Consider the following 114,229-nt stretch of genomic DNA (forward strand, 5'->3'; position numbering starts at 1 on the left):
TCATACACTGTACATTCCTGTCTTGAAAAATCTATTCTGGCATTGAGACAGATGTAGAGGAAAATGTGGGGAGACAGCAGGGACAGTCTGGTTAGTCGGTTTTGAAGATACTGTCAGAATGCCAGATACCAGGAATCAACCATATAACAGACAGCTGGGCCAAGACTCAGACTGTGGAAAATATGATCTTTGTTGACTTTTAAAAGATGTCTCAATAACACAACGCATACAAAATAGTTGTCGATGATGAGTTGCGTTGAGTAACAGGAGGCAGCGTTAAATAACTCTCTGTGGGTGTGAGTCAGAACTGGAGATTTGTGTTTAATCTGGATTAATGATGACGAAGAGCCCCCATTGGCCCGCAGTTTATGATTTAATGAAAGCGGGGAAGAGGCAGACCCCCTGGGGCGATGTGTGTGCGCAGGAAAAAGAATAGAGGGAGAAATTAATAGAGCAAAGAGTGGAGGAGGGAGGAAGTGGGTACATACATGTAGATTTGTATGTGTGTGTGTGTGTCCAGTGGTGAAAGAGTGTGAGTGCAAACAGCCACTTCAACTCCCTGCAGAGATAAGACCGACTAAGTACAAGGCTCAATTATTCACTATTTGAAGGGTTTAAGAGAATTGGAGGAGATTGGAGGGGCTTCATGAAAATTGATGCTTTTGTTGGCGAGGGGGAGGTGCAGTTTAAACGATGGCTACTGAGCCAGTAGCGGGGGTCACCTCTGATCTGAGTGTATGTTGGCCATGTTGGCGGTTGAAGACTCTTTGCCTCTGACTGGGGCTGCTGCCATGATTGGCAGGAGGAAACAAGCTCCTGTTTAATGATGACGAACGATCTGACGCTCTTGAAGGAAAAAAGCTCCATGCTGTGGCTCTGCTGGTACTCAGATCTGAATCTGCTGTGACGAGATGATCTCTTAAATTATTGCTGAGAAGCAGTAAATGGAAACAGCACTTAATGATATGTTGTGATGTTGTAGGAGGCTTCATGCTGCTCGTGTTGACAGAAATGAAATAAACAGAAGCAAATTAGTTGCCCTTTTTTTTCTAGATTTTTTCTCTGGCCAGTCTGAAGTTATATGTAAGGTGGTTTGCAACTAAAGGTTATTTTATTATATTATTGATTCATGTAATGATTGTAACAATTGTTTGGCCTACAAAATATCAGATCATAGTGGACAATTTCTAAGACCCAAGTTGATTCAAACAGTCCAAAACCCCAAAATTATTCAGTTCACTATTACAGAAGAAAATGAAAAACAAATCCTCACATCTGAAACAGTGAGAATGTAAACAATTCATTTTTTTCTAAGGAGTTTTCTGCTGATTGACAAAAAAAACCAACTAATTGTCACAACTCTAATATTTCATTTCTTGGTTGGAAGCAGTGAGTTTTGTTGTCTTCATGAGGATGCCACAAACCAGTTGAGACAGCTGGAAGTCACTGCTCCAGGCCAAGAAATGGTGTTCAACAATTTGTCGTTTTTTGTCGAATTTGAACCGATTACACAAACAAGATGTAACATGTCAATTAGTGTGCTCTAGAGGTGCCGGTAGGTTTTACTGCCTTTGGAAGAAGCCAGGATAACTCTTTCTCCCTATTTCCAGTCTTTGTGCTAAGCTAAGCTAAAAATCTCCTGGGTCCAGCTTGAGATGAATCATATGAGGGATTCATCTTTTTGTATTTATACTGTATATAGTGAATAGTAAAGAAATGTCCTTATATTTATGTTTTTATGGGAACTACATAACACCATGCACATTTCCTGTATCTGTAAGTATCTGTTGAGCCGGAGTGATACGCCTCCAGACACTGAAGTGATGTATTACAGCTGCTGTAAAGCTGTCAGGTTTGTGTTGTAGTTTTGTGGTGAGTCATTAAAGTAGAAAAAGTTGGACTGAGAAAACTTTCCATGAGCTTTTAGATTTACTCACAACTTAAAAGTAGTTATAATATCCAAATACTCTTAAGTACTACATACAAATAGTACCCAGCTTTGCATTAGAGTTGCACCATTATTTTAGGTTATTCTTCTTGTGCTTTTATTGACAACCATTAAGCTTAAAACGTCAGAAGAAAGTGAAACACACATTCATGTTGATGCCTTCAGATTACTTGTTTTGTCTGACACACACAGCAAAGTGCAAAGATATATTTGATGCAATTACATCAAACAGAAGTGTGGCAAATCCTCACATTTGAGAGGCTGAAACCAGTGATTGTTAGTATTTTTTAATAAATGACTGTAAAGATTATTAGGTTCTAAAAAAGTTGTCAATTCATTTACGTTGATCAACAATTAAGTTTGTGCTCTAGAATAAAACCCAACAGCAAACGAGATCAAACCATCACTGTTTCAGATTTTACCCCCCAAGAAGTTAACATGAGACGGGCACAGCAGGAGTCAGCCAGCCAACCACCCTGAAACAACAGCACCGACAGCATTTCTGCCAGTCTGTGGTAGAGTTAGAGCAACATCTAGACTACATTTGTACAAATATACGTTGAATTCTTGAGATTTACAAAAGAGGGGCAGGCGGGAAGGAGATCAAAGCCTGGAAACATTCCTGTGTATTAGGTTCACCTGTCAGAGCATCTAAAGGCATCAATCATAGCTTCAGAGGAGGGTGGTCTGCAGGGAGCTTCATGTTGCAGTCTGGCCGACGTCTTCACTTCAGTGGAGAATAATTGGTACTGCTTTGTGTCAGTTAGAAACATTCAGCACCATTGGGATCAATCTTTTAACACACGTTCTATGTTCAGAAACATTTCCCAGTCATGCATTTTATCATAAATGTAAGGATTAACATTTGGCTCTCAACTGGCAGCATGATATAGATCTACTGCACTACAACTCAGATTACTGTCTATGTACAGTGAACAGCTTCTATGCACAATCAAGGCTGGGCAATAATTCAGTGTTATTGTATATCATCTTTTAGTGGAATCTTAAAATAATAATTTAACTTTATTAATCCCTTAATCCCCATTATTAATAGTCTTTGATCATATAGTTTTACCAAATTATGACACTGACATGAATGATTTAGAGCAAATTGTAATAAAAAAATCAATCAAAAGTAGTTAGTATATAGTAGTTTTATTTTAAATCTGTGAAATGTTTTGTAGGATGCAATATGTAACAGTGGAGAAAAGTTAACTGCATGGAAGATCAATTCATTATTTAATTGGTAATTTTGCATCCATATGGAATGATTTCTATGGATATCAGAAAAAATAGTTATCAGAATTTACTGCCTCAACAATTTTATATAACCTACTGTATGGGGCAAGAGTACATTCATAAACATTTGCACAATATAAATAGCTGTTTAGTGTTTTCTCTGATGTTCTGTGTAATTTTTAAATTATTTTTTCCCCTACAAATTCAATCCTACTCATTGTACATTTGTTTATCTCACACCCCTGTATATAACTATTCTCATTTTTTTACTTTCTTACACTAGAATTTTAGAAGAATTTGAGCATGTGGTCATAAGCATAATGGGACATGAGCACTGTAGCTTTTTAAGCATTAATGATGCATTTTTTGTGTAATACTGTGCCCCTTTCACCTCAATACAAGCCAGGTTAATAATGTTTAATGCAACATCGTCTATGAAGTTCCACTTTGCATGCATTAGTAGAACAAGAGAGTGTGAGACTTATCTTGTATGATAAGCATTGCACTGCAAAGCGGCCAGATGTTAAATCCCAAATAATTCGCCCTAGATTTAACTCTTGCATTTATCTCTTTGCCAAATCTGGCTCTGCTTTGTGGTTTTAAGATGTAGTCTTTCATTTCCAAAAAGTGGGGGTGTTTATGTGCTACTACAAATGACCTATGGTTCTGCTTGCTTTAGCAAATGTAAGTGTGTGTATGTGAAGAGGTCTCATGTTTCTTGTGGGAACTTCTTGCAGGAAGCCGCACTGAGTGGCGATTCTGGATTTTTAGTTGCTGATAGTTATAAAAAGTGAAACGTGAGCGCATTCTTGAGGGTCAAGGTAGAGCTGTGTAGCTGCACAGCTGAGGGCTCATTGAAAGATGAGTGCTTAGCAGGAAATTAGCCTTAGTAGCATCCCGAGGGGTCACAGAAACATGCATGTGCACACATGAATGCATGTGTCCTTTTTTCAGACTCATGAAATGATCCCCTTTTTATTCCCATCATTATGTTCAGGCAGTAGACTAACTGCTGAATCTTAACATAACCCAGTGTCGTGGTGGTATGACTCTAAGCTCTGGTAATGACTGGTAAAGTTGTACAACTGTTCTGCTCTCAAGCATTGTGTGCCCTAGATTTGGGGTGGGAGTAGTGTTGTGAGGCTGTGAGAGAGCGACAGCTGACTAGAGAAAAGGAGGGGGAGGTGGTGGTCAGACAAGTCAGCGTCCACTGCTGGGATCCCAGGGGAAATTGAGCCAGAAGAGAAGGCAGTACAGTTGCAGCTGTTGTTGCTCTCTCACTTAGTTTTTACCCTATGTTGTGTGTTGGTGGACACTGTGTGTGATCTGCATTTGTGCACCATTTAAACCCCTCTACCTACCTACCTTAATCTGCATAATCTGCATTTTACTGTGGGGGAAAAAGTTCTTCACTCTCACAGGTTTCTGTACATGAGACACTGACATCAGTGACAAGTTGTGGTTTTTCCTTTCTGAACAAAAGGACTATGTTTGATTATTTTCCAGTCTCGTTTAATGTGTTGATTGTTTTTTTAATTACCTAATGAATCATTCAAGATATTTACAATGAAATGAAAACAGCAAATCAACGCATTTGTGACCTTGTAAAAGTTTATTTTTTTAACATATAAATGACTTAAATGATTAATTGAGTCTCAGAATAGTTTTTCTGTTGATTAGTCAACTAAAGATGAATGTCAGTCTTACTTAAAAAGATCATCATTATAGTGATACCACAGTTACATCGTCTTCTGCTTCATCTTAAAAGCATCTTTGATTCGAACCACCTAGTTTCAAGTTCAAGTTCATTTCATAGCTGTTTATAACAAGTATGTCTTTACACAGAAAGAAAAGCCTGTCAGTCACACATGAAAAACAATGCAATGCAGCAACATGAAAACCAAAAATATATTAAACATCACAGAATATGTTAATATGTGAATCATGTTTGCCAGTCATTTTTACACTGTAAACCAGAGATATTTGACAAAACCACTGTATTGCTGCAGTATTACTTGGCTTCCTTGGGGGACGAAAAGATGAAGTGATTGATGTAGTCTGATGTGTATCTCACAAAAAGCATCTCAGGGATTGAGTGTCATGAAGTGCCTGTGATGAACCGCAGGGCTGTACAGCTTGTGTTCTTGTTGTTTATTTATTGAAGACATTGATGGAGTTGTGCTACAGATTTAGAATCAATTTAGTGCACAGTTGATGCACAGGCAGTGAGTGACTTGCTGGCTTTACCCTCAATGAACCTGCTAGTCATGCAGCAGCACTTTGCTGTTGCAGAGCAGAAACAAATCACACTAAGAGCTGCAGCTGAAAGCAAAAGCTTTACGCTATGGTCTGATGTTTTCCTCCTGTACCTCATTAATTCTTACCTTGTATTTGTTCAGAACAGATCTCCAAAGTCAAAATATATTTCTCTATTCGTACATTTTTGTTTTAAGGTGGTGCATGACAAAAGCCCCAGCACAGCTACTTGGTGAGATTGAGAGAGATGTAGAAGAAATGAATACATGCCTCCATTTTTATATTGTATATCATATCATAATGTTATGTGCCAAATGCAGTCTTCCCTGGTACTGTTTTGTGAAACTGGGACATAAATATCTTTATGGCATCAGTAGCAGTTTTTAAATGATTGATTTTTGGCGTTTTGGCCTTTATTTGATTGTTGACAGTGCACAGACTGTAGGCACAGGTAGAGAGAACAATGTGACATGCAACAAAGGTCTGTGTTAGTAATTGCACTGAATATGTTGTAGTTATGTGGTGTGCATCTTAACCAGGACATCTCCTCCATAGCAGTTATAACTACTTTAAAAAGATTAACTCATAGCATACTGCAGCACTGAAAATGTGTGCTTATTTGAGCTTATTGATAGGGTTTGGTTTTATTAAATTAAATTGTGCAGCCCGAATTAGATATGCCAGTTGAATAGTAATTAAAAATTAACATCAGTTGTTGGAAGTTTTCCACGACGCAAAGGCCATTAAAACACAGTTACAGTAATTATGTTGAAAATCAATGTTATGTTATGTTACTCTTATATGTGTAGTTTGGAGTAATTTGCCATATTGGAAAAATATATAATAGAAATAAATATTGTAATATTGATTACAACTTGCTGTAATGTTTCAGCTCCACACAAGAACAATTTTGAAGGTTTTCCACAAATCAAGAAATCAATAGATGTTTATAAACTGATGCACAAAACTAAAGTCAAGACACAGAGTGACATTTCTTTCTGAAAACAGATTTAATTTACAAAGAGTCCTTGACAGTTTTACAGTGCAAATGACACAGAATCACTACTGAGGGTTCGCAGAACCCTGATGAAAAATATCAACAACAGTGCTGAAAATTACACTTAAGAGAACTGTAAAGAGGAAGAAATGAACATTACATTTACATACACAGACTGTGTGATATGACATCTCAGATTTGTGCCTTATGGCACAACTGTCGGCAGAAACTGTCTCTGTGTGTATACCGGAGCCTCTGAACGTGCAGTATATATTGACCTGAATACTGAGACAACACCATATGGATAGACTGGCCAAGACACTCAAAAGACTGAAGGCCTAATCCCTGCTGGCTAAGTTGATTGGTCTGGTATCATGTTTAAAACTGAGTGATACTAACTGTTTTTTTTTTCATAGTAATAAGTTAAGAGCATCAGATTGTCCTTGCATAACAGTGGTCCTCTATAAAAAGTGTTTTGTGTCAGAGTGGGCAGTGTCATCTGAAATCCTGAGGGAATTTGTGAGGGAAACTGTAGTTTTTTAAAAAACTGTCATAATACATCTTGAAATGGCAAAACTCTGAAACCATTTATATGATACAGATATTGAGATAAGAGAACATATATTGTAGATTAACTCATCAGTTTGTGGTTTCAGCACATGTAGTGGCATTATTGACATGTTCTGATGAGAACTGTAGATTAACTGTGAAGTATTTATGTGCAGATTAATGAAAATCATGCAATGGCATATTACAGTAAATACTTGTTATTGCTGCTGCTTGGTTGATGACAAATATGTACAATGTTCTGTACATTTAGTTTGCAACTTGAATCCTGTCTGATAAAGCTAACTTTACTCTCAACTGTCTCATTACTGTTACAGCCCCTTAATGTATCCACCTGTTTATATACAGTATCTGACAATGTCATCATAATTCAGTTCATCTACAAAGCTTTGGGATTAAATATGTCCATTTTGCATCTTTGCTGAGCCTGTAGTGAACAAGCTTTACATAACGTTCGGGTACCAGATGGCAGTCAGTCAGTCAGTACTCTTGGTTGGCTGTGCCATCTTTTCCCCCTCCTCTCTTGGCGTAACAACCCAAGAGGAATGATAGTTGACTCAACATGTGTTGTGTCTACACAGCAGAGAATAAAAATGAGAATTTCTAACATGACAGTAAGCACAACATCACAGATTACGAGGGACAGATCTCAAAGTTTAATGTGCAATCCTTGATGGTGTGATCTAGTCATGCACTGTATTGCTGTTATGTCCTAGTAGACGCGATGACATGAGACTAGACTTCTCTAAACTCTCAATTAAACCCTTTTAAATGTGGCAGTGTCTCATAGTTTCCTCCTGTGTAACATCCAGTCCCTGAGCAAGGTGAATGAGACTGATGGGTTCAGTTAAACCTGAGTTTCCAAGGCTTCATAGCCTGTTGGAAACAAAAGGGAGCATATGACTGTGTTTTCAGTGTCAGTGCGTTCAGTAACAGCTGTTTGTTAGCATCATTTATAAAATGGTAACCATGCAATCCAACAGATGGCGTTCTATTAATAGATGCAAAGAAACAAGATATATGAGTGTGTCCTGTAGCACAGAAGTGAACAAGTTTGTGGGTGTTTTTATAATGAATTATAATTATAGAAGCAAATTAATAGAGACATTCTGAGACAAATGTCCATTTCAAAGTACCGTCTTTTAAGACATCCAGAGAACACAGTCATACATACGCACACATGAGAAATGTGAATAATACAAAACTTGCAGCATAAATCCTCAAAAATGTCTCTCTTTAACTCTGTCTCAGACACTCTCCTACACACACACACACACACACACGCACGCACGCACGCACGCACACACGCACGCACGCACGCACGCACGCACACACACACACACACACACACACACACACACACACACACACACACACAGCAAACAAGGTTTAAGTTGTAGGATTGTCAGACAAAATGATGCCCTGATAATCTCTCAGTCACAGGAGAACATGTTGTGGGTGTACAGTTCATTTTTGGAAGATAACTGTATCCAAGCCTCTCATGCATTCATTCATTCATTCATTCCCTTCCAGCAAGGCTAAATCCCCCAGCACCTGTCACTCACTCAGTCTGGCATCACTGGCAGTCTGTTGGCCTGAAACTGACTGTCAGACCCACACAGCTGTGTTGTAGTCAAACAAGGGCTGCATTTTCTCCAGACCAGTCTCTGTCTGTCTCCTGTCTAAATAAATCCCTGCAAATGGCTGCTGGTGAAGCTGGTGGAACTGGTTGAAGTGGTGTTGGTTCCTCTCTGCTTCAGTTAGATGCGGACATGGCCTGCCTTTGCCCTGCTGTCCGTTTGCCCAGAACGGCAGATAAAAGCTGCCTTTTGAACTTTTTGGGACCATTTTCTTTGGCCTTTTGAAGAGATCGCCCTCCGGCAGCTCAGGTGCCATCCAGCCAGGCCTCTCTTTGAGCAACTTGTCCCTGTCAGGCCGAACGCTACGCAGAAACTTCTTGAAGATATTTGTGGTGAGTGAGAACTTCCTGCAGATCTCCTGTGAACGGGTGAGGCGGAGAGGGTGAGCTGGGGTGTCCGGTCTGTCTGCCCCACTTTCTGCTGTCCTCTCCTCTCTCCTCTTTCTCTTCTCCTCTTCTTCCAGTTCCTCCCTCTCTACCTCGGGCAGGTCCAGCCAGTTGCCCACGAGGTCGGCGAAGACATTGTCACCCAGCACCAAGGGCTGACGGTTGCGGCTTCGGCTCATGAGTGAAGAAGTCCAGTCACTAGCATCGTCAGTGCTGTCCTGGGAGTAGTCGCTGTCCAATGAAGGACCCTCTCGAGAGAGGCTGTACAGGATCCCAGGGAGGTCCACCGCCTGAGCACGGCGGGGAGGCTGTGGCTGAAGGTAGGGCTCTGGTGGAGGATTTCCCACCATTGGTCCATAGAAGTCCACTTGTGGGGCCATGTATCCTGACCACCTCCTGGGAATAGACTCAAGGTCGTTCTCGCTTCTTGCGCTTCTTTCACTTCTCTCACTTGACTCACTCTCGCTCTCTAGGCTAGATGCCAAGGAAGATGAGGTTCCCAGGCTGTTTCTGTTTTGGGACGGGCTGTGGTCATCTCGGCTGAAGGTGTCTCTGCTCTCCAAAGATGGCCTTGGACTTGGCATTGGACTTGGGCTGGCCTCCTCAGGCATGGTGTTGCTTGAGCACAACATGTGATTTATGCTTGATGCTGAAGCTGCTGCAGCTGATTCGTCAGAACACGCAGGTGGAGCAAGATGGGGGAGTCCCCGGTTAATGGACCGACCCGAAATATCAAGGTTTTCTAGCGCGGTCTGAACCTGGAGGAGCTTGAGTTCCTGAAGGGCTCCCATCATTGAATTCATCTGAGCGTGGAGGCCATCTCCGGCTTCTTTCATCGACAGCTGCAGGGAGAGAGAGAGCAGTAAAGAGACAAAGATGAGACCAAACAAATCAGCAAATGTCCTAACAGCGAAAGCAGAACTCATCAATTCAAGCATTTGATTTCCAGCCTCCTGCATGACCCATCTCATCCATCAAAGACTTATTTCCTCACTGCCCCCCTTCATGTTCATCATTTATCACAGCACCAGCACAAATCTAATTACACACCATTAACCAACAGTGTCAAAGGCATTAAATACACATAATAATGAATAAAAACAGACAATAGTAACAGGCAAGCTTTTTTTATTCTTTGTCAGTTAGACTATGCTCCTCTCTTGTGTTTTCCAGGCTGTGCACCTTGTTTAATTATTGGTCATGTGACCTAGTTTTAGATGCCGGGCCAGGATCCCATATGGCCTGCGTACAAGAGAGGATCCAACCCATGACAGCTGTAAAACAGACTAGCTTGCCATTTTGTTCCTTCACTCTAATCCACTCTTCATATCTGTATTTTCCTTTTTGCATTTATCCATATTTGCTTTCTCCTACGAGCCCTTTTTGTCTTCATTCTTACTTTCCTCTGCGCTGCAGTAATCATACACTCTGCTTTCATCGTCCTCCACCACCTCCTCCTCACTTTCTGCTCTCATCTGTTCAAGAGCCTGTGTCATGTGACCTGGGCTAACCGTCTTCCCCTAAAGGCAGACAGAAAGCCCAGAGGCAACAACCTGACCTATGTTTTAACTTGCAACCCTGAATCATTGCACACTTTGACCCAGACTTTGAATTGTTCTCTTCGATAAAACAACAGGTTTAACTTCTAAGCACATGCACACGTTGGCAAAAGTAGAAACTGATGGAAACCTGCCAGGAGCCCTCCCTTTTTTTACAAAAATGTCTGTGGGAAGAGGAGAAAGAAAGCATGCAAGGAATTTTGAAAAATGTGCCAGAGGTCTGTGGGAAAATGTGTTTGAGAAACTTATAAAGGCATACCTACAGCAGCAGACTACACTGATCAATAACTAGTTTTTACTGTAAGCCAAATGTCAATCAGTTAAATTATAGTATAATTTGTCAGATAATCATAAATGTAATTTACTGAACATAAATCAGGCCTCTATTTTAACACAGCGGCTACTTTATTTCAGTACTTTGAAGTTAAATATCCTCTAAAAATTCAAAACAAAAACTCGCAGGACTCACATCTCGTTGTAAGAGACAAATATTATGCATCTTAAGAAATAAAAACCCACAGCTCACCTTCTGTAACAAAGTAGGAGGTATAGATATCCCTGAGTGTCTCTCTGGTCTTGTTTGTCTGCACGTTTGCCAGCCTGTCACTGTCTCTCACCTTTCAAACGGATCAGTCCGACTGCCCCTATATGTATCTCTCCCCAATGGGGGGACACCACCGGGTATGAGAGCCAATCAGCGCTACCCGTCTAGACTATAATCCTCAAACGGCGGGGAGTTGAGTTCATTCAGGCGGAAACAGACTGACAATGAGATGGGCGAAAGGGGGGAAACAGTGAGTGACAGGGAGTTAAGGGGCGGTGAGAGTCAGCCGGATGAGTAGGGATGGAGGGGGAGAAGGTGGGGAAGAGGGTTGTGTGTGTTATGTCGGGGGGGATCCCTCGCCATATGTTGAGATGTCGATGAGAGATCTGTTGATGGTTTCAATTATGGATGACACCATAAGAACATAGGAAGGGGATTTGTAGATGCGTATAGATGAGAAAATGGAGAGGTGGGAGGGGGGTCGGGGTAGGTATAACAACACCAGGCTGTGATACGTAATCTGGGGGGAGCAGTGATAGCGTAGACCCCCAGGGTGGGAAAAGTAGCTGCATGAAACAACTGACATTACAGCATCATAAACAAACCAATCTTTAAGCACCGTGAGAGAAGGAAATGTTGCAGACTCTGGGTTTTGTGGGAATATGGACAAATGTAACCCGTAACAAACATTCTCCAATGAAACATTACATTAAAAATAAAGTTCTGTCTAAAGATGAGAAAATGAAGAAATATCCAAAAATGCCTAAAAACCAACAATACTTATCTTATGATCATTATTTTGATCAACTCAACTCTTCCACTCAACTCAGTCCACATTAAAAGATAAGGCTGGTGATATATATATATATTTTTTAAATTTTTTAATTTTTAATTTTTAGTGTCAATAAATGCAATGAAAAGTCTAAAACCAACAATGTGTTAATACTTATATATAGCTCTGCATTGCCTCGCCTGTTTGTGTCTCCCAAGCACATTTGTTCATACTGATGACATAAATCTTTAATAACAAGTTATTAATATGTATTTTCAATTTTGAAAAATAGGCCAAATAACTCCCTAAAAAGGCTGGGCACTGTAGTTTTTAGTGTATATTAATCAAACAGGAGCAAACAGTGCATTTCTTGCGAACTATTTTCAGCTGTGGATTTGGTGAGCCATTAAATAATTATGGCAGCAAAGCAAGATGGTGTATGTGGTATTGACTTAGAATAAACTACAGTGTTTCTTATAATGACAGACAGACCCAATTCAACTCACTGACGTGTTTTTAGTAGTTTTTTGACAACATGGGTTTTTTATATCATTGAGGAATAATCAGGCTTTGTTGTTATTAGGATCAATATGTTGTGGGTGTTGGTCTTTGCAGGGGTTTTGTTTACGATTAGAAAAATATAGAAAATCACAAGACTTTTTCCTTAAAGCACCTAAACTTAAATGTATAGAACAGTGCCACCTATTCTCATACTTTTACATATTACAGCTGCAGCTAACAATTATTTTCATTACATATTAATCTTCCTATTACATACAAATACCTTTTTTTGACCAAACCACTGACTAATCGTTTTAGCAATATCATATACACTCAAAGACACTTATCCAGTATCCTGCACCATTAACATTTAAGCTCTGGGTTAAAACACTTTCCTCATCAGTAACATATGGCTGAGTAGGTGCATAGGGGCGTGAATAGCCTCTAAGATCAGATAATAAGCCTATCAATGCACATGCTGGGGAACAAAAGCCTCAGAGCTTCTCGTTGGTTCGCTAAATTAGGCAGCGAAGGTACGTGTAATTAGCACAATCAGGTTGTCTCTTTTCTTCATGCCTTACACATATGGCTGACTTCATTAGCTGTAATTGCCTGTGTCCTAGGAGAGGCGGTGAAAGAGCTCGTAATTATGGTTTACTTTCCTCCACATCAAAGGTCAACAAGTCTTATGACAGGATAACGTGCAGAGTTATGTTATTGTAGTAACATCTTCAGACTCAGACATTTGGCTTCAGTGAAGTTTATGCAGGGATCAGTGGAGGGATCACTGCACTCTAGGCTACTGGTGATACCCGTACTACTTAAATGTATTATATTTGTTTTTGAAATATTATCTCCTAAGCAAACCATTCTCATGCAGTCTGAAAGGGCCACACCTGTTTGCACATGCTAACCAAAAGCACCCTAATTTTACACTCACATGCAACTTTCCCATTATCCCCCAAATCGCAGACGTGGCCCTGGTTATTTAAAACGCAGTTGTTTACTGGCATTTCTATTCTGAGGCAACATTAATAATTCATATTGTGCCCCCGGGAACAAACAGAGGAACAGTAGTAAACTAAACCCCATTATTCCACCTTTACTATGCCAAGTAACTCGAGGCACTCCACCACTGCCATTTCGAGGCAGAACTTTGTGGCCCAAATATGTCAGCCTTTTCAACCTTCATCCTGACGTCTGCTTGGGAACCTAACAACAACTTTAAATAATAACCCCTGGCAGTTTCTCGTTAAGGCACAGATGTTGAAAATCCTGAGATGTCTCACTTTAGAAATGTGTGAATCAGCTGAGGGCCTCATTAAGACAAAGACGCAGAGGACGCAGACCTGACATGACCTACACAAGCACCTTGAGGTCTGTACCAGAAAAAATGGAGATGAGGGGAAAAATGTCTAGTCTAATTTAATAAAAACTAAAGAGAGCCGGGATGAAACTGGAGCTGTAGGGAATAATTGTACTGCCCAGAAACATTGGCATCATTAACCCAATCCTGTGAAGTTTAGTTAAATCTTCTTTTTGAGCCAAAGCCGCCTACTATTTCCAGCCGGTTAATCCATCAAGCGTGTATTCCTATAAAAAGATCATTTAAAAAAGGTAAGCCAAGTGCAAATCTGCTGAATGAATGAAAGAAAGACAAACAGGGACTGTCCAGATTCGCCCCCCCCCCCCCCCCCCCCCCCCCCCCCCCCCCTCCTTCTTCTTCTGGCTGCAGTGATGCCAGCCCAACAGACATAATTGCTAATTAAGGGTTGAATGCTTCAAAGTTTATGAACAATGGCTGGCAGTCTTGAATTAATGTTGAATGGACGCTTAATAAAAAAGTTCTGGCCATTTTAATTAAAAAAAAAGATTGGTGATTTTATATCCTTGTGTCAAGATCCACCTACTGTGAAGATGCATCCAGATACCATTCAATATGCACGCAAGTGAATTAAATACCACAAAGCGCAGTATAAATAAATCAGTGCTGTCTGTAGAGATTTAGCTCTCTGCTTTCATTGTGGCCCTGATATTGCCTCCGTCAGTTATGGAGGGAAACCTAAATTCACTGTGCAAACACACATCCACACATGTCCAGACACGCCTCGTTTGAATGAGGTCATTGTCTATTTCTTAAGGCATGTACGTGTGTGCTTGCATTTTGTGTTAAAAAAAAATCTGGGTTATTAGGTGAGAAATAAATACACCTATGAGAAATTAAAACACAAACTGCTGCTCTCTTCTGGCTATAAAAAAACAGGCCATTCACTGTTGTTGTTTATTTGTTATTGGCTGGAAGGGAGGAAATGGTGAGGCCAAGGTTATCAGACCCTAAAGGTCTTCCTGTTTAGAAGGAGCTGGCCAGCAGCAACAGCTAGTGTACTCCACCCTCCCCCCACCCCTAATTAAAAATGAATGGTGGGCTGTGTAGGTCAAGGACAGGAATGGGGTTTCTGTCCGGGGGATACAGAGGGGGCCTCTGTGACTTAACTGGTGGACATGCCACAGACCGCCGTGGACAGACCTGAGGTCATGATCAAGAGGGCAATAAAGCTGTACAGCCTTCAGCAAAAAGATATAAATCACTGTGCGCACAGCAATGAATGCCTCTTTGATAAGGTTATATGGTGACTCTGTTTGGTCCAAATGTCCTCAGGGTCATGATCAGGAGGGGAAAAGTGTGAATAATGTTCAACAAAATGATGTGGGACAGTGGACAAGTGCCTTCTGTATAATGTCTTGACTAATTGTTTTTTAGATTTGACATTCAAATGTTATACTTATAATATTCAATGTGTTGATATGCTTCTCTTACATGTCTATATAATGAGTCCTCACAGAAAATATATAAGGGTTGCTTCATCCAAATTACAAAAAAAAAGAAAGAAAAAAAATCCCCATACTTTCTCTCTTTCCTCTAGTGGCATGCAGATAATTTTGTTTTTATTTTCCCAGATGTTGGGACATCTGTCTCTGAGGTTTTTACTGCTGCCTCAGTACAGTCAAGGTAAAGAGAAGTTTGTGGTGCTCACAGCTTTGGAAAATTGAGCCCAGTATCCCTTCATCCATATTGGATGATTCTTTAACCCACAACTTTTGTCCAATAGCAACATTTGGGGTGGAGGATGTTATGTTGATTTGAGTTTCATGAAGGAGACCAGAGTTTGTGTCCCATTACAGACCAACATTTAACATTGACCTTATTATCAACTGTAACCACGTTTTTCCGTAACCTTAATATTTCCAAGGTTTAGCAGAATCACCCAATATCAACATTCTTGTCCGGCGAATGGATTGGAAAGCCTATATGTAAAAAAAAGTTTCAACGCTACATCTGTTCAGAGACAATGTACTGATTACTCTGGATAATCCACAGACCTCACTGTGAAGTTTTTATTGGAACGTCTTTCTACTAGAAAATGTTCTTGTGAAAGCTCCTGACAGCAATTTTTGTGGACTATAGAGAATAATGGCAACATTTCTGGAAAGCCATCTTGTTGTTGCATTTTAAAAATACAACTCTTCAATGCTGTGAGCACAATCAAGGCTATTCTATATACCTCCATCGTATTGCGGTGGCAGCAGAAACTTTAGAGACTGTCTTGCTGTTGGGTTGAGGTCATGAGGTCAAGAGGCTTTTTTGCATATGTGGGTATAATACATATGTGTACCGAATTTTGTGAGCATAGGACAAAGTTAGCAAAATTCCCTATGGGCATTTTTGGACTTTGTAGGGGGCGCTATTCCGCCATTCTGCGTCGACCATGTGCGACCACCCAAAAATATCGAATTTCGGATGAGGCCGGACGTCCGTGCAAAAGTATACTGTCTTAAAGCCTGGACAAACTGGACAACAAACTATCTGGAGAGAGTGATTATGTTCAGTATAAACTAGCTGAAACAACTCTTTAAAATAATATCTATTAAACACAAATCTATCACTGTTTCTGTGTCCTGCTGCTCAGCAAAGAATCCCTGACGGCCTTTCAGGGATGGGATGTGGTTTAATAGCTTGTTTCCTCCTAGATCTCATTTACGCCGTTACAAAAATGACGTTGCTGTGGGAGACACAGGATGATTAGGGTCCGTATCACCATCTTCTGGCAGATGAAATTTGGAGACGGTCTGGGACCCAATCTGTTGTCTTCCTTGCTGTAAATTGTCACTGGAAGCAGTAGTCGTTAGATAGATGTTTGATAGCTCAGCAGTTGACGTCAGCAGCTTGCGTGTGGGCAGTGAAAGTGCACAGGCAAATCCCCAGCCCACAGTGGTAAGATCAAGAGTGACGTTAATTTTGCAGAGACTCTTGCCCCCTCTTAGTCTAACATCATAAAAAAGACTAAAAAACTACAGCTGTCATGATGCCGGCCTTGAATTTTGTGCAGCATTATGAGGATTCAACCTACATTTTTATGCATTACATTATCAAACTTGCAACTCATTTACAGTTCTGCGGAGAATTTTGGAATTTGTAGTCTGTACTGTATGCATATGCCGATTTATAAACAGTTAGTAAGGAGTAAATGGGTCCATAGACTTTAAAGTTGCATTCATCAGTACTTTTGTATTAACAGTGGATCAAATGACTATGTGTGTGTTGCTCATCATGATGAACACCCAAATTTGTAGATTCTCGCATCTCTGCAGGACATTTTTACCATCTTAATGCTTGTTGTGTTGGTTTTACGACGCATAACTTTATTCACCCTCAAGTCATCGATTGTTCCCAGCTTCAGTAGGCAGCTGTTTTCAGCGCCGATGCATCCTCTATATTCTACCTGTCCAACACCAGATGGCAGACAGACAAAATTAGCCACTAGCCGGTGAAAGAAGTAGGGCTGCAATAAATGATTATTTTCATCATTGATTAATGTGTCAATAGTCTATGAAATACGGATAAGAAAAAAAGAAAAGAAAAAGAAATTTATGAAAACTGTTGATCGCTATATCCCAATGGCCAACAGTCCACAACCAAAAGATATTCAGTTTACTACCATGGAACCAGAGAATTCACACTTTTTTTCTTGAATAATGACTAAAATGATTAATCAATAGAAAAATGATCAATACAATAAACCAGTGTGGTCACATTACTGGTTATAGCAGCAGACTTAACTACCCAATTGTCTCCAGAAACAATAAATCCTCAAAAAATCTGTACTTTGACATCTTGGGTAATGATTGAATTTGTCATGCTGTGAACCATGGTAAAGCAGGTTATGTGTGTGGTGCATAATGATAAACAGGCTTTGTGAAAGGTCCATCTAAAACACAATAATCACCCACGCAAACCCCACAGCTGCTACCAAGAGTTGGGACAATTTTAGCCGAGGGGAAGGAAGGGCAGGTTGGAGAACGGGAGCCATGAGGGAGGCACAAAACAAATGAGCTCAAAGTTAAACCGCTACACTGCTTTGTGTTGTGTACAGTTTTCTGATCCCACACCCTAAAGGTAACAAAGAATTTGGGAAAGCACACAAGCTTTCCATAAGACGTTACACTGCAGGTTTCAAACTTGTGTGTGTTTTTCTCAGATTTCATGACCTCATGAGCGTTGGCTTTGGTGTTAAATTCCTAGGTGATCTTGTTTGAAATTTGCCTCAGGTATGACAGGGATGAGGGAGCATGATGCACGTAAAATCAGCTTATCCGGTGACGATATCAAAAGCTTTGATTCATGCTAAAGTGTCTGAAGTGGTGTTGCTAAGCAGGTGTGAACCCAACATTTAGACAAGATGACTCAAAGGCATATCAGCGTTTGTATCTTCGACTCTTAAGTAGGCAGGAAAGGCTTACGTCTCTTTTCTGAGGAATGAGTCATGCACGAGCTTAAAAATATTCCATTGTTACCATGATGTGTACAGGATTTCTGTGAAGCCTTGTTGTGCTCTTTTAAGGAACAAAAATAGAGGCTGGCAGCGTGTTGACAAACTCTGTTTTCAGTCAGAGTAACACAAGTACAACGACAAAAAATGATGATTCGTTGCTGACGTGAAAACGTATGTGTCAGGTCTGAGTTTTTGTGTTAATGTTGTACTGGATGTGGTCTGTAGTCAAAAGACATAGCCCTAGAGCTTGTTAGGTCAAGGTTCAAATGTTCAAGTGTGACTTGACACTACCCCACACAGACTGACCTTCCTGACCCCTGACACAGTGTTCACACTTTCGCATGACACTCTTCTTCTTTTAGAGCTGATGGAACACCAGATCTTGGGTTTCAGACTGTCTACTGTGGAGCACTGGGTTCAAAGTTGTGATTTACGTGACTTTTACACAGGCTTTGAATACCAAACTCACATTTCCATAATGCTACAGGCACTGCAAACTAAACTAGATACATTCTTCAGTTGGTACCTTCAGTTGGTACTTGGGTGAAGTTTCAACGTTCCATAATAGTATTTTTGAAAGTTTTAGCTTATTAGCTAAACATCATGTATACTTAAAATGTTGAAAACTACTTTCAAATTCATGTTGTCTTACACCTACACTTACGATACATTTGTGTTCACCTGTTTGTGGCAACATTAGTTTCCATTTCCACAATTTATTTCCATACAGTACAATAGTCAATTAGTCAACTGCTAAAACATTTTCTGGTTCTAAACGTCTGAATCACTGCCCACATGTCACACTTCCGTCAGCATTTCAAATTGGACAGGTGTTGTGTTCATTTTCAGCTGTTTGCACACTTTGCAGACAGGTTCAAGAATGGGAACTTTGCTTAGCATGTCAACTGAAAATGTCGTGGGATGGATACGTCTCTCACTACTCATTGGTAAAATAAAAACCCACAACCCAGACAGAAAAAAGCTAGCATGGACACAAAGTTGGACTGAATGATGAAGTAAAATATGTCACAATTCAGTCTAATTATCAGGCTACTTGAAATTTGCTGGAGTTGCATTATATGCCCCTCGAGCATCAAGTCTACATTTTTCTCAGAGTTACATGCCTTAGTAATGAAGTGCAGTAAATCAATCTGCTATTAAACTGCATTGTGTGTGATGAATTTTCAAGAATACAGTAAAGAATGAATGAAAACCAATGGCTGCCTGACAAAAATACACCCACATTCCTACAACACAGTTTGGAAAATGGAAAGCTGTGATGTTACTTGTGACGTGATTTGTAGTAAATGGACTAAAACATGAAAAACAAGTGGCAGGGTCCCTTTAAACTCAGTCAGTTAAAATCAGTCTTTGAACCACGAGTGATTCTGAAGAGCTACTTGACTCGACATCGCAGCTGTAAGTCGGTTGTTGGATGTTTGTGATCTCTGTGTTGCAGATGGAGCCGGTTTACCACTCTCCACTAAGCACTGGATGAAAATCAGTCACAGTGGAAAGAAAAGTGACAACCTTGGCAGAGATGGCCTTCGTCTTCTGAACAACAGATTGCAACCCACATGGTCCTGTGCAGGGGAGGCTGCCTCAGCTTTTTAACCGGCATCTGCTCCCTGTTCTCTGTTCTTTACTTGATCCCCAGCATGGCACAACACTTTTTCTATTATGTTACCAAACTGCGCTATGGCAGCTTTAACACAACATGTCCTCCTGGCATCAGGTCTACACCCCTAAAATCCCAAGTGCCACTTCACAGACGTGTGGCTAATTTGGAGCAGCGAATCAAGAAGTCACAGAGCAGATCGTGTTGCGAAACACGCAGCCATGCAAGCTTTTTCTGTGGGCCAGTGGCTAGGTAGAAAGAAAAAAAAAACTGCTTTGAAGATAATTCCAAACGAAATCTGTGCCAGTTAAGGCTCCTTTGAAAATGGGTCCATACAGTGTGTCCTTGCCAAATGATTTGGGTGTGAAGGTGAGCTTACAGATTTTGTTTTTACATTTCAAAGACGGGGGTAAGAAATGGCACTCTAAATTTGATACCATCAAACAAATGTGTTTATTAGAGGAGAGGTGATGTGAACATGTTAAATGAGGGAGACTGACACATTCATTTAGAGCATAATAATGTGATGAAACTCACAGTGACTGCTGATTGGTCTTGTCTAGTGAGTGAAACTGGCAGTCTGTTGTAGGGCTGCAACTAATAATTACCGATATTATCAATTATTTTCCTGATTATTTTATAATTTGAGCAGTAAAAACTAAAAAAAACTGTGAAAAATGCTCATCACAGTATCATCAAACATCTTCTTTTGTCTGACCGACCCCAAAATATTCACTTTACCATAAACTAACTACGAACATAACTACGAAAATCAGCAAATTCTCATCAAATATTTGGCATTTTGCTTGGAAAATAACTTAAATGACGAATCAATCATCAAATTAGTTGCCAGTTAATTCTGTTTTGATCAGCTAATTGATTAATTTACGAATCACTGCAGATCTAATCTATAACAACACACGGACACATTTAAATTTACCACAGCAGCTCAACATACACATTGAATCTTGTATCTTTTCTTTTCTGAACTTGCCTCCCACCACAGACCAACGACAGTCCTGCCAGGAGAGAGAGCTGTCTTGAGCTCATTAAGCTTAAAACATCTGTCCCAGCTGCGACAGAGAGGGGAGGGATATGTACACATGCCTCTGGTGTGCCCAAAGCTTTAAGCCTACACAGATTAATACGAATACAAATGCATTTAAAGGAATACAAATGCATCCCCAATTTAAACTATAAACCAGATAAAAGTCAGGAATATAGAAATCAGGCAGGACGCATGCAAAGGAAGCGCCACATTGTTGTTATTTTGAATTTTTTTTATGACGAAATGTGTTATATTTTTAGTTTGCGCGTCCTTTCGTGTGCCAAACGACCGCAATGCAAATGCTAAATGTTCAAAATGCACACTATTAAAGAATAACAACATCCTACAGTGATGATAGCTGATAGAAGTAGATAGAACAGTACATACCAGTTCTTGCTTCAGCCGTCTCAGACACGCATCCATGTTTTTGCTTTCTGGTTTGCAGAGCTGTTGTTCCATTTTTATTTTTTTATTTTTTATTTTTTGGAGATAGGTTACACGAATTTCAGATGAAACGCTCCGTCAGTCGCCGCTCGAGCATGACTGTGAAAGCTTTCTCCTGAGCAGTGGAATGAAAACAGCGCTCTCGTGGAGAGCACAAGACAATTTGCAATTTGGAGATGCGCAAATCCTGCTGAGGAATGCGCGCGATTCGTAATGACGCGAATCCTCTAATTAAAAAAACCCAAAACAACTACTCCCGATGACGAAAACGTGTTTACTCCAAAAAATGATAATGAGGTCCTTCTCGTTTCTACAGCAAGAGACTCAGTCCGTGTGTGTGTCTCAGTGGCCTCTGCTCGTCTACTGTCAGCCTGCTGTGTGTGGTGTGGCGCGCGCGTGTGTGTATGTGTGTTGCTCAGCCCTCTCTGCTATTTTCCCATTCAAGAGGAGCGCTTACGTTGCCCATCCAATTTCCTCCAATGACTGAGCCTCCCAGGACAGACTTACTCTCATTCCGGCTACGAGATGTATTATGGAGTAGATGATGTATTATGAAGGACTTTATTTGTCCATCGCAGCAGATTTCATAAATATGAAGAGAAAGCGATAACATCTGGAAATATTTGAATCAAGGAAGAAAGATGAGATAATTGATAGAGCTTAAAAATTAAAGCAACGTCTCTTTTCGACAGCATTTACATACTAACAGAATAAGTTATGCAGCCACTTTTGCAGTGCGTTGGAGTGTAAGAGGAAGTTTAAGGAGGATGTTTGTAAAAGAAACCATATGTGTCATGAAATGGGCCATAGGGACAGTTTCCTGGCCACCTTCACTGCGGTCAGAGAGGAAGCACCTGAGCCACAGGCTTTTGTTGTGTGACCCGGATACAATGCTTTATTAGCAAGGGGAAGGAAGAGTTGCATATACAAGACAGCCAATCTGGAAGTTGTTTATCACTCCCTCAATTACCATATATATATATATAATTGAAAGATGGCAGAGCATATTGCATGTTGTGCTCCAATCTGGAGAAGTCAAAGTAACTACATGAGGTCTGTTTACATAGAACATATTGTGTCTGCTGAAAAGAAAAGGAAAGGCAATGATAGTATTGGAAACATATACAGAAGGCTCCATCAAAAAATTTGTATTTTGTATTGGCACAGACATACATATCCCACACACCCATATCTCTACTTTTGAACAATTTCAAAAGATACCAACCCTTAGTGCAAAAAATAGATGAGGGGGACTTAAATGATATAATCCAAATCCGATAAATAGTACCAGTCAAAAGTTTGGCCACACTTTCTTATTTAAGTGAATGGGAAGGCATGTCCAAACTTTTGACTGGTACTGTACTTTTTCTGTCAGGTCATCCGGTTCCCTACAGGGAAGACCTTTAGTTGTCAGTCCACAAACTTGGTCCCCTGCTGCTTTCGACCCTATGACCTGCCTCCTCATGCTGAGAGCTATCATCTGGAAGTTTTAATATCAGGGCTGATGTCAGTGATTCATCCCAGATGGATGGACGGATGCTGAGAGAAAAAAAGAAGGAAGTAGATTCAACTCAGATTTCAAAAGCAATGGAATGGGGCAAATGAATAAATCATCTTAGCATAACTTAACTTCCAAGAGAGAGCAAGAGCTTTAACTGACTCGTGTGTCTAATTCTGTTACACTTTATACAGTAAATATTAAGGGAGCAAATATTGTATGATGGAAGGGCACCTCTCCTCATGCAGTGGATCTTAGTGAAACTTAACTCACTTCATAATCTTAACATTTTTGCTCAGTTTTTAGTGAGTACTCTTTGTTTATCCATGTGCAAAAGCACCAAAGTAGGCCTGCAACTAACAGATGTTTGCATTATTTTTTATCTGTTGAATTTTTGCTCTATAAGTTGTTTAGTCAATAAAATGTCACAGTTAAATAAAATGCTTGTCACAGTTACTCACAGCCCAGGGTTACATCTGCAAATTTCCTTCCTTGTAAGACTAGCCGACCAAAACCCAAAGACATTCAATTTGCTATCATATGAGAAGCAGTAAATCATTTTTGGTTGAAACCAACAAATGTTGATATTCTTGCTAATTAAACTATTTAATCAGCTTTTACAACTAGTGCAAAAGTGGGCAGAATCACATTCAGAAATTAAATGCACAATAGATGCTGGCAGACACAAATGGATTTCAAATAAGTCTATGTTTGAACTTGCCCATCTGAGCGTGAATGTGTTGTACATCTCTATCAGACGACGCAGCGATGATGAAATTTGGAACTATTAAACATTTAGCTAGGCTGAACAGGGAGGCCCCTTCACGATTCCAAATGTGACCCTGACCTGCAGCTGCTTTCTTGTGCATTCGTCCGCTTCCTCTTAGCTGACAGCATGAACACACTGGTTAAGGAAACGTCTCCTCAGATCACTCAGCACTGAAACACAGGCATCACATACAGCAGCAGCAGTAACTGTCTCACTGTACATCACTGCAGACGGAAAGTATTATCATCTTTTATGTGGCTCAGTGTTACGACTTCTTTGGTAACGCTGACTTCTGGGTGTTCAGAACAAAAAATGAATTAAACCACCAAGCAAAGACAAAACAGAGTTTTCACTCTGATCACAGTGTTATGACTTAAAAAAAAAGATTCATAGATGTCTCCCACATACACACTGATAGAAGAGATTAAAAACTGAACTATGAAGCTAAAAGACAATCAGGTGCATCACTTCTTTAATTAGTCTTTTATTATGTGTAGGGATCAATCAAATAACTCATTCAGAATCATCTCAAATAATCAATTGAATAGCAAAGAAAAGCTGTGCTAAGTAGAAACTCAGAGCTTTCACAGAGCAATATATGAGTAGTGAACCAAGAGGTAATCGTGACTGCAGGACTAGTCAACCCCCAAAGTTAATATAAATTATGCATCTGGTCTATTAATGGTCTTTCTGTACAAGTGAAAGTATTTAACTCATTATGTTATGTCACTTCTCTGCACTGTAGTAGTGACAGTAATTGAATGAGATGACACACTTTCATATTTTAGATTTAGAGGAAACAAGATAAGGCACTGTAATTATGCAACGTCTGACAGTTAATGTAATCATTTGTAGAAATGTAATAACTCTCATTCCTAATCTATTAAATGTGTAATGGCAACCAATCAATATACTACAGCTGCCAGGTAATATCATAAACAATCATTATTTTTTATTGAAATTATGGCAATTGCTATTATGGCCATGGATAAAGTAGTTTTTTGTTTTTAAACCATTCTTTATATTGTATTCATTACCTTTCATTACATTTTTAGAAGGTATTATATTAACTAGCAATTATTACATTATAGAGAATGACAGAATATAGGCAAACAGTGATTAATAGTGCTCAAACAAGGGTAATTTGCATTGAGATACATAAAAAACATCTTCATCTTCATAGCTTTGAAGACACTGATGAAATATATTATATACTATACTGTATATATATATATATATATATATATATATATATATATATATATATATATATATATATATATATATCTTTCTGCATCATCAAAGTGTTGGAGCATAATTTTCCTCTCTGTTCCTTTCCTTCTTTTAGATATTTTCTGTTTATACTGTTATACCTATTAAAATATGATAAATTAGGAGTTATAATCCCAGTAAGAGCACATAAGTAATATTGTAAATCAAGTATAGAAATGATTACATCTCCAGTTGCTACAAGATAAACACAGTGATTTCATTTTCTGGACTATAATTACTATAAAGGAATAAAGTAGGACTTATGTGTACCTGTATGTTGCTATTAGAATTTAATTATTGGCCTTTGGTACAAACATGTCTTTTTAAAGTGTGTCCCATAGAAGCAGATTCATAGTCTTTATCACCAAATTTGTTAGTACACTGCCATCTAAAGTTCAGGATGTGTCACTACAGGACTTGTAGAACTGACTATCTCGCCCTCTGTCAACACATCAATAGCCCAGATCCTTATGAGTGACAGGAGCTATCACAATTATGATCACAATTAACCCCTACTTGTAAGTAGTTATGGCAAACCAATTGTCATGTGCCCCACAAAGTCTGGTTGTTTCCCATTCTTCTGAATGGGGAAATGGGCTGTAAGTAGTTCACTGAATGGTTGCTTGTGTTATTTATTGGTGATGATACTTAATTTAACCATTTACATTATGATTGTTCCAAGTGCAAAGTTAAAAAGGTTAGTGGCATGGTGTGAAATGGTCTGAAATTTGCTTTGAGTTTGTTTTTTAATTAATTGATTAATGCTGTTGAGAGCCCATTCTTGTCAGTTTCACCACACAACTTCAAATACTTCACTAATCAGTTGGGTTTCTGTTGTAAAATGAGCTGTCATTGTTGACACCTTCAGAGTTATAATAAAAAGCATTTTGTAATGCATTTTCTGTAGGTGATCCTAATTAACATAATTCAAGTCAATAATAAGTATAAGTAAGTTTAAGTAATGGAAATGTTCATATCAAATATTTCCGGTTATTCTCAAAAAGAAAATGTGCAACACACATATATATAGGCACATATACAGGTATATACAAAGTATTGGGACAATAGATTAAGGCAAAAACTTTTTCAATGCATTGGGAAAGTGAAGTACCAGATTAGTGAAGAAGAGAAACAGATAGTTGAAAGATGCCTTTATTTGTAATACATTTTCATATGTAATGGGAAAACAGACATCGGGTTTTGTGTCAAACTCAGTGCCTGATCAACCACTTCGAAAAAGCAGGTCTAACTTTTGCTTTACTGCAAATAATGAAGGTTAAACATATACATTTGATCTGATATTTAAGTTTCATGGAGAACTGCAAAAAACTGCCTCGGAGAAAAAAAGTTGGAAAATCTAATCTTGATTTTAATGTTCTGCTTGTATAATTTCTCTAATAAGCTGATTTGTGACGTCAGTGGATTTGAGCATGTTTATCTCCAAAGTTTGTTATATAACCAACCCCCTGTCACTGAGTCATCTCACTCGTCTGTGTGATGTCATCAGTCGGACGACCACTAATGACGGGTTACAAGCTGTGAAAGATCGTCAGAATCACTCATGTGGCCGAGCATGGGCTGACGGGGAAACAGCTGGTTTAATACATGAAAGAGGTGTTAAAGAAATGTGTCAGAAACAAGCCTGTCATCAACATTGCGCTTCATATTATGTTACAGTATTTAGGTAAGCGTTGGTTTAGCTCTTCATCCCTGCCTCTACAAAGCTTAAGATTTACATATCAGAACCAGTTCAGTCATATAATATTGCCTCATTTTGTGGCTACGTTTAGGATTTTGTTTCATATTGAAGATAATTATCAAAAGTTAGGATTGTGCTTTGAGACACAAGAGGTCATTTCAGGATAAAGTGGTCTTTTTAATCTGTGTGTATGTCAAAGAAACTATTTGTTTGTCATTAATGATTAAATTGTGATAAACTGTATTATTTGCTGTGGGAAACATAACTTGTACATACATAAAAACAACAAAATCAAGATAATTTTTTTCCCGTAGCAGAATTCATACACTTTTGTCTATGATTACTACGGGTTTTTCTATGCTGTATTTCTTTAATATTGCTATCTTTGTTCTGTACAAACATCTATTGCATGTCATGAGGGATCCCTCCTCCTTTACGCTTTCAGAGGTTTTATTTCTTCACTTTTGTCCCTGTTCGATGATTTTTATAGAAAGTATTTCAAATATTTGTATTTAGGGTCTAACGATATGGATGTTGTATTGTTGTACAGATTGTAAAGCCAACTGAGGCAAATTTGTGATATTGGGCTATAGAATTTAAAATCGTCTTGACTTAATTAAATTCACTTAATAAAGACAACATTAGAGGGCAGCAGAGAATAATACAGTTCAAAAACTGCTCTTAAAGGCACTCAGAGTTGGAGCACAATGTAGATCCTCTGGTAATTTGTTCACATGTAACACATGAGTCAGCAAAAATGTGCCATTAATCCTGATTTGTTCTCTAGGAAAGAAGAGGGGAAGTGGAAAGTAAAACGCAGTGCTGTAAAGTGATGAGCAAACACAAGTAGGTCTACTTCTTGAACCAATGTGATGCTGTTACTGAGACACATCCTGTTGGATCACTGAATAAGTCTTCCACTTAAGTCAGTATTGGATTTGTTGGATGTTTAAAAATCGGCAGTGATGATAAAGTCATTGAGAGTGCATAGTGTAGGGTGTGCGTTTAGTTAGTAGATGTGTCTCAAAAGATGAATAATACTGCCCTCTAGTGAAGCATAAACATATGTGCAAATACGGCACAAAAAAACCTGCAGTCCTAAACTGGCCAGCTTTCAGATAGTGAAGATAAAAAAATAATTTTGATTGTAGATGTTTTTTCCTTAATTCAAAAAATATTTATTTAGCTCTGTTTTTGTCCCCTCTGAATGTGAAAGACAGCAACTGACATTGTTTCTCTGTATACGTTTTCAAAGCAGCTTTCCATTAAGGTCAGTGTTTCAAAGTCAGATGCGAACTGTTCAGCTTCAAAAACCATCTAAATAAATATACATAGATATATTCCACACTGGTGACAGACGGGAGAAGAAAGACGACGTGTGGTTGTTGTGGCAGATTTTAATTTTCATCTGACACTTCATTGTTGTTATAACAAACAAACTGACAGAATACTGCGTACAAAGCAAACAGACAGAAAAGCTCAATTCAAAAGGATAAAAATATAAGAAACAACACAAACAGCAATGCCAAGACTTTTAAAAAAGTGACCCCCACAATGCCTGTAAAGTCAAGTCCATCATATAATGACAAATAGTAATCATTGTACGTTAGTCACACTTGTGTGAACTTGAGAGAAGTGCTTTCTCTAAAAACAGTTGAAGCATGATGGTGTTCTATGATACTGCAAATAGCCCTAATATGTAGATACTGCATTAGTGGTAACCAATATCCATGTTATGAACACCACGACTGAGTGGACGCTCGTTATTTTCAGCAATAACAGTGAGAATAAAAATTATCTAAAGGGTTTTAGTTTTTTTAATAGCAGCATAAAAAGTACCACTACTCTGTTGTTCTTACAGAAAATGGAAAAAAGTGACAATTTTGGCACAATACTTTCACCTCGGTTTAAAACATGACAAAATACAGAAATGCAACACAGAGTATACGGATACAGCCAAAACAACTTCACTTTGTACTTCATGATTGAAAAACACATGAAGTTAAATCATAGTCTCCACTTTAGTAAAACCAAATAAACCATAAGACAAATAAACACATTGCTTATTTGATACAGATAACCATTGAACACTTGGCAAGTAGTCACAAACTATTCCAAAACACCAGGCGTCTATCAACTTCAAATGAGTGAAGATGTGCTGCAGGTTTTTATATAAATAATATATTCACAGAGGAGTACGGCCATAAACTACACCAGGGTTTAATTAATTTTCATTTGTTTTGAACATTCAGGTGTTTTGCTGCCATCTTGTGGCCATTTTCACTAGCTGTTAAAATAATTCAGCTTCTTTATTGTGAGCCTATCATCAAAGCACTGATAATAGTTTGATAAAACAATATGCACTCAAGATCCACTCCACTCTATTTACAGAGCTTTCAACTATATCACACCATCTGCATTTTGCTCAGTTGTCATGGGGACGGATCTGTTAACATGCGAACGCAGGAGCTGTTGTGATTACATCTGAAGCACTTTTAGGACTTCTTATCTGTTTAGGCTGACATTTTAATCAAATTTGTTGCAGGTCAACAAAGTCATCTCTATGACAAGTGAGCTAACTCCATCTGTTGATGAAGACCATTTGATATGTGTAAAAGCTCCAGCAAAAATCTTGAGTTGGGATTATTCTCTCAAGCTTACCTAGGCCTATATTTATTTATTGTTCTTTACTTGCTTGCATTCACTTGAATCATTCTTTAAATATGTAAATTTAAAGTTTTAAAATACAATTAAAACTCATTTTTAGCTCCTAGGGTAGGATCTATCGCCTTTGTATGAAAAGCTCTAATTATTTCAAAGGGAAAAGCACATTTTCCATTGTTCATGCCACCTCAAGAACACACTGCAGTCTGCAATAAAATAATACACTTTCAAGTGAAATTAAGTTTAACTGGAGACACAAAATGGTACAACCCAATACAGCCAAACTGGGCACAACAGCAATACCAGTAGATGTGTATGACAATGCAGAAAATTCAGTGACACACAGGGTTACAGATGTCTTACATGTTTCTCTGCTCCATCAGAAAATGATCCAAAGAAAAACAGGACAGAGAGACGATGATACAAGAGAGTGACTTGATACCACAGACACAAAACCATTTTTATATTTTACCATTCTTTTATCCATTTTGAAAAATAATAATGCAGCATTTTAACTACAGTCCAAAAAGCTGAATTAAACATTAATCGGCCCCTTTCTTACAATGTTCAAGGCCTTCGTTTGATATCACAGTGGTGCTCAACCTTTTGGGCAATCAATAGCTAAAGTGCCCTCTCGTGTTTATGATGAATACACAAAAGATTGTGCAGATATTATTATTATTATTCTCTATTTTATTTCCCTTCTCAGCCTACAACACTTGGCTAGTGGAGGCAGCGTAACAGCTGCAGCTTATCAATATTTTTATTCGTTTTTCTTTCATATTTAAAAACACCAAATACAAATAGATGTAAACTAGCCAAATAAATATTTCCTGTACACCAAAACATGATAAACATAGACTTCCATTATGCTCCAAAAACACATTAGTGAGACACACTGTAAAGGATGAACATGGGCACTGTATATACCTCACGGTGCTGTGCTCTGAATATATATTCATCCACTTGTGAGAATAGTCCTAAATCAATGTGCTAATTATTCCTGTCTGTGTTATGTTTGCTAAAAACTACAGTGCCCAGATCTTTTAGGAAACTTGATAGCTTTTTTTGTTTTTTGGAAAAGGACACGTTTTTGCAAGGCTTTTTAAAAATGTGTGTCTTCAGTAAGAACAGATGAGGGGGTGAGAAAGCATTATTGGTTTTGGTCTTTTCATTTGATTCTCTGACTCATTTTTTAATGAAGGTAAAAGTATCAACCCTTCACTGGAAAGTAATTTTGTAATCAATTTGAGTGTTTTAACCATCAGGTTGAGAACCACAGCCTTTTCTCATCTCAGTATGAAAGTCATGTTGTCGGTGTTGGGTCAGCCTCTCTCCCTGCAGTTAAAATCACTCAGGAGTTCAACCACGAAGCAGATAATGGGAAAAAGTAACTAAAAGCACAATTTGGCTTCAGTCTTTGACATAATGAACAAGTATAATTTTCCAAACAGAAAAAAACACTCTTTCAAAATTCAGTCTCAAATACATCAAACTCACATTTCAATGTTATGATATTAGCAGCATCAGGTACAGTGACTTTTCATAATGATGCTGTAAGGATAAGAAAATGGTTTTAATTTTTTTCTCAAAAATACTTGAGACAAACAACATTTAACACAAACAAGACCAATCAAATTCAAGTAACCACAGTCAACACTTCATCTTTCTTCAAATACATTTAAAGTCAAGAAACCTTTTCACTGTTCATTTTAAAATTTACTGTGAATTTGTGGTATGTCAGCAGCATCCTCTGATAGAATTGCTAATTGCACAATGTCTTTCAATCTTTTCCAGGGTAAAACATCTGTACTGCTGTTTGAAACTATTAGAAATGCAGCAATTTTGTCCATATCTACAGTACATACACAGCATGGTGAGTGCATGATTCTCCACTCACCATCATCTACAATCTTCTACCTCAGTAATGTCTCCAGATCGTCTGTCCCCACTAAAACCTCAACTGGTGACTCCTCTGGAGAACAGTGCTCCTCCTGTTGTTCCTGTGAGATGTGACTCGGTGCATCCATCAAGGTAACATAACTTCCTTTCTTCCTCCTCTTCCTCTTTTCTTTTTTTCCTGCTGAGCTGAGTTACTTCCGTCAGCCAGAGAGTCACAGAGCTGAGACTTTGATGATATTGGTGCCAGCTGAGCTTGTTGTGGTCTGGATGCTCGGGGTTGCAGGGGGAGCTGGCGGTGGGGGCGGCCTCCGCTGCGGTGGCCCATGGAGGCCATCCCCATCAGGAGTCAAAGCAGGTGGTGTCGGAAGGCTGATGATCGCTGTGGTGATCCGGCCGCCTTTGCAGTTGATCCTGCTGCTGTCATCAGTTTTCAGGTTGAGGTTTGAACGACTAGAAAAGGAAACAGAACAAGAGGGGGAAAAAATCTATGATTATGTACAATGAAATCTAAACAGACTGATTCTCGACCGTACCAACAGTTTCCAACCACAAAAAAAATCTTACATGCATCATGTATAAAAAATGACAAACTTGTCTTCCCTTTAACCACTCAGACCTTAAAGGACAGGTCTTAAAAAGTCAAAGTCTGAAAACAACAGTTAGTTATGAACACTGAGAGTGTAAGGTGGATTTTTGGACATTAGGAAGGACTCTTTTAGTGGTCAGTATGAACAGGAAGAATGATTACATTAAGTTATTACCAATTTCAGTAGACATAGGGGTACCATACTGTTGTTTTGAGACAAACTTGAAAAACTGTGAACCTATCCTTTAACAGTAGAGCCATTACACACATTGCACTCATAATAGCAAAATGAAAAAGATGACCCTCTATCTTGTTGCAAGTACAGAGCTTTGAAATAGAGGGCAGCCTGCTTTGTTGGGAGTTTTAATAGTTTTTTGCATGAATAAAGAAGGGCCATGGATGTATAAGTGACCATGTGTATATTTTAGGCTGTGAAAAGAAACTTCCCCTTGGATAAATAAAGACCATGTATCAATGTATAGATTCAGTGAACATAATTTCTTTCAAAAAAGGCCATGAAAATCCATTAGAGTTAATCTTGTCTTCAACTGTGGTTGTGATCATTCTGTCCACAAGATGAAGTCCAGACATATTGAACATATTTCTCCACAGACTAGTCCACAAACACAATAACAAATAATGAAACCTGCGTTGTCTAATTTTCATTTATACAAGTCCAGACAACGTGTAACTGCGTCAATAAATCTGGCTGAATGTGAAAGGAGAAGATCAGAGAAACAGACAGAGACTCTCATCAAAAAGATAACACATTTTGTTTTGCAATGTTTCGGCTGACTCCTGACTTTGTTGGATATCATACGATTTGTCATTTGTCCACTCTGCGCAAACAAAGTGGATGAACAATACATTGTATGATATCCAAAAGGGTCAGCTTGCCCTAATTTACAAAAGATATATTCTTCCATTTCCTTTACATCCAGTTGTATCTATTCATACAATTTTCTTTTTTATCTGCAGAGATCTAGTCATATCCATCTGAGACACTTCTGCTTGCAACCCAATACAATGACTGTGAATGGAATATTGTTTGTGTTGCTGAATGCACTGTAATATGACATTTGAAAACTCCACACCAAGTCATCTTTCAATAATCAATGTCCTGGTGACTTGGAATAATCCACAGACCTTACTGTTATTTGTGGGAGAAAATCTATTTTTTCGTCTGAATGTTGCAGCCAATCTGGAGCCACAAAAATGTTTTTGTGTACTGTGATCTACACATTTTGTTCTGTTGGATTAAATGTACCTTACATCATGATGCATCCTAAGCCATCTGTGACATAGTCTGTTGAGATAATATGACTATTCATCTTTTCTCCAACCACCATCTTCTAACACACATTATATAAATTCATTATAACACAGTTGTTGCCTCAGAGAATTTGTTATTTTGTTTAATTCTTCAACACAACTTTCTATTGAAGAATTAGTTCTTATGAATGTAGCTTCTAATGAGAGAGAAGATTTTAAAATCTTGGCTCTGAAACATTCAGCATAGCCTTTCAACACTAGAACATGTATTATTATATTTGTAATTTTGAAACCAACTTTAACAGCAAAGTGGGAATATTGTAAGCAGTTGTAAATATTTCCCCTTCACAAAGTCGCCACAGCTCAGGTAACATCATGGATACTGAGCGTCCATCTCTTCTCTGATGCTGCTGGCGTGTCTGTATCTTTCACCTGGCGGTCTGTGATGGTGCGTCACCACACTGTATGTGGATGGCACTGAGCTCCTGCAGGGGACCTTGGTGTGCGGGTGTCAGGCTGGCATTAGGCAGAGGACTGTTTCTCTTTACCCTGCGGCCACAGCAGGTACTCATGGAGCTGTCGTGGCTTGATATAGAGGGGCTGCGGGAGGGGAAGCTCTGCAGTGCAGTTTCTAAACAGTTCTGCTCATACATCTGCTCGTCCACAAACTCGTGAGCCTGGAGAGCAGAGACAGGATAATACGTAAAAACAAACTGCGAGGAAGCAGGAAAGAAGAGGGGAAACAGAAAAGATGTAAGTAAACAAAAGACAAACTCAGGAGACACGAAGCCTGAAGTGATATATCATCTCTAATTTTAGAAATAAATACACTACCGCAATTAAATAATTAATAGTGATTATAATCAACTAATAGTTGAACAAACTGTCACTGTTTCATACTAATGTGTTGTTGTTTTTTTGACATCAAAAACAGAAATGCCCAAAACACACCTCTACAGACTGATGAGCACAACAAAAAAAAAATCCAAAATACTGATTGCAGACCTCTATTACCTCTTCTTACTGTACACACATTAGGCCTCGTGCAAGAACATTTATATTCTTATACTAAAACTTTTTTACCTGTGATTTTTGATCGTACAAGTGTTCCAAGTCAGATTCAACAAACAAATCAATGCCCCTAAAATTGACAGATAAGAGTTAATGTACTGCTCCAGAAATCAGTTTCAAAATTCATTCAGATTAAAACATTACAATTCTAAACCAAACAGGTGTTTCTCCTCTTTAGAAGAAAGACTGAGATTGTCTCTTCATGACTTGTACGACAGATCTGGACCACTTGTACATTTCTAATCTTCAATTCTAATTATGAGAATATTGATGATTTCCATATATTTACATAAAACACTTGAATGAATCCATTCATATGAGGGATTCTTGCATGAGGTCACTGTCTAGTCAGTGAAGTACCAAAATAGAATATGAACACCATGAAACTTTTTTGTCGAGAATTGTTTCTTGCTTCTAAGTGGTTTTGAACACAGATTTGACATTAGGGCAGACATCACTGTCACTGTGATAGACATCTTAGACAGAAATAAAACTCCTTGGAGACTTTTTAGATGTGCTTTGGAGGATTTGGGAGCTACAGACTAAAACACTGTCAACTTGACCAAAACTTGGGAGAGACTCAGCAGCCAGACATTTTTCCATTCTCTGTTTATAGTAGGAGGGGCTGAGTGACATTGAAATAAGAATAGCTGGTCCACCTTAAAGGTCAGTCCCCCTTAAGCAGTGGCGGATTTAGATATGGGTAATATGGGCAGTTGCCCAGGGCATCATCTTGCTGGGGGCAGCACAGGGCACACACACCAAAATAAATTAGGCTAGGTCATTAGGCTATATAATGTCACTGTGTGTGGAGTAGGCGCCCTCGTTCTAGTTTGTGAACTGCAGCTTCTACCTGCTGACAAGATGTCACAGTCAGACGTAGGGATTGGGAAGGGAGGGGGCAGTGGTAGGTTGACCTCAGATCTCTTCACTGAAAGCCCAAGGTAGGAGGAGCAGGGGAATCTAGCGCACCTAAGTTTTCTATGGTAGCCTACTGATGCAAAAATTAAAATTAGTCAAATAAAAATAAAAATAAAAATAAATAAAAAACACCCAGCTTGGTCATGATTTTCAATCTCAGGTCAGTGTTATGGGAAACTTTGTTGTTTCAATAATTGTTGAAACAACAAAGTTGTTTCAGGGCTTGGTACCCAATCTCTGAGCGTGGGGATGACTATGTTATCATCTGTTGCTAAGTTTGGAGCTAAGCCCCATCACTTTGTCAGCATCTTGGGGAAACAACAAATGAAACTTTTCTTGGTCTTGAGAAGCTGCAGCATTTATTAACTGACAGACTATAGCTACTATAAAACTATACATTTACTGTCAGGCCGACAACTTACTGCCAACCTTTTCCTCTGCTCTGCTCTCATTCACACCACTTTTCTGCTGCTCTACTCACTTAACAACGCACTCACTACACACATACATTATGCACTGCCCTAAAGGAGCTACGCTATTCTTATAACAGTACATTTCACATAGACATCCTTTAAAGAATGAGGAGAGGCAGGATTCTGGGATTTGATGCACGAGTCGATGACTCAAAACAATTCCACAATAACGTAGTGTGTTATCATGCTCGAGCAGTATGCAGGGGAAAATCACTAGAAGCCCACTGATATTATTGATCGTGTGAATTTTTTGCAGCAGCACTCATAAATCACCCCTGCGGAATGAATATTGGGAAAACACTGCCTGCATGATATGCCTTTAAAGTGTTGCTGTTCATTATGTGTACCCACAGTGGTTTTCTCCAGACAGTGCAGTAGGTGGTGGTGTTGGCTCTCTATCAGAGAGGTGGTCTTTGTCATCTTCTGCTCATCTTCTTCTGTGCCCTGAGTAACAACGCACACACAAACACATAGTTAGTAGTTGTTAACACATTTCTCATATCACATTGTTGTATTATTGTATCCCATCACTCACTGAAGACTCTGTTCAAAGTGAGTCTTGTGCTAAAATGACTTTTTTACTACCTAGTCTGAAAATGAACTTTGTCATCAAAGTCTGAAAATAAACTTTGTCATCGGTAATGAAAAGTCAGCTATATGATGCTTTTGTTCTGCTTCATGTTCATTTTCAACTGAACCATGTTGGTTCATGCTTGTTGATTTCATTTTCATTTCCATTATGAGCAGGTAGCTAACAACGCCTGCTCTTTGCTTTCAAATTATTTACTAGTCAATTAGTTACATAATGGACCACATTTCTATTTGGTGTGAATTGATCCTTCAGCCTCAGGTCTGCCTGGGCAAGTGGTTTGTTTGTAATTTATTTTCTCCATTGTTCATCTTTTGTGTCATTAATACTGCATATTAGTTTTGGTCCTTGTGATATTTGTGAGCACTCAAAACAATTGTCCTTTCAGTTAATTGAACTATTAACATATACATTCTACAGCTGTGTTGTTGCCAGCTCTCTTACTTACAATAATTACTCTAACTAAGGTACCATGGAGCATTATTTGATACTCCAGGCAGCTGAGCAGTTATTGATGTGTGTTGTTTCATAAAGAGGAAAAACAGCAGAGTTGAGAAAAACAGAAACAGAAACTTATGGAACCAATTTTTGGTACTTCTCCAAATGGGACTTGGTTTCAAAGCTGAGGCTCCAACATAGCTTAGTCTCAAAGTAATCACAATTGCCAAATAACATGGAAACTGAAAACAAAATTAATTCTCTCCCCACAGCGCACATCAAACTCAAAAGATTTGGGTAGGAGGCGATCCAGCCCAAGGGCTCTCATTCAGATTCTAGACACATCAACAAAAGAGTGATGATGTGGGCAGGAGAACACTATATACCTTCTGATGTCTCAATGCTCGGGTTTGCCCTCTGGGAGATGCCTTTTCAAAGTCATTATACTGTGCAGCTATAGACTGAGGCCTGTATCAAGATTCAAGGCTCGTGGATCTTTTACTGTAGAGTAAAAAGGTGATGTGATGCCAAATATTTAAATAACTGAAGGGGAGAAATGAGCTGAAGCTAGGGACAGACCAAAAAACGAGGTGAGCATCAGCTGAGCTGCCATCAGCTGTCAGCTTTTTGTACTTAAAAGTAGAAAGTGGATTTGAAACTAATAGGTACTTTCTCAGTCACAGCAGATCACATTTTGCTGGTTCCTGTATTTTATATATTTCTATGTGATGATCTGAGGTTTTTTAAGAAGCCCACACCACAGTCTTGAGACCATAATTCTAATGAATAAATGCTATATACCTTTCATTTTAAAGGGTATATAGCCCCCCCGCCCCAGCTGTGTTTGTGTTTTTTTGTGGGTTTTTTTCAATTTTAACTGGTGCCTTTTTTGGTGCAGAAAGATGATGTCTCCATCTCTCTTACAGAGTCTGATTAGCTTGGTTGCTTTTCCAACCAGGGAAATAGCCATCAGTGAGCACAACACCTGACTTAAATTCAGAAGCTGAGCAAATGCTCAATTCCTTAAAAGGAAATTGAGAGGAAATCCTCCCATTATACTGTAGAGTACTAACATCTGCTTTTTCTGCAAGGTTATCATGAAACTTGACAGGATTATTGATAAATCACCACCAGCAATGATGAGCATGTGATCTGGGGGGGAAAAAAATGACCATGAAAAACCATAAAAGCCTTCAGGGAAAACTGAAAATACCAGCAGTAAATGTCTAATCTAACTACAGTCTATAAGAGAACCAGTCATTTTTTCATATATCCCCACCCACTGCCACCCCAGATCCACGCTGCACTACTGACTGACTGACAGCAGTGACACCACCGTAATTTGATGTGCCAGGACTGTGGCAGCCTCATCACCGACACAGAGAGGGATGGGGGTCGCTCTGCACTAACAGATGGCATTTATATGATAATTCTAACCACTTCCAGACACCCATCAGCTTTCACACTGGACTCGATTAGATCCAAATGGATTTTAGTAACCATCTGCAAGGAGGGGAGTGTGTAACCGAAAGCAAGAGTGATGGACTGGATAGGGAGGATATAAGCAATTTGCTCATGCATTACCAAACATATTTTTCCATGGTGATGACAAGTTAAAAAAAAGAAAAGGATGAGTGAAAGGGGAACAACATGGTGAGGTAGGTGCGTGGTTAAAAAGTAGAAGGTCAGCTGATTTCTGCAGGTGGACATAAAGAGGACATGTAGTAGGATTTTGACTGAGATAAACATGAAATGTGTCTAAAGCCTTTTTTGGCTGCAGACAGAGCTGCTCAAAGAGTCCAACAATATTGGACAAAGCTAAATTGGTGGAGTACTTTTTCATAGTAGCATAGGCAGTTGGTTTCCAAGAAGTAGTTACAGCAAATAATTCCCTATAAAACCATTTTATATGTCGGTTTGTGTACTGATTAAACAAGCAAAATATAATATGTTAAATACTAAGTGCTGAGTAATGCTCGAAAATAACTACTTTGTATGACACATCATATAACTATGTTGAATGACAAAAGTTTATAGCTGTTACAAATGGCTACACTTGTGACATAATCGCTTAAATACAGCACACATTGTCAGTCTCTCTTTAAAGGCAGTCATAGCATTTTACTCTTTTGTACACATGAAAAGTGACCAAAATAATTGTAAAGAATGGGGGGAAAAAGACAGCTAGAATGAAAAGTTCACCTGACCTATCATTGTTTGAATGTCAGATTGTCTGTTTTGGTATAGAGATGTGTATGTGTGTGTGGGGCCTCCTGTTTTAGTTATTTAGTGGATGTACAGCCATGAGAGTGATATTGATCTTCTCATCAAACTCTTAGCAATAAAAATAAAGTAAGTGTTTGTTTTACGAAATCAAACAATTCTTCAAAGGAGGCCTATTATGCACATGCACAGGTCTATATTTGATTTAGTTTAATCTGGAGTTCTTGTACAATATCTTTGCATTATTTATAGTTTAAAAAATTCCTTATTTAACTCGTACTGATCGTTTAGGCAGCCCCTTAGTTCAGACTCTGTCTAAAGCACGCTGTTTTAACTCCAGTCCCTTTAATGCCCCGCTCCCAAGGAGCCCAGCTTTTGGCCAGTTCTGATTGGCCAGCTCGGAAGCTGCCCCTCGGGAGACTTCCACAAGCCCTGGAACCTATGTCAACAAATGATAGTAATGGGATTTCACTACTTTTTCTCATTCTTTTTCTTAAAATATCAATTTCTTTAATACATCCACATAAATAAGAGCTGAGATCCGATACATAAATATACAAGTAGACAACATGTGGGAAAAACCTGAGAAACAAAGGTTTCTGAACAGATGTCTTTAGCCGATGTCAGCTCGTTTGTAAGGAAGAAAATTGCAAACGTAGCGTTTAGAGCTGGCTGAAGCCCTGCATTTCGACATACGTTAACCTCAGGTTTTGGAACTTTGACTGTGTTGTTTGTTTTGTGTGTGTTGACATCATAACGATACATAAATACAGCAACAGAAAATCACTAAAAGCATCATATGTCCCTCTTTAAAGTGTATAATATATATATATATATATATATATATATATATATATATATATATATGTATATATATATATATATATCTCACTGGATGAGTTTCAGGCGGACCGATTATACTGGAGCACCAACTAGCGTAGTTCAGACAACAACAAACCACAGTGAACATGAACAAAGTAGCTGATGAGACCTCTTTGGTTGGCCCCGTGGATGGGAAATTTTGTTACAAAAAACGAACGGATGGAAGTGTCGATAAGAGCATGGTTGTGTGCAAGCTATGCAACAAGGAATTCGTATATCACCGCAGCACATCGAGCCTCAAGTATCACCTCAATGCAAAACATATAGCAGCTAGCGTGGACGCTAGTGTGGTAGCTAGCTAATTTCTGAAATGTACTATATTTCTAAATATGCTATTGCTACACTTAATGGCAAAAATTGCACTGGTCTGTTGGACTTGAACAAAAATAAACAATATTTTTGTTGCTTAAGCTTATGTATTCAGTCATTATACAATGGTATACTAAAAATCCATGTGAAAAAAATTACTTCTCACTGTTTTCAGGTCAAATATTTATATGCGGTTAAAATGCGATTAATTTCGATTAATTAATTACAAAGCCTCTAATTAATTAGATTAATTTTTTTTAATCGAGTCCCGGCCCTAATATATATATATATATATATATATATATATATATATATATATATATATATATATATATATACACTGCAGCTGTCTATAACTATAAAGAGGAATAAAGATAATCTTCCTTTGTAAGACCATGAGTCTGGATGAGTTTGTTTTTGTGTGTGTGTGTGTGTGTGTGTGTGTGTGTGTGTGTGTGTGTGTGTGTCCTCTACTGTCTCATTGTTAACTGGTGCAGTTCGAGCTACTTACATTATTTTTAATGCACTGGACATTTAATTATCGCTAAGAATAATACAACATGCAACAAAAGTGAAAAATAAACTGAGTTTGCCAGTTTCATAAACATGGATTAAATCAAGTCTACGACTGAAAGACAACTGAGAAAAGTACTCCCTGTGATTATACTGATATACTGAACACCCTCATGGAGGATTATTGGCATAACTCCTCTGCTATCACCCCTGCCCTGTATAACCATGGGAATATAATGACTCCAACTTCTGCTCTTTTATAGACTCCAAATGACTTTTAAATTGTTCTTTGGTTAATTATGGCAGTAATTGTCATTTTGTGGGTGTGTAGATGTTTGTGTGTACTAGGGATGTAAAATTACAGCTTCCAAAATATTGAGTTGCTGTGAACTGAAATAATTACCAGAGGGGTATTTGACAAGGAACAACATAATTAAGCTCTCATACTGAATTTCAATCTGCTGACTTTTCATGTCATTGTTAATAAACACATTTGAAATGACTTCCTTTGGTAATCATCACGCCCACTTTGCTGTTGGTGTTGCTCAAGTGTTCGTTGGGTCAGAGGTTTTTCTCACCGTCAGCTCCAGCAGTTCGTTGAGCAGTCCGTTGTGTTTACTCTGGAGGAAAGAGTTGGTGTTGCCGGACTTGGCTATTTTTATCCTGGCGAGTCTGGCTTTCTGGGCGTGGGAAGAAGAAGAGGGCACAGCATTAGACAGGGTGGGCGGGAGGTCACAGAAGATGACAAATGCCTTATTTAATGGTGAGAATCTGCCAACTCATCAGCCAAGCTCTGTAGTAATCTTTACAGCTACTACTGTACTGATTTTACTCAACTATTTCAAATGTTATCCCTCACACAGGCTGTCCTTCAGAATGTATGATAAGAAGTGTTCTCTATAGAGCTTCTTATGCCTAGAATATATTGCTTGCCAATACACTGCATGCCAAAAAATATGTGGACTAATTTTATTTTAATTATTGATGAGTCTGTTGATTATTTTCTTGATTCACTGATTAATTGTTTGGTCTAAATGTCTTACTTATTTTTTTAAAACAAATATATTCAGTTTACTACTATGTAGGATAAAGAAAACAGGAAATCAATACAATTAACAAGGTGAAAAAAATGAATGTTTGGATTTTAATTTTTTAAAATTAATGACTTAAATTGATTATCAAAATTGTTGATGATTAATCTTCCATCAACTGATTAATCAATCAGTTGTTTCAGATGTAGTGTGGACTCCCAAATATTACATTCATATGTGACTGCTTAACATCTCATTTTAAAACTATGGGCATTAATATGCTGCTGTAACAGCTTACATTTCTCTGGAAAGGCTTTCCACAAGATTGCAAAACCTGGCTGCAGGGATTTACTCCAGTTCAGCCACCTGAGCATTTCGAAGGTCAGGTTCTAATTTTGGGTGATAAGGCCTGGTCCACAGTTGGTGTTCAATCCATCCCAAAGGGGTTGGATGGAGCTGAGATCAGGGCTCTGTGCAGACTAGTAAACAAAAAATACTTTCTTGTTGCCAGAAAGTTGGAAAAGGAAAAAAAAACATGTGTGCTGTAGCTTTAGGATTTTCCTTAAATGGAACTAGATCAAACCATGAAAAACAGCCCTGGACCAAAAATACAGAGCATGAGGACAGGGGTGTCCACATACTTTTGGCCATATTCTGTAGTGCAATGCATACTACAGTCGGTAACAACTAGAAAATAAGATGGCAATCACACAACTGTAAGAACAAGGGCTCACTTGTTTGTTGTATTTGGCTGAGCAGCAAGAAAAAGTCAAAATAAAGAAAATGACGTGTGTGACCGCTTATGATGGGGAATACAATACATTGGTGCAAGAGATGAGAAGCATTGTCAAAGAAAGCAGCACTTTTGTTTCACAGGCAGAGTCAGTGCACACTATACTGGATACAGTCTGCACAGTAAGAAGTTTAGGCAGCATTTTTAAAATGTATTCAACCATTAAATGGTGACGTCAGAAAACCAATTTCTGATGTTTATACAGATTTGTTTAGTCTTTTCTGGTTTCATTGATACTGTGTGTGATGTGATTTTTAAGTTGCTGATTTATTAGTGTTTTATGTGAGAATGAAGACTAGCAACCATTTTGTGGAAGCTAACGAGGCTACAAAAACACTAAAGAATGCCCCTTTCAACCTCCAATTTTTGCAGGCTTCGTCTGACTTATCCAATTAAAATCGATCCTTTCTGAAGATTCCAGCCGTCCTATAAACCCTCCAATGAATATAACCATCAGATATACACTTAAACCACTGGAAAAAACTCCAATTAGAGACTAAGAATGCTGAAAGAATGAAAAATATAAATGTAACATGAAGGCTGTCAACGACTGAGACACACAGCTGATGGACGGTTTACTGCATTAGTGCCGATTCTGCCCGTGAAGGCTGAGGAGTTTACAACAATGCACCTGTCTGCTGAATATAAAATGACTTCCATTTCAAAGCCTGTATGCAAAGATTTATCAATTATTCCACTCTCACCATTAAAAGGATGAAAAATCATTCTCTTAAACTTTTTACATCCTCCTCTGTGTCCACAGTGAGGAGCAGCAAGATTAATGAGATTACTCCTCTAAAATATAGATTTCATAACTGAACAGAGTGAAGGAGACAGAGAGAGAGAGAGAGAGAGAGAGAGAGAGAGAGAGAGAGAGAGAGAGAGAGAAAGAGAGAGAGAGAGAGAGAGAGAGAGAGAGAGAGAGAGAGAGAGAGAGAGAGAGAGAGATGGGAAATGAGAGAGAAATCATCACGGGAATTTGTTAAAATGAAGACGATATTAGGACGACTATAGGATATGCAGCTGCCTCAAGTGCTTCTGGACACATAAAGTGCGAGATTTCAGTAGCCTTGTCCTGCTGCTTTCTCTCTCTCCCACATAAATGCATTTCAGAAACAGGAGATAGACAGAGCAATATCTGCTTCCCCGACGTCAATCGAAAAGTAATGGAATTAGTTTGGGTGCTTCAGAAATTGTCCGTCAGACTGTAGATACCTGTGAAGGTGCCGGAACGCCGGAGACAGAGATGTAATAATAATGATTTTGTATGTACGTGCACAGTATGTGAAATGGAGTGAAAGATAAGAAATATAGTGAGAAGAGAACATGTATGAGTGAATGTGAGCAGCCGTTAACTGTCTCTTTTTTACGTAGCTTCACTTAAAGAATGAATGAATTAGACAGTGAAAGAGCCGTCTTCTGCTCCTTTTCTTATTGATCAAAGACTCTACTTGACACAGGGAAGGAACACATGAAAGAATTACTAACTCTGATCCTACTGTGACTGCAAGAGCACTGCAATTGGTTGTGCTGATGAGCATCCGTCTTCTCTGATGGTCTATTGAGCCCAAATGGTTGTCTAGAAAAGTTTTACTCTGAGCTCATCCTGAACTGATGAAATGCTCATTTAAAGGCGTACTCAAGTCAAGTGTGGTCAAATTCAAAGTCAGCCTGTAGTAAATACGCTTATTTGCCATTCAATGAGAAGCTGGAGCTACTGTAGCAGGCATTTCGCTTAGCATAAAAACTGAAAACAGCTAATCTGGCTCTGTCAAATGATACAGGAAAAGGCTTGTGATTTCATTTTTATCATTGACGCTGTGAAACTTGCCATATTTTTCTAACAAAAAAAGGGTTAGAGTGAAAAAGCCTCTCCAGTGTAAGGCTGCTGATTGTCAGCAAAAAAGCTCCCCAGCTTTTTAGTTTAAAACCTTCCAAATCAGTTGCCTGAAAACCAATACTGGTTCATAAAACTCATCTCTAAAAGTGAATTCCTCCCAAAAGGCGATGAGGATGTATTTCATGCCTGGAGAATGTCTTTGAGGTAAATTACTCTCAAGTTACAGTCTGTTCAGTCAGTCAGAGCACTTCTATTGGGGCTCTTCAACACTCTATCCAGAGCTGTGTGATGATAGACTCTCATAATTTTCCTTTTTTTTTGTTTTCATCCGTGGTCTTGGTTGATCGAGCAAATCAAGCCTTATATGCCTCAACGTTACCACTCACAGTCAGACAGCCAGACTGCAGCAGTCCAGAAAAGAGGCACAAAATGTTCGCCTCTAAGACAAGTGAGCCTTGAAACTACTGTACAAAAAGATCCTTCTTTCTTTTTTTTTTCTTTTACCCCAATCAGCCTCTCTCCTTCAGACTTCCTCCCTCTGCTTACTCTGACCATTTCTGTTCTTTCTTTTCTTTTTCCTTTTGTCCACCCTCCTTCTTTCTGTCCTTTCTTGTTCCCTCTATCTTGTTTTGCCCTCACGTCTACTGTCTTGGGCTTTTTTTCTCCTCCCTCCTAGACAACCTCCCATCCTTCAGTGTTTCTCCAATTGACATTGCTGTCCCATTACCGGTGTGACCTAAGTCCATTTACTGCCTTGACACTCACCGACACTCTGATGGTGAATACACTGCACCACTGATTTGTGCAAAAGAAGAAAAGAAACGTGTCTTCTTCCAGGGAAGTTTTCTTTTCGACTTATCAGGTAATTTGGTACATTAGTATCAGGGCTAGTAACGCCGTCTGTGGGTGACAGAACATGAAAAGGAGACACGGCACTCTAAACGCACATACACTCACGCACTTAAGTAGTTAGAAGGCAACGACTGTCATTAAATCCAATTTAGATTCTCCACTTTTCTATTTTCTGACTGTGAAGGTACGATGGGTACATGAGAGGACCTTTTTGAAAAGTCAAATCCCCAGATGACTACATAATTGTAATGGGAGCCTGGGGCAGCCTGTTGTTAGAGACGAATGAAGTCGAATGAGACCTGAGGAAGAAGGAAAGGCCAAGAGAAACTGAGTAAGAGAACAAGGGAGAACGAATGAACTGGGGTTAATATAAAAATGCGCTTTTTTCCGCTTTGTTGTCTTTCTGCGTCCTATTGTGGTGACAAATATACTCACACAAGTGCATTTCTGTGCATTGGTGAATATTGGTTTCCTGCTCTTTCTTAGGTGTTCAAATTATTCATACTGTGTAAATTAGAGCTGTTACAAACTGTAATTGGTCCAATCGAACCATAGATCCACCATTCTGTACAGTTTTTAATATTGCTTATTATTCAGTACATAGTACTGTATAGAAAGTGGTATACCCTTCATTTTCATTCATGTTCTGAGCTTAATTCTACTTCGTACATCCTTTTGTATGTATATGTATTCTATTTTTGTGCTTTCATTTGGTATAAGAAATCTTCTCTTATCTATCTCAGCATGATACTTGAGTTTTGAAAATACAAGTTATTTCTTGACCTTCGGAATGGCAGTTCCACTGCAAGGTCTATTTCTGAAGCTTTAATCACAATTACAGAATAACAGACATTATTTTTTTTCTTAGCGCTACAAAGTGGCTGTAATTGATTTATTATAACCATGTATAAAATGACAAAGTAAAATGTCAGAGGAGTCACTCCTAAAACGTACAGAAAATTATAACCTAACTCTGCAGCTTCCCTTTGGCTTAATGGAGCTCTATAGTTTCAGTTTATTGTTTGGCTGTCCGGCTGCAACTTTACTGTTTTAGTTCATTCTTGGCGCTCTTGCTGCATTGTTTTCAGCCACAGCAGGCAGCTGTTTTCAAAGAAAAAGCTCAAAGATCGCACTTTACACTACCTGCTCAACAGGTGTTTTTGTGTATCTTAAATGTACAATTTCTTGATCTTACTTAATCTTTTTAAATCTTTTTTATATTTTAATATATTGTTGTGTGTATGTGTTACTGTTGTGTGTAAGGAGAGCAGCAAAGTGAGAATTTCATTGCATTGTCTGAACCTCCGTGTTTTTACCATGCGTATGACAATACTTAAAAAAAAAATCTTATCTACATATGGAGCATTTAGACACTATAAATAGCCAGGTATTTCCCTCAAGAAATGATGGAGACTAAAAACAGAGCTAAGAGAGAATAAAAAATGAACCATATGGCTATCGGGGTCACATTGAAAAACCTACAAGTTACCTGAACTTCTTATTGACTTTCAGGTCATTGTTTTGGGCTAACAGTCCACAGCATTCCTGTTTTGGCTCACTTTCCTCTATTTAAGAAATCACATGACCAATTCAAGTAACAATACAAGGGACAAGTGTCACTTTTATATCAGATTAGTAAAACATAACTTGCTGTGGTTGGGCTTCAACATGTTAATGCTGGTCTGTTGGTGTGATGCATTTCTCTCTCGACCATGACCAAAAAAAAAAGGAAGAAAAAATAAACTTTAATGAAATATTATGGTTTTGATATCATTTTCATTTAACGTAATGTTTAGAAAATTAAATCCTCATTAAATGTGGAAGATGTATCCTGGAGTCTCTCCTTCCACTGATTTAATAGCATGGGTGAGCCTGAGGAGCCACTGACTCTGAAAGAACTTAATTAGTTGAGTTTTACTGAAGAGTTTTATCGTCCTGTTGTGGTCTAAAATGTGTTTTACAAGCACTGCAAAGAATCAGGAAAATTTAACAAAAAAAACCTTCAGGGGAAATCCTCAGAATCCCCATAAAAGGCAGTTTATCCAATAAGTGCAGAGTAGTAAATGCCAACAGAAACGAGCACGATGCTATTACAGTAAACGATGAAGCTGCCAACAAACTTTTGTCCACAAACTTGTACAAGGTCGTTCCAATTTTTTTGTGAAATAAAGAAAGTCTGCCAGTTAGCAATTCAATAATATTCTAGGCAGTTTGTGATATTTTGTAATTATCAACAGGAATATCGGATGTAATATTAACAGCCTGAACTGCAGTCAGTGCAGTTTGCTAAATTACAATTGATGCAGCCAGACTACAGAGGATTATACTACAACCTGACCTTAGAATTGGTGTTTGGATAGTTACTCGTAATCAGTGTTTTATTACTAATTGCTTTCTTTAAAGTGCAATGAGATGATTCTTCTTGTTTTGCAGTTTGTAGTAATAACACATACACAAAAAAATACAATGACATAAAACACAAATTATGATTACCAATCTTTACTATTTAATAAGCACCCCAAAACCACAATTTTCTTTAAATATTCTCCCTGTCTGTTCTTTCAGCACTTTTGGTCTCTCCTGCTGTCAGTACTGTACCTGTTGCTAGGCAACAGTTCATTCATGCCAGAATATATCAATATGGCAACATATTGATATCAAAACAATGTTCAATAGTTTCAATAGTTTTAGCATTAACAGTTTTACAAGTATAATTGAAAAGTTGTATAGAAATTTCACATGTAATGATACATCACTTCATTAGAGGGAAACATAATTTGATTGCAGTAAAAAATTGGTGTTCTCAATGCTTTGCCGCTCACTTTCATCACTGTGTCTGTCACATTCACATGTGGAGCTGTATATTGTCAAACCATTTGTAAAGATAACATCATTCAGCATTATCTTGAAGACATTGGTTGATGGTGAGCTCATCTTAAGAGACAGTGCAGCAGTTCCATAAAATATTTAACAGTTTGGTTCAATTATGTGTTTTTAGTAGTTTTTGGACAACAAAAGAGGTCTAGGGCACAGAGGAAGAAGATATATCAGACTTTGGCTACACACACACACACACACACACACACACACACACACACACACACACACACACACACACACACACACACACACACACACACACACACACACACACACACACACACACACACACACACACACACACACACAATGCTTGTAAGTAGGATCAATTCATTGTTGTTTTGGCTCTGCACGTTTTCACATCTATTGACAATATAGACATCGCCATGCTTAGACCTATAAAGAAGCTGGTTTGTGCCTGACAACTGTAACTGTTTTGATGATGATTTGACAAAATGATTTGGCCATGTTTTTCTCAATGACTTCACTGATTACCATTTAAATGGATTCAGAATTTAAACTGACAAGAACCAAATTGGACCACATGCAAGTATAAATATGCTCGATTCAAATTTTACTTCAGCTGATTTAAAACAATACATTAATTAGAAAACTAGTCACCTATATCATTATGAGTTTAATCTAGACATTTCCCTCCTTAATTAGCTATCAGCAACTGCTCTCTAACTTAATAGCACTCTTATCTCACTCCACAGAGAGGTCAAGCCCACTGAGTGAGTGTAGTGAGTAGATAGCTAACATTTCATACTTGGATCTCAAGAGTGTGTACAAAAAAAGAGAGATAGAAGGACTGTGAGTGTGTGACTGTGTGTGTATGTAAGGACATTGAATAATGTGGGTCTGAAGGTCAACAGATTTCCTGCATGTGGGCATCTCTGATATTGAAAAATGTGGGACACTGTAGGTTAAAGAGCAGCGATTTGCAGTGCGGGCGTACCATTCTTAATTGGGGTCAAGATTTTGACCATCACCTTTACTTAAGTATTTAGTATAATGTGTCCTCTGTACTTTTCATTTAAAAAAAGGAAAAAAAGGAACTAATACGCCATCAACTTATTTTAACCCGTTGTCATTATTTTAATGATCTGATTTAAACAAAAAGATCTTCTAAAGGTTTTCAGGCATAACCATTAATATGCACCCACCCAGCACTTTTACTCTACACTTCAACCTCCAGTTCACTCTCATCAACTTAATAATATCTAATAATCCTTTGTTACTTTGGCCTTTGTAAAATCAAGAGCATGCACCCCTAATTGCCAGGTAATACGTGTGTGCACACGCTCCAACACAAATGCACTTATTCAACCCACACATAACCCCCGACTTTCCCTGTAGGAACTGACAGGATGGTTAAAAGATTTTGACCTTTACCTTCTGAGCGCGTCGTTTGTCTGCTCTCTGGTTCTGGTGGTAGATGCGGCTGAAGTTGGAGACGATGACAGGGACAGGTAAAGCGATCACCAGCACGCCACTGAGGGAGCAGATGGAGCCAAAGATCTTTCCAGCAATCGTCTTTGGCACCATGTCTCCGTATCTACAGATGAGACAGATTAGAAGAGGTTAGACAGTGTCAAGGATACACGTTTCCAACCATCTGTTTTTAAACACTTTCACTTTTACAATTTCAATTTATGTACGGAGTAACCTAAGTGGGAATGCCACAAAACAAATTAAAAAAGCACTTAGATGAGGTAGAAAATATTGCATACTGTATCAAAAAAGAGAGGCCTCTACTTTTTACTATTGAAAACAACATAATTTTATGCTGCCCTCTCCTCATTAGAAAGGCCCAATAGTAAAGAATAAAAACAGCGGCAGTAACAGTATGAAGTCCAGACAGGGGCTCTTGTTGCTTATCACTACTTTATAGTGGCTGATAAAAACCCCACTTAGTCCCTATACTATGGATAAGAGTAGACAAATACATTGAAAACCCAACAAATTCCACTTTAAGTGTGAAACAGCACCAAGGTTGAATTATTCCTGCAAGTCTCAGAAATATTTCCTTCATCTGACCCTGGCACTCCCTATTTTAGTGCACTATACTTTATCTTTTTAAAATATAATTTACTTCAGGCTTTTTTAATTGAATGTCTAAGGTGTATTATTACATCTGTACTGTGTAATGTTCTTGAGAATCTCACAATAAAACAAACAAAGCAGTGTCCAAACCAATAGACTACTTTTTTGCCAACAATTTCACAACATAATGCATTGCATTTAATGAATCTGAAAATTATTGATTTATTACAACTATCAAAGGCTATGCAAAGTAGTTCATCTTTACTGTATATGAACTGCTCACAAACTGCTCACAAATTAAACCTGCACAACACAGTTTATATGGTGACACATCCAGCAGATATGGAGCAACATCAGGATTAGTTTGACCACCTGACGAATGTCAAAATCCAACATTCACTCTCCTTTAATCTCTGTTTTGCTCTCCACCAACTCCTGCTGTTCCCCATGTGGTGCCTGTTGTTTTCTGCTTCCTACTGGCTTCTGATAATTTGATTACGCAGGTGAATGCCTGCTGTAACAGGTGGTCAGAGGCAGATATATGGCCACTGCTCTCTATGTGGCTCAGATGGGTTATAACAAAGCCACGCCAGTAGGATGCAGGGACAGGAAGACTCCTGGTTTGACTTGCTGGAGAAAGCTGCAGGCCATGATGGCATGTAGTGGAACTAATTGATTTAAGAACACAGACTAGGACAACCTTGTACCTGGCTGAGTTTGTCTGTGCTCACTGAAAATAATGCATGCACCTTTGGGCGTGATTTGTGACATCACAACTAGTTTTGAAGCCAATCCTGGTCCTATATACTACACTTACATAAGTGTGATGTGGAAACTTAAATCCTGCACTGCAAATACAATGAGTCTGGATTTTTAAGTGGCGCAGGATATCATCTCACATTTGAATTGACATAGATTCTTAAGTTTTTAATGAGGAAATAGTTTACTGGATATTCTGTGGAAACATTTAAGACTTATTACGCAAAGCAGAGCATTTTTTATACATCTTAAAACTTGTCTGGAGGAGATCTTTAAGTTGTGTGATGCGAATCAATGCTTGCTGGTGCACGATAGCTACCATTTTGAGAGACAAACTAAGAAATTAAAAAAGGGGGAGACAACAAGTGGGAGGAAAGTTTTGTCTTCATAGTGAGATGTGCATACTCTGCATATGGAACCGTTCTTATGTTTAAGTCATCAGCTAATTTCCTTTAATACCTCATCTGCCAATTTGAAAAACTGATTGGACACCAGGCTTTGATTTTGATCCTCAGTTTTACACTTGCACTTGTCAAACCCTTTTTTCTCTTTCTCTCTGGCTGTTTGGCCTCTTCGGCTTTTCTGACTTTCCTCTCTACTGCATTCTTGACATACTGAGACTTTGACAGGTATGCCCCATGCACTGTTAACCACTGTGCCTCTTGAGGGCTGCTCTCTGTGCAAACATGGGTGGGTGCTGGCTCTCCACTTTTCTGACTGTTGTTGTTTTTTTGGGGTTTTTTTGTCCCACAGCTCCCATTCTCCATGCTGAAAAGAATTCTAATCACTAGACTTACCTACCTCCTGCTTACTACCCACAGACTGAGGAGCTGAGGGATTATCACAAACCAGCCTTCTGTTCTGACTGAATAAATATGTGCAAGAGGGAAAGACGCAATGTTGCAAAAATCCTCTTTGAAAATTACTTTTTCTCTAATTTTCTTTTTATAAAGTAGAAACAAGCACATGATGCAAACCATGATCACTGAGTTTTTTTTGTAACTGAGACATAATATATATAACATATAGCATATACCCAACATTCCAAAATGAGCAAGCACTGGATTTCACTTGATTAATGTCATGATTAAAGAAGATCTAATTACCCCAAAATATATATCATAACACATACACATATACATTACATATACATTACACAGACAGAACCACACACATCCACACAGCTAATGTAATACATAATAATACACACACTCATGCTTACATAGCCACTCACACATACACAGAAAAATGTAGTTGCATTAAATCAGAATATGTACAGACATAGGTGAATGGCAAAAAAGTCAACAAAAAAATGATAAATAATAATATCTATATTCATAATAATTGTAATAATAATAAGATATATCATTAGATACATAATTTATCCTCATTGTATTGAGGTCAAGACTGGGCTAAGACAGGTCCACCAGACATAGGACCAGTAACTGTCTGAAATTCAGGCCAAAATATCTACGTTTTTTAAATGTACCCAACCTGAATATGGCAACAGTGATGCTAGAAGCTAGCATGATTTTGTTTGTAAAAATAATGTTCTGAGTGGACGAAAGTATAAAGAAAGTGTAAATAATGTATTAAACATTGTGTTTGTCTGCTCTAGAGTAAGGTGCAAACGTTAGCATGCCCTAAGGAGTGAATTTTAAAAAAAGTCACAGAGCTAATGATAATTAACTGTAAGATTCAGTTATCTGTGTTTAAGTGGATGAATCATTTTGAAGCAGTTCTTACTGTAAACATTTCAACAAATGCACTGTATAGAGTTTGTATTATTATTTTTTATTAGGGTAGTTTAGAGTAGGTTCAAGTGGCAGATAAACTTTTATCACAAGAATCATGAAATCAAACAACAGAAACCCATAAAGTCTTTAAAAGGATAGAAAAGGGTTTGATGGTGTGGTCTGTGTCAGCCCATGTATTGATTAGATATTGTACATTTGCATTTTATGAGAGAAAATGGTTGGTCACAGCAGCTCATTACTGTGAATAAAATAACTACTACAGAATAAAAGAGGAAATTTGACCTCAAGTCATCATAACTCACTATTCATCATTTTTGTTTTGGCATCCATCTCCTTTAAATCCTGCTGAGAGCTAACACACACTGCAAAGAGCAGAATTTTATATGTTCAACGGTGTCACTGTTGTAATGATGTTTGACACAACATAATGGGAATGAAGTGTCAATTATTACAACAAAGCAGTCATATACACAGCCAGGAGAATGTAATCTCTCATCGGCTGACAGAAAGAGGAGCGAACTGTGAAATAATTTTTCTGATTGGACACGCAACAATAGTGGCAAGCCCCGTGGTCAAATCTCCATAATAATCCTCCAGATTTCTGACTCTCTGCCTTCTGTGAATGCAGTAAACATCAGTCTGCCTGCCATGAGCTCTTGTTCATCACAAGAAAAAAGTTTTACTCAAACAAAAAGTTTGAGTTTGTGAAAAATATATTGATTGAACAGGATTAATAACTCTGAACATAAATGACCATTCTCTGAGCACTGCCTGTCTTACTGTTGCTACACATCAAGCTTTCTTTTCTTCAACAGCAAATAAGCAAATGCAGTTTACAATGATCTGTTGTGGATGCACCACTCAAAATTCTTTTTATCTTTTTTTTTTAAAATCAGTGGGTCTTTGATTTTACACAGATAAAGCAGGATTCTCAATTTCAGCTGGCAGATCTGAAAAGGGGTTTAGGCAGTGTTAAGGCTTCTGCTACAATGTCGGACACTTTTTTGTAAGGGTGCGTACTGTCGGTGATCAAACCAAACAGCTAAGAGGTCATGGTCAGTATTCAAAAGTGACCAATCAAAGACTGTCTATTCCATCCCCGTCTACAAAGTTTCAAAAGTCAACTTGACTAGCAAACGAGTGTTGAACAGTTGTGAGCGCATAAGGCGGGTCGGGCTCACACTTGTCACAGCTCCACGCTCCCGGGACTGAATCTGTGCATGTAGAGCAGAAATGCTCCCTCGCAAGGATGCTTTTCTGCTCACAGATACTGTCCTGTGCACTCACATCATGTGCACACACCTGGTTTTTATGTGCGCAGGTTTTGAGACTAATTAAATGCCATACATGCAGAACATTCACAGACTGCTAGTACCTGTAGTGAACCATCAGAACCTGATGGGTAAGGCCCTGAAATCCTCAGATGAAAAAAAAGTAAAGGTATGATGAATTCTGTGTGTATATACAGTATAAACAATATATTTGCAATTGGCAAGTTCTGCCAAATACCACCACTTATTAAATCAATATATCTTATACTTATTTGGTGCATTGCATAGTGTTTTGTGAGGCATATTGGCTAATCCCATGGCTGTACAGTATTTTGCATTAATAGTATAGACATTTGCATCACTTCCACACAGAAGCAGACGAGCAAACAGGCAGTTGGGTGAGGGGAGTATGACAGCTGTGAAATGTCAAAAGTTAGAAACCTCCTCTTGTTCAAATAACTATGATTAATTATGGAGTCAATGAGTCATTGATAGTCTGATTCAGAAATATACCTATTTGGGAATGCTTTCTGTGATGCCCATGTCTGTAATGCATTATAAACATACTTTAAATGTGTTATAATCTGCTTATAGCACTGTATAAATATAGTTATAAGCAATCATAAATATTCATAATGCTTTCTGTCTGAAAATAAATGCTTGTGTAGGAGTAATGCAAAACACTGCAGGTAAGGAAGGTGCTTGTCTCCCAAATAAGCACGTGTGGTGAATACATGATTTGCCTTTAAGACAGATGGCAGCTGTTAACCTTTTCAAATCAATGTATGTACAAACCAGACAGACCATGATAAGCAGGTCAGTATAGATGTTAAGCAAACAATGAATTTGTTCAAGGAAAGCCTGAAAGGGTAGTTAAACGGCGATACAAGGTACACAACACAGCAGTAGAGCTATTTCTCTGGTAAATGGTCTTCTGCAGGCATTCATTACTTTGCTTTTTCCATCTACTGCAGTTTAAAGCAGACCTAAGCAAATGGAAAAATCAATTGTGAGAGAATTCATTCAATCGTGTTTTATCCTTCCCAATCTCTTGTTTTGCTCTTCATTAAAAAAACCTCTGCTGTTGCTTCTATGACATGTGGGAGGACCAGCGTGTTCCTGATAGATCTCTGATGGGCATCAAATAAAACAGAATTGGACAGGACGTGCTGCATTAAAAAGGCACAATGAAACCAAAGCAATCAATCTAGCTGAATGATTTCTGCTTACGGGAGACAGAATTGAAAGCAGCAGAGTCCAACCAAATTTGTTACTGCTGTGGAGAGGAACATTAAAAACTGTTATCACAAGAACAGCTAAGGAACAAAAGTGGCTTTTTAATCACAAGGAGCCCATGTTAGTCTTGTTTTGACAGGTGTTAAGAGCCTACACTGTAATTTGTCATTTTTATTTATTTCATGAAGATTGATCACCTGTATGAGAGTACCAGAAAACACCCTGGAAACCCATAAATGACCATAGTTAGTGGACATGTAAGCCATCGATCAACACACACACCACACTACAAAATGTCTCCAAAGCTGGTCGTTTTTCACCCGCTTTTTCTCCAGTTTTTTCTTTACTTCTTTAGACAGAAAACTTTGGATATGAACTCAAATTGAATAGACCATTTTCAAAATGCTCACATTTTGCCCATGAAATTAAGAAAAAGTAAGTCCGCTGCAAAGTATTAATTAAGAGAGTTACTTTTTAAAAACAATATTGTCACCTGTGGCTGAAGTACAAAGCAAGGGTTTGAAAGCTGTGAAAAGCAAAAAAACCTTTAAACTCATAGTCACTTTCCACCAACTTTAAATGTGTTAATTATTCCACATTCTGAAGAGTCAAATGTCTCTGCTGTCCATCTGGTTCAGTTCATTTAAAGCTAATAAATAATAATGATGGATTTATTGGTTTAAGTCACCAAGGACTCATGGGGGCTTCTGGTGAATAAAGAGAGCCAGTTTAGTTCCTGCAACACCAGTGTCAGAAAGTGCTTTCCAGCTAATAAATATTTCCAGTAATGAGGTGTACATTAATCCAAAAAGCTCATTTAATTTACTTGTATTCATCAAAGTAAGAAAAATCAAAGACAAGGCAATGGGAAAGCTACAGGTAAGGGATTTGCTTTGTTTTAAAATGGCATATGCACATAAAAAGTTAGTTTTAAACATTTACTAAATGATGGATCATCTTTTCATTTTATTTAAAGGATTAACTATAGCAGTTTTATATTAATCTCATGCATATTTGCTAAGATGCACGGTCCTGCTGTCACAAACACATTTGCTGTGTGACACCGCAGGTTAACAGGAGATCTCTTTGCATGATGTTTACATAATCTGCCTTGGATATGAATGGCTCTAATAGTATGCTATTAGAATCTGTGTAATAACATTGTACTGTAGATACATGTGTATGGAGTTTAGAGAATGTCAGTCCGCTTTGTCTGATAGGTACTTAACCAAACACCCAAACAAAGGCGCAACAAGCGGCCATATATGACCATTTTCAATACAATATCATAATCAAACCTTGTGTTGAACAAAGGAAACAACTCACATTAGACTTTAAAGTCATATACAGTAATATAGGATGTTTTCCTTTAGCTTTAATCTCCTCATTTTGTATCTTTTTCTAAAAATATGGAACGTAAGGAGCGTTGACACAATCATTTCAGTTTATGACAATTTATTTTAGTAATTTTGGTCATAATTTCTATCAGTTATGAAATTAGTGGACCAAAGTCTTTGCCGAGACCTGAGAACTCAATCTGAGGGGGCCAGATTATTCTAAGCACCCAAAACAAAAATGAGCACGTCCATAATATTGGTAATAAAATAATATGCAGCAAAACTATATGTTTGTAAGTGTGTTGTTGAGGACGGTAGGTCAATAATAATTGACTTTAGGTCAAAGTTGAACCAAGAAGTTGTTTTGTAAACAGTGCTGGATGTTTATAAAAGACTGGGAGATAATTATATTTTGATTGATTGCGCTTCCAATATGTTTGGTCAACCTTTATATTTGTTTCAAACTTGTGTTGCTGCTCCTGTTTCTTTCCAGCCTTGACTTTATGTGGAAATTCACCTGATTCCCCAATCTCAACTATTACCTTGAAATAAGTGTCTTTGTAGCAATATACTAGACAAATGACCCAAGTTGTACTACAGTGAAAGTGTGCTTTAATGGTCACAGCATGAGCTAATTGTGTGATAAACCCAATTTTCAGCAGTATTGCCTCAATGCTCAACTGTAATTGTTAAACCTGATTGATCAAAGTGCAAGGCACGCACTGAACATGTTTAAAACACCAGTGAAACAAGCGTAGAGTAAAACAAGCGCAACTTTATAGACGTTCCTTTCCCTTTGGGAAAACCTGCACTCACTGATCCAGCACCTCCCTGCAGCAACACCAGGTTCTCGTCTGTTGTTTTCTTTCACACTGCAACCTTCACTTTTCCTCTCATCAGTGCAGAGCCAACACAGAAACCAATCTGATCTACTCAACCTCAAGAAAAGTGAACATGAGCAATGGCTGACCTGACCATCTATCTAGGGGGACTGCAGGGTACACAACCTGCTGTATTGATATTCACACACAATCTCACCTTTCTGTTCTCTGCTGGAGGAAAACAGGAGTGGGGAGATAACAAGGAAACAAGAGGAAGAGAAGAATGATGGGATTTAACAAGAGGAAAAGAAACAACCTTATGTCTGTTATTACACACACAGGCATGTGAGGGATGAGGGATATTAGTTTGTGTGACCGCTGCCACTGGAGGGAAAGCACCATCCATCATCACGTATGTGAGCTCTTAAATTAGAGGCTGGTCTATCTCAACAGAGAGTTAACATCAAGGGCAAAATAACCTGCCACAGAGAGCTCAAGAAAATAACCTAACAATACTGAGTTTATTTAAAAGCAGGTTCAACTGAGGTTCATTGTTGGGCAAAGGATGATGTATAAGGCCAACACTTTTACAATAGCTGAGAATAAAAATAAGTGAATTAGGCCATTTCTCTTAACATTTATTTACCCAGGGAGAATTTCCCAAACATCAATTGTCCTTTTCAACTACTAATTAATATGCATACACCTACTGTACTGTGTATGCATGCTGCCCTGTGAAACCACAGTCCATTGATCATTTTCAGCCACTGTAGTCACGTGGCTCTACAGCATTTTTGCTATTGACCTCAGATTTTTGCTGTATTTCTACAAATATTATATACAGAGCCATGGTCTCCAGAGTATAAATCCTTATGAATGTGCTGATCCCTTAACTTTCTGATGTTTTGCCACGACCTGGTCAAAGCTTTCATTTATCCAGTGACAAAATCTCAACATATATGGATGGATGGTTTGGCAGGACATTCGTGGTCCCCAGATGATGTTTCCTCATGATCATTTTCGTCATCATTTTCAGTTCACAGTGAAATATGTCTAACTCTTGAATGGACTACAGTAACAGGATCAATTGTAATAACTTTTATGTTTGATGCTAATTAGTGAATGCTATCCTGGAAACATTGATAAACTCAGATTGTAAACATGGTAGACTTCGTACCTACTAAACGCCAGCAACTTAACATTGTCATTATGTTAGCATTACTTAAACACAGTGTCATTGAGTGGCTAGTGTTGCTATTGTCTTGATTTCATCCTTTTTTTTCTTTTTTCCTCTGCTTTCAAAGTCCATTTTTAACCTAACCACCTTTGCAGTTATGTGATCTGAGCATTGACGATTGCTTAGCTTAATGTTAACACTGCCAAATAATCTTTATGAACAGTCTGTGAAAAGTGAAAGACTCTCCATTGGAAAAATAATTTAACAGAATCTTTCAGGATCTTGATGATAATTACAGTATGTTAGTATGGAAACTTTGGTATGGAATCAATGCTTGCATGTATTTCTAGCTCCCCTTAAACCACATGGATTATCACTCTGTACGCTCTCTGGCTCTTCGCCTGTGTGTCAACGCCACACAGGCTTCTTCATGTCATTTCTCTGTAGGCTGTCAGACAGGTTTCATTGACAATTTCAGCTACACAATCATCAGAGGTAATGAAGCATGATGTCTCCAGGATGTGACAAGGAATGCATATTTGTCTTGTGTGTTCTGCTCTGCTGCAGACATGTAGCAGCATTTTACTGTTCAGAGAAGTGCTGGGGCAGCAGAACATTCAGGAACAACTTTCTATCAGTTCTGAGCCAACAGAGTTTGTATTGACTCTTTTTTTTTAATTGTGCTTAAAAAGAGTACAACAACAAATATTAAGCCTGCTAAACCCTGAATTTCAATGGATGCCAAATCAATTAAAATCATTTATAAGCAGCTATAAATACGGAATTCTGTTCATTCTAGAGGCATTGTAATTCTCTTTCATGAATTGAGGATTCACAGAGTTGCACTGTATGACTGCAGTGAATGGCAGATGGATTTATCAGGCCTGAATAATTAACATGTCTGCATGTTTGGAATGTTTCAACATGATGAAATACTGGGCAAAGACTCAGTAAATGTTTTAATCTGGAACTGACGCATTTGATTGAAAATACTTGAAATTCTTTATACACAAAACGTGTTCACGTTGCTCGATGAATCAGACCTATTAGTGGTTTCTTTGTGGTCTGCCACTACATTCAAAGACACACTGCAGCGTATGAATGACCAAACTCATTAGGCTCCATCATTGGGGAATTAATACAATATACTGGGTTTGTGTTGTATATCTGTGAAAACTTAACTATTATTTACGTTAAGGCAGGCGTGAGTGTAGATTGTACTTATCACTGTGAAACAAATTGTCCTGTTTGGTCTTGCATTTAAAAAAAAAATCTGAACTGATGATAGAATAGAAAAAAAAAGTTGTTGCAAATGATCGTTTCTGTATACTGTGGATACATACAGGTGACCTCTCCACTTATATATAGTTCCTTCAGCCAGGAGATATTCCCACTGCCAAGTTATTGTGAACTATATCTTCTAATTGATGTTCATTGTAAACTTTCCAACGTGAGAATATGTGAAATCTGGTGAGTCTAATGTTGGACAAGAAGAACCATAATTGCAGCCAATGATTTAACCCACAACCAATTAGATTTTCTCATCTCTGCTTGTGTTCTGCTTCTCTTTCTCCTGGTCTTAATCTCAGTCACCAGGGGTGTATCCAATGGAAGCAGCTGTAGTTCTTGATCAGTGGTTCTCGAATTTTCTCCACCATGATGTGATGGAATGCTACACAATTAGTGGTGGATCTGGGGAACTTGCCTCGTGTGTCGCATCAGGGGCAAGGAAATGAAAATGTGGCAATTAATAAGGAGGAAGTGCTGCCCTGTCATTCCTTCCCTAATGGGCCAATCTGGTAATTCTGTGATTGAGCTCCATCACTGGAGCAATAACAAACTCTGCACTGACTGTGCAGGAATCACACTGAATTGGTGTAATATCTAAGGACAGCTGGATAGAACATCCCAACCCTGTCTTACAAATTACTTTGATATGAAAGTATTTCGCATTGGAAACTGCATTGTGAGGACAACTTAATGCCAGCCACAAGCATTTACACTGGGCAAATTTATGAAACAGGTGTTTAGTGCTGGTGCATATCACATAGGCTCAATGTTATTTTGGCTTCCTACATACTCAATCTATCAACTCAGTCCCTATGTGCTTGCATGGTGCATTAATACTCATCACAGACCAGGTAGTGCATGGTGGAAGTGGACAATAAAACCTTCCAACAGAGAGTCTACAGTGGTGCTCATAACCTCACACTGAAACTGCATTAAAATACAATGAAAATAACTATCACTTTGTTGCTAGCTGAACCTAATTTGACACTGATAGGCATCCAATTAAACCTGCATTTACTCATTTTCTGACTGACTTGTGGGGCAATGAAAACAAGTATTGGACACAACATTGACATATGGCGAACTTTTTCACAAACAGTTGCTTATTTACACATCCAGCAGTTATGAAATAATGTTATAATTCATTTAGAAAAATGAAGTCAAATGTGCTCCCTTTCAACTCAGTCTTTTCATCTAATTTCTTGCAAGAAAGCAAATTAGCATATTCCCTAAAATGTTGAACTTTTCCTTTCATTAACCAATGAGTTCAGCACCTTACTCAAGGCCATTTCAGTGTCTTAACTTCATACTTTTAATAAACTGCAGAGGATTCAAACCAGCAACCTTCCACTCTCCTTAAAGATGATACTATGATAAAAGACATCCTTTTATCTATCTGTCTTTGATTCATAATGTAAGTTTAGTATTTTGTTTCCCCAATTATCCCCCAATTATATTAATAGTAACACAAATACTGTTGGATTTTGGGCTGTTGGTTGGAATAAACAAGGAATTGGTAAATTATAAAGGACATTGTTCAATATTTTCAACATTTTACAGACTCATAAATTAATTGATTATCCGAGAAAATCAGCATATTGAATGATAAGGAAAATAACTGTCAGTTGCAGCCCTAGTTTTTGATTGATCACAGTTCTTTTTCCAAGAAATGTTTTTGATCCACTCCCAGATTATTGCCAGACAGCTACTGTAGCTGCATTAATAAAAGACAGAAAAAAACAGGATGGCTGAAGCATTATACTACTCACAGGAAAAAAGCATTGGCAGGAAAAACTAAAATACAAGAGATGATGCCAGTCACAGAGTACAGACCTATTATCCACCACAGATGGTCAACAAAAAGCAGCTGATCACTAGTGAGTAAGAAGTGTGCTTAGCGGTTTACTGAATTAAAGCCGACCTTCTGGACAAGACTCTCAAAACAGCTGCTTGAGTATGTTTCATCTTCAAAATACATGATTCTGAACACAACCAGGCACATTATTGGACTGTTTTATCAAACCTAAACAGAGGATTAATGAAAGAAAGCTATACCATTCCTTGTTTATTAGCCAGAATAGTATATAACTGGAAGGTGACAGAAACGACTGTGCATATCAACACGATTGTTGGCTGATCAAAACCTGCAGTACTGCATAAGTAAGATTTATTTAGTTTAGTGAGTAACATAAGTACTGAGAATATTCTAGGAGACTAAATGCATATGCGCAAATTAGTGTTAATGATCACTGATAGCAAAATGAAGCTACATTTGTACACTTTTCCACAAAACAGGGTTGATTTCACACATCATTTGACTTCTGGTTACAGGATTCCTAGCAGAGAGCTACTGCTGTTTGTGTTCAAGTTTCTACTGTCCAATCATACGCTTACGCCTACACTAAACACCTTCACACGTTATCATGGCACCGCTGGACATGAAAGCTTTTTCATCTCAACTTTTCTTCATGTTGTGTGTGATGTATGTTTTTAATGCTGTAGCACTTTGAGCTCCAATATATATGATAATTGCAGTCCAAATTAAATGTATTATTAATATTTTATTTTACCTTCACTTATAGTATAGTATATCCCCCCTCATATCCAACTTCCAATCAGCTGTCTCTCCATCCGGTTCCATTAGAGAGTGTGATATGGGAACAGAAATGAAAAAGCTTTCTTTGGGATCTTTTTAAAAAGCCTCCTAAGTAGGTTACAGGAAAAAGTAGGCTGCCAGAAAAGCTCAGGAGACCCAAGGAGCTACTGTTGTATCACTCGAGAGGAGTGGCATCCCACTTCAGGAGTCCACATGAAGAGAGGATGGGATAGGAGAGATGTGGTATTTATGATGAAGAAGGTATAGAGCATGATTGCCCTCAAATGTATCCTGTAGCACATTTAGAGTGTTGTTATATAAAGCCTTAAATGACACTTATAGACCATCCACATGCAGACATGTTAATGAAACCCTAAACACCACCTGTTCTGTGTGTTTTTTTAAATTCAAGTAGATTATCTCATAACATAGTAAGGATACATCAAAATATAATTATCGTCTCTTTGTATTTTAGAGCAATATTTGAGACTATTTATTTTGACCAGTTCTGACAAGTGAGAGAGGTCATTACCTTTAACAGATAAATCCCTCCGTCTTTTCTATTGTGTCCTTCTTGAATCTTATAAAAGCAACAACACCTTTAAATTTACAGCGTTTCATTTCTGCAGTGGCTCATCTAACCAATTTAATTTCCTCGCTGTAAAACAAGACATAATAATCCATACTAATTGAATTATAATTAAGCATGCAATTTGTAATAGATAATTATATTCCTGTTTGTAGCAGCAGATGCATGCTATTATGTAGCAAGATTGCATGAAAAATGGAATTTCACTCGCCATCAGTAACCCGTAGCCTTAATTGCAGAACTCCCATTATTTGAACAGCAGCCAATCAGGATGTAGAGAAGACATTTTTATAGAGACTTGCAGTAATCCTAAGTAATAAATCCTGCTTTTTTATGTTCTGTATCACTATAATCTCCATACGTACCATGTGCAATTATATTGACATTCATCTGCTTATAATTCTTATATCTTACAAAAATGCATACATGCATACTTGTGCTGTGTCTGCGATCAGTCGTGTTATGTTTGAATTGAACAGCTGGACTGGCTTGACTGCTTCTTCAGAAAATGAAAGTGGTTTTTCTTTTAGGTTTGCAGATGAGATTTGATGCGCTTAAAAAATACTGCCAGTGTATCACTGGTGGCTGAAAATAGTTTCCACATCCTGTTTCCCTCCAAGTATTTTTCAGCGTTTCACTGCCTCGAGTCATCATATTTTTACAGATTAATGGATCGCCTCATGTCTGACGCATTTAAGCGGGAATAATTTTAAGTCATGAAAACAAAACTAATACTTGAATTCTTTTAGGATGTTCAGGGAGAAAGAGAGAGAGATAGAAAGAGGTTTTTAACCTGCAACAAAGGTCCAGCTGGAATAAAACTGGGTGCAAACACGGTCTCCAATCAGCCACTGGATATAAAACCAATGTGTGTTATCAGTCAACCGTAGCATTAAAGGATATGTTTGCAATTTTCAAGTCTGTCATAAAACAATAGTCAGTGGACTATATGAACACTGAAACAAGTTTTGCTCACTGTAATTATTCTTCCTGTTCCCCATCACTTACACTGGAAATGAATTATGAATGAATGTTTTAATGGCCAGTATGAACAGGAGGAATGATGACAGCAAGAAACATGTGTTTATATTCATTTGGATACCTTATTGTTGTTTTAGGACAGGCTTAAACAATTCTGAACCTATCCTTTAACTTGCACAATGCATCAACTGTAACAACTCGAAAGCCAGTAAGCCATTAACTCTGGAAAAGTTCAACAACAATATATACAGTCTCCTCAATAAGGGTATTAGCATTTGATGAGTTGACTTCAAACCAATAATAATTGACATTAAAAGGGCTTTAAAAAAAATTCATAGTAGCTTCAAATATAGTGAGAACAGTAAATACAATCTCTGGGTATGTTAAAAGTAAATTCAGCACTTTTGATAAAAAAAAAAAGTCACACAGGGCATATTTATTGCTGTTGTGTTTATGTAAAAGTTGGAACATCATCAAAAACCTTTGAACCGCATAAATGAACAATTTGTTGCCAGGGTAACACACATTACTTCCTAAAGCGATATTGATAACACAACTGTAGAAAAACACTATGATTCATTCTGACTCATTCAAAAGATACATATACTGTATACGGTATAAATGTGGGGCGAGGTATGACAAGTCATTTTCTTGTTGAGAGACAACTGTTGAGTGTCGAGTGACATAGCATAAATAAAGCTTTAGTAAAAGTGTCAGGAGATAGTTCATCACTTTGAACAAATTACCAGTTAAGAGAAAAGCTTGGAGACCCATTAATCCAGATAAGACAGAAGTGCTAACAGCCTACACTTATCAACAGGGCTGTTTAGGGTACTTCTATTTCACTTCAGAAGCTTCCCAAACAAAACTCAGCAAAACAGAACAGGGCCCTTAATAGGATATCTTAATTAAAGTCTTGAGACCAAGACAGAATCTAATTAAATGAACAGTACAAGTTGTTTAGTCGTTTTTTCATTGGGGACACAACTAATGAGAGAACAGAACTACATATATGCAAAGAAATTATGCTTGAACAGCACAAACAATGATAGTTTTATACAGAAAAAAGACATTCCTTTGTACTTTGAAATTCTTCTTCAAACACTGTTTCACAGGAATTTGAAGTAACTGAAAGGCAACCGAACTTCCTCAAAATATTTGTTAAAAAAGCACCTGGCCTTTGGGTCCACTAATGCTGTGAGAAAGTATCGGTTTATCCAGCATCAACACAAAATATCACTACAGTAAGTAAGTATCTTCCACAGGGGCCAAGAATGCATGGGAAAAAATGTTGCTAGAAATTTCATCATAAAATCAACCTTGAGCATACTCTCCAAGATATGTTGTATTTCAGTGATTTTTTCTTATTAAATATTAGATTCAGAGAACATCAAACACTACGAAGAAAAGGAGTGTCAAAACATTTTCTGCTAAAGTGATTCATGAACGCTGTACATGATTCAGAGATATGGATGGCTTAATGAGAATGACACGTTTGGGCCATGCATACTCTTTGTAATTAGCCAGAATATGAACACAATCATGTCTGATGAGTATGAAACAAATTCTCTTTTTCCATCGCTGCGACTTAATAAAGACGTATACTCCACCCACGGGCATCCATACATCTCATTCTCCACAGCAATGACTTTCTCTGCTCTGATGTTCCTAATTAAGGCATCTGAGCACTTTGTTTTCCCTTGTTGGTTCAGTAAACCGTGCCCTCGGGCTGATTGAGTTCATACTAAAAAAAAAACAAACCAAAGGGCCTTCCCTCTGTATATATATATATATGTTTTATGTTTTTAACAGGAAGGAAAAAATGATTTGCAGATTCACTACCAGCAAACACTGATATATAAGTATTTCTGAGATACTGCATGTGATAAAATTTCAACAGCTGTTTTTTTTTCTTATCTTAAAATGTATTCTGTGAGGTATACATGGTGAAATAAAATATATAATATAAATACCTTCAATCTGGAGAACCAAATAAAACAAGAAATGTTTCACCAGCTTCACAAACTAAATTATATTTATATATCACATACATTTTTTGCTGATACTAGTATTTGTGGATATTTATTTTCTGTGGCAGTGTATCCAAAGTTAATGAAAAAAACATGTTGATATGCAGTATGTTCCTGTATCTATGTAATGTTATGTTTACCCATATAAATGTACAGTACAAGCACTGGTTTATACTTGGGATATAAATCTCTTTTTAATAGTGCTATTGAAACATTTTCCCCAGATGAATCACTTTACACTCTAATGTATTTCTCACGTACCTCCACATAAACCTTACATTTTCTCTATTAATACACTTCTTCTTTTATCATTTCATTATTGCAACAGCTGCGTCTGTTGGCAAATTTGTCTCTTCCGCAGGTGTCAGTGAAGACCTTATCATAGAAACACATCTTCAGCTTTAATTAACATGACTGAAGTTCTATTTTCCAAACTAATGGCTCTATGGAGCTGTAATGATCAAAACAGCATGATGGAATAACTGAGGAAAAATTTACCTCTGGCTCTGGCAGTGACTGGCCTGTTAAATGTTCATGTTAAAATGATTGTCTACAGGAAATGAATAACAAAAATGAACATGTATTTTAAAAATGTAACAATTTTATGTTATATAAAAAGTAAAAAATAAATCAGGCATGGTTTATATAATTTTGCTTTCCAAAGATTGGGAACACTATATTTGTTTTACACTTCTACTTGTGTGTCTGTGCTTTCTTTTTATTTTATTATATTATTACAGTACATGTATTTCATTACACTTTCTAATGTCATTAATAAAATAGACATGTTAAAGAGAAATGTATGCAATCTAATAGTTTAATAGATGGTCATTGTTTTGTTACTTTTTTCTGTGAATAAAACACAAATCTTAGCTTTGTTTTTCCTCCTTCCAAAAGCTAGTGTAGACTTTTAGGGAGGATATAACAATGCTGAGAGTTTCGGGTAGGCAAAAAACTCAGTTTTATCTTCCCAATTGAAACAGTGTAAGCAATTCAGAGCAATGCATCTATATTCATGAACACATACAGAGTCATATGGATTATTTGAACTCACACCATTCTTGGCTTCACCCAGACTGATCAGGGTCATCAAGGCTATGGTGTTAACTTATTCCGTTTGTTACGTGACGATTGCAGGGTTATACAATACATGTCTGGACCATCTTGTCGGTGTGTAAGAGGTTCTCCTGTCCATTTGAGGTGAAGCCCTTTAGCTTCAAGGTGGTCTGAGGGTAAGGGCTTAGATCAGGGTGGCTTACTCACTCTCATGCTTGGGGTTTAAGGGTGAATGTGATCATATTTGGCTTAAGTCTAGCCATTGGGGGCACATGGCAGGCAGGCAGGGTTAGGCAGAATACTAAAGGTGCCAGCCAGTTTATGCTCTGCATACACTAAATTGCCAATTTATTACGTGGTAATCTTGCTATAAATTCTACCTTCATACAATTGTAATGTTTATTTTGTGTGTGTTGAAACAAGTTTATAGAGGTGTTGACTTAACTTTATGGTTACTTTGGAGGCTGTGTTACATTGAGAGGTGTTTATAATATTTTGGTCAGCCCATCAGTGAGGATAGACATTTTATGTTACCATTATTATATAATGCTACTGTAGTGCCTGTTTAAAATGTTCCTGTTCAGAACGGGATGATTGCTTGACCTCTTACTTCAACACAGAAAAATGAATACAGTTTATGTGAAGTGTGAATGAGTATATTAGTATATAGTATATATACACCAACAACATGAAAGACAACAATATTCTATTATACACAAATGTTATAATAATATATTATAATATAATAATAAGTACTTTAATAGTAAATAAATGTAATCTTCTCATTTCAAATAGCCTAGAATAAGGGCATTTAAAAATAATTTGCATTGTAAAATAAACTAGATTGATCATATTGGGTAAACTGTATTTGAATTTCCCATGTGAAGCATTTCTTTCATTTTAGGCGTATAACTGCAGTTATTGTGTTTTTGGCTCTGAGTGCTTCCAAAACGCATGTGACCAACACTCAACAATGTACCTGAAAACCTCGTGTAGTCAATTGCTGCTGCTGCTAAACTTGCTCCAAACGCTACGCTTTCTCTAGACACAGGGTCAGAGTGTACCTTCTTGATTAGGAACACTGTTTTCACTGTCTAGTTTTCTCTCTTTAGATCTTTAGAGCCCCTTTTTTGTCTGATTCATGTCACGCCTCATCTCTGGTCTCTCACTGACTAACATGTCAGTGATGCTAGGGTTAGTCTGCAGCATTTTAGTGTCAGAATTTACTGACATCTAGGAGAACAGACTTGGCAGAAATGGAGTCAAATATTCATAGGTATGTTTTCATATATCACCTGAAAATAAGAATCGTTGTGTCTAAATAGGGAGCGGGACCCCTTCGATGGAGCCCTTCATGTTGCCCCCTCATTTTTCAACAGTAGCCCAGAACAGACATACCCGAACGGACTGATTTTTGTGTGTGCACGTTTCAACCATAACGTTCGTCTACACACTTCAAGGAAAGGGGGAGGACAGGGGGTATTCATTTGGTTGCAATCTGCCACCTTACCACTACATGCCACTAAATCTTACACACTGGTCCTTTAAATGGTGAAGATACATCCCTAATCTTGTTATCGTGATCCTTCAGTAGTGGAAAAACATGACTACTACTACTATCAGTGTAAGTGTGTGTGTGTGTGTGTGTGTGTGTGTGTGTGTGTGTGTGTGTGTGTGTGTGTGTGTGTGTGTGTGTGTGTGTGTTGTGTATGGACATGCATCTCTGCCACAGTGTAGATTAACTAGTCAGTCAGTCAGTCATATACTGTAGATTGGACTGCAGAACATTTCAAATCAGATTTTTCTGCAGTATAAACCAGAAGACTTTAACCATAACAAAACAGTTAACACATTTGAATTGTTAATGACCGGATCTCAAAGGGCTGAAATCATAAAGAGTCATTTTTATTATGATAGTTCTAGCAAAATCATTTTTCCAAAACTTTGTCAGTTTTGTCAGAGTCAGAGGAATGGAAGGTCTTATGAGGTTGAATAGCACAGATGAACCTGCGCTTAGGTCAGCTGGTATTGATAGCAACATTCAGGTCAAATCAGTAACAAAGGTATTATCCAGCTAAATGTGAGACAGAACAACTGCACTCGAGACAATGATTTTGCTATGATGTCAGTTTTAGACGTACATTTCAGCAATTCCAGACCTATTACCATCTGTTTGTGCTTGTCTCTTCGTATACTAGGCCTTTAAAACTAACAATATTTTCTCTGCTGTTTCCCAGGGCAAACATCTGCTCAGCTGTGATAGGTTTTAAATATCAGGCAGCAAAGCTTCCCCCAGCTACCTGGCAGTTGCAGAACAAATTATATTTGACATTTTCCATGGGGGTGATAATGCAGGGATTCTGCGCAACTGGGAAACACTGTTTAATTCCTTGTGTTATTTACATACTAGCAGACTCCCTTTTTTTCCTCAATGTGAGCATCTTACAATGCTGTCGTGAATGAAAGGACACTAAATGTAAACAGTCTTGTTGGTGTGTCTGTGATTTTCTACTTATCTCTTGAATCAGTCACTCATTCTGTATTTCATTTCATTCTCATCATCTCCCAGTCACTCTCTCCCTATAAGTCCCTCCAACTGCAGGCAGAAGTGTGAGCAGTAACAGCATGAAAATGTGAGCTATCTAACATGGAAAGAATATGTAGAGCTGATTCTGCATGGGTAGAATGGCTTCTCTGGTTTTACTGTTTATGCATATAAAGCAAGCTATAATCCTAAATATTACAAGCTAAATGTTAGAATGTATGCATGTTAAAATGTTTATCCCACTATGTGTGCCATCAGTTCTTTCTCAAAATTAGAAAATGGCATGTTAAGTTAAGTTGTGCCATGATGACATTAACACATATTGTAGAACAGCTAAGACTGATAGTAGATTAACCAGTTCTTGTGAAAAATATATATTTTACAGAACAAAAATGTGAAGTTGTTTTAAATATACTTGTAATTATGAAAAAAGCAACACAGAAATATGTCATGTTTGATAATTGGCATTAGCTGTTACTATGGGTCAAATCAAAGAAAAACTTGACATTTTTCTCTTAATAATAAAGTATTTGGTCCTCCATGTAATTACTAGAGCCATTAAAATATCCCATCTGAGTGGAACAAAGTCAGACCTGCTCGTTGAACCATCCTCTTACTCCTCTGTTCAAAAACAAAGCAAATGTAAATGTTTCTGTGCAGTTCCATTCAGATTAGGCACAACAGAAAAAAAAAATCATCACTGCAATGGTATTCTGCAAAGAATCAAATCATGTCTGCGTCTACTATTCCCCAGTGGGGACAAACCATTTACTGTGACATATTTACTTAGAAAGACAAACAAAGAGCGCCATGAAGCATGTCAGATTATGCCTCTAAACATGATACATTATCACCATCATATAATACATTATCTGTTGTTACATAAATGACACTCATCAGCCAACTTTGTAACCTTAAAGCTTAACAGATGATATACTGTTTATATATGTGTGTGTACACACGTCCATGTACCTGTGCAAGTGAGAGTCATGCTCACAGAGCCTCACACTGATTATACCCAATACTGTCATTGTGTAGCGGTAACACATGATGAATCATGATGTGTTTGTCTGCTGTAAAAGGTTTCGACACCTGAAGGAATGCAGGAAAGGAGAGTCACAATTCATGGTGAGATCCATAAACGATGAAGGGCATGAGGATGGACCAGACCTGCCAAATGCATCTAGTGGGATTCATGTTCAGTCTGACTTCTTTTCACACTGTGCTGGTGTGCCTTAATTTCATCAACCATTAAAAATATGAGAAAACCAGTGAATGTAATATCGATGAGTGAAGGAAAGGATGTACAAATAAGGGTGTAATAAGTATGTGTTGTTTATGTCCTAGGGTGAGTTATTATATGCTTTTCTGAGCCACAATGTGAGATTGTTTGAATGACACTGTAAAAAATAATTCATGAGTACATTTAAAGGGAAAATATTGTTATACTGTTATATATGTTATACAAACATAGTCAAACTTAACATAAACTTATGTACAAATGCTCCCTGCAAGTCAAAATCAGGGCTTCAGCGTGCTTTGAACACACTGTTTGCAATGTAACCTCTACTTCCTCCTTGTGATGATGTCACATTGTTCGTGCATTGTTCACATTTTCCACTCACATATGTCAGATCTGATTTGGGCTCTAAAATATATATATTTGTTTTTTGTTTTGTTTTTTTAGTACAGAATGAGAGAAAGAAGTGAAATTCTACTGCTCCTGTTTGTTTACTTAGCCTCCGGAGCCGCCGCCGGGCAGCTCCAGGAAGCGACCCAATCAGAACAGAGTGGGCTCATTGGGAGACACATGTTTCAGACAGAGGCTGAACTGAGGGGACTCATAAAGAGCCAGTATAGGATAAAGCAGGAGTTGTTTTTTTTATGGAAATCATGTAAAGATACCATTAGAGCACTAGAATATAATATGGACCTGGAAATGTGCATGATATGTCCAGTCTATGGACCACACACAAATACACAAAACTATAGGGCAGCTGAGTGTGTATATAGGACGCAATCACTTGCAGTAAGAAAGCAGATTAAGAACATTTGCATGCATACATATATGAAGGTATGCCTGTAGTTTTCCAGTCTGTTGATCTTAGGTTATGTTTAACTGCTGCATTTTTCTACTTACTTCATCCACAGCTCTGACAGTAATCCAACAATTGTATAATCTTTACTCACAGAGCATCGGTCATGTGAGGATGATCCCTGGGTCAAGATTAGAAAATGAAAACCGACATGCTCAATAGTTTACATCAAGTCATTCAACTACAGATAGGATGAACCTCCAGAAGACAGCCTGCAGTCTCGCTCTATAGTTGAGAGGCACTTGACAAGTGAACAGGAAAAAAAACCTTTAATTTAGCATCCTGCCAGGCTCTTATCTTGGAGTATCACAGGGAACAAGATGTTCATTTTCATCTCTTGAGATCAGTCCCAACTCTCTGACAAAGTGGCAGTTGAAAGGCCATGCTAGTGACACTTAATGAAGAGATGGGGTGGAAATAAAATGTCACTGTGAGACTGGATTTGATAAAAATCTGTTCCTTAATAGGTGGAGGCATGAGGAGATCAAATGATAGCAATGATAGGCAATATGACATGACTGCTAGCAAAAAATCTACGTCATTGTGTAACTGAAAAAGGAAAATGTTGCACGTGTGTATGCATAGCCCTGCCTGACTGCCAAAAATAAAACAAAAGGCGATAAAATCACACACATTTCAGCACAACAGTCAGAAATATACTGTATCGATTCTTCTGAAGCTTCATACTCCCCCTCACACCATGTCTCTTCCATCAAACCCCTGCTTTCATCTCATAGAAGCTGGGGAGAACAGAACATGTTTGTGCTATTCAGGGCTCTACACCCACTGTGGTCCTCAGCAGGAGAGTCTACAGCCTGACTCCCCTGACCACCCCACTCAGGCTTTGAGGAGTCACCTCATGTCCTTTCAAACTGACATGGTCCTTTATAGGGATGGGAATTGTTAAGATTTTATTCATACCAATTCCATTATCATTTCTTATTATCGGTCTGACTCTTCATTGATTGCCTTATCAATTTCTGATCAATTATCTATGTAGAAAAAAAGTAGGGCTACACAGGGTTTCAATGTCAATGCAACTGTTTTATTATCTCCACTATTTATCAATAATTTTGCATGCCTCTGAATATATGAAAATGAACTGGTAGGTAAGATAAATGTTTCACAACCAAATGTTAACTGCATTTATTAATTTATTTATTTGAAAGCATAGCTTAGTCACCTGTCTGAATGTACTTTATATTCTGATTGCAGTAGCAGGTTAAACAAAACTAAGAGTCTACAGCCTTGCTAGTGGCTCTGTGAGGCTACATTATGACAGAGATACACTCTGAGGTAAATAATGTAAGCATGGGGAAATGTTTATAGTGCTGCTGATTAATCTGAATATAGTTCAATATTTACATTTAGCATGTAAGCACGCAACTATTTCTAATAGGCAAGAAACAAAAAGTGGGTAAGGATCATAAATCATATCATAAAGCTACATTGGACAAATTCAAATTTTGATCTGATTACAGTTCATCCTGACGTGGACATGAATGTCTGTCCCAAAATGTATAGCACTCCACTAAATATTTGTCAATACATTTTACCCTGAATCACAAATGTTTACATTGTGGTTATACTAAGAAAAGATGATTACCAAAATCATTTGCCAATCCACGAAGAAGATGTTGATTCACTGGATGAGTGAAAACTTTGACAATGCTGGTAAAGCTAGATGATCAGGGGATCACCAGTCATTAGGATTTATCCTCTTTGCACCAGGAATATCTGTATATTTCATGGCAATCAAATAGGTAGCAAAATGCCTTACTAAGAAAAAAAGAAAAAAACTGACATTATCATCCATAGAGTTATGCAACTAGAGCAACCAATTGAGCTATTATGTGACCTGTTAAATGACGGACTTCATATGCAGAAAATGTTTTACGAATACACTAAACCAGAGACCCCCTTTCAGCCAGTAGTGGTCACACAATACAAAGGGCACTGATGAAACACAGGCAATGACATTGAATGAAAGTCTTTGAACTTTAAGATTGTTCTTTTCTGCTCTATTGAGAGGCAAGTGGTTACTGCTGAAATCAAATAACTCATTCAACCTTTGCCACCACTCACAGGCACTGAGTGCATTTCTCCTAGAACAACAGAACAGAACAAAGCCCTGTAATTTACAAATCACCTTTGTTTTGCTGTCTGGGGGAATCTTTGGCGTCCAGCTGTCAGTGACTGAAAGAGACGTTTGTTTACCGTAATCAAACGGAGTGAGCACAAGCACTGCAGATTGAACAAATTACATTCAGCCACTTAGCTGCACCTCACTCTCTCCCCATTGGGCAGGTGAAATACCCAGAAAGCAATGCAACACACTGAGATCAAGGCTCTAGTGGATGCAGAGGATGAGAAATGAATAACTTACTTTTTGTTGTATAAACAGGCAAGCAGAAATGTATCTCTACACACACAGCACAGAGGAGGTAGTCTCATAGGGGAAATAATATTTCACTTTTTTCATCTGCCTATCTCTTCTCAGAATTTAATTGATTCTTTCTTAGACGTGCCCTGTGGAATTTGGTGGTCAAAATTATTAACCATTGCACAGAAATGGTTCTCTCTCTCTAAAAGCTATATTTCCCAGTGTTTAGAGTGTACACTGTATGTGTGCAAACTTCCACATGCCCCTGCAAACTACATATAAAACAGTCTTTTTAGAAAATAATGGCAATCAAGGCCAAGAGAGAGAATCCTTTTTATTTCTCATTTAAAAAAGTAACTGCACACAAATAGTGCTTTCAGACAGTGAATAGTTGCAACAACAATGCTCTGCATTTTGAAAAGGCAGCAGCAGAGATTGCAGTGCTATCACCCTGGCTCCCAACCTACCAGCCTGTACACCACAGGCTGATTATATCCACATAGTATAATCGTGTGCTGTTTATTAGCGTGTGTTGTAGCTTAAAATAGAAGTAGCTTAAATGGATGTAACGTTGACCTGCTGGTGGTGCTTGAAGAAAAATCATGGGATCGCCAAAGTCAATAGGATTCATCTGCAGTGGACCACAAATGCCAGTACTAAAGTTTAAGGCAGCCCATCCAATAGTTGTTGAGATACTTCAGTCTGGACCAAAGTGATGGACCAAGCAAGAGATGACATTTCCATCCTGAGAGCCAATGTCCTTACTCAACACTTGGTCAAGAATTAGGGATTGTTGCACAATATCCATGTTTGTTCTGTATATGTTTTTATCACTCATCAAATGGCAAGAGATATGTTTTAGTTTATTTTATGTTTCATAAGAGCTAACAAGAGTTATTTTCTCTACTGGCCATGTGTTTCTGTTCACCAAGTTCTCTTTAAGGATCGATCTACTCTGCACTTTTTCAAGAAACTTTAAATCAGGTACTCTATTGAACTATCACAAATTCCAGAGAAAGAAGGGTTTGAATGATTCCGTGTAGTCAATCAAGGCTTATAGGTAATGAAAAGTTAATGCACCTAGCCTGATATTTCTCCTTTTGCGATTAATGAAAGCAAAAAATGCAGAACATTGTGAGATTGACCAAGTTGCCAATTGGCTTGGGTCAAGGAGAATACTGTCCTTTAATAGTCATTGACTAGTTTCTCTCAAACACTTTTTATATGCCCTCTACTTTATGCACCTGAGCCATTTATGATGCATTCCACCTGTAACACACATAGGGCAAAAACACAGCTCCTAAATTCTGGAGTTCCTGGCATATTCATTATTCAGAAATTGGGAATAACTTCCACTAGCCTACAGCATATAGTATTCTATGTCAGATTACACAGTGCATCTGAGACTGCTATAGTATCTCTTTAATTTTCAGAACAGACAAAAGCCTTTTCTGTTGGGTTTAGTAGGTGGATGTATTTCATAGGATCTAATACATTTGTCTCTTGTGTCAGAGGGATGTGCAGCTGTGATGTGATATTAACTGCAAGAATGAGAACATATGATTATAAACCTAATTTCTTGAGTTGTTGAACATCATGTCTAGTGTGTCATTAAGGTATCATGAGGCCCTTGTGAGGAGTTGAGGCAATCAGTCTAAGTTGTCAAGGACGACTGCACACTGAAACTCTGACCACATTAAACTCAGTGTTCATGAAGGTCCTGGGAGGACCAATGAGCAATGTGATCAGACACTCATCTGGCTCAACCTCTGCGTGCAGCCCATGGAACCAAAGCTTTGTGTTAACGTCATGATAGCGTATGAACACTCCACCATCACAGACTTAAACTGACATTGACAGACGGCCTATTTGGAAGCAGGACTTTAATTAATACCAACAAGGCTTTCAGTTTCCATTCACGTGCTATAAACTCCATGAAGTCTAGTTTTGTGTGTTTTGTTGTCATATGGAAGTTTGTTTTGCAGCTGCTTATGGCTGGTTTGAAATCTGGCCCCTGAGATTGTATTTGTCTCTTTGAAATATCTATACATTTTGATTGGCTGCTTTAGCAACTGCACAGTCATTACAAACTAAAATTGAGGCCACATATGGCATTTTTGATATAATCTTTATTTATGTGAAACAGGGTAGAAAAAACAGTTGCATACCTAAACGTAGAGAAAATAAGTGCAATGTGCTTGTACTTTGCATGGTATCCTTGTTTTAATATCAACTGTATCTACAAAATATATCAGAAATAAACCAACAGAGCTGCTCATTTCGTCTGCAAACACACCTCTGCAAAACCCCTATTAGATTATAATCACTGCATTTTTATTGTATTTGCAATATTATCCATAAACTAGGTAATGTATTTTACCTGTCAACAGTCTTATCTATGTTCTTCAGCCAGTCACTGATTTCCAAAGCATTAGATATTCAACATTGCTGCAGACATTCTTAAACTGTGTATCAAGCAATCAAACTGATAACAAAGTCTCCATAATCACAAAGGGCCAATTCATGTGGCGATAGTTATGAATTATATCTGACTTTCTCTCTGCATGGAGGGAAAGAGTAAAACACACCAGGTTCATCCATCTCCTGCTATCTCATAAACATTCCCAGGTGGCTATTTTTAGCTCTTACAATTAAATTAGCATAAATCTTCCACCAAATGCAAAGGACTGCTCACCTTGGCTGCATCCGTCGGGAGGAACAAATTCGTAGAGGGCATTCAATTTCCTCAGGGAGGCACAATGATTTTTTTATAGGAAACATAACATAGGAAAAATCATAATAGAAATCTTTTAGCTTTCACTTTTTGAGGGACATTTCACCAACAAGGCTTAGTAATTTAATTCCATGTCAGTTCACAGAATTGTTCTGTGGCAAGCAAATATCTCGTTTAAATAGGTATATGTCTGTGCATAAGCAAAGAGGGTTTGATCTGCAACAGGTTCTCTTTCATTTCTGTTTCAGTACGCCACTGGGACAGCAACTCAGCGACGCTGTCCGCGGTGCTGAACTGGACGGCCGAGACCCTCAGAGTGGAAAGGCAATTGAAAAGTTTAATTTCTCTCTCTTAAGGGGATATCTTATACAAAAACAAAACATATAAATCTTTGGAGGGTCTCTCCATTTATTTAACTCAACTCAACAATAAAGGCAACAGTCTGAGTCTTCTGTCAACAGGATTGTGGCCAATCTGCACTACAGAATAACCACACTGTCAGTGATTAATCTTTTTAATACAGTCACTTGGAACACTGTGGGTCCGGTGGCTACAGCTTCTGGCACACACAATGCCCGTCCATGCATCCAAGTACAGTTAAATACTCCATCTTTTGGCTGGACTCTGGGTAATTTCTGCTTTCACATGTATATACTATACAAGAAGTTCTCAGCTGGCGGGCCCACTCTCTGTGTGAATAGCAAGTGAATTTTTGTGTGGAAACAACAGCTAGGGGCAGACCCACCACCTGTCATGTGTTTTCTATAAAACACAACAAGTCTCTCCATATTTAGTCTAGCCATACTCTTCCTGGCAGGTGTTTGCTGGTAGCAAAGACACACATGGGCTCCCCAATAAAAAATTTTTTTCTGGGTAAAAATGGAAGGAACCACATAAGTGAGAACAGAGGAGGGATCATTTCCCAGTATGGACAGTATGGACATGCAATAGATGTCATGAGTACAGAAGAGACAAAAATAGCAAAATAGAAGATTGGGATAATAAAAAAAACAAAAAACAAAACTCTTGATAGACTGTAAACTGATTGATTGGGATCAACCATGTTTTTATTTACTTGTAATAATAGTGACAGAACCTAACTAACAATCCATGGCTTAAAAACAACTCTTCCTTCTCTTTATCCTTTTCAGCAAAGCAACTGTTTTATTTGCCTTTTTATTGTTATTATTAGGCCTATTAACCCATTGTGCTGTAAAACAGACTGCATTCTCAAAGCATGAATAGCACTGAATTAGTTCAAATTGCTGTCGCAGGGCTTTTACTGTCATTACGTTTAAGTCCTGATTGCACTTTATTTCTTGTTTTATTTCATTAGGTTTTAAGCCCCAATTGAGTTTGTCTGAGGACCTTGATGACTACCGAAATGTGAACCCTGAGGCCACAACCACTGCTGTATATTCTATACTCAAAATAAGTAATTAATTACTAATGTAAATGTGACATAAAACATATTCACTCAAAAATAAAAATGTAACAATGATCCAAGAGGAAAGCACACTAATGTATCTAAGCCCTGAATTCTCTCAGTGCACCACAATTACCTAAAGGTCATATAATTAATTTGTTATTTGGCATTAATGACATCTGAGGTTCTCAAAGAACTCTGTGGCACAGGCATCTCAAACCTGGTGATGCCTGACTGTGGTGCTAATTTGTTGTAAGACTTATATATGCATATGTTTACTATAGTAATGCCCTTTTCAAAGAACTTTTACCTCATGCAATGCAAACAGAGTATTAGCAAGCAAACATGTTATTAATGAGGTTGCGTTTGCTGTGCCTGTAGGATGCTACCTGTTTGGATGTAAGTGAACACCCATTACTGATCTTGACATCAGCATCATTATCATCAGAGTCCTCCTTTGGAAAACTGATTTAATGAAATGAAATCAGATGTTGCCAAGTTTTACTCTATTTAAGTTAGAATCACATCAGCATTTCACAAAATTAAGTGCAATGCCAAAAAAAGTCCCCATTCAAAAAGCATAATCTTCTCTCTACAAATACTAAGTCAGTGTGGTTTCTAGCAAGAGTAACTGACATTCACAACTATGCACCAATCTGTGTTACATGTAAGCTAACGTTCACTTCAGTCCAAAGTAGTAAGGCATATGTTTAGACTAAGAAAGGAAACATCCACACTCTATATTTGGAAGATCCTGGCTCCAAACAGAAAACATGGTGCTGACCATAAGCAGCAAGTCTCAGCTTCAAATTGTGCTGTATTCAAACCAATGTATGACATCACATTTCCATGACTAGTGAGTATGACTCACTATTTCCATTTTTATATCCAGCCCATGGTCCCTGCACCATACACTAAATGGTATGATAGGGAAACCAAATCATTTCCATTTACAGTGTTTATTCTGACTTGAGAAACATTGGCTGCTGTTAGGTGCTGTTGGAATAGCAATAGTGGAAAAGTGGCAGGTTTGGGAAACAGCTGTGACATTAGGGGTCCCAGGTTGTTTGCTTGTTTGAAACTAGTCTTCTTCAATTTCTTAATGGTGTTTCTGAACATCAGCCACTTTAGCTCTTCACCTGTGTTTTATGTAAATTTGTTGTACCACTGACTCATCATGCTACATGTATTTCCTAAGAGATGATACATAATTTGAAAGAGTAAATTGGGTCTTATTGTAAAATCAGCAGTGAAAAGAGTAGGAGGAAAAGAGACAGAAAGAGAGCCTTAGATGTGTGTAGAGTTGGAGTTGGTGGGTTCAATGAGATCATTTGAAAGCCTGCAACATTCATTGCTCTTGTCTGGTCATCTGGTAGCTCCCTTTATAAAAGGGACTGAGCCATCACCATCAACCATTAAACCATTAACACCATAAACTCCCAGTGTTTTTCATCTCTGGGTGCTGATACTTCACAGTGCATGAATTAGGCATGTTTAGAAACAGTAAGAATAGACGGCTATTCAACAACACTAGAAGGTTTGTTTTGCTCACATAAGCACCAGCTACTGTGAGTTGGGTTTACTGTAACAGAGGTCAGCACAATGAGTCAGACATTTGAGCGTTATTCTTTTAACAAGCAACCCATGTCGTCCTACTGAAGTGGGCTTAATGCTGCAAACCCAAACCATCTAGGACTCTGAATATGTACTGTAAAGAATTGCAGTGATCACACTAAATAAGATATTTCCAGCCCTTCTGTGCTAAACTGTGTTTTTTAGGTTGCTGCTGTTTTATTGGAATAGGGAGGATGAGAGACTATTGCACGGTCAAAACAGTGAGTGAGAGAGACTGACAGGGAGAGAGAGAGAGAGAGAGAGAGAGAGAGAGAGAGAGAGAGAGAGAGAGAGAGAGAGAGAGAGAGAGAGAGAGAGAGAGAGAGAGAGAGAAGAGAAAGTGTAAGATGTCAGACAATTAAGGCACTTCAAATCAGTGAAGAACGCTGCAGCAAATAAAAAGACACATTATAAAACTGCTTTCCTCACACATAGCCATCCTCTCGCAGGATGAATATACACTTGAAGTTCCAAAAGTGTCTCCTTTACAAAAGATATTCCAAGCTCAGCAGCAAAAAACACTGTTTTTGACTGTGTCAAAATTGAACATGTGTCAAAACAGCCCAGCATTAGATTTTATTTAGCTGCACTCTTAATCAGATTAACTTCTGCTCATCTCCTTTTTAGCAGTAATTGTAGCACTAAATTGAAAAAGTTGATATCAAGATTTTCACCACTGACAGTAATTTGTATCAGGATTAGTAAATGTCTGCCTAAGTCTCATGGATGGCTAGGAACAAAACAAAACTGCACAAGGAGATACCTTTATGAATCTTCTTGATGTAATTAATAGTGGACAGGTGTGTAGAGAAAAGAAGCCTCAGCTTAGTCTTGGAGATGTACTGACAAAATCACTGGCTTGATACACGAGCAGGATCAAGCCACAGATCACAAGAAGTGGTTTCCTAAATTGTTAGCCCTGAGCTGATAAAAAATATAATTTACAAGTTTGGAGGACTTACTTGACGTCAGATTTACCAGGTAATTGCCAGGTTTTTGTTAAATATGGACATCTCATAGACTATTCTTATGGCAACAGTGATACTGGATCTCAGCTAAACCTCCCACAGCCACAAGGCTTTCCAGGGCAAGCACCAAACAAGACAGCCTGTCTATTGTGTTGAGGACAGTGGAGGAACACATTGCTGACAGCTCAGGGGAATGAAGCATTGTGCCGTCGCTTCATCTGAAGAGACAATGACAGAAGAGAAAAGGCCATTGGAGACAATTTAGAGTGAGTCAGTGCATCTCCATGGTGACATGGTTCACTTTGTCACTTTTTTCCAGTGTGACCTAGCGCTGACAAGATATTTCTAACAATGTCTAAACATAGACACCACCTCACACTGATTGGGTCATATTTGGATCAATGTATGAGTTATTGGAACTGTTTAACTGTTAATCTTGGGGAATTACTTTCACTGCGTAACACAAGGGTACACTTGAGGTACAGCCCTGTAGGTGAATTCACTTAATTTGGCTATTTAGACCTCCTGTCAGCAGTTTGTGAGTGTGTACAGGCTTAATTGTGCAATTGTGCCCTCACTGAGCAATGTACCCCTTAATTGTTGTTAAGCCTGTCAACCTGTCCAATGTAGCACTGCACATATGAAGTGACAAAGGTGGCAGATTTACTCGAAATGTGTGGTAATTCTTTTTAAACAAAAGGTCATTGATTTCAGACAAAGGAAGATAACAGTAGGCTTCTCACTGTTAATAATTGACTTTGCAGGCAAAGACGTCACATTTTAAGTTGATATGGTGAGCATGTTGGCAAAATTGCTTATTTTCACATCCAGTTGTTACAGAGCAACATTATCATTCATTTGGAGTCATATTTCTGGCCACGTCGTGAATTTAAATTCAATATTCCCTCTTTTTTAGCTGTGATTTTGGTCTGTATCAACTCCTGAGGAATATATCTGACTCACTATGTTCACCAGCTAGTCCACAGCTAATTGCAGGGATTGAAGCAACAAATGAAAACTCTTTTGACTACAATTTGTGTATCTGCAATGTGTAAAACATGTTACAGGTTACATTACTTGATGCCTTCTGAACAAATATTATGAGATTTCAGCACCACTTGCTCCTGTTCTCTAATGCTGTCATCAATTTTAAATACTCTATTTGTTCTATGGCACTATGAGAGCAAGGAGAGTGAACCAAAATAGTAAAGTTGCAGCCAGGTAAACAACGAGCTGAAACTCTTTATTAAGCTCTGTAAAGCTGAGGGGAGCCGCAGAATTGCTGATAATTCTCTGTAGACTAATAACATTCATTCATGACACACCTCATTACACACTGTCATTAGTAAAAATATTGATTATAGATACTATAGCTACTACTACACTTTTACATGAAAAAAGGATGTGAGGTAGTTCAGCTAATGATATGTTAAGTGTTGGCCTCGGAAGTAATGCTAGGTTATTACTGTATCCACTGATGAGTTAGCCAGGCATGCTAAGATCTACCTTTGTTGGAGCAGACAAACATATTGTTTAATTCGTTCCTTACAATTTTGTTCTTGTATTTTTGTTTTGTTTTGTAAAGGTAATAAAAAGACACAACAATTAACAACGTCTGTAACCCTCACAAAACTAATCATGCAATAATAACCATCTCGAGACGTGATTACTTGCAAATTGTTAGAATGTGAATCTTTCCTATCACCACATCCCACACCACATGACATGAACACATCATAAGCAGTAGTCTTATTAACCAGAATCGAGGAAAGAAAGACATCTTTCCATTCTCAGTGGCAATATTGAGATAAATCAGCATTTATTATTAGTCTTCATCTTTAAAGGGTAGACATGTTAGCGAGACTCTGTTGTTGATCAAAGCAACATATTTTGCTTTACTCCATTTTACTAAAATTAGCTCATAATGTATTTATAAACTTTTACAATATATTATTTTAGCCAGTTTTGCTTACAGTTACATAAAAATAATTTTATAATATAAATTATAGTAAAAGAAATAGGGAGAGATTATCTCTGGCTTGACAGTGAGTTTCTATTCAGAAGCTTTACATACTGTAGGCAGAAATAGCAATACTGTGTTTGCTGTCAGTGCTGGAAATACAGTTGTGGAAACAATTTCCAAATAGGTATACGACAGAAGAGTGAAAATAATAGCATACAGAACATGAAAGTGCACTCAGCCAAGTTGCATAGTGATTTCAGCCTTCACCCCATCTCAAATTGAAACATGAGAGAAGTGACCGTAAAAGAATGCCCTTATTGAATTCTTTGAAAGTTTGAAGAGATTTTTCTCTCTATGATTATGGCAGTTTTGACAAATACAACGGCATCAGTTTCTGTATAGGTTTTCATAGCAACTGGATATGACAAAGGCTTAAAAGAATGCTGAACTTTCATCGTGCTCTTTTCATGATTCAACAGCAGGGCATGTTGAGACGAGGCAATTGACTTTACAAGTGGGCTAGTGGAATAAAAAAGTAATACATTATCAGAATATCAGAGATGAGCATTCGAAACATCAGACATGAGCATTCATCTCTTTAAAAGTTGTGCACTCTATGACTTTTCCCAAAGTAAAACTAATGTCCTCGCACCACAAGTTTTTTTTGCTGCATGTACAAAGTGTCTACATTGCTTTCCTCAAAGAAGTATCTCCTATCCCTTAGATTTAAGTAGAACGCTGAGTCTTGGTATCTTGCTGAGGCATGGCAATGTAAATTGGTCTGTTGGTCTGTCCACATATATGTTGACTCCAAATATTGGATGGATTGTTGGAATTTGTAAACATTCAAGGTCCCAAGTGAATGAATCCTGTTAAATTTCACATGCAATTTCCTCTACTGCCATGATCAGTCTGCCATGACAAATCCAGCGCAGTGGCTATTTGTATGAATTTCCTTTCTGTCCTCCCATATTTTGCGCCTCAAAAGAGGAATGTCTTAAAATATATATTGCTGCCTTTCTTCTATGTATCTGTTGCCAAACTTTGCTGCTGTTCCTAGGTAAATTAAGGACAAATGCAATTTCCTGTGCTAACTTACAAGCTGCAGACAGAGAATGTTAGCAACTAGCTGGTGATCACAGTGAAGAATTTAGCAGCTAGAGAACCAGATATTTGATTTGATGAAGATGATAAGAGCTAAAAGAAGACTGGATATTAATATCACTACATTCTCCAGGTTGCCACAAACACAACTAATGCTACTGTTGTTCTATATTTGACGGAGAAGCAATTAATATTATGTCAGTGTTGTATTTACAGTTTGTTTCATATCTGTTGTATCCAAAAGATCAGATATAACCAGCTTATCTCTCCAGCCATGACGATGATTATACTCATACATATACTCTGTTTCTCTGCCTGTCCTTTTGTTTCAAATAGATCTTCATACTGTTTTGTCAAAGACACAGTTTTGTCAATGGACTCAATACAGTCACCACACCCTCTACTCAGTGGTACTGACCCTGGACCACAACGTCTCCCTTTTGAATCCGGCTGTGGAACTTTGTCAGTTGTCTCTCTCGCTTCCATCATTTCCTGTCATCTCTCTTTTGTCAGCTATAACAAAGACATAAAATGCACCAAAAATACAATGTGATCATTTATCCAAAATATCTACTACTTACATGAAATTATTTGTGAACATCAGGGGTAAACAAAACATGACCCTAGAGAGTGTTTTAATTGAAGCAACAAATGCAAGGTGCAAAGTTTTAAAATACATGTTTCAGAAAGGACAATGGATGGCACTCCAGGAAAAGTGCAGACTAGTCTTTGAGGAACATATGATGCTTTAAATGGTTTCTACAGATTGTTAGCAGAGAAAACTGTCTACACCAAGGGTCTTTATTTGTCAGTAGTTAGAAATATATGTCCCCACAGCTGGAGAAGTCACTCTGGAGATTGCAGTGCCACTGAAAATGCTATGTTTATGTAATTGAATTCTGTCAGCCCAACAGATTTGTCATTATAGAATCTGCTAAATATAGAGGTAAGTGAAGCTCTCATCTAACCTCATAAAAAGGATGTCAAGGATTTCCAGGATGAAGTAGCAAAGCCGCTGAGGAGTAGAGGACAAGGAGGGGATAGATATTTCCAGAAAGGAAAAAAAGAAATCTCCACAGGTCACTGGTGGAACAGGTGGAATGCTTTAAACCATACATGCTACCCAGAATTTCTACTGACCACAATGAACATTATGTGAAACTGCACTATATCAAGCAGATTGTTCATGAATGCATGACCTAACTGGCCTAAACATTTTTGGCAAAAGTAGGTTGTTTGTTTATATTTTTTTCCCCCAAATGACAAATTACTGCATGGTCTTTGTGGGGTTTGCTTTTTAAGCTGTGTAAATCAGGCCATTATTATTACAGCATGCTGTAGAATAATTTTCCTGATTGGGCATTTGAAAGATCACAATATTAGTTGTCATACTATCAGCAGTGATCTATATGAGGAGTGTTTATTGGTTGTTTGGATCATCACCATTGCACATCTGAATTATTATCCCATCATAAAGCATCCTCTACTCATCCTAACTGAGACTGTAGTTAGTGGTAGTTAATTTATTTGACTAATACGGAGCAGATTTACTGAGACTTTTGCTCCTTATTTCAGATGCATTCTCCTCCTTCTGTGTGAGTCACTTATCAAATAGACACACTAGCCTGGAAGCACAGTTGGCCTGACATCAGAGGCGTGATTTTTGTGCTATCAGTGAAGTTCACTGATCTCCTTTATGCATATGCATTTTGGTTCTAGGTTGTACAAATAACAGGAGCAGATATCTTTAGTGTCGCCGATTAGACATTCCTCTAGATTTACTAAATGTTCACACAGTTTGCAGAGTTCAGCTTCCCATCTTTAAAATTAAAACCTGAAGAGTACTGAAACGCATTCAGAGGAAAAGGGGATCAAGAGGAGGAATAAAGAACAGGTTGCACAGATGAGGAAGTAAGCTTCCATTACCCGTTTTCACTATGTCAATTCACTACAAAATAAAATGGAGGAACTCTGCACACTGATCGAATTTGACTTTGACCACTGGAATTCAAGCATATTTTGTTTCACCGAAACAAGGTTGTCTGAGGACATTGTGAAGTGAAGTTAGATAGATTTACATAATACGTTTTAACCGTGACACTAGCATAACAGAAAAAATCTATTATGGGCAGGCCGTGCATGGCCGTAAATGACGAATGGGCAAAATTATGGAATTATGCATATGTCCTCACAATCTACCTTGTGAGTTCAAACAATTGAGAGTGACTCTTGCCTTTAACAGTGGCCTGACAGAAAGTTACAACAATGCTGTGTCCAGAGCAATTGATCAATCTGTCTTTCTGCTTGGGGATTTCAATAGTCGTGATGTCACGACACGACACCCACAGCTGGAGCAGTATATCACATCTCCAGCACAACTGGACAGAACAAAGGACTAGTGTGTTGGAAATATACCTGGCACCTATGTCTCTAAGCCTTCCCTTTTGTTTTTCAGACCATAATGTGATATTACTGCTGCCAAAATACAGACAACAATTGAAAGCACATAAGATCCATTCAGAAACCATCTGGGTTTGGAATAATAATTCTGAGGAAATGTTGAGGGGGTGTTTTGAGCTCAATGACTAGCTGCTCATACATGTCATTCTGTACTGGTAGTGGTATTCCAACTAAACAGGTCAGACTCTATCCTAATGACAAACACTGAGTCACTAGAGAAATAAAACACTGTCTCAATCTAAAAAAAAAAAAAAAGGCATTCATACAGGGAGACAAAAAAACTGAATTGAAAAGGGAGCTGAAGCACAAAATCAATCTGGCCAAGCTCTGCTACAAAAATAAGATGGAGGAGAGCTTCACCAGGGGAAATAGAAAGGCATCAACACCATGATGGGCAAAGATCAGAAACCATTCCTGATCTGTCCAGATCCCGCCTCCTTCACAGAGCAGCTGAACCCCATCTATGCCAGGTTCAATGGGACAGACCCTGTGGAGGACTGGACCACAACCACAACAAACACCAGCACCACCCCTTCACTAATCAGTGTGGAGGTGTGTAACGTTGTTTCCACTGAAAAAGTGCATGGCTCAGCTGGATGGTGCCGTGGCACAGCTTTTCCAGCTTTTCCAGCTCTTCCTGAACGCCAGCTTCATCCCCAGAGCATGGAAGACAACCATCATGCCTGATCCCAAAAACTTCCATGACATGCCATGAACAATTTCAGGCCTATGGCAGTCATATCAGTTCTCTGCCAATGCATGAAGATGGTGGTTGCTGGGGAGATTACCAGCTTTGTCAGTTTGCCTACAAGGTGAAATAGGGAATTGAGGATGCCAGCCTAATTCTTCTGGATACAGTGGCTAGGCACCTCTCCAAACTCATATGTCGGGATTTTCCCAATTCATGGAATTTTCATCTGCTTTTAACACAGTAAACACAAACACACTTCTGCACCACCTCCAAGGACTCCAAGTCAAAACAACACTGACATTGACCATCACCTGTCCTCTACACTATACGTGAGGACAGGAGTCTATAAAAAGGCTCAATAGCATATGTTTGTCCTAGGGAGACTAAAAGGTTTTAATTATCAGACAGGACATTTTAACAGCAGTTCACCGGTCACTCATTGAATCAGTCCTCACATTCAACATTGCATCCTGGTACAACTTCCTCATAGAGAAAAGCAAGAAAAAAAACTCACAAGAATCATCAAGCATACAACCAAAATCAGCAGCCCACTCAAACCCAAATCTCAAACCTTCACAGTCACACAGTTAAAAGAAAGGCAGACTCCATCACTAAGGACCCTTCAGAACCCCTTCACTACTCCTTTCAGCTTCTCCCATCAAGCAGCTGCTTTAGAGCACATCTTGCCAAAAAGGGAAAAAGAGAAAGTCTTTCATTCCCACTGCAACATCCATTTGAAATAAGGCCAAATAGATGGTCACTACTTTTTAATGTTGCTCTTATTAGGGCCCGAGCGGCGACTGCAAGTCGCCTGGCGAAAGCCCTATTGAAATTGTAATGTTTATTATTATTAGGGCCCGAGCGGCGACTGCAAGTCGCCTGGCGAAAGCCCTATTGAAATTGTAATGTTTATTATTATTATTATTATTCTTCCGACATTTCGTGCCCCAATTTCGCCCCTTTCCCAAATGCGAAAATGCTTATACTTTTGCACGGACGTCTGGCCTCATTCGAAATTCGATATTTTTGGGTGGTCGCACATGGTCGACGCAGAATGGCGGAATAGCGCCCCCTACAAAGTCCAAAAATGCCCATAGGGAATTTTGCTAACTTTGTCCTATGCTCACAAAATTCGGTACACATATGTATTATACCCACATATGCAAAAAAGCCTCTTGACCTCATGACCTCAACCCAAGAGGAAGTCGGCCATTTTGGTTTTGATTTTTCCCGCCTAAAATTAACTCCTCCCACAGCGTTCGCCCGATCAAGTTCAAATTAGGTACGCAACATCTCCAGACCTAGCTGAGCTTAAGTTGTGCTCTGCGCATCCGTAGGTCAAAGGGCGTGTCTGCCAGGGCTCAACTAACTTTGGCGTGCTCGCCATGTACATACGAGTGGCTCTCACGCCCACATACTTCATCCAATCAGCTTCAAACTTGCTGGACATGATGATGGCTCCGCCCTGAACGTCCCGATATATTAACTTCCCACGTAACTCATAGCGCCCCCCGGTGGTAACAGGAAGTGAACTTAAATTCATGAAAAATACATAGTTGACCCCATCAACTTCATTCCACTTCTAAAACATGCAGAACCAGTTGGTGAAGCTACATTATGAACACTGTGAAGCTACAAGTAATGGCGTCCCTGTGGGGGCGTGGCTACCATCAATTCCTCGCCATGAAAATACGCTTGGCTTTTTGATGGCTTTATTGAACACGTATCATCATGAAAATTGATACACAGGTCCAGGGTGGAGACCTCTTCCATCTGATAGGGGTGTCGCTCATGTCGCCCCCTAGTGGAAACAGGAAGTGCCATTTTTTGCATCAACATTGTCCGATTTCCACGAAACTTCACATGTGTGATGAGGGACTGACCCTGAACACACCTGCATGCATCCTATTACTGGCCCCTGGTGGATGAACCATCAACTGCTCATAACTCCCTCATGCTTTGTCCCATTTCCACGAAACTTCACATGTGTGATGAGGGACTGACCCTGAACACACCTGCATGCATCCCATTACTGCCCCCTGGTGGATGAACCATCAAATGCTCATAACTCCCTCTTGCTTTGTCCGATTCACTCCAAACTTCACATGAGTGATGAGGGGCCGCCCTGAACACACCAGACCACACCAGACCATATGTGTAACTACCTGTGACTGCCCCCTACTGGATGAACGAAACATTGCATTTTTGGCCTCCTTCCAGGTTTTTTCTCACTTTCTGCTTCACGCCACAGCCCCGCCATGCCTCAGGCCCTGCGGTGGCATGGGTGAGCGAGGTTGTCTTATTGTGAATTTATGTGAGTCTTTCATGCGTATATGTTTTCATGGATGTTTTTTTGTGAGCCCCTAACTTCAGACACATTTCTAGTATTATGTGATAGACAATTACGTTTTTTTTTAACCTTGAATCTTGAATAAAGGAAGTTTTTGGTGGAAGAATACAAATCAATTTAATCTGTATTCAATAGTGACAGCAGACAAATGAAAAGTATAGACAGGAGCTGTACTGAAACATTTCAAAGACAAAGCATATTGCGTTCTTGGGAAGAAAAACAAAGAATAATTATTATGATTGTTGCACAGTTATTGTTTTTATAGCGGATAATAATTTAAAAACACTTTCGGTTACATTTAATTCTTGCATGAAGGTAAAGAAATGCGTAGGTATGAAATTACAGATTATGCCTTTATGTATACAATTATACTCTTGTATGTTTTGACCAATGAGAAAGTGTTTGGTGAAAAGAAGTCAAGAGCAGATGTCTGATTGCAATAGTCATTCAATGTATTCTGTAATTATTTCTCTGTGTAGTGGCTTTCATTGGCACTGTCAGAGTCTCTTTTAGAAATAATGTACAGAAACATAACAGCCAGAGGGATATGCATGGATTAACAGGAAACAAAGCATGCATGTACGTACTTCACTGTTTACCTGATTGCTCTCCTAGAGCTATATTCATTTACTGCTCATGCAAACCAAACCAAATCTCTTCCTCCTGCTGCTTTCTTATTAATTGTGTACAACTCGCAAACCACAGGGTGGCTTTTTTTGAGAAGCAGCACCAGGAAAGGACTGATCGACTAGAAAGACTGAAATTTAAAGGATTATGAATTTAATGTGAAGGACAACAAAGACAAACAAGCTTTCTAAATTCAAAACTTATTTAATCATATGATTGAGTGACATCTGCCAGGAATCTACCGTTATTGATCCTCAGTAAATCTCAGTTACATCTTCTGACTCAAATCATAAGTTATTGAAACAACAAAAGGTTCAGATAACACAAGCAGGGATGAGCTCTCCCAAGGCTTAAAATCAATAGTGGCAATCACAGATGTGCACAATAAATAGTAGTAAAAGGGTTCGGTGTGGTATACACAATGCCATGAGCCTGCAGCAGCACTCTTCATATTGGAACCCTTTGAGGCAAAGAAGTGACATTGAATTAAGCCAAAAGTACAACTGACAGTGGTGCCTTGTTATGGGCCACTTAGAAAAATTCAGAAACCACAGTGGTGTCCAAACAAGCAAATAAGATACACTGTAATATAATGAGATCAATAAGATGTTTAATGGCCCTTAAGATATGGGAGTCATATCATCTCTCCACAAAGTTCCAGTTCAATGCTGAACTTCAGCATTCTGATGTAGCTGCAGTGAGACAAAACTGTGATTTTACTCGAACAAAGTGTAACGACCTCAGACTGGAAGGAGGACTCAAACGCTTAACTCGAAGGGAATTTATTAAACAAAAAACGTTCTCAAGGAGGATGATAAAGGGGAACAAAAAACGCTCACTTGGAGGACAGAATGAAACAAGGCTTCTCGGGCTGCATGACGGTGACGCTGACAAGACAAAACGAACTGACACAAGACAAGGGAGACAAGGACTATTTGAACATGAGGTAAGGGGACACAGGTGGAACCAATCAGGGGCGGGGTTGACAATCACAGCGGAGGGAAGGCACACAAAGGGAGGAAGTCAAGATCTGAAACAAGAGGGAAAAGGTGAGTACAAAATAAAACAGGAAGTGCATGACAGGACGGGACATGAGTGACTTGACTAAATGAAAACATAAAGGACCAACACATGACACAAGACAAGACATTAACAAATTTGACGAGACATAACACAAAGATAAGTGGGTTTAATCAAAAAAATGATAGTTTTACTGGTGTGAATTTGTATGTATGCCTACTGGCACACTGAGATAGAACATAGAGTAAATATTAAAAACGGGAGGCTAATATAGTTAAATATGTGTATGTAATTACACACTGAATAAGCAAGCAAGCTATTTCTCATTGTGACTTTGGCAGTGGCATGGCTATTTCATTGCTGGATTTTAGTGGTGAATACATCACACAACAACTGGCACAACAAAATAAATCAGTTTGAAGTGTTCTGTGACCACATAAGGTGGAAAAGAAAGAGCCAAAGATAAGATATAAAGGTACTCCACAACCAAAATGTGATAAAGAATATACAGAACTACTGAAGTGGATATGATAATAGTGAAAGAGGATTTTGTAATTTCAGCCTCTGAAGATGAACAACTGACCTGACATCATCACCAGCATCAAAAAAAGTCAAGCAGAAAAAGAAGAGGAAAACATATCTAGTATTCAGTGTTGGAAATCTCACTTCATTGTTGAAAATATAAACTCTAATATAAAATGTAATAAATAAATTGTAAAAGAAAACAAATAAAAACAACTTTAACAATAAATATAGATCAACGCAAACAAAACAAACTCAATCACAGTTAAAATATGAGTTGAATATCTGATACGTGGTAAAATCTGATTTAAATACTATTAATATAAATGGTCAACATAAAACAATCTTTTTATATTGTAAATGAATTAAATTAAATTAAATACTAACTAAGGATAGTTCAGCTCCAACTTTACTCAACTTCCATATTTTATTGTATTTTTTTATTGTATTAAATGGGACACAGATTTCTTTTCTTTGCCATGAAGAAGCAAAAAATTATGGCAAAGGTTCAATATCAACTTAATTTTAAACCGAACAGATTCATCTTCAAGTAGCTCACAACAATATAAAGTCTATCAACATTAAAATTGGATGTTTCAGATGTTCCATTAAAAATCCACCATGGTCAAGCTTTTTGCAGCCAAACAGAAGTCTGTTGGTGTCATGTGACGTGTAAAAACCTGTTGTACTGGATTGTTTCTAATATTCAAATAAATGTACTAAACAGTCATTGCACATTATTATTCTGTTGCTCATAGGACAACCAATCTGCTGGTCCAAGCTGCTATCTATTACGGACTTCGAAGTAGAGAGAGCCTTTGATTTCCAAAGTTGACGTAATGCACTTGCTAGATTTACTCTAGTCTGGCTTGCCTTTGTCTCTATTGACTGCTCAACCACACTTCAATGGCTATGAAAGAGTTATGGGTTGTCTTATGATCCATATTTGTTTTCCCAATGTAAATGTTTTTTTTTAAATAGTTTTGTTTGTAAAAAGGCAAAACAAAATTATTAAAAAACAGGGTTCTTTTCATAGGTAACCTGAAGTAAGCTTGAAGTATTGCTGGGATAAAAAATCTTTACTCTGCTTACGAGGCTTTAGAAAAGAGAGCCGAAAAGCTAAGAGTATGGGAATATAGAAGTGAACAACTGTCATGGGATAGCACTTTTAGATTTTCAGTGAATCAAAGGCTGAATCTTATTGACAGATCAATGTTACCATGTAACAATGTTGTTCAAATACACAGCAATTGCCCAAAACAACTGCTCTCTATGTTCTCTATTTCACTGCATTTTATTTCTCTGAGTTTCATGACTCCTTTTTTCCAGCTAGGTTTTGGCATTCACAAACAAGTTAAACCCAGTGTGGGAATTGAACTGAGACACGGAATGAACATGTCTTACGGTGCAGGATGAATCACACTTTCATGAGGTGCACTGTTGAAAACAGAGGCGCCTGGTATTGCTGCGAAGATGTGCCATTTGGTTTTATCTGTTGTCCATGCTGGGGCATAACTCTGACTACCTGTGGGGGATTTTATATCCCTCTGGCTACATTTTTCTTCCCAGGTTTTTAACCTGTCAAGATTAAATTGCTAGGCTGAATTCAATAGATACAATGTTAAAAGTTTGATCATCAGAGGAATTCAAAGGATGTGCCCATTGCTATTATTTTCTATTCCTCTTATCCAATATCTCTGGACATCATAAGGGCCAACAACAAACTCAAGTTATTAGCTGACTGACCTTAGATGAGTATAAGACACCTACAATTACAAGTGCAATGAAAGTGTTAACCACAGTATTCTTCTAATAAACATGCACACAGTATATCCATATTATGACAGTGGTTTTCATCCATCATTCTCATAACAGCATTTAGTATTATTTTTTTCTGTTGTCCTACAGATGAACTGTTCTTTGACCAGGCTGCTGAAATGAAAGCATATTTTACAAAAAAACAGCCTCCTGATGAAACTGCATTAACAGCAGCACAAATACATCAAGATTATGGCAAAATCATGAACATGAGCACATGAACAATTTACCTAAAAGTCAAATAAAAGGCCTTCTAGATGTTGAGTGTCAGGGAATATGAGTGTTTGAATACTGCAGGATGGAGAGAGAAAAACGGCAGTTTGTGTGAATTATGAATCTTTTCACTTCTGCTTTCAGCCCAGCTCTCACATTCATAATCACCAACCAAATCAAATGCAGGAGACATGTGAATTAGTAAATAGAATCGATCTAAATATGAATCTGTCAACCAAATATTAACCCTAATATGAGCAAGACGAGATTAAGATTACTACCTCAATGTTTTGTTATGCTTTTACACTTCATACTGATTTGTATATATCCTCAGCAAATCTTCATCTTTATGGTGACTGAAATGAAAAGAGGAAAACACACTTAAAGTCTGACTGAGGCTGAAAAGAAACTAACTATCTATCTATCACATATCTAAAGAGACAGTTCTTCTTTCACTGTTTTTCTGTTCAGTAACAATGGTTTTGCACTTCGCTTCGACAGCCCCTAAACCCAAAACACAAAAGCATTCGGGAGGAAAGCAACTGTGCTCATGAGACGATAACAAGGCTTGGAGAGGCTTCTTATTCTTTGAGGACACGGAGGGTCAACGTAGCCCTGAGATGTCAACATAATTGGCATCCAGAGCTGTTGATTCACTTCAAGAGAGACGTGCTATGTTAACTTGGCCGAGAATAGAGCTGCATGCCTGTTTGATGGAGGATAAGGAGTTTGAATGGAGCCTATCATGAGCGCCTTTAGTCTCTTAGAATAGTGAGATGCTTGTGATTGTTTATTTATTTTCGCTTTGAATTTTATTATTGCCACAAGAGAACTCATGGCAACAGTGTTAGCAGAACTTTGTTAGTGAATGACAGTACTCCAAATATATATAATAATGGGCTGTTTCACTACTGAAACTATTCCTACATTAATGTCTACACTATGGGAATAAATAGTATTTTTTTTCTTTTGAAAACAATGGCAATTCAGTGCATGTATGCAAACTGTCGTCTTACGAAGCCTAACAAATTGACGGCTCATTGTTTTAAGCTTTTACAGATTTTTACCCCCAGAAATCAAACACTTCTAAAAGGGAACAAATTGGTTGACACTGATTTTCACTTAGAATTTGTGTGCTCATGCATCCAAAAGTTGTTGCCTGCTGAAAGAAGATAGTGTCCAGTGCTTTTTATAATAAACAACATCCAGCTGTAATAACCACAAAAAATGCTTCTAGTGAAAGAAAAACGGGAGAAGAATTGCAAATGAGATGGCACAAATAAGCTTCTTATCATGCGACGAGTCCACTGAGGTAATTAAGAAAAAAAGAACAGAAAAAAAACAATAAATATTGTAACTACATAGTTTCTAATTTTTTCTAATTAAAATACTTTGTTTGATTTTCAATAAAAAAAAAATTTAAAATAAATACTGACAGGTTTTATAAATAAATATTGACTTTTACTGTTACTCATATTCCACTGCACATCCTGCGCACACCTTAAAAGTGGTATAGTACACATTTTAGAATTGCAATCACACTCTTCTTCTAAGATAAATATTATATGGAGGGAAATGACTGTTAGAGATTTGTTATCTTATGCTGTCTCCAATTTGTAACTATTTAGTGATTGTATTACTGTGTTACAGTCAACAGCCATAACCAAACACTCAGCCAAACCAAACAAAGGACACAGCAGCTTCTCAATGCTACACTAACGCTACAACAACATTAGCTCTTTGCAATTCATCAAACAATCTATTTATTCTATTTATGCGAGGGGCCAGCATTTGAATAAAGTTAGCAACTGTTGACTGTTTCTGTAATCATCACATTCAGCAGCAATCGAAGAGTCACATCGGGTTCATTCTTCAGTACCTTTTCACTTTTCAATGCTCTTAAAAAAAGAGAAAGCAGCGTCATTGTTCATTCCACTTTTGGCTCACAGACAGAGCACAGCTGGGGGCATCAAACGGCAAATTCAGGTCAGGCAGTCAGTTATTTTAGATACCTTTTATGGCAACAGTAAATGATTTTGGCTTTTGTATGGAGTAGCATGCTTATGACCATGTTAGCTGTTATATCAGCACAGTGCCATGGACCATCAACGGTAGATTTAGTTATTTTCTGAGTTTGTACATAAATCCTTTCTCATGATTATGGTCTAATGAGTGTAGAGGGTGTGTGTGTCTCTTTCTAGCTCTAGCAGCAGTCATTACACCACTTCTCTGTCATATAACCTCACTCACATCTTTCGCTTGGGATATTTTCCAGGTAACATAATCGGTAGCCAGTGTGTTGAGCTCCAGAATGAATAAGGAGCCATTGTAAATGTCATTGAAAAATGACTTTAAGATTGACATGATCACATCACGCAGCAATGGCCCAGTTAGCGACAAGCCGGTGAACATATTGGAGCATTTAGAAGCTGATGAGTCAGATATTTTCATCAAGAGTTGATAGAGACCAAAAAGAGAGCTACAATGAGAGTGAATATATAACTTATATTCAACAGATGGACAGAAACACAACTGGATGTGTAAATAAGCAAAGTAGTTGTTTCTGCTGCAGCCAAGCGGTCAAAAAGAAATACAAACAAACAAAAAATCCCACAAAGAACAACTGAGATTAATGGGAATGTCATCTGTTTAGCAGGTATTAATCATAAACTGAAATTTTAACCTGATGGCAGTGATCATCAAAGTGATCACAATTCATACTGAGGAGGGCTTTTCATAGCAATATAATATATTTAATTTGCTTGGATTTTTTTCAATATGTGCGTACAAAACGACTTTTATAGTATGCAAGTCAATATAGATACTGTATACTTTTCGTTTTAGTGTTAGACCATTTTGTACTAAACCACAAATGGGAAAATTAGATGGCTATAATTTAAAAAATATTATTAATACAATATATTTTCTGTTTTGTGATGCCAGTACAATACAAAATTAATACAAATAATCATTGTTATCACTATACTTGCTGTTTGAGTCGGTTAAACAATCACAGTGTCCACTGACGACGACAATATAAATGTGCCTTCTTTCTTGAATATGAATGTACTATATCATAATAAACTCAAATGCGGATTGTTTTTGCAGCCCAGTCAGAAAGCTCATTTTGGTTAATGGATCTCATACCTTGCTTCATGATTGTTTGACTGGAACGTAACCACATCATCACTTTCAATTCAGCTTTTAGAGAAAAAAAAAATTCCAATAAATGTAAGAAAATCTATTCTTTGCATATTTTTGTTACATCTATTGAACTGAATATAACTGAATATAAATTGATATTTAAAGGTGAGGTGACGAGTGAAGCACTAGACTGTATATTAGAGCCGCATTTGGGACTGTATTGGAAAACATAAATAAACATGCTTGTGTTATTTATAATGTCAAGGATATGCTCCCCAGGCTAAGGTAGACAGCACACATACACAGAGACAATGACATATAGGCTTTCCAGAAAAGGACAATCAAAAGTTACTTTGTCTCTTTCTATGTTTTACATATTTACATTTTATTTTCTACTGTATGCTCAATCAACCTCGACTGTCCTCTCACTACTGTTTCCTTCAGTATCATCCTTCAGCACATTGAAGGTTATTAGTACATTTTCTTTACCTTTGTCTGAGCCAAACCCTTGCCAGCTGTGTAGTGAGATAAGGGCCAAGCATCTAAAAATAACCCACTCATTCGGGGTACCGAGCAAGCCATTTCATTCAAGGTTCTTCTTTGTGCCCTGATACAAACAACTTGAGATAGCATGTTGGGACCTGTACTAGATATCATCATGTCCTCTCTCTTCCTCGCTGCCATCCTTCCTTTTCTGTGCATGACATTCTCTCACTTATTCTCTGCTTCCTTTTCCTTTTTGCCTTCCTCTCAATACTCTCCTGCCTTCTCTTATCCATTTCCTCCCTTTTTTCCCCCAACTGTCACATTGTTACTTCATACCCGGTGTTCCTGTCATTTAAGAGCTGCAACAATTTGTCGATTAATCAATTAATCGTTTGACAGAAGATCAATAAGGAGTAATAATGATAATAAAATAATTGTTTTATCAATTTTTTCCCAAAAACTTCTCAATATAATGATTTAATGCTTTTCTTTGTCTATATATAGTATAGATTATAGCACATTTAATATATTTGGGTTTTGACATCTGAAGATTTCACCTTTGACTCTGGGCAATTATAGTGGTCATTTTTCACTATTTTCTAACATTTTATAGACCAAATGAGTAATTGATAAATGAAAAATAACTGACAGATTAATTGATAATGAAAATAATCATTTGTTGCAGCCCTTATCCTTTCTTTTTTGACCTTAGCCAAATTCAATCACACTCACACACACACACACACACACACACACACACACACACACACACACACACACACACACACACACACACACACACACACACACACACACACACACACACATTCATCTGAATCACCGTGCCAGCACTCCAAGACCATTCTGCCCAGCACAACAGTCCTCTTTCATTAACCAGATGCTCTATGTGCAGAGGGTTCAGGGAACATGTCATTGTCAATTTCAAAAATTTGAAAAGCAGGTAACCAAACATTTACCAATGAAAGTAAGATAGTATACATCATGATCTCCAGAATGAAATTACCTATTGTTCTGTGACAGGAGAGTTCTCATCCCCTGCTAAATACACACAGCAACATCCAGCTCTGTGTGTTTGAAGTGCAGAGCAATAAAAATCAGTTATTAACAGCCCCTGATTACAGTGGGAAGACTTTCTGTTGAGGTAAGCTGCCATGTAACAAAATCCCTCCCGTGTTTTTGAGTCTTGTTGCCTCTGTTTTGTTTTTGTTTTTTTAAATAAAAAGGTTATCACAATAAAGTGATTTAGAGCAAAAAAAAGGTAAAAAACACTACAAGTGGTCCCGCTGTCTGAAGGCTGCCAGGTTCACAGCCGTGTTCAGACATTGTGAAGAGAACGTTTGCGCCCACCAGTTAAAGCTGCTGGTGTTTACTCTGCAGTCTCACGTGTGTTCAGTTTTCTGTTATCACAAATAAAAAAAATGAAAAATAATCATTATAGCTTGCTGGCAAAAGTGGGCTCATAGAAAGGAGATGAAAGTCAAGAAGATGAAAGAAAAAAAATTTAGTCCAGTGACGGCAGAAAATGAGAATGAACAGTTCAGCCTTTTAAAGATGGAACGCCTTGAAGATGAATGAAGGTTGTTGAATGATGCCAAAACTGATTGTTTTCAGATGAACAGGAGCAATATAATAAACTAAATTAAGGAGAAAAAAAATCTGAAGTTTTGCACAATGACAATGAACATTCAAGGAACCGTTAAAAACATTGGATCTTTCAGGGAAGATTCAGAGGAAGCCAATTTATTTTAAATTTGAGCTGTAAGAAAAAACATATTTATTTATATTCTTTATTTAACATAACATGCTAGTAGGTTCAAGGAAGAAATATAGTAGATGCTAGTGTATATTTCTCTAGTTTTTTACTATGCATTTGTTCTTAAACTTCCTTCTGGCTTCTGTCTAATCTAATGATGAACGTGTCAGCCTAAGAACTAAAATAGTAAGAGATTTTTTTCATACATATCCCTCATCTACTTCTGGGGCTTCAGTGTGAAACGGCCCATCCTGTGCCCACACCGCAGTTCATACAGAGGCAAATGATTTGATAATTTGACAGGTGAGTGTTGAACACATGTTGTGTTGCTACTTTACCCCCAAAAAACAAAACTGATGCTGGTTAAATTCATTGACTGAAAAGAAATGCAGTTTTTCAGTCCCTGCTGCATTATTGTCTGATGGCTAGTGAACCTAGAAGTCAGCGAATGAATGTGCATGTGGTGCACCAGGATAAAGCTTTGACCACTTTACCTTACCAGAGACGAGAGAGAGAGAGAGAGAGAGAGAGAGAGAGAGAGAGAGAGAGAGAGAGAGAGAGAGAGAGAGAGAGAGAGAGAGAGAGAGAGAGAGAGAGAGAGAGAGAGAGCATAGAGCAGAAGTCATTAAGCTTTCCAGACACCACTATCCTTTGCAAGTTTAATTCTTTTTAAATGAGTTTAGGTGTTAAATGAAACCATGTTGGAGCTAAATTAAATTCCACAGCTATCATTAGACAGATTTCTATTAAAGAGCCTTGTGCTGGGAAATTGGCTCCAAGAGCATCTTGGCCCGATAGAGGCAGGAATATTTCTAATTTCCTACAAGCTGCACTCGTTTTGACCCCAGGGGTTCAGCAAGGCAACAAAATAGTCCATTAATTGTATTTGAAAGCAGGCTGCCATTGAAAACCACCACAATATGAAGCCTCTGATGATTATGTGAAAGAACATGCCCACTTACAAACCATGCAGCACTACGTCCCAGTTCTGTTTCTCTGCTTGGCGCAGAGATCCTGAATTATTAACAAAACAATGTATGTCATCCCAGAATTAATTGGCATTTAAACTTCGAACGCCATCCAAACTCCACAATTCTGTTACAAATGATCCATTATCAACACATAAATGAAAACATGCAGTACACAAATACTATTTTTATTTATATGACACAAACCAAAGGCCGCACACCAGATACCAGAGGTTGTTCAAAAGAGGTAAAACGATAAACACATGGAACATAATTTAGATATTAGAAGTATGCTTTAAAACCTGAAATACTCGACCAGACTATTAATTCATCCAACATGAGAGGCTTTGTTCAACCCAGTGTTAATTAATCCCTTTACACAGAGGTGCCGAGCTGAGAATGCAGTTAAGAATACCTTTCATCAAAACCAGGCCTGAGATTATTGCTTTCTTTATTGTCACCAAACTCACAACTCCAAACTTGCTTATTGTAGTTTCACAGCCACAGGGATCATTGGTCAAGTTGGACAATTAACCTCATTTACATGTTGTAAATTATTCAGGGAGATAGACAAAGAACAGAACAACACATTCCTATTAGTTGTTCAAACACGCCACTTTCCAAAAGACCAAATACGGTTGATAGATGAGATGCAAGTTAAAAGGTGAAAAGTCTTCAAAAGTATAGTTTTTGATAAGTCACTCTTTCATATTGCTGTAATCACTGAATAGCTTTTGGGTCTTGGAAAGTTGCTTGGATAAAACAAGTTATTTATTAAGTCACCTTAAGCCCTGGGGACTTGTGATGGACCTTTGTTTTACTGTTTTTGACACAATTGATCAATGATTGAAGCGCCAGATATACTTAACAATGAATGCAGACGAAGCTCTGTTCCACAAGCCCTTTAAATGCAATGAGAAATACATAGTTTATTACGTTCCAGAAACACGCCCCATATTGGAGGGATGACATACATGACATTTGTCAGTTACAAATCAGTCAAAATTTAAAGCATTTTCTCATCTTCACTGGCTGTCATGGTTAAGATTTGGATAGTGTATTATGGTTGAGGATAAAACAAAAAACCCTAGTTAAATGATATTTCCAGTTTATTTCAACATGATGTATTTCCTGCGGCCTATGTTGCCATTGTGTCTTGGTGGGCCATGCTTACTTTGCACTTGCTAGTTCTGTTATAGAGATTCATGGAAATGAGACTCCTGCAAAACAATGTTTATTGCTGCAAGCAGTGCAAGTTTCCTAAACCTTTCCACATATACATGATTTTTAAATGAATTCCTTGTCAGTCTGAACAAAAGTAAGCACAGAAACTAGCTGTGTGTAGCAAACATTGTGGTTTACGGCATAGGGATAGCCACAATGGCCACTTTTCTGGAAAATACAGAAGGATGAAATAAACTGGAATCATCATTTAAGGTAAGCAGACCTTTGTTGACACAGTGAAAATAATAACTACTTGGTTACGTTTTGACTGCAGTTGGGAAATTGAAAGTAACAACAGTCTAATGATTTGTTAAACCCAAACATCCAACCGACCTCCTCCCTCTGCTGACTTTATGACAGTATAATAACGTCATACTGCTTCCTCTTTTGCTCCAGATGGGCAAGACTCACAATTTCTATGGCTGCTAGAGGGCTTTGTCAGTTGAACACGAACATGCCATTTTTGGAAAATAGCTGAAATGACTGATGCTGTAGATAGAGGGAGTGCGTCTTCTGTTTATACTACACTGGGTGTTTGCATACACAGACATGTTAGCACAAATGTGTTGGCTCATTCAGTCGACGCAAACCTTTGCAGATGTGCACAAGACAGAATTCACATCATGCGGATGCTACGCAGACATAGAATGGATTCACAGGAAAATTAACTGCAAGATTAATTAATAATGATTATCATTAGTTCTGGTATGTGCATAAGACGATATGTTTTACGCATATGGACACTGTAACAAAACTGAAGCAACAGTCAAAGACTGTGAGTAAGTTTTGTTTGGACTTTCTCAACTACTTCTTTCTGGTTTCAACCAACTCTGCAGTTGAGTTCTTGTGAACCCAAAGCACGAATCATCTGACATCTCTCTTCCTGCCTTTGGCCCCTAGGCCCAGTCCACTTTGTCTAATAGAGATGTTGAGCAGAGAACACAGAGGGGGGTGAGCAAAAAGTCTTTCCGAAGAAAGAAGCAGATTATATATAGCTACTGATTAAGGCAGAGATGGGAACATGACCTACATGCATAACAACATTTTCTCTCACTTTCAGCTACAGAACAAGCCTCCGTCCAGGACCAGGACTCTACAACTGGGAGAATCACTCTAATTATAACACCAGAGTCAGATTTCAATGCACACCTCATTAATATTTCTCTCATTATTGGGTTAATAATGTTTTTAGAGGCGTGGGAGACTTGGGAGAGCCGCTGGCATGCCAGTGAACCTTTGCTTTCATTGCACCTGTCATGCAGGTAAAAACGACTGCTCTCATCCATTGTGCCTGTATCAGATTATAGTTGAAACAGATAACTCCCTTTCACACGCACAGCCTGTGTTCTCAAAATAGCTGTTCCCCTGGGAGACTCATGGGGGACGAGGGAGCAAGGGGGGAGAGCAAGATAGTTAGGGAGAGTGAGGGGGGGGGGGGGGGGGGGGGCCTTTCTCCTTCCTCATCAATCTTTTAGATCGTGTCCCACTGATGCCAATGACTGGATATCCAGCCAGCTCTGACAGTAGCAGCGCCGGCAGGCAGCCGTGGGGAGCGGACCTTGCTGAGATTCAATCCAGATCCTTTTATCAGCCACCTGAGGTTGATTTAACACCCCTGTTCCTGGACAGTGAAAGTGCCTGATTATACAGCCAGTCAGTCCCTGTCTTCCCCCTCGTCTCCTTCAGCTCAAGCCCATTACCCAGAACTGCTGCTCTGTCTGAGCTCATGCAGACATGGAGAGGACGCAGGGAGGCAAGTCATAAAGGCGAGACAAAATCAAAGGCAATAAGTATGTGTGTACCTGGATGAATCAGCATATAAATGTGTGTATGTGTGTGCTCTTTGCGATTATAACCCAAAATGCATCTGATCAAGCACTCGACAGTGTATTTATATTTTTTGTGGCTAATCTGGTATAATTTCCCCTTTTTATGCTTAAAACCTATTAACCCAGAGTTATCACTGTGTCTGTATGTTTGCTAGTTTGTGTATGAGAGTGTTTCAGCCACAGGCCACATTTAGACACAATTGTTTGACTTCACACTGGTTTAATGGGGAGGGTTTAATATATTTTATATCCGGGGACAACACTGGAATTTCATTTTACTAGAATTTGGTTCACAATAACATAAAATTGTTACAGCGCTTTAAAAAAAACACTGATGATCAGTTTACTCATCATGGGAACACAACCTGTTGAACTTCTTGGCTCTCTGGAGGGAATGTCTTAGAAAATAACCCCATTATGATGTCTACATTTATTACTGGGCTTTGACTTGAAATTATTCATGGAAAGCATGTTTTACAAACTGGGGATGTGGAGTTTGGAAGATGTGGGGTATTTACCAGATAGGGGAGGGTCTAACAAAATATGCTATTGAGTTCTATTATGGGAAAAGTAGGATACAGGGTTTTTGAAGCTTGAGTCAGCCTGGGGTTAGGGATTTAATCTGGATATATCGGCTTCCATTGCATCATTTTATCTACCTTTCACAAGCCTCCCAACTTCATCAAACAGTAATGCCATATCTCTGGAATACCCCTTAAAGTACATTTTTGGCTAAAGTTAGGGTAAGTTTTAAGCTTAGTCATATATGAGCTAGAGTTTAAAATGAAAATGAAAACTGAAATATCTACAGCATATGGTTGGCCAAAACCTGCTACAGTAATTTGTTTACATCAATACACTATCTGAGGAAAATTTAAGAAAAAAACACAAAGTTTTGTTTTATTAGTATGGGTAGTTCTACAAAAATCAAACATTGTACTGTATCTGCTTGTGTAAGTTTGTGGGGAAAAGAATCCCATATTTTGCTGTTTTGATTTTGAATTTGAGTTGGCAGTGCAGATGCAAAGTTATTGATTTTTTAAATGTTTTAATGTATGAATGTGCATGTGGTGCACCAGGATAAAGCTTTGACCACTTTACATTACCAGAGACGAGAAAAAGAGAGAGAGAGAGAGAGAGAGAGAGAGAGAGAGAGAGAGAGAGAGAGAGAGAGAGAGAGAGAGAGAGAGAGAGAGAGAGAGAGAGAGAGAGAGAGAAAATCCAACAAAATATATATATTTTTACTTTCCTCTTGTTTATCTGTATTTACACTCAATTCAAATAAATGTGGTCAGATCAGTTTGGAGAAGCGTGGAAAATAAACAGATTATTAACCCAGAAAAGCCCCAAAAGTATTGACATTCACTGTTATAATTTAGAAATTGTATGTTAGAACATATTCATAATGGTCTCACTGTTACAAATACATTCTGTGGGTAAAACTTGTGTGGCTTTAAAGAGAAAATATGTTTTTGTCACAAATTGATCCTTGAACATGCATCAGTTGTTAGTTTTCCTGATTGCAAATGCCTGCCCTTGGTTAGCGATGAGGATCACTATTGTTAGAGCTGTTGATAGACTCTCAGTGGTGCTGCTCATTGTGTGTTGGACATAATAGCTTCGCACCAGTTGTTCAGGGTTCACAATTTACATAATGCTTTCACCTTGGCATTTCTATTCTTTTGTATGTGCCTTACAAAAGACTCTCTCGTAACACTTACAATAAACACACTCACATACGCACACACACACAAATACTGTGGCACAGGTAAGGTCAGGCAGCCTTTTCAGCCCCTACACAGTAGAGAGACTATTAGTGCTATCACGTTCTGAATATCCTTGTTTGACTTTGCATTTGGTTTCCATTTCTTTATGTGTGAAAGGCCCAGGGTTCAGATGCATAAATGATGCATATGCACAAAAGCCATGCGTATGCCATTTCTCCCACATAAACTGGTATTTATAAAGACACAATGTGTGGTCAGAACATGCACACCTCACACGTTTTAGACCATGCGTATGATGAGGCGGATATGATAAGGGAAGAGACAGAATCTTTTCGTAAAACATTTTGTTTTGGTTAATAACCAGCTTACACTGTGTGATTTTCTGCATTTAAACAAATATTTGTAATTAATTAAAGTCGCATTTATAAACATAACATTGATTAGTTATTTTTGTGTGATTAACTCTATCATTCTTTTAATTTGCATAGGAGTCAACATTTTATTTTGCTTTAAATATTATTTTTATTGTATCCTTAGTTGTGAACGGTATGAAGACCTGCACTGCCATGCATAATGGTCGCTCATAATGACAGCTGTTCTACTGTTGGAGAACCTTGCCAGTGCAACACAATCAGTGAAACTACACTTTTTCTGTACTGTTTGTTTCATTGACAGGTGTACATACTGGTGGAGCAGGCAGCCAACTGATATGAAAACGGGTGTGTTCATCTGTTGATGGCTAATAGTTGGAGTGGAAATAAGACTTATGTATGTACGTGTAGTTCCTCGATGACTGAGATTTATAAAACAGAACCATGCGTACACACAGGTTTATGAATTGCATATTTTGGGCTTTGTGTGTACACACAGTTTTAGGCATGAATCTACACATAGTTTTAGGCATCTGGCACCAGAAGAATAAAGAACAGACTTTTCTACTACAATTACTTACCTACTCTACTACTTTTCCACAAGTCATGTTACTACTTTAATGCCACTTTATAAAGGAGAGAAAGGTTCAAGCCTGCTGTCCAGACATTTCACTCCTCAACAGGGAAACCAAACATACTTTGCCACAAGTGTACATCATCAGGTATCTTGTTAAGGGTCACGGGAGGTGCAGCATGATGGCCCACACATTCTCCTATCCAATCTTCCACCAGATCACTCTCAGTAATGATCACTGCAAATATGCAGCACTTTTACCACAATATTTATATAAATATACTGTATATACAATATGTATTATTTTTCAAACTCAGTCTATCAAGAATGGTATGTCTGTAAAAAAAACAAAAAATTCTTAAATGATATTTAATTTGAGCAAATTTCCACTTTGAATCATTTGCACATGTAAGACCACTGTACACATTTTCAACTAATACATATGTACATACATTTGTGAAAGTTTAAGAGTAGAGTAGAATCGTAATAAAGGTGACAGAGGATTTCTCATGGGAGACCTCGCCTCCGGGCTCAGAGAGATCTGACTTTATAATGCAGTTAAATTCTTCAAAAGGCATTTTTACATTGAGGGCCTAGGTCATACTGGTGCGGCACCAATTAGTGGAAGAGAAATCTGTCAGAAATAAATAAGAAAAATGTAACTTACAATTCACGTTACACTGAAATCAAGAAGAATGGGGTGTTATTAGGGCCCAGCAGCTCATTTTTACCCCAGGTCCGCCTAGAGGTTTAATCTGGCCATGTTAAAATCACTAATTGAAAATATGAATGGGATAATGTATTTTTTTGAGGGAGGATGTGTTTACTTAAGTTAAGACAGTAAATTTGGCTTTTTTTCTTTGCAAAACGATCAAACAGAACCACTGTTCATCCAAGTGTATTGAGGTGTCATATCATTTAAATATCACATGGGTCCAAAAGTGAAAACATTAAAAACGTTTGTTAGTTAATTCAATAATTGATAATTGACTGATTATGCTACTATAATTTTTTGTTTTCATCATCAGTATCAATATGATTTTAGCTGTACTGGTTGAGCCACACTTTATGTCTTCGGTCAGAATATCAGTTGTGCATCTGTTTCTCAAAAGTCTGGAAATTAAATGAAAACATTGGAAACAAAGTTTAAAAAAAAAGAAAAGAAAATGAAGTTCAAAATCAATCAAGTCTTTAGTGGACACGCAAACCCTTGGAGCATTTGGGCATCTTTTCATTGTATTGTATTTTTAACTTCTATCTCTTATTTGGTGAGCACTAAGTGAGGCAAACAAAATGCCATGAATGTTTGTGCTGGGAGATAAATGCTACAGTGCCCACCATTACTCACACTGGCAGCCTCAAATAAGCTGTAACTGTACTGAAGTATGGGGGTAGGCTGTTGAAATACTCATTTGTAATTCAAAGCGGTTTTCATAAATTATTCAATTTATCTAAAAATTGAGAGAGAAATAATACCTGTGTGTGTGTGTGGGGGGGGGGGGGGGGGGGGTTGCATGTATATTACTCACCCCAGTGTAGTCATGGTGACAATTGTGTACCAGAAGGAAGCTGGGATGCTGGTGAACTTGCTAGAGCTGGAGCCCTTCTCTGCGTAGAACATGACCGTCGCAAAGATGATGATGGCCATGGTGAGTGAGAAGAGGAGGAAGCCCAGCTCTGAAGCACAACTCTTGAGTGTATAACCCAGGATGCGCAGGCCCTGTGAGTGACGGGAGAACTTGAAGATGCGAAACACTCGAAACACACGTAGTGTTACAAAGGCGCCACTCACGTCCTCGTTGTTTGTCATAACCAGGCCAATGTAATATGGCAAGATGGCCACTACATCGATGATGCTCATCACTGAGCGCATGAAACGGTAACGGCTAGGTGCTGCGAACAAACGCATCAGGTACTCCACTGTGAATATCATAACGCAGGCGGTGTCCATGCAGAAGAAAGCTACTGTGTAGCGCTCACCACATGGCATGTCTTTCTGGTTGGCGGTGGTTCCACAGGGCACCGTCTCCACCACATTAGTGATGACTGAGATGGCGATGAAGAAACCAGTGACATAATAGAAGACCAGGGCCATGGTGGAGGTGTGGGGGTTCTCAAAAGCCCGCCACATGGTCTCCCTGAAGTTCATATTGGGTAGCTTCATGTCCTTGTTTTCCTCCTGATCATCTTGCAGTCTTTCTAAATTCTCCCTCTTTCTATCCTTGTACTCTTCATAGCAGCAATCACCGATGATCTCAGGGATGATGCCGAAGAAGGTCAGCTCCTCATCGTAGGCCGAGATGCACTCATGACGAGGATAGTGGAGCTTTCCTGTCCGGTAGAAGTTGAGGATACTTCTGAAGGCATCAGGGTCCCGGTCAAAGAAGTACTCCTTGGTTTCCTCATTGTAAAAGAAGTCCTTTTCAGAGCTGCCCAGCAGGGTGTCTGGGTAGCGGTCCAGAGTGGTTCTCCAGGTTTGAAAACGACGGCCGCTGACATTGAGGATGATCAGCTCATCTTGTTTCTTACTGTTGTCTCTTGGTGCAACAGGCATGGGGCAGTTGGCAACGGGCATCCAACCAATTGCTGCTGCCCTTGCAAAAGGGAGCCATGCTGCTACTCCTGTCGCCATCGTGAAGAAGAGTCTAAGAAGTAGTCCTCCTCACCTTCAGACTCGCCTTTCTTCAAAATCAACTGACATCTGAAGAATATATGGCAAGAAAAGAAAGGAAACAAAGCTGAAAATTAACAGCAGCACGCTAAAAGATCAACCAAATTGTCATCACTGTAAACGAAGCCTCTCTGAGGCTTTCAATCCAAATCCAACAGAATTTACCCCAAATGCAACAAGTCCTCCAAATTAAACGACTACATAGGTCACTTGTACCTGCTCTCAACAACCCATTGGACGACCCATTGGAGCATAATATGCCACTTTACAAAACCATTACAAATCACTGTTTATAAAATAATGTTTTATGGTGGACAACGCTTTGATTAAGGTCTGGTTAGGTTTAAGCAAAAAAAAAAAAAATCAAAAAAACAACAACCCCAAAACATGTCGTTAGGGTTAGGAAAAGATCATGGTCTGGGTTAAATGATCACTGAAATGTGGTTAAAGTGGCAACTGAATGGAAACACTAAACACTATGTCACTTTTTTTTCTTTTTTTTTTTTAAATGTCCCAACTAGCAGGTGGAAAAGAAAAGACAACAGTGGTCTCCAGCAGCTTTTGCTATCCAACTAACTACCTGGCCATCAACCTAACCCACCTCCTAATCACTAGTATGTAACATTATATTGACGTCATCTGCCTTGGGTCATTATTACTACAGCAGATAGATGGCGTCTGTCACTCAAATGTACCTATAGGTCATCTTTTATGACTGCATTTATGACCTATGGTGTCATTTTTTATTGGGAGGACGGGCTAAACTGATTAGTTTTATTCAGTGTATTTTAATTTTACGATAATTCATCATAGTTTACAATTTATTCTGAAGCCTGCTTTGACACAGTGACTCGTACCAGTTTGTAGTTCAATTTGCGAACCAATTTAATTCTACCTTGGATCAAAGCTCACATTTCTACAAATATAAATTAATAAATCTTCCTGTGGAATAAATACAATATAAACCGAGTAAATCAGTTAAACTTTAACATCAATCTCTCCTGAAGCGTATAATTAGACTGATCGACAGTGAGGAGCGCTGACTGTCATTAAGTAAAACCTGTTGAATCGGAATAAAGAGGTAACTGCTCCGAATTTGTCCAAGTACACTTTTCGGTTGTTTTGTTGAAAGATTTTAAATTAAATCAGTGACCTAGAATCGTTTTAGAAATGATCACCTGGTTCATTTGTAATAAGAACAGTAAATAGCTTATGTTTACACTGATATCCTTGCAAAATATTTCACTTGTGGCAAAAGGTGGCTGTCTGAAAATACTTTTTCTATTCACGTACATTAGTTGACAAAATCAAAGTTTTTCTGTTCGAAACAGCATTTTAAAACGCGTTTTGACATGTTCCAACACAGGCGTGCCTTTGTTGGCAAAAACACAAACAAACTCACCGATAAAAGTGAAGAGGGAACAAAATCCCAAATGTTCAGTGTGTCTGTGAAGACCGAGTCCTCAGTTACAAGTGCTAGAGGAAGAGCCCGGATCCATCCAGCGAGATGAAGCAGCGCGCAGCACCTCTCTCTCCTTCGTCGTTCGACAGACTCCTGTACCGAACAGAGCGCCAAAACGCGGCTGATGGAGCAGAATATATCAGCCTCTCTGGGACCAGTGACTTCAAGACTCAGAGGGAGCTGTCTCGAGAACGGATCCTACATCCTGACTTCTTTGTTTCCCCGTTAGTGTTTGGAAAGTGAGACGTGATGGTGAGGAGCAGTGCGCGCTTCCTTTGCTCCAGCTCAAAGTAAAATGTGCGTCTCTCTCCTCACTGTGCCAGCTCTGTCATCATCCCTCCTTCCCTCTGCCTCACTTCACCATCATATGTGACAGACTCACCCTGTCACTTATACTTATTTCAATTACTGCACTGCTTAGTAGAGCAGAAAACAGCATAGTCTGGTAATGGTAAGGATATGATAGTGGTACAGGAGATTTAAAAAACAATATTCACTGCAGTGCAGTAAACAGGAATATTGTGGTGAGTTAATTACCAAGTAAACATATCCTCCCTCACAAAATATATTAGCCCATTCTTATTTTTCATAAGGGATTTTAACGCGGCTGGATCAAACCTCTAGGAGGACTTAGGGTAAAAGTGAGTATAACATGTATTGTAATATAATTGTTTCTTAATGGCAGATACTGTGTTGGGCATCATCAGGCAGCACATGCACACACATACATTTTTTTCAGGTGCTGCATCAATTGAGTGTGTATTATAAGTGTGATATATCTTATTCATCTGTGCCGTAGATCTGTTATTGTCCAAAACCTTGAGCTCGTGCGGCAGACACCACTGCATATGCATGGGAATGCAGGTTTGTTTTGACACAAAGTCAAGCGTTTGTGACATGTAGCTTTAGCGAAGGAGTATTCCCACACTGGACACACTGGACACAGTGGACACCAAAGGGTCAACCTGCTAGCCAAGGGCCAGTGAGTTTAGCCATCAGTGGTTGTTACTCTCTAGAGGGCACAGGCCTGTTCCATAACAATAGCACAAAAAGCTAGCGAAGCATCATAAATGGAGTCATGTCACCCACGTTTGCACAAAGGCATCTGCTGCTCAAGGAAATACTCTGCTGAGAGTGAAAATGTGACCACCATTATTAACCTTTGGAGCCATTCCTAAATCAACTACCAAATTCACACTCCTTGGGGGTGAAGGAACATGTCACTCGGTGCAACGGTGTGACTCATTGATGTGTTTTTAATAGCATTTTGGACAACAATGGAGGTTTACAGCAGAGAGGAATAAGAACAGGCTTCTTGTAAGTAGATAAATTCCTTGTTGGTTTGGATCTGCCCATGAGATTTGTTGACAATAAGAAAAAAATAAAGAAAAATCACCAGCCTTATCCTTTAATTCTAAATGGATATGATAACATTTCAATGACTAATGGTCTTCCTCAGGTAAAGGTGAGAGTGTGAACACATGGATGTGTTGTGATGACACGTCAAAACATAACGGCCCAATTATAAGACGACCCAATAACACAACCAGCCTTTTTCTAACACCTCTTTTTGGAAAATGTTTTGGACAAAAAAATCGTTTTATTACTCCATGTTGGTCATTTTTCCCTGAGATATTATTAGTCCAAGGATAAGAAAATCTGCACCCTTGAAGCCTTAGCTTTTCTCTCCTAACAGTGAAAGATGAAATACTTCCATTATATGCTTTCGACTCATTTTCTCTTGAAAATAGCAATATTAAGGCTACAAACAACACATGATGCAATACTCTCTAAATGTAAAAGGCCCATTTTGCAAAACAGGGACAAGAATTTACTCCATTCAAAAACAATATCTGTTGTTGTGAAAAACAGCTGGTTGCTTTGGCTCTGATATGCCTCGAACCCAACCCCCACTTTCTGATAAAACAAACTATCCAGAAAAAAACTGTGTCTTATATTTGGGCCAGTTAATACATGCATTTATTAATATGCAATCTGGAAGTACAAAATTAGTAATTACAGCCTTACCTATCTCGAATCATTTATCATATTTATTGGTGCATATTCTTCAACAAATGTTCAATCAAATTAGAAAACAACATAGTATGTGTTGAGTATTGACTGGCTATGAGGGGCACTTTATTAGAAAAACTAATTTACTTTTTTCACTTTCTTGTTTAACCATACTTTTCTTGCACGTAATGTGACATAGCATCGTTTAAAAATAAATTAAGGCCTGCCTTATACAGAATTTGAGGTATATGGTCTCATTGTGATTAGTAAGAACTACTTTATAAAACTTCTTGGTATGACAACTGGCCACACAGTCTCTCATACTACTGCTAAGAATTAGTGTTAAATCACAACTAAAAACTCCATTCGCCATATTTTTCCTTAAATAAGCCTTTATCATCAAACACTTAGCAAAGCAGAGAGTGGGTGTCAAAGGAAACCCTATAGAGCCTCGTCATCAGAGAGGAAGACAGAACAAGCCCCACTGGCTTTGCCTCCCATCTCTCACTTCAATCCCAGGCACCATGGTCTGTACATATAGGCACCTCAGGGGACGGCTGCGGCTGGATGAGGAGGGCCTTTGAATGGATGGCCTTGTGTGTGACCGTTAGAGGAGCGAGGCAAAAGGAAAGAGAGACTGTGTGGCCTGGGTGTTAAGACAGATAGGCTATTGATGGACTCCAGTGCATTCAGATGTTCAAATGAAGTTCTGGCACATCATGTAAAATATTCATGAATTGAGTCTTTGAACATTTTTTAAGTTTCAGGGTTTTGACACAAAGAGACTTGCTTTTGTTTTATCTGTGGTCCTATAGAGCGACAGAGTATGAATGAAAATATTTTCAGTATGTTTTCCTGTCTTTTTCCCCCCTGTCTTTTCTGTAAAGTGCACCTCTTTTTCAGTGATGCCACACCAACTGTGACACCATATAATGAAGAAATTCACACTATACTAACAGCTTTCGTTACATTGCTCCCTTTCCTGCCTTTCCCATTTGAGAGAAATATTAGCACATGCAGCTAATAAAGGGGGAGATGAAATGATAAAGTTTGAATTTTTGACATCACCGTTGTCTCCGGCAGATTAATTGCATAGATTTATTTATTTATTTTTTAACGTATCACCTCAATCTGCCAAATGCCACTATAATCCTGTACTGTGGATCATTTTTCCCACTCTTACTCATTTCTGTGATATGCTTAAACCTCTGGGGTGGCAGTTGAACTTTAGAGAAGAACACTTATGTGCGATTTTTCACAGCGCTTTGCATGAGACAGTGACAGTAGAGGCTTTCAGAAAAAGGAGAGTATTTTAGGGGAATAAATGCACAAAAAAAAGACAGAGAGAGAATTAAAGTCTTTCTCAAGGAAGGAAACTGATATGCAAATAACACTGCAACCAAATAAATGTCAGCCATTATATGAATGCAATGTCTTTTACAATACAGTTTTGTTTATTGCAGCCTATTTTCTTAAATCCTTGCTAATCCATCAGGGTTTTTTTTCACAGTACCTTTATCTTACCATATTTATTTAAGTGTGAAGAAAAACAAGACATTAGTTGGTGCTCATCTACAATGAATTCTAGTTTGGATACTTTTTGAATAACTTCAATTGTTGTGATTTATATAAAAAGCATATACATGGATAAATACAGGTTTAGGTTTTGGCATACATCATCTAAATATGTACTGATGAGGCCAAATTAATCTTTGCAGTGCTTTGGCATTTAGAAATGCATCTGCAATCACTGCTCATCATTCTGTACTATATTTAAGTCTTATAGAGTAGTTAACCTGAGAGATAAAGCAACAGCTGAGATTTTAAGGTGTTTTTCATTTGGCTGCCCTGCACCTGAGGCTGCTACTTGCTGATTGGATTGATTGGATGAAAGCCAGATTTGATGAATTATAGTAACTGTTATGTAGGGGTTATTTCTCTGTTCAGACTCCCATCCTTTATGGTTTTCATGGACTTGTAAGCAAACATTTTCTTGTGCGAGTCAGTTGTGGCACTCAGTCCACAGGGAAAACACAATGTCTGCCAAGTCTTAAAAGCACAAAGTGATGGTTTAGGTGCAAATTAACAACAGTGATGGTGCTGCCAAGTATTGTTAGCAGCACAATCCCAGACTCCTTCATTAACGACATAAGTAACAGAATAAAGGCTGTTTTTTACTTACGCACAGTGTTGATGCTGCTAACAGAGATTAGTGAGGAAATGTTGAGCGGACTAACCTTTTTGTGGGAGAATAATCACCCAACTTTAAAGTTTTCCTCAGCTCTACAAAGCATTTTATGGATTTTCATTATTTTGGCCTTACCACTCACAATAACGTCATTTTGTCTTTGTATACATGTTTCTTTTTGTATGTCCTTCTTTTGAAATTCAAGTAACTGACCACCAAAAAAAGAACATTTTGGTTCACTGTCATAAGCCCTGTTTTCAGCCCCAGCAGGTATAGTTTCTACCAAACACCAAATAGAAAAGTTAGACAAAAGCTTGTGAATACAGAAGAGCATTTAGCAACTAAAAAGACAGATATTTCCCTCAGAGGTTGGTGGAAAAACAGAGCTAAAAAGGAACAGTGAATAGTGGATTTGTCAGGAATACAACTAAAGAATGCAAATGTTGCTACATGTCTGAGGGAAATAAGCAACTGTTTGTTAATATGTTTTT

General features: G+C 38.2%; 2 protein-coding genes across 2 annotated transcripts; both read right to left on the reverse strand.

Moving 5' to 3' along the window:
- Window positions 1-8,504: 8,504 nt before the first annotated feature.
- On the reverse strand, window positions 8,505-21,365 carry inka2 (inka box actin regulator 2). The gene is made up of 2 exons (XM_062416437.1): window positions 21,294-21,365; window positions 8,505-9,875 (listed from the first exon to the last, which is right to left on the reverse strand). Exons 1-2 carry the CDS (start codon window positions 21,363-21,365, stop codon window positions 8,616-8,618), a joined length of 1,332 nt encoding a protein of 443 aa, XP_062272421.1. The 3' UTR covers window positions 8,505-8,615.
- A 10,001-nt stretch (window positions 21,366-31,366) lies between these two features.
- On the reverse strand, window positions 31,367-108,036 carry LOC133977658 (potassium voltage-gated channel subfamily D member 3-like). Its single transcript, XM_062415890.1, has 6 exons — window positions 106,934-108,036; window positions 49,223-49,385; window positions 41,010-41,111; window positions 35,829-35,921; window positions 33,445-33,689; window positions 31,367-31,604 (listed from the first exon to the last, which is right to left on the reverse strand). Exons 1-6 carry the CDS (start codon window positions 108,034-108,036, stop codon window positions 31,367-31,369), a joined length of 1,944 nt encoding a protein of 647 aa, XP_062271874.1.
- Window positions 108,037-114,229: the final 6,193 nt, after the last annotated feature.

This window comes from Scomber scombrus, chromosome 3 (genome assembly GCF_963691925.1).
Source record: "Scomber scombrus chromosome 3, fScoSco1.1, whole genome shotgun sequence".
Classification (NCBI taxonomy): Eukaryota; Metazoa; Chordata; class Actinopteri; order Scombriformes; family Scombridae; genus Scomber; species Scomber scombrus.

Coding starts and splice junctions, on each gene's coding strand:
- inka2 (XM_062416437.1), bottom strand. CDS start 21,365: ATGGAACAACAGCTCTGCAAACCAGAAAGCAAAAACATGGATGCGTGT. Junction 9,876..21,293: donor GACGGCTGAAGCAAGAACTG/GTATGTACTGTT, acceptor CTCTCCCTGCAG/CTGTCGATGAAAGAAGCCGG.
- LOC133977658 (XM_062415890.1), bottom strand. CDS start 108,036: ATGGCGACAGGAGTAGCAGCATGGCTCCCTTTTGCAAGGGCAGCAGCA. Junction 41,112..49,222: donor ACAAACGACGCGCTCAGAAG/GTAAAGGTCAAA, acceptor TCCCACGCCCAG/AAAGCCAGACTCGCCAGGAT. Junction 35,922..41,009: donor ACGAACTGCTGGAGCTGACG/GTGAGAAAAACC, acceptor GTTGTTACTCAG/GGCACAGAAGAAGATGAGCA.